This window comes from Dipodomys spectabilis, unplaced genomic scaffold (genome assembly GCF_019054845.1).
Source record: "Dipodomys spectabilis isolate Male_0828 unplaced genomic scaffold, ASM1905484v1 ptg000241l, whole genome shotgun sequence".
In the NCBI taxonomy this organism is placed as follows: domain Eukaryota; kingdom Metazoa; phylum Chordata; class Mammalia; order Rodentia; family Heteromyidae; genus Dipodomys; species Dipodomys spectabilis.
In genome coordinates this window covers 6,743,523-6,887,701 of record NW_024870918.1, presented here as the reverse complement: position 1 = coordinate 6,887,701, position 144,179 = coordinate 6,743,523, and the positions used below count along the sequence as shown (strand labels likewise).

Below are 144,179 nucleotides of genomic sequence, written 5' to 3'. Positions count from 1 at the left end.
TCTTAGTAATCCTTCATTTCCGGTGTCCTTTCACAAGTACCAGAACATCATCACAATCGAAAGCATCTGCTCTCCTTCCTCTGTGTATCTCCCTTCCCTCCTAAAATATAATTCCATCTGCTTCTGGGCAGATGTGAATTAAAACACTCCCTAGAAAGGGTATGATGCTAGTTTTTACGATTATCTCTTGCTGCCCTGACCCACAGTGATAATCATAGAATCCCTGCTGATATTTGGAAATTATGAGTGGCATTCATTTGCCTATGTAGGTGTACATGTCTCCATGAAAATCAGAAAAGGGTGAAGAAAATGATGAAGGCAGGCCTGGTGGTCCATGCCTATAATCTCAGCAGTTGGAAGGTTAAGGCAGGAAGATCACAGGTAGGTTTAGTGAGTTGAATGTGAGTCTAAAGTAAGTATATGGCCATACCTATCTCAAAAAGCAGAGGGCTGGGGATGTAGAAGTTTTGTGCAGAAAATTTGTATAGAAAGTTCATGTAGAAAGTTTGAGAGTTTTGATCCTGAGCATTGGAGGGGGTGGGGGGGATTGTGAGATCCTAGTTCTTAGTCTAGAGTTGAAATCAACTCTCCGTGCAAAGGCTGGTAATTGTACTAATGGCTCCACACTACTGGTGTCCCTTGACAAGAAACTTTTCTGAGCGTATAAAATGAAGACACTTATCACCTAGTTCAGATAGATCTCTCTATAGGCCTTCTTATAAACATCTCCTAAACTCTGCAACTTGCAAGTCTATACGACCCTTCTAGTTTTCAGGGAGGTGCAGATTTTCTAAACAGGATTGTTCTCCTTGTCTACCTTGGATATACTCCTTCATTCTCCTGCAGAAAACTCGTGAATTCTTTTTTGAAAACAAAAATCTCTGCAGCTGTCCTCAGGGACAAGAGCATCCCTGATCAGGTTTGCTCATTCTTTTGGGACCAGAGTGATGAGACTCACCAGAGGAGTGAATCTAAGGCTGAGAAAAACAAGACAGCCAGCATTACAAAAGGCCACTGTGCTGCCATGGTATCCTATTCACGTATCCTATTTTTGGTATCTTCTTGAGCGTGAACCGTTAGACAAAGCAGCTTGGGGGTTATCATCAGCTCCAGTGATCCCAGCAATACCAACTTCTTTCCCTAGCAGTCACCTGATACAGGCTTCTCCTTGATCTTTCGGTCATAGCTTGGCAGAGAAAAAAATTAGTGGATAGCAGAGACTATGACACCCAAAAGACTTGGGAGTTCAAGTATCAACTTTGCAATGAAATGCACCCATCGAGGTTAAAGTACTGGCACAGACCAGAAGTAACATTTAGTGTGAGTCTCCTGGCTCAAAGATACAGGACGTAATCAAGAAAATGTAGGATCTATCTATCTATCTATCTATCTATCTATCTATCTATCTATCTATCTATCTATCTATCTATATCTATCTATCTATATATATACACATATATTGCATTATATATATATATATATATATATATATAATGGAATTTTATGCCTCCATCAGAAAGAATGACACCACCCTCATCCTGGAAAAAATTATATTAAGTGAAGTAAGCCAGACCAAAAAACATAGGTCTTATGGTTTCTCTTATCTTCAATAACTAGTATATATCTAGGACAAGCAGAAAAGGTCAAAAGCTATGTACATATGACCATATAAGATGATGTTAAGTGAAATGAACCCCAAGATAGAGACACAAGAGGTTTTATCTTTCTTGCTGTTTTGTTTTTAATGTACTATGTGGGTTTTTTTTGTTCGTTTTGTATGTTCCTACCCCACGGTATAACCCCTGTTTCCACTGTGTTTGATTCCAATGCCCTGCATCTTGTATGAACATTTTTCTAATTTGAAGAGGGGAAGGGAAATAACAAAATGCTGAAATAAGGATACAGGATGACCCATTGTAACAACGAGATGTACAAAACACTATGTTGAAAACGAACTTTACAACTTTGCCGGGGGAGGGGGAGTTGAAGGGGAGGGGAGGTGGGGAGGGAAGGGATGGTAGGGGGAAAACAAAGGAGGGGGTAACAATGCTCGATAGAAAATGGACTCATTACCTTACTCATGTAACTGTAACCCCTGTGTACAGTATCTTTACAATAAAAAATATATTTAAAAGATACAAGATGTAAAGAGAAACAAAACAAAACAACAACAATAACAAAACCCCCAAAACAAGTAGATATACTTGCAATTAGTCTTGTTATTTTTACAGTCTCTGAATAAACTTGGATACATTTCTTATATAATCTGAGTCTTTTCCTCTAACATTAAAGCTGGCATTCTAACATCCACGTTGAGTTGTTTGGAGGATACAATCAAGAAAATGAACCCTGTGCTTACCCGGGTAAGTTGTTAACTATTTGCTAATAAGCTCTAAGAGCTGATGAGGAGGCTCTGATATGTAGCAGGTGACGATTTCCGTGATATATTCTTACCGTGGTTCATTTCAAGCTGCCAGGGGCTTAATACCTGGCTGGTAGGATTCTTGACAATAGAATAACAGGCTCTCCCAAAGTGCATAGGAGCCAGACCAGGCTGCTGCCAGCACTGCTGAATGTGTAACACTTGGCCCATAGCAATCCTCAGTGCTATCAGTGTCCTCTTCCTCCTGTGTCATGAATCCTTTCTACCGTGTGAGGTAACGATTGTTTGACAAACACTGGGTCAATGCCTCGAGATAAGAGAGTCCTCACGGTATTTCTAGCTACATAAATTAACTTTCCTGTTATATCTTAATGTCGTCATGACTTTTGGAGGTGTGTTTACCTTCCTTTTCAACACTGTAGAAGTGCAGAGGACCCTTTTAGGACTCTTGCGGTTTTCCAAAAGGTCCACGCTGTTGCTCAGGGGCTGAGGTACAGGGAAAGCCTTTGGGTCAGAAAGTAGAGAGACATTTCTTCTGGGAGGTTGAGGCAGCAGGGCTACATAGGATGCCCTAATCTCAAAAAGCCCCAAATCTCCCCTGAACAACTAATGAACTGTTTAACAAGATGAATGCCGGGAAGGGGAACATGTTTTCGGGGGAGGAGGAGCACATGAAAGGAGGGAGAAAATGTGAGCAATTGCAGCCATGATATTCAATGTGCATATGTAAAAACTGAGCTACCTGACTTGAGGGTAAGGATTCCAGGGGAGTACGGGGGGAAGAATGATCAAATGGCATTGATCAAGAAGTGCTGTATTCATAGTGACTTATGGACCTGAAACCTTTTTGTACAACTACAAATAATAATAAAGGTGACTGTTAAAGAAGAAAAACAAATGGGCAAACAAAAATATAAATTCTGAGTGATGGATGCTCTGAATAATTAGCTCATTTGGCTTTTGTTTTGTGTGTTTTTGGTGCCAGTCCTGGGACTTGAATTCAGGGCCTGGGTGCTGTCCCTAAGCTCTTTAGCTCAAAGCAACACTCTACCACTTGAGTCACAGCACCACTTCCAGCTTACTGGTAGTTAATTGGGGATAGAGTCTCACAGACTTTCCTACCCAGGCTGACTTTGAACCGCAATCCTCAGATCTTGGCTTCTTGAGTAGCTAGGATTACAGGTGTGACACACTGGTACCCACCTTACTTTAGTTCATTCTACCACAGACAAGGCTAAAAAACAAAACCAGGGATGAGGAAAGTGGTACTCTTATTTCCTTTTAAAATAATTCCCTATCCAACTTATGTAACTGAAACCCCTCTGTACATCACCTTTATAACAACACTTTCAAAAAACTCAAAAATAAAATAATAATTCCCCTAAATAATTCCAGAAGAGTCTGTGGTTCTACCTTCTTTGCTTACTTGCTTTATTGTTTTTTGTTGTTTTGTTTTAAGGCAGAGTCTAGGTGGCCCAGACTGGCCTGGATCTCACGTTCTACTTTCCTCTGACTCCCAGGCACTGGAATTACAGGTTTATGCTGCTAAAGCCAGACATTTTAAATTTAAACATGTACTATGACCTTCTATTCCTAGCCAAGAAACAAAAAATAACTGCTCCAGAATTCTCCTCCGGTTGTATAACAAACTAGAAAAGTAGAAACCATGTAAGAAATAACTGTGTTCCAAAACTGGGGTCACAGTACATTTAAGATGTAGATTCTTTAGAGAAGAGACACAATTGGAATATCTCCCACAATTGTCTTGCTCTTCTGTCTCTACAGAAGTTAGAGTAGATAGGTAAAATAGTTTAAATATCGAATAAACAACGAAGTTCAGATGACAACCACAAAAGAGTTAGCAGAAGTATTTCCAAAACTCCAAGGTTGTATTTTTATTTTCTACTTCTGGCAAGTCTACTTGAAGGCAATTTTTAGACTCTGACACACAAAGAGGAAATCCAAATGGAGTATGCTAATGTCACCAGGATGATGACAGAAATGCTAGTTGTGAGGCAGAAGTGGCTAAGGTTTATAAAGCAGCATGCTGCAGGGGAGCAAACTATAGAGGAAAATGTTCTAGAAACTCCCACAAGAATCCACTTGATTCTTGGCTGAGGATTAACTCATAGTATGAAACTCCACAAGACCAGCAGGCAGAGCACAGAGGCTGAAGAATTCACAGAGGGCTTAGTGATACCCACCCAGGCCATAAAGACTTCTTTGAGCATGAGGACTGGCTATCAACTGTGATCTGAGAAAGTTTACACCTTAGTAAGAGGATTGTATTGGTGCTCTAATAAAGGCCTAGGGCAGTCTGGGCAACTTAGTAAGACCCTGTCCCAGAATAAAATAAAAAAAGTATTAGAGCCTATCATGCATGAGCTCCCAGGCTCAATCCCCAGTACCTCAAAAAGCAACAACAACAAAGGAAGTGATTTAAATGGAAACTATAAAGACATAAATTGGACACCACATTTCTCTTCCTAATACTCGTTCACCAAAGGCTGACATTGTGCAGAGAGAAGAATGAATGTCTCCTTAAGAAGTCATTCTCGGGGCTGGGAATGTGGCTTAGTGGTAGAGTGCTTGCCTAACATGCATGAAGCCCTGGGTTCAATTCCTCAGTACCACATACACAGAAAAAGCTAAAGTGGCCCTGTGTCTCATGTGGTAGAATGCTGACCTTGAGCAAAAGAAGCTCAGGACTGGCCAAAAAAGAAAAGAAAAAAGTCATTTTCAGATTTTACAAGAAAATAGTCAATCCTCTATTTTACATCATTCCAGAAAATACAGATCTGAAATACAAGCTTTTGTCCTAACCCACTCCGTTTTAGAGATAGACACCAGAGGCAGCAGAACCTAACTGGCATCATGACCGCGTGGGAGGCCAGGAGAAGGGGCTTTCTGCAAGTGTCTTGCATGTGTATTTTTCTTTGTGTTGCTGGAGATCAAACGTGAGGCCTCACCTAGGCTAGGCAAGTGTTCCAGCCCAGAGCCAATGTCTGACCCCTTCAGGTCGAGTTTTCAAATCTTTTCTTCTCTGTGTTATATACACATGTAACTGATTTATAGTTTGATTAGTCAACTACTTTACTTACGTATTAAAAAACGATTGAGCCTAGCCTGTAATCCTATCCTCAGGGCTCAGATGTGAGGATTGCAATTGAAGCCAGCCCTGGCAGGAAAGCCTGTAAGTCTCTTATACTAACCACCAAAAGCCAGAAGTAGAGCTGTGGCTCAAGTACACAGTGCCATTCTTGGCCAAAAACGCGAAAGGAAGCTGGGTGCTAGTGTCTCACTCCTGTAATCCTAGCTACTCAGGAGGCTAAGACCCGAGGATCACGGTTTGAAGCCAGTCGGGGCAGAAAAGTCCCCATGAGACTCTTATCTCCAGTGAACTACTCAAAAGCCGGAAGTGGGGCTATGGCTCAAGTGGTAGAGTACCAGCCTTGAGCAGAAAGAGGCTCAGGGACAGTGCCCCGGCCCTGAGTTCAAGCCCCACAACTGATTTAAAAAAAAAAAAAGCTAAGGGACAGGCATGGAACTCAAGCTCCAGTTCTGGCAAAATAAAAATAATAAAATTTGATTCTTTTTAAAGAATTAATTGATTCATTTTACAAATGAACCATTTTTCTGTTAAAAAATAGTACTTAATAAAACTTAACCTGAGTTTTAGCTTAGGTTCTATGATATTCTCTATAGCTGTTTATTCCTCTTCTTACCTTTGAAAAATAAACTTGTGATTTATCTGGTTTTTTTTTGTTTTGTTTTGTTTTGTTTGTTTGTTTGTTTTCTTTGGTTTGGTCATGGGGCCTGAACTCTGGGCCTGGGCGCTGTCCCTCAGCTCTTCAGCTCAAGGCTAGCACTCTACCACTTGAGCCACAGCACCACTTCTGGCTTTTTTCTTTTTGCTTATGTGGTGCTGAGGAATCGAACCCAGGGCCTCATGCATGCAAGGCAAGCGCTCTACCACTACGCCACCTTCCCAGACCCTGTGATTTATCTTTGCCTCTCAATTTTAGCCCACTTGTTTCTTTTCTTTCTCCTCTTTCCTCTCCCCTCTTTGTATTCTGTTCAAAATTTTCCATACTCAGTCAACAATAGATAACTTCACCAAGCTGTTATATCCTTCTAACTTGGAAAATAAACAAACAGTTACCACTAAATAACCTATGCTTATTATCTCATGGTGAAAAATGAACTCTCTGGGATCTGGAAATAACTGATTTGTTGATTTTTCCCCGACATTAGAATCCAACCTGCTCAGATCCAGCTATCTCGGGGAAAACGACTCCCATTTTGTTTATTTAAATTGACTGATTACATTTGTACACTAAGAATCAGTGGAAGGAAGGCACAGAGCCAAGAGAATCCATTTTCTTCTATTGACAAACTTCACCTCTGTCAGCAAAGTAAAGGGGCATGGAAGGACAGTCATTTGCACTCTCCTATCTAATATGTGTTACTTCATTTTTAAAAATCCAACACAATTAGCCACACCCGGACATTAGCATCTTAAAATATCACTTCAGAGAACCAAGAGATTTTGAAAATGTCAACAGTTGAAGTCAGACTCAGATTGTTTGCCATAGTCTTACCAGATTCAGGTGAGAGTGTTTAACCAGACTCTCAGAGCCTTTCCCACATGGTCTCTTGTGAAGAACAGAAAACTACTCAACAATCCCGTTTAGGGGGATAACCTCTTCTCAATTCCTGTAAGCAATTGGCATCCGGTGTGAGAGAGCAATAGGGAATACATAGAAGAACTTATTTGGATGGGAAAAACCAAAGAAGAAGAAATGGACATCAGTAGAGAGAATGACTTTTTTCTTCTTGTTGTCAGTGGTGAGTCTTGAACTCTGGGCCTGGGCAGTGTCCCTCAGTTCCTCAGCTCAAGGCTAGCACTCTACCACTTGAGCCACAGTGCCACTGCCAGTTTTCTGGTGGTTAATTGGAGATAAGAGTCTCATGGATTTTCCTACCCAGGCTGGCTTTGAACTGTGATCCTCAGATCTCAGCCTCCTGAGTAGCTAGGATTACAAACACAAGCCATTGGTGCCCAGTTTTGTTTGTGATTCTTGAAGCAAACTAATAGAATATATGTGTGTGTGTGTGTGTGTGTGTGTGTGTGTGTGTGTGTGTGTGTGTGTATACATAAAATATTCTTTTTCTTTTTTTCTGTGGTATTAGGGCTTGAACTCAGGGCCCTGTGCTTTTCAACTTACTTTGCTCATGGCTGGCACTCTACCACTTATGCCTCCAGTCCCTGAATTCATAGCTTCTTGTTCTGATAGTTTCTGTTTGAATTATTAGGACCTGCTGGAATGGAGGGTTAAACCCAACAGAAATCTTCCCAGAAGTTATACAATATATACACCATCAGTGGTTGGAATTGTTAACTGTTCCTCAGGCTTCTGTTTTATGAGAGTTATGAGGATTGTTATTATTAGGATTATTCTGGATACTACACTGAGGATGACACAATGAAATGCTGCTCTCTGTGGTTGGAAAGGGAAAAGGGGAGGGGGCAGAGAACATAATTCAAATACTCAGAAACACCCAGCCAAAGCTTGATGAGAGAAAAACTAGTGATGGACTCAGAGTATACAAAATACCAAAAATACTATGTCCATGATGCACATGCAGGCTTCTGAAAATGAGGGAAAATCACAAAGAAGTATAACTTTTAAGGCTACTAAAGATTGAAGAAGCACAACTTTGAACTCCAAGTTCTTGCTCCAGAACCCTAAGTCCTTTCCTTTACGTTCTGAGTCATTCACCAAAAAATTTTAGCTTGATTGAAGTCAGAATGTATTTCCTCCCATAAGGTATAGCATAGGCATCTCTGGCCCCTTCCCTGGCTGAGCGGGATCTAAGATGGCCCTGGGAACTTCTGTTCTCTTTGTGTTAACACCTTCCTTCCAGAGCACTTTACTCCCTCACGTTAGCCAAGAATAGGTAGCACTTGTTAAAATATTTATAGTTAAACAATGACTATTTGATCTTGAGATCCAGTTAGTTCTGTGCGTGCATGTGTGTGCACGCATGCAGGTGCATATGTGCATGTGCACTTGTGCACATGTGCACACGTACTGGGACTTAAACTCAGCACCCAGGTACTGTCCTTATACTTTTTGCTCACAGCTGGCACTCTACCACTTGAACCGCAGCTCCCCTTTTCAGCAATGGGCTGATTCGTTGGAGATAAGATTCTTAGGGACATTCTTGCTCAGGCTTGTCTTCAAAGCATAATCCTCAGATCTCAACCTTTGAGCCACTAGTGCCTGGCTCATAGGATTACAGGCATGAGCCAGTGGTACCTGGCTCAATCTGTCTCTCTCTCTCTTTATTTTAATATTCAAGTAAAGTAGTTGATCGGCTCAAATAGGAATCAATGCATTTGCATATTACATAGAGAAGAAAGGATTTGAACAACCTACCTGCAGGGCTCTAGCTCAGTGCTACAGCACTTGTATTTGATCCCCAGCAACATAAAGACAAGTGAATTAGTAAAACCTCATAGTCCTGGGGTGAGGACTGGTGTCCAGCTGGTTGTTATTTGAAACCTGTTCTAGCAATGGTTCTTTCTGAGGAAGTCTGTCCGCCTGGGCTTCCTTCCTCCTACCTGAACGTCCTGGTGATCAGAGGGAAGCTGCCACCACCCCCAGCTCTTGTGCTTCTCTGGTAGCTGGGATGACAGGCTCGAGCCACCACGCCCAGCATCTGGCTTCCTGGCTCTTGGGTGATTCGCAATTCTGTTTTGAGCATTGTTTTGCTGTTAGGTCATGAGGTGTAGTCACCCTTTTAGAGCACAGAAATCCGAGCTTGCTACTCAGCCCTCTCCTCATACCCCGATCTCAATAAGGAACGATTCCCTCCTGCTGCATGGAGAATTCCTAGTTTCTCACCTTCTTCACTACCACTTGGGACAGAAGCTGGGTTGCGGGTGCTCATTCCTACCCGGTGAGGGTAAGAGTCCCAAGCTCTCCCTTGGATTTGCCTCATACCTGAGGGCCTGGTGGACAGGGATGTCTTCACCTAGTTGAGCAAGAGTGTAAGCATTGTTTCTCCAGAGACAGGTCACATTTGATTCTGCACTGCTCAGCAATAGGGCAAAAAGTGATCTTTTTCTAGGGTACCCCTTTTCTTGGCCTGTAGCTAGAAAAGGTTGGCTTTTCTCTTAGGGCTTTGTTGTATGTACATGGTAACATTTCCACACTGCCTGTTTCTCAGGCCCACACAGGGTGGATTCTAGGATGTAAGAAGAAAACATGTTGTGGCTATGACTTTCCTTGAGTCCTGAGATCCCTACATGAACCCATCTCTTCTTTGTTTTTACAGAGAATATCCAAGGCATCTTCAGAAAGAGTAAACCGGTTGTCTATTCAATTTTTTTTTTCCTGGAACCAGAAACTTGTCAGATTCCTATCGCTCTGCCCTCATGGTTAGCAGAGCATGAAGCAACAGTTCTCATAGGGAAAGTGGACATTAAATCCCCTCGATCCTTTACAAGTAACACCTCTTAGATTCTGTCCATCAAGGTGGTGTAAAGGGTTCTAACTCCATGCCTAGCATCAGCATGAGCACAGCCGGTAGAAAAGGAGGAACTTCCCATGCTAAAAATTTAAATTTTCCAGGGATTGGGTTGTTTGTTTCTAGCTTGGGAAGGGTGGTCCTACAAAATATGCTTCTAGCAGAACACTGATGGCTTATGCCTATAATCCTAGATACTCAGGTGGCTGAGATCTGAGGATCATGGTTCAAAGCCAGGCTGGGCAGGAAAGTCTGTGAGACTTTTATCTCCAATTAACCACCAGAAAACCAGAAATGGGGCTGTGGCTCAAGTGGTAGAGTGCTTGCCTTGAGCTGAAGAGTGCAGGGACAGCACCCAGGCCCAGAGTTCAAGCACCACAACAAGAAAGAAAGAAAGAAAGAAAGAAAGAAAGGAAGGAAGGAAGGAAGGAAGGAAGGAAGGAAGGAAGGAAGGAAGGAAGGAAGGAAGGAAGGAAGGAAGGAAGGAAGGAAGGAAGGAAGAAAGACAGACTGTGCTTCTATAGAACAAATACCCACAAGGAAAACATATCAATTCAGGAAAGCATAACCTATTTGTTTGTTTGTTTGTTTGTGGAGACCTGGAGCCTCCTAACCCCTTCTCCCTTGCTAGTGAGTTCTGTAGAGATGAGGGGCTAATGGCATGTACATTTCGCCAATGTACTCTCCAGCAACTGCCACAAGCACTTCAAGCATTTAAATCTCTTCTGTTGGCATTAGCAATTGGGGCTGCCACTTAACGGGGAGCGGTTTGTGCATTGCACAAGGGCACCCAGCCAACGGGACAAAAGGGAGCAAAGTCCAGCCTGGGCTCTGCTTGCCAATCAGAGACCCACAGGGCTGTGTCCCACAGGGGGCAGGGGAAGGGGGGGGCTTATTTTTTTTCCTTGTTCAGATTTGCACAAAGGCTCCCTGTAAGCGATCAGCTGGGCTCCGAACCTAACAATAGCAGTATTGCAGCATCTCAAAAGAAACCTTCTCTTGTATGCCATAAACTCATTATACTTGAAGATTCGATTGATACTCATACATCATTTATATCATCATCATTTGAAAATAATGTATTTGCAGAATGTTCAGATCTATGAAAGTGAGCTCCAAATCAGCAGAGGAAGGACACATTACAAATTTGGATTAGAGTCAGAATGGCTTTTTTTGCGGTGCGGAGGGGGGGGAGTTGTGGGGGGGCGGGAGGGGGGTGTTGCTAGTATTGAGGCTTGAGTTTCGAGTACTGGGCATTCTCCCTTAGGCTTTTTGCTCAAGACTGGTACTGTACCACTCGAGCCACAGCTCCACTTCCAGCTTTTTGGTAATTAATTAGACATAAGAGTCTCCCTGGACTTTCCTGCCCTGGCTGACTTTGAACCACAATCCTCAGATCTCAGCCTCCTGAGTAGTGAGGATTACAGGCGTGAGCCACCAGCACCCAGCTCAAAGAGGCTTTTTAAAAGGATTCCCCATTCTTTCCCTGGGGTAACACCTTCCCTTCCGTGAAGATTCTTAGTTATCAGGGCTGGGTGGATAATGTGTGATTCCTCATGTTCACTGTTGGCTGCAGGAATAACCCCATTGCCAGGCTGTTCTTCCAAAGCAACATGGGAAAGCTTGTGTCACTGAGTAAATACTCAAACAGTAGCTAAATAAGAGGTCTCTTCAGCCAGCTAGTGGCCGGTTAATAGCTATCTCTCTTCTCAAAGTAAGACCCTTTGAATTCCTTGGATCAAAAACACACAAAAAACAATAACCAAGACAAACAATATCATTAGTGCCAGTCTTACCATAAACCAAGGGTTGGCTTAGGTGTGACCAAGTTTCTGTCCTTTGACTGTAATTTCCGTTCTCGGCTTGACAAGGCCCAGTCTTGAAATTCAGTGTTGTGTTCTAGAATCAAGTATGGGCAGGAACCCTGCTAAACTAGTTTAGCCAAACTATTCACACACACGCACACCCCCATCCTGGGTGGATGACCACTCTCCTCAGTTTATCTTCCTGGCTGGCCTTCAAAAATAATTCTGTCAAGTTAGTTTAGCCAGAAATCACTTACGTTGATGCTTCGTCTACCAGTTGTTTTTTGTTTGGTTTGGTTTGGTTTGGTTATTGTTGTTCTTTGGTTTTAAGGTTTTGTTTGGTTTGAGACTGGGTCAGGCTATATAACTCAGGCTGCTCGTGGATTCTTTATCTACCTGACTCAGACTCCTTAGGGCTGGAATTACAGATGTCTGCTACCATACCTAGCCTGATATTGTCTCAGTAATTTTCCATTGAACTCCTCCCTGCCCCCAAGTAATACACAATCCCTGCTCCTTGGTTATAAATCCTTACTTGTCCTTAATGGACAGGTTAAATCCATTCTCCAGATTGTTCACCTATCACCACAGACCTTTCCTGACTTACATGTGCCTTCTCAAGTTTAATTCTTATTTGGATAATGTCTTTTGAACAGGTATAAAATAGTTGTCTCATCTCAGTGCACAGGGCTGGGGGATGGGGTTCTTGGCCTTGTCTCAAAAAGAATCCAAGAATGGACACAGAGGACACTTGGTGGGAGCAGGTTTATTAAAGCAAAGTGAGAATGCACTCAAGCTGGGAGAGTAGAAAGGCGCAAAAACAAGCGGATGTTTCAAGATTTTGAGTATTTTTTTTTGTCAATCTTGGGGCCTGAATTCTGGGCCTGGGCACTGTCCCTCAGCTCTTCAGCTCAAGGCTAGAGCTCTACTACCTGAGTCACAGCGCCACTTCTAGCTTTTTCTGCTTATGTGGTGCTGAGGAATCGAACCCAGGGCCTCATGCATGCGAGGCAAGCACTCTGCCCCTGAGCCACCTTCCCAGCCCCTGTTGGTTTTGTTTTAATGCTGGTTCTGGGGCTCCAACCCAGGGCCTAGATGCTGTCCCTGAGTGCCTTTTTGCTCAGGGCTAGCATTCTACCACTTGAGCCACAGTGCCACTTCCAGCTTTTTCTGTGATGAATTGGAACTAAGAGTCTCAGAGACTTTCCTCTTCAGGCTGGCCTTGAACTGCAATCCTTGGATCTCAGCCTGCTGAATATCCAGGTTTATAAGCATGAGCTGCAGGTGCCTGACAGATTTTTGAGGTTTTATGGGGATCTTTGGACCTAGGGCGCTGTTATTTCTTGAGGAGAGAGACTTTTCTGGAGTTGGAATATATATATATATATATATATATGTGTGTGTGTGTGTGTGTGTGTGTGTGTGTATATGTGTATAGACATGTATATACATGTGTGTATGGTGTGTGTATATATGTATACTCACATGTATATACATGTATACATACACATGCACACATATATACACATATAAATACACCTGTATGTATATATGTATACATACATGCATACATATACACATATGTATATGCATATGTATACACATATATACAGTATGCATGTATAGACACATATACATATATGTGTGTTTTAAATCTCTATATCATTAACTCTTCCCACATTCCAGGTGAGGGACTTTTTAATCCTAGGTGGTCACACTTGAACTATCCTACCACTGGGGCAGATATAGATTTTATCTCACGGCAGTGCTAATTTTCCATGAACTGGACCACGGGTCACCGGTTAGTCATGATGCCTTCCAGGACTTTCCACTCTCATCATGTCAGTGGCCAACAGGACACAGCTGTATGTCACAGGTTCATCCATTAATGTGAGCAGGCCAGGATGTGGATATTTGTGAGAACAAACTATTGTCGGCAGTGCCCAATCTTCCTCACTCACTGCCTTTGTCATCAAGACAGATAACGGGACGACGCCAGTGCCTGCCACGATGTGTTCATAAACAGCACGACCCTTCCTTTGCTGGCTTCAGAATAAACGGGTCAAGTGTCGTGGCTCATACTTACAGTCCCAGCACTCAGGAGACTGAGGTAGGAGGATCTCCTGTTCAAGGCCAGCTGGAGTTACAGATTGAAGCCCTGTCTCAAAAAGCAACAACAATAGTAGCAACAACAAGATGAAGCTAATCCCCACCAAAAAATATAATAATGATAAAAATGAGTTGGTCTCAGTCCCGGAAGTACTAATCTGGGATTTAGTCGATTTGCTGATCAGTTTGGCTGTTCTCTAAACATCCTATGGACTCCACAAACCATGTGTACTTGCTGAAGAAACATCCTTTTTGTTGGCTTGTTTGTTGTTTGCTTTGGTTTGGTTTTGGTGGTACTGGGGATTGAACTCAGGGCCTTGAGCAAGCTAGGCATGTGCTCTACCACTTGAACCATGCCACCAATCCTTTTGAATTTTTAGTTTGTTTTTCAACTTGAGATTTTGTGTGATCTGGCCTTGTCATGTGACCCTCCTAGCTCCTCTTCCCAACTACCTGGGATTACAGGCTTGCACCACCATGCCAGCCTCCTGAAGAGAAGTTTTAGCTGATTCTAAAACATGTATAACATTTTGTATACCTTCCCAAATGAGTATGGCTTGAGAGGATCTTTTGAGTTGCTTTTTTGCACTTACATGTTTGTTTGGGTTTACTAACACATTTAAAACTTTTTTTTTATCGTTTAGAAACCGAATTTCCATTCTCTACTACGAATCAGTGCTCTTAGACCTTCAGAACCAATAGTTCCTAATTGACAGATGGAAAAACTAGGCTTCAAGCAAATTCTGTAACTGGCCTAAAAGCACAAAAAGGCCTTGATCCTGAATTCAAATCAGTTTGATATAAAACAGAATGCTGTCCGTGCTATCCACAAAGAAATCCTCCTTTTCAAGAAGCTTATGCAAAGATGGCTTCTACAATCCTAGCATCAAATGAGTATCCTCAAGACCGGCTTGTTAGCTGAGCGAGTGGTAGAGCACTTGCCTAGCATTCATGAGGCCCTGAGTTTAATCCCTCACGTGAAGGAAGAAAAGCAAGCAAACAAATGACAAATACATTATAACTTTTGAGAAGAACCCTCTGAAAAAGGCACCAGGATATTTACAACCTGGCCTCTTTCCTCTGTCCTACAGTTAACTCAGGCAGTTAGTTCTCAGATTGTAGATCCTAGATCAGAAACCTAACCTGTACCCTTATTAGAAATGCAAATTCGAGTCTACCCCATACATCTTGGACCAGAAACCCCAGGAATGGAAGCTAGCATTTTACAAATTCACCAGGTGATGCTGACACCCACTTCAGTCTGAAACCCACTGAGCTAAAATACATGACCTTGTAATGACCCTGAGCTCCACGAGACAGCTGCCAAGTCCTAGGCTACTTCTATGACCTACGCATCTGAATTATTAATAGAAGAGATTGGATCATATCCCCCATGTTGAGAAGCGATAGAGGAGGAGAACTAGAGGAAGAGAAAGCCGATGAGAAGGACAGCAAGGACATGTTTCATGTCGTTGACAATTAGTCAAAGTAGCGATTTCGTTCTTGGTAATTTATGTGGGCAAGGCCCGTGACACCCTGCATTAGAGCCTCTTTTATGAAGTCACTCCGAATGCAACTGGCTCTTTGGGAATTTAAAAATTCATTAGGCAGCTTGGGGCTGAGCTCAAAGAAAGAGAGAATCAATTTAAAAAGATGCAGTCTGTTTTCTCAGCCCTGCCTGAAGTCATTCAGGGGAGGACTTTCTGGGAAGGGCTCTAATAGATCATTTTGTAAATTGGCACAAAGAATTGCTCACTTCCCAGGAGTTAAAACCTCTCCCTCCTCACCCAGGAGATGACATATATATATTTCAGGATCCATTTCTAGCAGGGATGACATGGCCAGGCTTTCAGGTAGAGTCAGGAAATCATGTTTCTTCAGCTTACCAATGGACTCCGCAGATGGCAAAATGTATGAATGGTCTAAGCTCCAGGCTGGCACCAAGGATCGTATTGTAATTATTTATTAAACAGCGTACTTGACCGGCGCCCAAGTCTCTGTAACTCTATTCTTACATAAATGCAGGTCTTAGGTCAAAAGAATCTCTCCATTAGCAGTCTCCTGAGCTTAGAAGAGATCCTAGTTTTCATCTGTAGGGCTGAAGCCTCTCATCCATCATCAAGCCACCTGAGGTCCAAGCACCATTCAAGGAATGAAACCAGAATCCAACTAAGTGTATAGTTTCAATATCATTGGTAAGTCACAGTGAGCGTTGTAGTACCGTGTCCCATGTATTTGAAATCGTGTCTATTCATTTCATTTACTCCTTACAATAATCCTGTAAAGCTAGAGTTGTGCGTCTCATGTTATAGGTGAGAACATTGATGCTAATACTTGAGATCAAATAGCTGCCAGATTGTATTCAGGTTGGTGCTTGAGTGATGGGGGCAGGAAGATGATCAGTTCCTGGCCAACCTGGCTGTCCAGGGAGACCCTATCCATTTATTACTTGCTTTAAAGAAGAGGTCTGGCAGTATGGCTCAAGTGGTAAAGTGTTTGCTTAATAAGCATGAGGTCCTGAGTTCATTACTAAGTATTGTGAAGACAGCAACCACAAACTCTAGGAAGAATGAAAAACAGGATCAACAGCTGGTAAATGGGAGAGCCATGCCTGGAACCGTCCTTATCTTTACTTCTCCTTCCTCACTAATAGCGGACTTCATGTATGGGCAGCACGATTCTGCAGAGTAGGGTCTCATGGGATAGCCTTGAAAGGAGTTTCCACTCAGGAATCCTCAGCCCTTATGGATCCATTGAGCTTATAAACAGAAATCACTGCCAGGCGCTGGTGGCTCATGCCTATAATTCTAGCTACTCAGTAGGCTGCGATGTGAGGATCACAATGCGAAGCCAGGCAAGGCAAATCCAAAATTAGATTCTTGACTAGATGCATTTCCTCAAAGGTTTCCAAAAACAAGATTCATGACTACTGAATACATCATCCATATGCAGATTGAAAGGGTTGGAAGAAAAGAAAAGGTATGTGTTTGCTCCAACGCTTCCAAGGGGAGTGGATGCGAAGATATTATTACCTTTTTGCCTCCAGACAAGAAAAAAGCAGACTTCAATGAAGACTGAAGGAGAATTTGATATCTCTCCAAGGAGAGGGGACTAGAAGGACTAAAGTCAGCCATGTTGTAAAAGTCTACAGGCAAAATGGTGGGCATCATCGGTAGGTAGTTGCAGTCCAAACAATGTAGCCATGTGAGTAGCTTGACTTTTCCCTTCTCCCTTCTGTTTTAATTCCTGGTGGAATCTCACCAGATTTTACACATTAGAGTAAACTGAGGAAGGGGAGAACACCAAATAGGAGAAAAAGAAGGGACCATGACGTGTTTCCTCTACAAGCTGCCAGCTCACCCAAGGCCGCACGGAGAGAAAGCCATCGTGCAAATGGAAATCTGTTCCACAGAAGTGGGTATTTTTAAATTTTGAACGCAGCTACTTGAAGTGACTGTAGTGTTTTCTATTACCCAAAAAAGGAATTGGGGGAAATCATTGAAATTTCAACTATGAAAAAAGGAACAGTCACAGGGGAAAAAAAAAAAAAAAAAAACAGCTAGAGACTGACAGGAAATTGTTTCCTGTTTATGCTGAGTCTTGATTTTCAACAACTATAGCTAAAGTGGCAAGAGAAGAAATAGTGCCATGTGGTGGACAAGAATAGTGTATGATGAGTCACGGGACTTGGAGATTTCTCTGAGAGTTTTATAGAGAGAGCTCTCAGGCAGCTGGGCACTTGTGGCTCACACCTGTAATCCTAGCTGCTCAGGAGGCTGAGATGGAAGCCAGGCTCTGAGCTGCTGCTGCTGCTGATAATGATTCTTCTCTTCTTCTTCTTCTTCTTCTTCTTTTCTTCTTCTTCTTCTTCTTCTTCTTCTTCTTCTTCTTCTTCTTCTTCTTCTTCTCTTCTTCTTCTTCTTCTTCTTCTTCTTCTTCTTCTTCTTCTTCTTCTTCTTCTTCTTCTTTCTTCCTCCTCCTCCTCCTCCTCCTCCTCCTCCTCCTCCTCCTCCTCCTCCTCCTCCTCCTCCTCCTCCTCCTCCTCCTCCTCCTCCTCCTCCTCCTTCTTTCTTCTTCTTCTTCTTCTTCTTCTTCTTCTTCTTCTTCTTCTTCTTCTTCTTCTTCTTCTTCTTCTTCTTCTTCTCTTCTTCTTCTTCTTCTTTTCTTCTCTCCTCTTCTTCTTCTTCTTCCTCTTCTTCTTCTTCTTCTTCTTCCTTCATTTTGTCGTGCATGGGGCTTGAACTGTGGGGCTTGGACGATGTCTCTCAGCTCTTTAGCTCAAGGCTAGTGCTCTACCACTTGAGCCACAGCGCCACTTCCAGTTGTTGGTGGTTTATTGGAGATAAGAGTTACACAGACTTTCCTGCCGGGGCTGGCTTTGAACCATGAGCCTCAGATCTCAGCCTCCTGAGTACCTAGGATTACTGGCGTGAGCCACCAGCACCCAGCTGTGAGATTCTTATCTCCAATAAACTACTCAGAATAAGTCAGAAGTGGCACTGTGGCTCAAGTAATAGAGCACTAGCCTTGAGAAAAGAAGAAGAAGAAGAAGAAGAAAGAAGAAGAAGAAGAAGAAGAAGAAGAAGAAGAAGAAGAAGAAGAAGAAGAAGAAGAAGAAGAAGAAGAAGAAGAAGAAGAAGAAGAGGAAGAGGAAGAAGAAGAAGAAGAAGAAGAAGAAGAAGAAGAAGAAGAAGAAGAAGAAGAAGAAGAAGAAGAAGAAGAAGAAGAAGAAAAGAAGAAGAAGAAGAAGAAGAAGAAGAAGAAGAAGCAGCAGCAGCAGCAGCTCAAGGACAGTGCCTAGGCCCTAGGCCCATCTCCCTCCCCCAAAAAATGCTGTTATGCAGGTCAAGGTAGGAGACTTTGCTCACAAAATTGTGATCTTAAAAAAAAAAGCTAACTCTTCTTAATCATCACAGGCTCATGCCTGTGATCCTAATTATTCAGGAAGCTGAGATCTGAGAATCTTGGCTTGAAGCCAGAGCAGACAGGAAAGTTCATGAGACTCTTTCTTATCTCTTAACCACCCAAAAGCTGCAAGTAGAACTGTGAAGTGGTAGAGCATCAGCCTTGAGTGAAGATGAGAATGGATTGCACTCAGGCTCTGAATCCAAGTCCTAGTACAAGCACAAACAAACAAGCAAAAAAACACAAAGTCACAGGAGCACCAGCATTTGGATTAAGCTCCTGATAGTCAACAAGGCCAATTCAGGGGATCGGGCATTCTTCTGACTCAAACATGCTTGGAAAATATACAAGATGAGTAAGATCATCCCTATCTTAGTGATAGAATGATGGATATCCGAGAAGACCCAGGCTTTGCTGAAGCCCATGTGTCCCCATACATGCTGAGAGCATCTGGATTCTCTTTCTTTGCTGTTGGTTCCAGGATTTGAACTCGGGGCCTCATGTTCTTCTCTCTTGGCTTGCTTTCTTATGGCTGGCATTCTCCTCTATATCTCAGCTAAGATTATAGAAGTGTTTGTTTCTCTCTCTTTCTCTCTCTCTCTCTCCCTCTCCCTCTTTCATGCTTTCTCTCTCTTTTGTTTGTTTCTTTCTTTCCTTCTTTCTTGTATTGGAGTTTGAACTGAGGGCCTCCGGCTCTTGCTTAACTCATTTGCTTAGGGTTGGTGTTCTAGCACTTTACCTCCAGCCTTGTGGTCACTTCTTAAATGTTCTTCAGCCAATAATGCTTGGATTCTGCTATCTAGTTTGCTTCAATTGCACTTGGAAATAAATCTTCCACCATAGGTGAAATTGTATGCTTGAGAAGGGATTGAAACCGATTTCAGACCGAATCCTCGAACTTAAAATACATACACGTGTATCTATTCTGTTCGCCTTCGAGTCATGGACATTTTGTTTCTCACCCAGCTGCAAGATTCTGAAATTTATCCTTGAGAGCAGTTTCTCAAACTTTAATGAGCATATGAATCACTTGGGGATCTTATTAAAATACCAGCACCGCTTCAGTAGACCCAGGGTGGGGACTAAGTTTTAACAAGCTCTCTGGAGACATGCCTGTCTCTGATCTGACTTAGAAGCAAGGTCTTACATGAACCGGAGCTTCTTCCTTTGCTCTTTTCTTTCTTATTCTTTGGTTTGACTGGCTCTCACTATACAGCTGAGGCTGGCCTCAGATTCTCCTCCCCGGGCCTGGCAACGTGGCTCAGTGGTAGAGTGCTTGCCTCGCATGCATGAAGCCCTGGGTTCGATTCCTCAGTACCATGTGCACAGAGAAAACCAGAAGTGGTGCTGTGGCTCAAGTGGCACAGTGCTAGCCTGAGCAAAAGAAGCTCAGGAACACGTGCCCAGGCCCTGAGTTCAAACCCCAGTATTGGCAAAAATACTTTCCTTAAAATAGGCCTGGGCACGTAGGGAGACCAGAGGCGAAGCATCTGAAGCCAGCTCAGAACAATGCAACTCTGCTGGGGATTAAACAGATCGAAGGCCTTGCAGATAATGCTGTCAAGGCTGTCTCGCTCTTCCTGGATTCTCCATTCAGCACCCAGTGGACCTGAGTCCTTTGTGATTGTTAGCGAAATGAGCTCCCTTCCCATAGCTTAGTCCACTCCTTCCCCTCTCCACAGCTTGGCATGCTCCCTTCCTAGGCAACACTAGGCCCATGTAGTAAAGGCAGTAAGTATTCAGCCACCAGCCCCTTTACCTTGGATGGCACTGTTCTGGGGCAGCTACCACCATAGAAGGCAACAGGAGCCCCTTAGAGTGACCTTCAGCTCTAGGCAGCTGCAGGACCCTTATCTACTAGCTGGACAACAGCCATCAATCCTGGTCCACCATGATGAAGTCCCTGGCCCTCATGTCCACACCAGGGTCTCTGCCTCCTAGCCCCTTCTAACTCCTCCTAAGCCTCCTAGGTTACACAGGTCACCCCAGACAAGAGCCTGGGCTGCTTCTCACTTCTCCCTGGTGAGCAGGGGTCTGGCCCGCCCTCTTTCCCGCCCCGTGAGAAACCCTTTTTTTGTTCTCTGTACCTGGGTGTCTGCGTGGTCTGCTGGCAAAGTCTAAGAATCTTGCAGTGATTATCCTAATTTCCTTTTTTTTTTAATTGTGAAAATACCATACAGAGGGGTTCCAATTACATGGGCAAGGTAATGAGTACATTTCTTATCAAGCATTGTTGCCTCCTCCTTTGTTTCCCCTTCCCATCCCTTCCCATCTCCCCTCTACCCCCCTCTCTCCCTCCCCGCCCCCCCCCCAAAGTTGTAAAGTTCGTTTTCGACATAACGACTTGTACATCTCATTGTTGCAATGGGTCCCCCTGTATCCCTAGTTAAACAATTTTTGCCCTTCCCCACCACAAATTCCTGCAGATTCTCAGCCCATCTTTGCCTAGGGCTATAGTCGAAGGTAATTTATCTGATCACCTTTTTCCTTATACCACCTTTAGAGAGCATCTTCAGATTAAGTGTGTGTGTGTGTGTGTGCGTGTGTGTGTGTGTGTGTGTGTGTGTGTGTGTGTGACTGGGTGGGTGGGTGGGTGGGTGGGTGGGTGGGTGTCAATATTGGGGCTTGAACTAAGGGCTTCATTTTCTTACTTTTTTTTTCTTTCTGAAACCTGGTACTTTTGCCGATTAATTGGAAATCAGAGTCCCCCAGACTTTCTGGCCCAAGCTGCTTCTGAACCTCAGTTCTCACATCTCAACTGCTGCTGCTGCCTCCTCCTCCTCCTCCTCCCCCTCCCCCTCCCTCTCGCCTTCTTCTTCTTCTTCTTCTTCTTCTTCTTCTTCTTTCTTCTTCTTCTTCTTCTTCTTCTTCTTCTTCTTCTTCTTCTTCTTCTTCTTCTTCTTCTTCTTCTTCTTCTTCTTCTTCTTCTTCTTCTTCTTCTTCTTCTTCTTCTTCTTCTTCTTCTTCTTCTTCTTCTTCTTCTTCTTCTTCTTCTTCTTCTTCTTCTTCTTCTTCTTCTTCTTCTTCTTCTTCTTCTTTCTTCTTCTGTCCCTGAGCTCTTCAGTTAAAGGCGAGCACTCTACCACTTTGAGCCACAGCTCCACTTCTGGTTACCTGGTGGTTTATCAGAGATAAGAGTCTCACAGATGGGGCTGGGAAGGTGGCTCAGTGGTAGAGCACTTGCCTTGCATGCCTGAGGCCCTGGGTTCGATTCCTCAGCACCACATAAGCAAAAAGAAAAAAGCCAGAAGTGGCGCTGTGGCTCAAGTGGTAGAGCGCTAGCCTTGAGCTGAAGAGCTGAGGGACAGCGTCCAGGCCCAGAGTTCAGGCCCCACGACCAGACCCAAAAACAAAAACAAAAAAGAGTCTCACTGACTTTCCTGCTCAGGCTGGCTCTAAATCATGATCCTCAGATCTCAGCCTCCTGAGTAGCTAGGATTACATGCGTGAGCCATCGGCACCCTGCTAGATCTCAGATTCTTGAGTAGCTAGAATTACAGGCCATGAGCCACCAGTGCTGATCTGAACTCAGGACATTGCCCTTAACTTGGCTTGTTTGGCTGGTGCTCTACCATGTGAACTGTGCTTCCAGACAAGCTTTTTTTAAAGCTATTTTACAGATGAATTCTCACATTTTTGCCCAGGGAAGCTTCAAACCATGCTCCTCAGGATCTTACGTCCTGAGTATTTAGGGTTATTGGAACGAGCCACCAGCACCTGGCTTGTTTGAGGAGGCTTTGTTGTGCTTCTGAGTTTAGGAAACAAGGATCTGTATTTCTCAGGTCAGTCCAGAATTCCCGGATTCAAATGATCCTCCCAAATAGCTGGAACTACAGGCACGCTACGCTGTGCCCGGTTTCAGATGTACTTTCAAATGTCAAGATGCAAAGGAATGAAAGTTGAATGTGGAATGACAAGAAATGAGCACTTTGGGGTAAGAGGAGAAGTCGTCACTCAACTAAGAGTCTTGAAGAAGAGACTTTGTGGTTCACTTGGCCCGAACCTGTAAAGAGCACGAGGCTTTCTCCTGCTTACTTTCCTGCTCCTTCTTAAAGTCAACCTTCAGGGTATGCCAAGTACTGAAAAGGAAAAAAAAATAAAGAATTTATCTTCAAAGACTATCTGTTGGCAGTGTTGCTTGAGTTCCTCTCAGAGGTGATGTGGGGTGCAGAGAACACTGCAGAAGTCTCTGTGAGTAATGGGATAAACATGCAGAGATGGATTGGTTTAGACAGCATTGTTCCAATTAATCATGCTCGCTGGAGAGCCGGCACATGGGAAGTTCTGCCCTTGACTCTGACCTTTGCGCTGTCCTCTGCGCTCTGGACAAGCCATTTCATGACTTCGATTTCAGGGTTGCTTATGTAAAATCAAACAGGACATGATCACCTCTGGCTCTAACAAGTTTATTTCTGAAGTTTCCAGGGGATAAAGAGTTTTAAGCGGAAGATTTTCAGTCACAAAGTATCACCTTGGGAGACCTTTGAGAGACAGAATCCTAGAATCAAGCGTGGAGCTCAGTGGTTGAGCGGTTGGCTGGACTGCTGTGTAAGAGGCCCTGGGTTCCATTTCCAGCACCAGGTGGAAATAAAAGATCTCCTTCTCCCTTGCCCTGATCACGGGACATGAAGCCTGGTAAACTTTATTCACAAAGTTCTATCAAGTAAAATTCTGCTCATCTGAGGAATTGGGAAAAGAAAAAAATATATTAAGCTACACCACCAGGGGGCGCCTATGATATGCTGATTTTCATTTTCGGGACAAAACCATTTACGAGTTATAAAATATATGTATATCAAGTATAATTGTGAACGTGCATATATGGAAATGGAACTAGGAAAATTGAAGGGATGAGTGGGGTTGGGAGAGATGTGAATAATTGAAAAAGGGGTGACATTGATCAAGGTGCCTTGTTCTCACACACTGCCATGCTGAATTATCCCCTCTTGTTACAATTACTTAAAGGTAGTAAAAACAAATAAAAACATTGGTAATATTGAAATAGAAAATCAGATGGATTTGCTGTTTGCATACCTAATTTTCCTTCACGTTCAAAAGAAATTTGTCATCAAAAGCATACTTGGTATGTGAGATAAGATTATATGAATGAACATAAGCTGTATACATATATTTTTCAAGGATTTGTACACATGCATTTACACACAGAGGTGTGGCTCATCTTATAGTGCACACGTGGAGTGAATATAAGGCCCTGAGTTCAAACCCCAGCACTGAGAAAACAAAATCTGCATACACTGTACACCTGTCATCCTCAGCATTTAAGCTAAAGATGGAGAACTATCTCCTGATGCAAACAAAGGTCACCTGCTCTGAATCTAATGTCATACCTTCACCCATGGTTGTTTCCTTCTTTTTAATCTTTTTCTTTTCCTTGAATGCTTCTAGAAAAAGATTGTTTAGGTTCAAACACTGACTCCATCATCAGTACAATTAAAATGTCTGTAAAAAGAAAGAAAACTAATAATGATAGTAATGATAATGATAATAATAGAACAAATCTCATAGAATTTTTGTGAAGATTAAATTAGTTAAAACATTTAAAACATTTGGATAGTACCTAGCATGCCATTACCATCATATATCTATATATCATATAGCTTTCTCTCTCTCTATATGCATGATATAGAGATCATGATCCATATGATAGAGATAGAGATAGAGATAGTGGTATTTTGAGCCAGGGGTTTTCTGAAGTTGTTTTATCATAAAGGACCGAGTTACAGATAGCTGTTCCCTCTCTCAGGTGATCTTTATGGACCTGTGCTTGTCAGTGCTGGGGAAATGATACTGCTGCCATCAGAACTCACGAGTGAGCCAGTGCTGTGCTCGGTCCATCTTGTGGTGTGTGTACTCTGACTTCTCATAGCTTCCATTATTCATTCTCTACTCCTCCCTCCTTTTTTCCTTTCTTTCTTTCCTTCCTTCCTTTCCTTTTCTTTTTCTTTCTTTTTCCCTTTATTTCTTTTAGATCTTTTCTTTTTTTCTTCCTTCCTTCCTTTCTTTATCTTCCTTTTTCTTTCTTTTTTCCTTTCTTTTTCCATTTGTTTTGTTTAGATCTTTCTTTTTTCTTCCTTCCTTCCTTCTTCCCTTGCTTCCTTCCTTCCTCCCTTTCTTTACCTTTCTTGTTTTCTTTCTTTTTTCCTTTCTTTCTTTTTCCCTTTTAAATCTTCTTTTTTCTTCCTTCCTTCCTTCCTTCTTTTCTTCCTTCCTTCCTCTCTTTCTTTCCTCCTCTTTCTCTCTTTGTGCCAGTAACAGAGCTTGAATTCAGGGCCTAGCAACCTAGCTTAGCTTTTGTTGCTCAAAGCTGGTGTTCTACTACTTGAGCCATGCCTCTCTTTCCAGCCTTTTGCTGGTTAATTGGAGATAAGAGTTTTGCAAAACAATAATACTTGTCCTACCAGGGCTAGCTTTGAACCTCCAATCTCAGTTTTCTGAGAAGCTAGGCTTACAGACATGAGCCACTGGCACCTGGCTGTCAGTTGCTGTCTTAAAGACCCACTTGGTTTTCTCTCTGAGTTCATATGCATTTGCCTGGTAGCCAAGTCTGGATTATCTCGATCTAAGTGTGTCCCAGGTTCTCTGAAGTCCTCCTTCTTTTTCTGTTCTTCAAGTGTGAGCAATTGACAGTGATAACGGGGAATCAGCACAGGAGAGAGAGGCCTTAAAGCTATGCTCTATAAATCATCCAAATGTGAGCTGCTGTACATTTGCAACATGAACCAGGAAAGGGGGAAAATGCTGCAAATAGGATTGAATCTGTGGGGCTGAAATTGAATTGGCACAGATTCTGCTGAGGGTTGAAGTCATTTTCTACTTCGGCACTATTTGGTCCTGGGGGAATGGTGGAGTCATGATTTAGCAGCGAGATTCTGGGAGCCTGCCAGCATCTACATCTGTTCTGAACTGTAAGTGGACTGGAAAAACACTTTGAAAAGAAGCCATGGGAGGGAGGTGAAGGAGAACACAAAATCGTTACTTTCAGAAGGGCCAAGGCAAGAGAAATCGATTGATTACAAGGAGGCTAGATTTAGGGAAAAGTTGTTGGGTTTTTTTTAGAAATTGGATATACAGTTTGTTGTGTACAATGCTTTCTTCAGATTCCCCCCCCCCTCATTTCTGGCAATGCAAGACTCATAATTCACAAAACAATAACACTTGTCTAATAATTCATATTAGCTGCTAAAAATTCATATTAGTGCCTGGGTGTAGTGGCAGAAGACTATAATACCAGCTTTCATGAGATTGAGGCAAGAGAGTATTAAATTTCAGGGAGCCTGGCTTTCATAGTGAAACCTTGTCTCCAGTAGCAAAAAAAACTAAAAACTAAAACTAAAACTGAGACAAAATAAAAAGAAAGAAAAGAAAGCAATCATATTAGTAAGGACAAAACATGATTCACAATACTTGGAATGAGATTTTTGGCATATTTTAGTGAATTGCAAAAGAAATAGATCCCTTTCTGGAAATATAGAATTGCATCACTTTGTAGAAAACATATTAACTTCTTAATTAATCGGCAACCAAGAGGCTCCTATCAAACAAAAGTCATCAATACCCTGAGTTGGAACAAGAGTGGTCAGCTTACTGGAAGTGTTTGGAAACAGTTGGTTCCGGGTTCCTATTCTAACTCTTATCTTTTCCTGTCTATGCAACTTCGGGTAGGCTGCCCTCTGCCCTCTGCCCTCTGCCTTCTGTCCCCTGCCCTCAGCCCTTTCACCTGTCATTGGGTTGCTGAAAGAAGTTTGCAGGGTTATTGTCAGGATAACTGTGTCACTAGCACAGGAAAAAGAAATGTGAGCTCCTCTTCTGTCTAATCGCTCTTAGTTCCTTTTCTGTCTTCTTTTCTTTTTCTGATTTTTTTAAGGTTTTATGTTGATTGCCACAAAGAAATCATCCATATTTAGGCAATGAAATAAGATGTTTGGATCTGGGTAATGATGGTACTGTAACGATCAACTCATGGCCATTGTGTGCCTAGCCTCTTAGATATTTATCATTTCTTTGTGCTAATGATAGTCTTCTAGCTTTTTTTATTTTTGTAGGTCCTGGGGCTTGAACTCAGGACCTGGACACTGTCCCTGAACCTCTTTGTGCTCAAGGGTAGCACTCTACCACTTAAGCCACAGTTCCACTCCTGGCTTTTTCTGAGTAGTAGTTTATTGGAGATAAGAGTCTCACGGACTTTCTTCCCTGAGATGGCTTTGAACTGCAATCCTCAGACCTCAGCCTCCTAAATAGCTAAGATTATAGGTGTGAGCCATGGACAGGTGCTTCTAGCTATTTTGAAATATACAATACACTATCATCAGTTACACTAGACTATGTAGTAGAACACCAAACCATCTTCCTACCCGGCTGTATCTTCATTCCATTAACCAGCAATACTTCATCTGCTACCCAGACCCTTTCCTAGACTTGGGGACTTTAGTCAACCTCTCTGAATTCTAATTTCCTTATGGAAAAATAAGATGATCTCAAATAAAAGGTTCTCTTTTGAATCTAACCTTCCAAGACGATACAGGCCATTTTCCTTCCTGTATGAATACCTAGGAAATCAGTATTGTTATCATCATTCCTTTTTTTTTTTTTTTTAGATGAACGTAACTGAACCTGAGAGGATTTCTGTAACATTTCCAAGGTCGGTCATGGAGAAATGGGGGAGCCCAGATTTATTGAGTCTTTATGAGTCTAGATTCATGATTTTACCAAACCTATACTGTCTCCCAGTGCAGACAACTTCCGTTCTTCATGATCAGTAGGGCATTGTGGGCCAGAGAGAAAATCAAGTATTGGTGAAAAGCGTTCTCTTGAATTCACGGCACAGTGGATAGCGCGATGGGAGGCGGTCGTATGTTTGGGATGGAATGCTTCTCGGTGCTTGGCACTGCTTGGCTCAGTGATTTATTTTGCTAGGTCCTCCTTGTTATGTATCATAGGTGTTAGGTAAAATTGCATTGACTGAAAGGTCGATTCACCTCCACTAGAAGCCATTCTAAAGAATGGAAAGACTGAAAATAACCCTACCACTCATTTCCTAACCCCCACTTACTCCCAATATTTTCTCAAAGAAGGAAGTGAAATCTGAAAGGAATGGGGAGAGCCAAGAAGCACACCACGGCTTGGAGTTCACAATCTGGGCGTCCTTCCTTTTGTTTTGCTGCCTTTGGGAATTCTTTGTTCCCTGGGAGACAGTCACTTCCTGACAGTGTTTGCTGCGTCTTCCCAGGCCTTTTTCACTGATTGAGATACTCAGGCCTTCAAGTCTGAACTCTCTTCTTGTTAACTCATTATCCATCCTTGAAAGAGGCTGGGGCATTACCACAGATGCCAGCTGGCCTGGCCCAGCTCTCCTAGAGAGAGGACTCTTTTTTGTTTTTGCCCAGCCTGGGAGAACTTGCTTGCCTTTTTTCAGCTGTCTGGACCAATATGGCTGAATGTACGAGAGCCAAGAGGATGTTTCGCCATCTGCCTGTTCAGCGGGGAACTGGCCTCTCTGCGGCTCTTCCCAGGGTTTTGGAAGACTCCATGGCAGCCGGCCAGCCCGCTGAGATGTCCCTGCTCAGGCCGCAGGCTGTTCCGAGAGAGGAAACCGTGCTGAGCTGCAGGGCCAAGGCTGTCCTGGAGGCCTGACAAATGGTCTGCTGACGAAGGCAGCAGCAAGTGTGATCAGAAGCACAGTGTGAGGCATTGGTAGATACTTTTTTCTAGACATATGTCCTCCTCGCTTTTGAATGGTCAACAGAGAGAGAGAGAGATTGTTAAATTGTAAGATGGGTAGAAAATTGAGAAAGATCAGGGGGGAAAACGTACAGAAGGGAACGTAGATACCATCTGCCATCTTGCCATTCAGAGCGACTGTGGGGAGGCTGTGCATGTGTTGATATACAGGTGGGACTGTAACGCAGTGGTAGCCTAGATGAGCAGCATTCGTGAAGCCCTGGGTTCAATCCCTCATCTCTCCCAGCTTCAGATAGATAGATTTTTCTCGGTGTTGTATTGCTTTTCTTTAACTATATCACATTTCCTTCAGGCATTAAATCTTAGTAATATTCTCAGCACCTGTATAGTATTCCAGTCTGTGCCCATTACCATAAATTTTTTGTTTTGATTGATTGATTGTGTGTGTGTGTGTGCATGTGTGCACATGCGCTCTGTGTGTGTGTGTGTGTGTGCATGTGTGCACATGCATTCTGTGTGTGTGTGTGTGTGTGTGTGTGTGTGTGTGCACATGTGCAGATCCTGGGGCTTGAACTCAGGATCTGAGTGCTGTACCTGAGGGTTTTTTTTTTTATGCTTAAGGCTGGTGTTCTACAACGTGGAGTCACAGCTCCACTTCCATCTTTTCAGAGGAGGTCAATTAGAGGTAAGAGTCTCATGGACTTTCCTGCCTGGGCTGAGTTGGAACCTCGGTCCTCAGATCTCAGCCTCCTGAGTAGGTAGGGATTAAAGGTGTGAGCCACTGGCATCCAGACTCCATCCTAGTTTTTAAGGCAAGGCATGTACAATGATGCCTGACAAATATCAATCCCCTATAGTTTACTTCTGTATTCTACAGCTTTTTTTCGCCATCATAAGAAGGGTGGTGATAAATCTCCTTTTTCCTTAATCCAAATTCATTGTTTTTCATAGGCAGATTTTGTGATGTATATGTGTATTTGTATGTGTGTGTGTTCTTTTCTGAGACAAGATCCTACTGTTCTAGGCTAGCCTGAAACTTTCTATGTATCCCTCTTTCTTCCTCCGCCTCCCAATGCTGGAATTATGAATATGTGCGACAACTCATGGCTTTCAAAGGTAAATTCTGAAAAACAAGATAGTTGAGCCCAAGTCACGACTGATTTCTAGTTGTAAATACATTGCACGGTTTCCTTACAAGAATGCCACCTTCTGTCCTCAGCAGTGGTGTGTTAATGGCTACATGTCCCAGCGTCCCCACCTGCATGAGGACTGGCTTTGAAAACCTTTGCCAACGCAAGACATGAGACACAAAGTTGGACCCCGACATTGAAATGCAGATGGCTGACTGCCGCAGGTTTCCTTAATTTAAATCAGGCTTAGCCTGCAAAAGGTCATGAATAGTCACACATCTACCTAGATGGGACATGAATTATTTGCAAATTATTATCTTCTTTCCCTTGTTAATCACATTGGAAACCACACTACCATTCTGGGCGCAGTTTGCAGATGGTACTTATCATGAAGCCAATAACAGTCTCCCTCTCTCTGTCTCTTACTCTCACACACCCAGAAATAAATCTCCAAGACTGGAGATGGAAACCAAGGCCTTGCTCAGGCTACACAAGAGCTATTGCCCTAAGCCTTTCTGTTCTTATTTTGTCTTTGAGACAGAGTCGCACTAAGTTTGCCGACAGAGGAAATGGAATCTAAACAATATGGAAGAAAGAAAGCTGTATCTTTATTGTACAAAAGCAAGAGCAAGAACTACCCAAGAAAAGAAAAGGATGAAGCCTAAGAGAACTGAGAAGGCCGGCTGGAGAAAGTAATGGCTGATGAGGCGAGGTATGTGTTCTGTCCGGGGGTGTTTGTGAGGCTTTGCTGTGTGTTGGGTGATGAAAATCCCTTTGTTACAGCTTCTTCAAAAGACCCAGAGTTGAGATCTATATAATTGGTGTGTGTGTGTGTGTGTGTGTGTGTGTGTGTGTGTGTGTGTGTGTGTGTGTGTGCCTAGTACTTGAATTCAGGGCCTGGATGCTGTATATTATTTATTATTATTATTAATTATTTTCACTCAAGGCTGGTACTCTACCAACTTAAGCCACAGCTTAAGTTCCACTTCTAGCTTTTGGGTGGTTAATTGGAGAGAAGAAAGAGTCTCACAAACTTTTTCCTGCCCTGAGTAACTTAGAACTGTGATTCTCAGATCTCAGCCTCCTGAGTAGCTAGGATTACAAGCCACCAGCCCCTGGCCTCATGGTTGCTTTTGACAGGATACTCTTTCTGTAGCAACCATTTGAAGAACCTCACGAGGTGACCATACTGTGTGCAGGTTGGCATTACAAGCTAAGAATGCTAATACTTTCTCTAATAAGATTGAAAAGCAGAAAAATAAGGCCGTCTACTGCCACCACCTCAGCCATTGCTATTTGTTCTTTGCTAGACTGAAAATTAGTTGAGGTAATCTGACTTATGTGAGCATTGTAGCATTAAAATAAATATTAGCTGAAGTTAAATCTTCAAATACACTGTGCCCAGAAAGCTTGCACATACTCTTCTAAGCCAAATATTTAATGAATACTTAAATAAGCAGAAATATAAATCCACAGAATTACAACAGCCAGGTATAAATAGAGAATGTATGTAGTAAAGGCCAAAGGACAGCTTTTAAACATATACAGAACTTGCTTCTCCAGTAAGTTTGTACAAAGTAGCACAGGAATTTGTCTAACAGGCAAGAAACGTGTGTCCTGGTCTCCAGCTTGGTCTGATGGCTAATTGGCTGAGTCATACACAAAGGATACTACTTTTGACTACCTGTTCGTTTTGACAGTGATTCTTAAAAAACAGCCATTCGATTCTTGATTATACTTTGTGTTTCCATTTGGGCCAAAGCAAGCACTGGGAAGGCCTGTGGCCAGTGCTCACATTGCGCCCTCTACTGGCCACGTGGAGACGCCATTCCAGGAAGGGTTTGACCATTGGAATGCCCCAGGGCTTTTGAGTATTTAACTCTAGCAACAAGGTTTTTGGTAAGTTCTTATCTGTTTGCATCTTTGAAAATTTCTTTGAGTGAAAAGTAGGAAGAAAACATAATTTATATTGTATGTACATTTGCAGTTTAACTTTCCATGCCATGTGCCACGGTATTGTAAAATACAGTAACTCCTTTTATATGTACATCCAAGTTACCCTTCTTAGACATTTTTATGTAGAGTAAATAAAGTCAGTCATTTATGAAGTATAACAGTAATCAGAATACTCTCCCTTAGTCATGGCTGACATAAAGCCCGTAATTCCTATGGGACTGAGTGTAAGCCAATAAAATTTTAAAAACTAAACGTAAGTTTGTAAAAGAAACAAGCCTTTGATTAAGAAGACGTACAAAAAGCAGGCACTTATACATAAGCCAAAGACATCCATTTTCACTCTCTTCAAATGTCTTTTTTTCTGACCCGCACAGCAGAACTGTGGCTGTGCAGATGCTAACTCTAGACGATGATCATTGCATTTCCACGGGGAGATGCTTGTGTATGAGGCACACAAAGCAGGAAGACAGCCTTTCAAAATTAAGAGATTGCAAATATATGTGCTTGATACTTGAAAGGCTTGGTGTCCCGTCAAGTCATTAAGAAGTAAGAATCCAACTCCACTCCCAAATTACTCAAGCTGATTCAAAACTCTGGCAAAGTGGCAGGGTATAAAATTAACCCTCAAAAATCAATGGCTTTTCTGTATGCCAACAATGAGAAAAGCATGGCTGAAATTAGGAAAGCAAATCCATTCGTAATAGTCCCACAAAAAAGAAAATACCTAGGAACTAACTTAACCAAAGAAGTGAAGGACCTCTATGATGAAAACTTTAAAAATTTGAAAAAGGAAATCAAAACAGAACTTAGAAAGTGGAAAAAACCTCCCATGCTCCTGGATTGGAAGGACCAACATCATGAAAATGGCAATACTTCCCAAGGCTATCTACAAATTCAGTGCGATACTTATCAATATTCCAACCTCATTCTTCAAGGAAATGGAAGAGGCAATCCAAAAATTCATATGGAACAATAAAAGACCCCAAATAGCAAAAATGATCCTTAACAGAAAGAACAGTGCTGGAGGACTATCAATACCGAATTTCAAACTCCACTACAAAGCCATAGTAATCAAAACAGCTTGGTACTGGCACAAGAACAGACCTCAGGACCAATGGAATAGAATTGAAAAGCCAGAAATGAACCTACAGACCTATAGCCATCTAATCTTTGATAAGGGAGCTAAAACAATAGAATGGAAGAAAGACAGCATCTTCAGTAAATTGTGCTGGCAAAACTGGTTAATCACTTGTAGAAAACTAAAGCTAGATCCTTATATATCACCCTGTACCAGAATCAACTCCAAATGGATCAAAGACCTTGGAGTCAAAGCAGACACTATGAAAACATTACAGGATGGAATAGGAGAAACCCTAGGTCTCCTTGGCACAGGCTGAAATTTTCTTATTAGAGACCCAGAAACACAACAAATCAAAGAAAGGTTGGACAAATGGGATTGCAGGAAGTTGCAGAGCTTCTGCATGGCAAAGGACATAGCTAGCAAAATCAATAGAAAGCCCACAGATTGGGAGAAGATCTTCACTGGCCATACAAGGGACAAGAGTCTCATATCTAAAATATACCTGGAACTCAAAAAATTAAATCCCCCAACAACAAATCCTCAAAGAAACAACTGCCCAATAAATAAGAGGGCTAAAGACTTAAAGAGAAACTTCTCTGAAGAGAAAAGAAGGATGGCCAATTGACACATGAAGAAATGCTCAACCTCCCTAGCCATAAAAGAAATGCAAATCAAAACAACATTAAGATACCACCTCACCCCAGTTAGAATGGCAAAAATCAAGAACTCTAATAACAACAGATGCTGGAGGGGATGTGGACAGAAGGGAACCTTACTACATTGTTGGTGGGAGTGTAAACTTGTTCAACCACTTTGGAAAGTAGTGTGGAGGTTCCTCAAAAGACTCCACATAGAGCTCCCCTATGACCCAGCAATCCCACTTTTGGGCATTTACCCAAATGTTTACAAACAAGACCACACTAAAGCTACCAGCACAACTATGTTTATTGCAGCATTATTTACTATAGCTAAGATATGGAACCAACCCAGATGCCCCTCAGTAGATGAATGGATCAAGAAAATGTGGTATAAACCAGCTTTACAATGTCGGTGTTGGGGGGGAGGGGAGGGGGGTATGATTAGGTGGAGGGGAGGGGGGAGGCTGGGAAGGGAGGTGAAGGGTAAACAAAGGAGGAGGCTGCAATGCTTGGTAAGAAATGTATGCATTATCCTGACCATGTAATTGTAACCCCTCTGTACAGTATGTTCTCAAATAAAATAAAATTAAATTAAATTAAAAAAAAAAAAAGAAAATGTGGTATATATACACAATGGAATTCTACGCCTCCATCAGAAAGAATGGCATTGCCCCATTTGTTAGGAAATGGAAAGACTTGGAAAAAATTATATTAAGTGAAGTAAGCCAAGCCCAAAGAAACATAGGTCCCATGGTTTCCCTTATTTGCAATATCTAGTATATGTATGAGTCAAGCAGAAAAGGTCAGATAAGGTGATGTTAGGAAAATGAATCCTAAGATATGTATTTAAATGTTTTTTTTTTTCTTTCATGAGATTGTTTCTAACGCATTTATAAGATTATTTCTTTGTTGCTTTGTATGTCCCTCCCCCACAGTACAACCCCTGCTTTCACTGTATTTGATATCGATATAATTTGTGGAGGGGAAGGGGAAAAACAAGTCGTTTAAATAAGGATACAGGTGGACCCGTTGCAACAATGAGATGTACAACTTGTCATGTTGAAAACGAACTTTACAACTTTGGTGTGGTGGGGGGGAGGATTGGGTGGGGGCCAGGGGGAGGCTGGGAAGGGATGGGAAGGGGAAACAAAGGAGGAGGCTACAATGCTTGATAAGAAATGTACTCATTATCTTGCCCATGTAATTGTAACCCCTCTGTACAGTATTTTCACAATAAAAAAAATCTTAATCTTGAAAAAAAAGGAAAAAAATCACTTCGACTGTACTCTGCTATTTTATGCTTCACTTTTACATTTCCATTCTTCTCCTTTGGAAAAAGAACTATGTGTGCCCAGCACCAGCTTTTGAACTCACAGCTGTTGAAGGAGTCACTTGAGTAATGTAATCTCAAACTCCATTGTACATCAAGATTTACAGGTCACTTTCTAGTTTTAAAAATCGAGCTAGGGCACCAGCTGCTGGTGGCTCACGCCTGGAATCCTAGCTGCTTAGGAGGCTGAGATCTGAGGATCAAGGTTTGAAGGCAGCCTGGGCAGGACAGCCCATGAGATTCTTATTGCCAATTAAGCAGCAGAAAGTCAGAAGTGGAGCTGTGGTTCAAGTGGTAGAGTACCAGTCTTGAGCAAAAAAGCTAAGGGACAGCACTCAGGCCCTGAGTTCAAGCCCTTAGTATGGGATTATCAGCAACCGCAAAAATAAAAGCAGTCTTACATAATTATAAAGACTACCCAGCTCGCCGAAATTTGGCTACTCTGTTTTGTTTAAAAAAAAAAAAACAGAAACAATAACAACAGGAAGGGGACTGAAGTGAACTTTATAATGCACATTTTGGAATAAATTATAAAAATTAGTATTAATATATATGAGGCTATCTTTAGTCTCCTCATTTGAAGCAATCTTGTCAAAGCTACAGGATGGGGAAATAGTTCATTTACAAAGCTAACAATTACACTTTATGAAATATGCACAAAAAATAAAAGGTGTAACCCAACTACAGAAATACCGATATTTAGCCTGTGACAGCTCAGAAAACCAAATGCAGCTACGTAGAGACAGGGCTTGTCAATCATGTTCATACGTTAGAAGCTGTTTGGAAATCAGCCAACACCCTTTCTCACATGGGAAGATGTTATCCAGCACCCATGGGAGCAAGCTTAGTATCTTCCAGGTCATAGAATCGTTCCCCATGATCCTATTAGTGAATTATCATGGACTTTTACAGCTTTGTTCTTAGTAGGCAAGTAAGAATTAAAGGGACCTCTACTAATTTCGATCTCTGCTTCTTTTGTTTAGTAATACATAGTGGTACTGGGTCCTGACCCCTAGGCCTAGTAAATGCTACATAAGTGCTTTACCACTGATGTTCATCCTCATCCCCAAACTCTGCTTAACCTTTTAATTTTTCCTGTCAGTTCTGGGACTTGAATTCAGAGCCTGGGCACTGTCTCTGAGCTTTTTGTATTCAAGGCTAGGGCTCTACCACTTCCAACCATAGTTCTGTTTCCAGTTTGTCTCCCCACCCCACCCATTTTGGTATTTAATTGGAGATAAGAGTCTCACAGACTTTTCTTCCTGGGCTAGCTTTGAACCACAGTTCTTAGATCTCAGCCTCCTGAATAGCTAGGATTACCAGTATGGGCCACCAGTACCCCGCTGTTTAACTTTTATTTTATTGTTTTTAATAGAATCCAGGCTAGAACCTAGTGCAATTGTGCATGCCTTTAATCACAGCATTCAAGAGTTAGAGGCAGCAGAATCATGAATTCTAAGCCAACCTAAACTACATAGCAACTCCTAGGTCATCTTTGGCTGCAAAGTGAGACTGTTTTAAAACAAACAAAAAACAAAAATCAACAATTTTTTTAAATAAAAATGCTAGATGAGCTGGATCTTGATGGCTCATGACGGTAATCTTAGCTACTCAGGAGGCTGAGGTCTAAAGATCACATTTCAAAGCCAGCCGGGGCAGAAAAGTCCCCACAAGACTTTTAGCTCCACTAAACCAGTCAAACACCAAAGGTGGTGCTGTGGGCTCAAAGTGGATAAGCAAAGGAGCTCCCAAAGTATTCTTGTGCAAAAATGCTCAAAGACAGCGCCCAGGCCCTGAGTTCAAGCCCCATGACCAACAAAAACAAAACAAAACAATACCACTGCAACATCAAAAAATGCCAGATGAACGTTTAATTTTACCATTTTGATTTTGTGTTATGTCTCTGTTTTCTCCTGGGAAATTTATGAGAGAAGGTAAATAGGTTTAAAAGCAGTTATACTGATTGCAGTATTTTTCCAAAGGTGAGATTTGAGGGTTCATTAAGTTGATGAATTGTAGGTGAGTGTCACTTTCTAATTCAGTTCACTGAACTCATTCTGGGAGACAAGAAACTACTCTTTTGAAAGTTTTGCATAGAATCTCACTCCAAAGACTTCATTGGGTTAGCACTTTCCAGTGTTCATAATCCATTTGGTTCTCGCAACAGTACAAGCAGACACTATGGTCCTGTTTCATAATGCATTTTAGGTAAATGAAAATACTCAAGAACCCAGAGTTGTTCAATGGTGGAGGGAAGCTTGAACTCCAATTTGTGTGTGTGTGTGTGTGTTTGTGTGTGCGTGTGTGTGTGTATGTGCATGTGTGTGTATGTGTGCGTGTGTGTGTGTGTGTATGTGTGTATAAAACTACATATGTCAAATTCCTTTATGATCTTGGAGCAAAATGGCCAAATCTTTTAAACAAATTCTTCCTAGCCAGTTACCGCTGGCTCACGCCTGTAATCCTAGCTACTCAGGAAGCTGAGATCTGAGGTTTGACATTTGAAGCCAACCCATGCAGGAAATTCTGAGACTCTTATCTCTTATAAGCCACACAAAACTCAGAAGTGGAACTATGATGCAAGTGGCAGACCACTAGTCTTGAACAAAAAGAAACTTAGGGACAGCACCCAGGCCCTGAGTTCAAGCCCCAGGATGCTTCAAGCCCTGGGCATGCGCACACACGCAGGTACGCACATACATTTCTTGTTCCTACTAGAAATCTCCAACTCTTCTCAATCCCTGATACCTGATCCCGCCCTGGGTCTGGCTGTAACATAAGGAATGTAGAAAAGATGCAGGTCAGTCTCACGTCAGGATGCTCTCTAGCTTCTTGGGAGCAAGGCTTAGGCTTGTAGCTTTACCTCAAAAGAATCAATCCTAGTGAATTTTAAATAGATTAGGACCATCTGTTGCATAATTCCTTCTATCCCCTATCACCATAGCAACCTACGTGCCGACTAAGTAAAATTTTATTGAGGATGTTTACGAGAAAGTGCCAGCAAATGTAGCATCCATTCCTAGAAGCAGGGTTATCTCCAGGGGCTACATTGGGGCTCAGTCTTCCTGTTTCCTGGAATCTTGTGACATTCCGCTTTTGTTCAGTTCCAGATGAACCTCAGGCATCAACATTTGGCATCAAAGGTCTTGGCCAGATTTTTGCATGACTGTCCCATTACCAGTCCCTGTAGATAACCAGGCAAACAGTATATAAACGCTTTTCTTCAGAAGAGAGGAAGAGGAAAGGATTCCTGTCCTAAACAGATTGTACACACTTTTCACAAACAGATTGCCAGTTGTCACTGAATGGCCCTGAGATAATGATGAAGAACAAAGTTTATGTAACATTTATTATGTGAAAAACACATTGCTAAGCATGAGACAGGCATTATATGATTTAATGCTTACAGTCTTTCTGAGACTCATGCTCAGTCATTCTCATTTTAAAAATTTATTTATTAGGTAGGTACCGGTGGCTCACACCTGTAATCCTAGCTACTCGGGAGGCTGGGATCTAAGGATCATGGTTTGAAGCCAGCCTGGGCAGGGAACATCAGTGAGACTCTTATCTCCAATAAATTACTCAGAAGAAAGCCAGAAGTGGCCCTGTGGCTCCAGTAGTAGAGCACAAGCCTTACACAAAAGAAGCTCAAGATCAGTGCCCAGGTCCTGAGTTCAAGCCCCAGGACCAGCACACACACGTACTAATGATCATTATTATTAATATTAGTGATATTCTTATTGTATTTAGCTACTGTACAAAAAGGTTTCAATTCAACAAGTCAGATTATGCGTACAATGAATCTTGGGCAATATCATCCCTTTGGTCATTTCCTCCCATCTTTCCCAACCCCATTCAAACTCAAGTTACAGGGTTCCATTTTCACCTATGTACTTTGAATATAAAGACTACATTAGGCCACCTTTCCTCTCTCCATGCATCTTTCCCTCCTTATCGTGATCCCTGCTTCCCAGACAAAGTATGTTTCTGCTTGTTAGTATTCATTTTGTTCACCTGTTCATTAGTTGTTTAAAAGTTACACCATGGGCATCCTACCCTGAATTTTTTACCCTATTTTACAGATGAAGAAATTGAGACATAGGAAGTCTGAGTCTCCCTTCCCACCAAGCTCACTTTACTTGTAAATTAAAAGGCTAAATTAAAAGGCTCAGAGAGGCATGTTCAACGCAAAAGGATAGGCATATGGGCCACAGACTTCATTTCTTCACCCTAAGGCCAATTTATGCAAATCTTCCAAGGTTTGATGGGAAATGAGAGATTCTGAGCAGACTCCTAAATGGGCTCTAATAACATCAGTACTGATTGGGTAGTTGGTTGTGTTTCTGTGCTGCTGATGTGTAAATAATGTGTGAGGATCTTTGTCGTTGTTGTTGGTTATGAGTCATGAACTCAGGGCCCGGGCTCTATAGATAAGATTTTTGTTCAAAGTTAGTGCACTACCACTTTGAGCCATAGCTCTACTTCTTGTTTTCAGGTGGTTCGTTGGAGATAAGAACCTCCTGGACTTTGCTGTCCAGGCTGGCTTTGAACCATGATCCTCAGATCTCAGTAGCTAGGATTACAGGCATGAACCACCAGTACTAGGGGTGAGGATTTCTTTTTTTGCACTGTCCAAATCAAAACTGAAAAAGAACCCCTGGGGACCAGGAAGTACAGTCTAGAGGGACACGGCATCTGTACCACAGATGTGAGTGAGCCTCCATGTACTTAGTCATCCATTTACAGACAACCCATTTATCTGGCTGTGGGTGCATGTTAGGGAGAAGAGGGTCAATAAATTGCTTTCCTGAGTGGCCTTGTTTGTGAATCTAAAAGGCTCACAGCTATGCATATTATTTCATTATTTGGGTTAACTTGGCCACTGTGTCAAGCATTTTCCCCCGGGAAGTGATGGAAATAGAAATCTCTGCTTGTGCTGTGGACACCTGGTAGGCTTCGACTCAGGGGAAGAATCTTCCTGTTTCTTCTAAGGAAGAAATTGAAAGAGGAAGGGTGGCATCTCACACGCAGGGGTTGAGGTGATGGACTCCATCGCTCCGATGTTAATCTGGGGAGAAGCTGTCAATCACTAAAGAGGGGTGGGCTTTGGGGGGGGGTACCCGCAATGGACTTCTCACACATTCTAAGTAGAAGGAAACATCAGTCACACTAAGGAGCTAGAAACAAAACCACATAGCCAAGATTTCTTCCTTTCCCTTCATAAATCTTTTAGAAAGGAATCAGACTGAGACTATAAGTGTTCTTAGGGGATGGAGGTGTGGCTCAGTGGTAGGAGCACTTGCTTAGTCTTCATGAGGCCCTGAGTTCAATCCCCAGGAACTCCTTTCCTTCCCCCCACACCAGCAAAAAACAAAAACAAAAACAAAACTACTTTTCTTCTGTCTGTAGATTTGTGGTAGTCATAATTATCAGTGATTAAATAATAATTTATTCATAGAAAAATCTGCAAAGTGCTGGTGGCTAGCTACTCAAGAGGCAGAGATCTGAGAATCGAGGTTTGAAGTCAGCCTGAGTCAGTCAGTGAGACACTTTCCTTTTCTCTTCTTTTTTTTTCTTTTCTTTCTTTTTTTTTCTTTTTGTTTTTCCCCTTGGGTGGACATGAACCATGTGAATCTTATTTCCAATTAAACACCCAAAACCAGAAGTGGAGCAGTGGCTCAGTGGTAGAGCGCTAGCCTTGAGAAGAAAAGCAGAACCAGATCCTGAGTTCAAGCCTTCTTTAACCCTTCCCCACAAAAAGGGGGTGAAAAGAAAAATCTAAAGTAGCTAAACTAGTCCTGATTTGGAAAGAACTATATTTTACATTTATTAGATGGTAGGATTTGAGATGACTTAATGTAGTGGAGAGCTGAACGGCTTTTGGAGACAAACATACTGCAGTTTGGGCACCAGCATTACCTTATGTGCTTTGAGTGGTATTGATTTACTGACTTATTATTGATTGATGCTGTTTTCTTACTTACATTAGTTATACAGAAGGAATTTCACTCCTATCTCCACATATGTTTAGAGTGTGTGTGCCAATCAATCTCATTTCATCCTTCATTACCACTTCCTTCTTTCCTAAAACAATTTCAGCCCGTTTCCTTGTTGTTTTCAAAATTGCAAACAATTTGACCGTATTCATCTGCTTTAAAATGTATTTTAAAATACATTTGACCCTAGGCATCTTCTTTGAACATATATTCCCATTGCAAATATATTTCTATTATTTTTTTCTCCACACCAAAAAATGTATGTTTAAGATTAAAAAAAAAATTCTGTCACTGAGTTGTTCAAGTAGAGTTATACAGATTTTTGCCTTTTTTCCTTTCTGTCCTTTTCTTTTCTGTTCAGTTCTTTTGTTTGTTTGTTTGTTTGTTTGTCGGTCGTGGGGTTTGAACTCTGGGCTTGGACCCTGTCCCTGAGCTCTTCAGCTCAAGGCTAGCACTCTACCACTTGAGCCTCAGCACCACTTCCAGTTTTCTGGTGGTTAATTGGAGATAAGAGTCTCACAGACTTTCCTGCCTGGGCTGACTTTGAACTGTGATCCTCAGATCTCAGCCTCCTGAGTAGCTAGGACTACTACAGGTGTGAGCCACCAGTGCCCGGCTTTGCCTTTCTTTTACATAAAGACAGACTTAAACAAGTGTTTGCCATCGTTTGCATACATCCCATAGTCTTCAATTTGTTTGCTTAGATTTGTTTTTTGTTAAGGTAATCAGTACATTTCGTGTCAAACTTGTTACCCCATTCCTCATTTTTCTCCCATTTTCCCTCTTCCCCTAATCTCCCCTCCAAATTGTACAGATCATTTCCAGTGTATGGTCTGGTGAGTATCGATGTTGCATTCGTTCCTGTTTGTTCTTTGTCTCACCATTTTGTGTTCCCCTTCCCTTCCCTAATTCACATAATCGTATATACAATTCCTAGGGTACCAAAATCAAATACAGTCACAATAGGAGATAAATCATAGGGGGGCGAACACACAAAGGAAACTAGAAATCACATAGTACATTAACAAACAGCAACAACAAACCATCCAAGGCTAGACTTTTTGGGGGTTGGGGGGGGTCCGATTGTGGGGCCTGAACACTGGGCCTGGGCGCTGTCCCTCGGCTCTTCAGCTCAAGGCTAGCACTCTACCACTTGAGCCACAGCGCCACTTCCGGCTTTTTTCTTTTTGCTTATGTGATGCTGAGGAATCGAACCCAGGGCCTCATGCATGCAAGGCAAGCACTCTACCGCTGAGCCAGCCCCCTCGATTTTTTTAAAAGATAGAAGTGGTCATGATAATTGGTATGTGTACATGCCCAAATGATCCACTGACAAGACATTGATAAATGCAAATTTTACAGACAAGCACATTTTTTTCAGGAGGTAAGAGTTTCATGGACTTTCTTGCCTAGGCTAGTTTTGAACCTCAATCCTGAGATCTCAACCTCCTGAGTAGCTAGGATTACAGCTGTGAGCCACTAGTGCCCAGCTGCAAGCACATTTTTATACCTCTATTTGTATATGTTCCTGTATGGTCTTGAACAAATTATTTAACCTAATTGATCTCTGTTTTGCATCCACAAATAACATATACATATGTGTGCGTTATCCTTGTTTTATATATATATATATATATATATATATACACATATATACATATATATATATTGCAAGCAATTAAGGGATTTATATAAAATGTCAATGTGTTATCCCTGTTTTTTTATATATATATATATATATATATATATAATATAGTAATTAAGGGATTTATATAAAATGTCAATATACAAGATAAAATATAAAGTATCTGTAAAAGATTTTCCACAATATAACAACGCTTGTGTGAAGAAAACCATTCAAAGGCATAGCCATGGACGACCCTGCCATCTGCACTCACTAATCTGTGGAAGTTTGCATGCAGACTAAGAACTTGGGTTTGAGGAAAGTCCCATACAATTCTTTGATGAGCATGCCTAAACGATTTGTGCAACTGATACAGTTCATGGCAAGCATCTGGTTTCCTTCTGAGGTCTGGACTTTGGGTGTACACCTGGCAGACGGCATCCATATGACTTATCCCCAAATAAATCTCCAGGACACCCTAATTCTACTGAGCATCCTTGCAAGACACCATTTTCATGAGCTGTCTCTACTCAGTAAGAAAGAATTAAGCACATCTACTGCCTCTGTCCTGGGAGAGGATTCTTAGCAACTGGTACCTAGTAACTCTGAGACTGCAGCCAAAGGCCTTCTCCTTTTGATGATTTTCCTTTGTGCCTAGTTACTTGAAAAAATCATCATTGTGAGCATCGTATTCTGAGGTATGTGAGGCCTTCTGGAAAAATCATCAAATCTAGGAATAGTCTTGTGGATTACTGATATAGTCTCCTCTATTAGATTTTTCTAGGTGTTAAGTATGATATACTTAGAATTACATGATAGATTTTTTATTGGCAGTCCTGGGCTTGAACTCAGGGCCTGGGCACTCTCCATGACCTCTCTGTGCTCCAAGCTAGCTCTCTACCACTTGAGCCACAGCACCACATCTGACTTTTTCTGTTTATGTGGTACTGAGGAATCGAACTCAGTTATTAATGCATGCAAGGCAAGCACTATCATTCCCAGCCCTGAGAAATAATTTTTACAAAACTTGATAAATGATAGCAATATTATTCATATTGTAGTAGCATGATGAATTTGAATAATCAACTCAAAACACCTGGACAGAAAATAACATACTAAATAATAGGTAGTGATGTGATTTTTTTTCATGATCAATTTCAGTCATCTGCTAAAAAGCATGAGAAAGAAAAACAAGGTTAGCCAAGTCTGATTTCCTTACAATAACCACAAACAAAGACAGAGCTTGTAATTCCACTAGAACAATTAGGATATTATATTAATGTTTGGACCTTTCTTTTGGGCTTGAGTCAATGAAAACTTCATACATGCTAACTAGACATCTTAGAAGCCTGTGTGTATGTATGTGTGTCTGTGTGTGTGTGTGTGTGTGTGGTAATATTCAGAGTCTTTAAAAAATGTGTTCCTATCGACTTCCACTATATTTAAGGAAATGCAGTGTGTTACTATTTCACAAGAGCCCATTTGATATCAAAGCATGAGGACAAAAGAATATTTTTCAGCTAGGTGCCAGTTTCTCACCCCTGTAATTCAAGCTACTCAGGGAGCTGAGATCTGAGGATCTTGGCTCAAAGCCAGCCCAGAGAAGAAAAGCTCATGAGACTCTGCCAGTTAACTCAAAATAAAGCCAGAAGTGGAGCTGTGGCTCAAGTGGTAGGTTGCTCAAGTGGTAGGTTGCTAGTCTTGAACACAAAACTCAAGGACAGTGCCCAGGCCCTGAATTTAAGTCCCAAGACAGACAAAAAATAATAATAAAGAATATTCCTCACTCTGGTTAAGGTAAAACTCTAAAGCTTGGCTAATCATTTAGAAAGTTTTGGGTTTTTGTTTTTGTTTTCATAGCATAGGAGGTAAAAAAAAAAAAAAAAAAGTGATCCCAAGTGGTTTTGAGGGAGTTGTCTAGTTTTTACTTTCATCTTCCAACCACTTTCATTCTGTGTCTACTAAAAGTAGATGATAACTTAAGAGGCACATGCATACTTTGGTTTCGACCACAGTTTGTATATTCAGTGCTAAGATTGCATGTTTGCCTAGCACAGAGATGTGCTCCACAGAGGTCCAGACCCCCTCACTCCAGCCGTTAAAGTTCCAACAGGCTTATGTTTTCTTCTTCATGGGAAGAGAGGTAAGATGCAGTCGTTAATCTTTTACTTTGGAAGGCTATCCCAGCATACTCTTTATTCCTGGGCCGCTTGAAATTTTGTGGATCTAGCAAGTCCTGAATGTTTGGCGTTTCTTGATCACCCTCCGGAATACATGCATGTATGTTTCCAAAGCCTGCGTGGGCTAGCCCCTCTTGCTCATCTAGCAAGCCAACACAATAGCACTCATGTCATGGATTTGTGTAATTTCTTTTGGGGGGGGGGCAGGGAGAGGATGTCCAGATGTCTGTGGGTTGTATTATAATCAATAGCTAAGAGCTGTATAGCCTGGAGGGAAAACCAAATGAATATTATTGTATATTACACATGAATTCCAACCATTCCTGATGGGAGTAGAGAAGAACACATTTTCAAATCAGTGGCTGTTTCTTAGGTGGCTAAGATCATGTAATTGTCTCTATCCAAACTATCAGCAGCTGTCACAAGCCCTCTGAAGGGTTAAGTTTGCCTGACTGTCCCCTGTCACATAGCTTCCCTATTGCTGACTTTCCCCTGTATTCTTTGTATCTTTCTTTGGAGTACTTGTTACAATGCACATTCTATCATGCCATTATTTGTTTGTTGATTATCTCCCTTCCCCACTTAAGTGAGAAAGTAGGTACCACATGACAGACACTTTGCCACTTTTGTTCTTGCTTAGGCCTTCAGTTTATAAAACAAAGCTTGACATATAATGGGAATTGAATATAGATTTGTTGAACAAATGAATACATCCTCAGTTTTCTTGCTTTTCTTTGTCAGGAATCAAGGACTCTTGTGTTGGAACTGTGGTGAATTGTTTATTCTGAAAGCTCAGAATATTGACCCCCAAATATATTGACTTCTAGCTTCTTTCTCCTAAAGTGAAGTGCTCAGTTATATCAGCTACATTGAAAATATAGCCCCTGTGTCAAATGGAAATAGGAGTTCTTGGCTTCAAAGTTTTTGTGGTCAACTCTGTCTGATAGTACCAGCCTGTCATCTCTTAGGAGTTCTTCATATAGTGACTAACCTCAATACCTTCATCAAATGGGGTTCTGGGAGCTCATAAATCCTCTGGAAGTTTGCCCCAAAGATGGGCTCTCCGGTTTTCTGGAGGGATGAGTCGTAGTTTTCTGCAGAATTTAAAGGGACCCCAACACCTTCAACAGAGGTTAAGAACTCAAACAGTTGTGAGTCATCACTCTTGCGTCTCACACTACAGGGGTTTAGAAATGGTGAGCTCTCCAATTTTCCATTCTCTCCTTTACAGAGTGTAACCCTTCTTCAGGAATTTCTCCATGGTCACTGTTAAAGTGGGCTGTGACTATTAAGGAATAAAAACCTAAGCTGAGTGTCAGTGGCCGGTGTCATTGTCTCGTGCCTGTGATCCAAGCAATTTAGAAGGCTGAGACCCGGAGGATTCTGGTTCCAAGCCAGCTGGGTCAGAAAAACAAAACAATTCCAAACCTGTGAGACTCCATTCCCAATTAAGTAGCAAAAAGCCAGACCGCAGACATGGCCGGAGCAAGTAAGAGTGCCCCAGCGTTACGATGGTGTGCGACTTGTTGGTGCAAACAATCTGCTCTTCCACCTCCGCCCTTTCCCCTGCTCCGTGCGTCAGTGCCTCCGCAGTACACGTCACGAGCAAGGGCGCTGCTGACAGTGTTATTTCCTGTGGAAGTGCAAGTGCAGAAAGGATGTAGGCCTGACAGGTCTCCTGTCATGCTGGCGACACCCACGGTCTGGCTTTCTGTGCACCAGGAAACATCTCTAGCTCAAGGCAAGGCCTTAGCAAGAATTCCTTTTAAGCTGCATCCTTTGCTCCTCTCAGCCTGAAAGGTTCTGCAACGTTGGTCCCTCCAAGGCTGGAACATCTCTTTCCTTCTGTTTTGTACTTGTCTTCTTGTTTGTCATGGTTGAATCCATTTGGCTGATCACGCCTGAACTGAGATTATGGGCCTGTGGTAGCTCTGTGTTGGAAGGGATATCAGTCATGGACGACAATCTTCACTCCACAACTAGTGGAGTATTCTTCACTAATTGGCATTGGCAAAATGGTAGTCAAGACTCCTCAGTTCAAATTGCAGATTTCTCTGGAACAATGGAGAACGAGATTAATTGATGACCAAATTATACCGAAAAAAAAGTTTACTTAAGTGAAAAAATATGTTCATCACACAAGCAACTGGGGAAAACGTCTTTGAGTGCATGAAGGATTATATAAAGGGCTAGAAATTAATCTATTTAATCATATGGTAAATTTTTATATCCAAGTAAAATAAAAAAATCTGATGTTTTCACTTTTATCATAAATCTCATTTTTTCATTTCTTTGTAGTAAACAGGCAATATTTAGATGATCTTTTCCCCCCAATTTTATCCAGATATACTTGATAAATAATAATTGCATATATTCAATCATATAGAGTGATGATTTTGACACACATTTACATTGTTGGATGATTATCATAATCAAATTTATAAATGTGTCTTTATCAAAAAGAGCAATCCATTAGCCATGATCATCTTTTTTTTTTTTTTTTTTTAAATTTTATTTTATTTTATTTGAGAACATACTGTACAGAGGGGTTACAATTACATGGGCAGGATAATGCATACATTTCTTACCAAGCATTGCATCCTCCTCCTTTGTTTACCTTTCACCTCCCTTCCCAGCCTCCCCCCTCCCTCCCACCCAATCATACCCCCCCTCCCCCCCCCCCACCGACATTGTAAAGCTGGTTTTGACATGACATTTTGTACTTCTCATTGTTGCAACAGGTCCACCTGAATCCTTAAACGACTTGTTTGTCCCCGTCTCCTCCACATGTTATACTGACATCAAATATAGTGAAAGCAGGGGTTACACTGTGGGGGAGGGACACACAAAGCAACAAAGAAATAATCTTATAAATGCATTAGAAACACATGCATGAAAGAAACAAAAACATTAAAATACATATTTGAGGTTTTGTTTTCCTAACATCACATTATCTGACTTTTTCCGCTTGACTCATACCTATACTAGATATTGCAAATAAGGGAAACCATGGGACCTATGTTTCTTTGGGCCTGGCTTACTTCACTTAATATAATTTTTTCCAAGCCTTTCCATTTCCTAACAAATGGGGCAATGTCATTCTTTCTGATGGAGGCATAGAATTCCATTGTGTATATATACCACATCTTCTTGATCCATTCATCTACTGAGGGGCATCTGGGTTGGTTCCATGTCTTAGCTATGGTAAATAATGCTGCAATAAACATAGTTGTGCTGGTAGCTTTAGTGTGGCCTTGTTTGTGATCATTTGGGTAAATGCCCAAAAGTGGGATTGCTGGGTCGTTGGGGAGCTCTATGTGGAGTCTTTTGAGGAACCTCCATACTGCTTTCCAAAGTGGTTGAACAAGTTTACATTCCCACCAACAATGAAGTAAGGTTCCTTTCTGTCCACATCCCCTCCAGCATCTGTTGTTGTTAGAGTTCTTGATTTTTGCTGTTCTAACTGGAGTGAGGTGATATCTCAATGTTGTTTTGATTTGCATTTCTTTTATGGCTAGGGATGTTGAACATTTCTTCATGTGTCTATTGGCCATCCTTCTTTCTTCTTCAGAGAAGCTTCTCTTTAAGTCTTTCGCCCACTTACTTATTGGGCAGTTGTTTCTTTGAGGATTTGTTGTTGGGTGGTTTAATTTTTTGAGTTCCAAGTATATTTTAGATATGAGACCCTTGTCCGTTGTATGGCTAGTAAAGATCTTCTCCCAGTCCGTGGGCTTTCTATTGATCTTGCTAGCTATGTCATTTGCCCTGCAGAAGCTCTGCAACCTTATACAATAGCCATGATCATCTTTCAAAACATTTTTGTTAATTTCTTTACAGAAAATATAGAAATGTCAAAAAAAAAAAAAGACTTATAAGCTGGGAATGTGGCTTAGTGGTAGAGTGCTTGCCTAGCATGCATAGATCCCTGGGATCAAATCCTCAGTACCACATAAACAGAAAAAGCCAGAAGTGGCACTGTGGCTCAACTGGTAGAGTGTTAACCTTGAGCAAAAGACAGTGTCCAAGGACAGTGCCTAGGCCCTGAGTTCAAGCCTCAGGACTGGCAAAAAAAAAAAAGAGACATAGAACCGAACTGTGGTTATATTTTGTTACACTTTGTTACATTCTTGAGCAGATATTAATTATGAGTTTTCAAATCAAGGTGAGCTCACATTTCCTAAGCAGCAGTTTTGTCATCTAGATGGCTTAGAGATTCTGCAGGAATTCATTTATTCTTTATAGTTATGTTGTCACGTTTTTCATGTCTCCTCTTTTTAAATTACTGTGTTAATTTTCCAAATTATTATGTTAATTATAATGTTCACTATCCATAGAGGTTTCATTGTGGTATTTCCATACATTCATATAATGGACTTTGGTCAGATCCATTGCCCTATGATTCTTTCTTGTCCCCTATTATTTCAACTTTTTTTCTTTTTTGTCGGTTGTGGGGCTTGAACCCAGGGCTTGGGTGCTGTCCCTGAGCTTCTTTGTGCTCAAGGCTGGCTCTTTACCACTTGAGCCGCAGTACCACTTCTAGCTTTTGAGTGTTTTGTTGTTGTTGTTGTTGTTGTTTTGAGAGAAGAGTCTCATGGGGATCTTTCTGCCCTGGCTAGCTTCAACCTGCCATCCTCAGTCCTGAGTAGCTAGGCTTACAGGTGTGAACTACTGGCACCTGGCTTTCAACAATTTTTAAAAACGTTTTGTTATCCTATTTTCACACATGTGCACGAATTACTCTGATTATATTCACTCTCCCTTTATCCTCTCATTTCTTTGTATTATACTTGGTTTTTAATAATAAGTCTGGAAAATATAGAGAGCTTTTATGCAAGATGTTTTATGCAGTAAGGTACTCCTAATCTTGCCATTCCTTTCTAAATTATCCTCCTTTGCAGAATTCATGGGATTCTTAACTTTTCTAGGTAGAGTATGTTTATACAACATTCCTTTCTAAATTATCCTCCTTTGAATTCATGGGATTCTTAACTTTTCTAGGTAGAGTAGGTTTATACAACAAGAAGGAAGGGATAAAACCCAAGATGTAATGCATGATACTGTCACTACCTGAGATATTTCAAGCTAAATTTTTTGTTTGTTTTCATTTTCATTGGTCATAAGGCCTGAACTCAGGCCCTGGGCGCTGTCCCTGAGCTTTTTCACTCAAGGCTAGCACTCTACCACATTGAGCCACAGAGCCACTTCGGATTTTCAGGTGGTTAATTGGAGATAAGTCTCACAGACTTTCCTGCCTGGGCTGGCTTTAAACCATGATCCTAAGATCTCAGCCTCCTCAGTAGAAAAGGTTATAGGTATGGACCACCAGCACCCAGCTTCAAGTTAAAATTTATATGCTGGATTATTCCATTTTCTGTGGGAACAAAATACTTGTACATTCTTTTTTTGCTTTTTTCTTTTCTTTTCTTTCTCTTCCTCCTCCTCCCCTTCTTCTTCCTTCTCCACTTCCTCCTCCTTTTTCTTCTCCTTCTCCTCCTTCTCTTTTTCCTCCTCCCCTTCTCCCTCCTCTTCTGCCTCCTCCTTCTGAAAATGTAGCTGACAGTTTTAGCTCACAGTTCTGGAAGCTGGAAGTCCAAGGCTGGGCGACTCATTAGTTTGGCCTGGAGAAGGCCCCCTGGAGGAAGCTGCCATAATAGCAGGACTTAGAAACATCTGTCACAGTTGAGACAAAGCCAGAAAGAAGCCTGAGAGGAGCCAGACGTGGCCTTTCTGTAACAGCCCACTCCCTCAGGAACAACTAGGGCCCAAGCACCTAATCATTTTCCAGTTGACCCATCTGGTAATTTCTTTTTGCCAGTCCTGGCCTTGAACTCAGGGCCTGAGCACTGTCCCTGAGCTTCTTTTGCTCAAAGCTAGCACTCTACCACTGGAGCCACAGCGCCACTTCGGACTTTGTCCGTTTATGTGATGCTGAGGAATTGAATCCAGGGTTTTGTGCATGCTGGGCAAGCACTCTACTGCTAAGCCACATTCCCAGCCCCCATCTGGTAAAGTTTCTTCCACCTCTCACATCGCTGCACTGGGGAAGAAGCCTCCAGCACATGAAATGTTTGGGGACACACTCAAACCATATCATGCATATAACAAACTCCCTCTACTCTTATGCAAATTCATCATTGAAAAATCTTTCAAATGAACTATACAACGTGTGGGTGGGGACAGGAGCAAGGGAAAAACTGGGAGAGAAAGAGGGTAGGGGTGACATTGTCCAAAAAGAAAAGTACACTTCACCTGACTTATGTAACTGTGACCCCTTTGCACATTACCTTTATAATAACAATAAAAATATAGTTCAAGCTGCACATGAGTGGCTCATGTCTGTCATCCTAGCTATTCAGGAAGCTGAGATCTGAGGATCCTGGTTTGAAGCCAGCCAGGGCAGGAAAGGCCATGAGACTCATCTCCAAAGAGCTACAAAAGAAAGAAAGAAAGAAAGAAAGAAAGAAAGAAAGAAAGAAAGAAAGAAAGAAAGAAAGAAAGAAAGAAAGAAAGAAAGAAAGAAAGAAAGGAAGGAAGGAAGGAAGGAAGGAAGGAAGGAAGGAAGGAAGGAAGGAAGGAAGGAAGGAAGAAGGAAAGAAAGAAAGAGAGGGAGAAGGAAAGAGAGGGAGAAGGAAAGAGAGGGAGAAGGAAAGAGAGGGAGAAGGAAAGAGAAAAAATCTTTGAGTCCATATCCACACACAAATAGGATGAAGAGAGATGAAGAGATGCTGTATGTTTTTCAGTTTTACATATAATCCAAATTAAGTTACAGAAATTAACTTCATGCTGGCTGGGTGATTCCAGTCAACTCATTTCTCTTCTTCTTAACTGTGAAATGATAACTGGGGATACAGTGCTCTTTTGACTCTTAGATCTGGGTGCCATAGCCACATATATGGGTGTGCGTGTGTGTGTGTGTGTGTGTGTGTGTGTGTGTGTGTGTGTATGTTGTCATTTGTGGGGCTTGAGCTCAGGGCCTGAGTGCTGTCCCTGAACTCTTCTGCTCAAAGGTAGTGCTCTACCACTTTGAGCCCCAGCTTCACTTCTGATTTTCTGGTGGCTAATTGGAGGCAAAAGTCTCAAGGTCGGGCTGGGAAGGTGGCTCAGTGGTAGAGCGCTTGCCTTGCATGCATGAGGCCCTGGGTTCGATTCCTCAGCACCACATAAAGCAAAAAAAAAAAAAAAAAAAAGCCAGAAGCGGCGCTGTGGCTCAAGTGGTAGAGCGCTAGCCTTGAGCTGAAGAGCTGAGGGACAGTGCCCAGGCCCAGAGTTCAGGCCCCACGACCAGACCCAAACAAACAAACAAACAAAAGTCTCAAGGACTTTCCTGTGCAGTTGAGCTAGCTTCAAATTGCAATTCTCAGATCTCAGCCTAGTGAGTAGCTAGGAATATAGGCCTGAGCCACCAGTGTCCAGCTGGTTATAGGTGTGTGTGTGTGTGTGTGTGTGTGTGTGTGTGTGTGTGTGTGTGTGTGTGTGTGTATACATACATATATATAATATACATTATATAGATATCTATAAATATGTGGATATAAGGAAAAGATATTAAGAATATATCACAAAAGGGTTTTGTGCAAATCTTGAAAATGTTGGAAAGCATGCTATATTTTTTTCAGAAACGTGTTTTTGAGTGAGAAAAAGTTTCTCATTAATCTAACAGAAATTAGAGCTTTAAAGTCAAATGCCTAGATATTATTCTTTCCCTTCAACAACAACAGTGTGGGCGTTTGAGCTAGAGCAACATTGCCTACACCCTAAGTTAAAGCCCATTGTCCAGCAGGCTTGCAGGAAGCCAGCAGCCTCCGTAAGAAGCTCAGGCGGTAGGGGAGTGAGGTCGGCTGGAGGCAGAAAACCAAAGAACGAAAAGTCAGTCTGTGGACACACAGCTGCCCCACCACGGGGAAAGGTCACACGAAAGCGTTCTGTAATGTTATTGCAATGAGCCGAGGGGGAAAAATTCTTCCAAGACTTGTAATTACAGTGAGGATGGCAAACGGCACATCAACACCTTCCTAGCAAAGCATTAGTCATCGAGGACATCATCTCCAAACTCAGACACCTGGTATAACAGGAACAAGTATGGACAGAACAACATGAAGTCTCGATTCTTCACAAGGATTCACTGAGACCCTCCTAGCATGGAGACTGTTGGAAAGGATTAGTTTTTAATAACCTTGGGGAAAATTGGATAGAGAAGCATAGATGAGAGTCAAGGGACGCTGATTTAAAAGGGCATATAGTTAGAAAACGCCCAGGAAGCAGAGGCGTTGAAAGTGCTGAACACAGAAGGGCCGTACCTCCTTCCTGTCCTACTTCTTGGTCCTCTTCCTTCTCTCAAAGGGCCCTGCCAACTCCTTTCCCATCTATTTAGCACTGCTGGGCCCTGGGGCTTTAGAAGACAGGAATTAGTAGGATATTGGTGGCTCACTCCTGTAACCCTAGGTACTGGAGAGACTGAGATCAAAAGACCGAGATTCAAAGTCAACCTCTGCAGATAAACCTGAGAGATGCTCATCTTCAAATAAACCACCAAAAAGGATGCTTAACGCCTGGAATCCTAGCTACTCAGGAGGCTGAGATCTGAGGACTGCAGTTCAAAGCCAACCCTGGCAGGAAAAGTCCAGGAGACTCTTATCTCCAATTAACCACCAGCAAAACGGAAGTGGTGCTGTGGCTCAAGTGGTAGAGTGCTAGCCTTGAGTTGAAAAGCTCAGGGACAGTGACCAGGCCCAGAGTTCAAGCCCCACGACTGACCTCTCCAAAAAGAAGTATGATTCAAGTGGTAGAACACCAGCTTTGAGCAAAAAAAAAAAAAAAAAGCCAAGAGAGAGGCCCTGAGTTCAAGCCCCAGTCCCTGTACAAAAGAAGAATAAAAGGGAATAAGTAATTTAGTAACTTTAGAGTTAGAGACTCTTCAGATCCACCACTTGAAGGGAGTGTGATGATTGGCTAAAACTGGGGGGAATCTTGCTAATCTCAGAAGAGGAGGTAAGGGGAAGGGCAGTGTGGTGGACTCAGAACCATGGCTGCCAAGGGCAGCACACAGACAATGAGATTTTCTATGCTGTTTGGGAGAAGAATTAGCAAGAATGCGAAAGTTGGGTCACAAGGTCTATGGAAAAGGAAGCACTATCATTTCAAAGGGAGTAGGAGGATGCACTGTGGTGTGTGTGTGTGTGTGTGTGAAAGGATGAAGTATGTTTTGAAGATGACTACCATTTCAACATTATAAAGAAGATTCCAGCGTCCCTTAGGTATCTATCTTGTTACTTGTACCTATAACCTGGATCAAAGTCACTTCATTGTCCAGGCATACCCAAAAGTCGCTGAGCATAGGACCTGCTTTAAAATTCTAATTTAGCCTAGTCATGGAAGAGCTAAAGAAGTTGTGGACCAGAATGATCAAATAACACAATTTCCTGAGCACCTATGAGATACGCAGCAAAGCACTGTCCTATAACTTTCATGAGCGAATGACTCCATGAACTGGATACCATTATCATTCCTATTTTAAAATGAAAAAAAAAAACATGACTGGGCACTGGTGGCTCATACCTGTAATCCGGATCAGAGGATCCCTGTTTGAAGCCAGCCCTGGCAGGACAGTGTATGAAACTCTTGTCTCCAATTAAGCACCAAAAAATTGAATGTAGCTCAAATGATAGAACAGCAGCAGCCTTGAGCAAAAAAGCTCAGGGTCAGTGCGCTGGCTCTGAGTTCAGGCCTCAATTTTGGCATAGGACCAAGGAAAGAAGAAAATAAAGGAAATGAAAGAAAGAAATGAAAAAAAAAGGAAAGGAAGGAAAAGAGAGGAAAGAAAAGAGAAGAGAAGGAAGGAAGGAAGGAAGGAAGAAAAACAAAGGAGAGAAAGAAAGAAAGGCAGGCAGAGAGAGAGAGAGAGAGAGAGAGAGAAGGAGGGAAGGAGGCAATTAGAGGCTGGCCTTCTTGCCCAAAGTTATCCTAGTGGACACAGTTCTAACATAGACTTGTGACTCGAAGGTCTTGCCTCTAAGCCCGTGTGCTATTTATTCTGCCTCCACATTATAAATGCGCAGTAATGACCAGGAAAGAAATGCCTACTTTGAGCATCCCACTTACCAGAAGCTTGCTCTCCTCGTTTGGAAAGAGCAGCCTAATTGCGAGGATGTCCCATTATACGGCGTAAGTGTGTGACCTGGAGAACCACTGCCCAGATCTGCTGACAAGGAACTGTCTGCCCAGCTCTGCCTCTCCCCAGGTCATGCCATTTCCCAGGATGGATCCCATCCAATAGCTGGCTCAGGAAGGTTTCCAAAGGTCTGGCTGTTTAGGCCCAATCACTCTGATGGGCCATGCTAACAGCAGAGCCTCCAGTGGGGCTGCTGGAGGGCGTGAGGTAACATTGCAGTTCTTCGTCTCCTTCCCTTCCGCCTGCTTCCTGTCCCTCCTAGCACAGGTGGTGACCCCGTGGGCATTCCTTAATCAACATCCTGCCATTCTGTCTCAGAGCCTGGGAAGATAGGCTAATGACATCAGTTCTATAAACCAAAAGGAGTCTGTGTTCTCATACTATATTCCATCTGTAACTTCCTTCCATAATAGCTTCCTTGGGTTTTATTTTGTTATAGATAGGTATCTATACACATTTATTTATAAAATTTGATAAAAGTGTTTTTCCTCAGCTGTGATGATTCACACCTGTAAGCCTAGCTACTCAGGAGCTGAGATCTGAGGATCAAGGTTCAAAGCCAGCCCCAGCAGGAAAGTCCTGTGAGACTCTCATCTCCAATTGTGGTGCAAAGTGGTAGAGTTCTAGCTAGACATGAACATCAGAGCTCAGGGACAGAGTCCAGGCCGTGAATTCAAGCCTCATGATGGACAAAAAAGAAAAAGGTTTTCCTCAAAGGTAACTATACAAAACTGTAACCCCTAGTTTAATACACTATAGTGTTTAGCTTTAGGTTCACATGAAAACTGAGCAGAAAGGCAGAAGATAGAGATCTCTTGTATATTGATCTTCCTTCTTCTCCCTCTCAGCATCTATTTCACTTGGTTTTAGGACTTGATATTGATGGTAGAAGACCTCTTTACAACCAAAACTTTCACTAAAAGCTTCTCTGGATGTGCCACTGCTATTTTTTTTTAATATATGAGTACTTGGCAGTCTTTATTCTTTTTTAAAAAAATTGCCTGAGACCAGGGCTCAAATTCCCTATCTGATGCTTGCTTTCTCTCAATGCTGACAATCACATTTAATTCTAATAAGCTCTTGTCTTGGGCCTAGGGCCTAAGGTTGCTCCTTTAGATTTTCTGAGGGCCAGCATTCCATCATAAAATTGGAATCATTACTTTTTGGAGCACTTAGATAATGTTTCTCTCCTTCTTCTTCCTCTTCCTCCTCCTCCTCTTCCTCTTCTTCTTCTCCTTTTTTCTTCTTCCTTCTTTCTTCTTCTCATCCTGGAGCTTGAATTCAGAAGCTAGTTCTCTACCACTTGAGGTACAACTCCATTTCCTGCTTTTTGGAGGCTAATTGGAGAGGAGTCTCGCAAATTTTCCTTCCAGGCTGACTGCAAACTGCAGTTTTCAGATCTCAGCTTCGGGGGCAGCTAGGATTATAGGCCTGAGCTACCATGATTAGATAACATATCTTAACCACAGTCAAAGTACCTAGTGTTAAGTATTGAGAAAGAAGACATTTTGTATAAAGTTCAGGGCTCATGGTTCCTGTGGTTTCGGTATTCTATTTACCACTGATTGGCAGATCAATACAATAGAAATTTATTGTCACACGTGTGGAAAAGACATCTAAACTCAGTTTCACTGGTCTAAATCAGTAACCCAGAGGAGAATTCTTTCTTGACTCTGCTTTTCTTTATTACTGCCAAATTACTTCAATCAATCTCTGCCTCCAAGCTCACCTGTCTTCTTTCTGTGAAATCTCCCTGCGCTTCTTGTTGAAAGGATACAAGCGACTGCGATTTGGGTAGAATAACTGCCCCAACTTGAGACCCTTAATTTAACGCCCCCTGCAATAACTCCAATTTCTGTGTCTGGTAACATTTACAGATTCCAGAGATTAAAACTTGGTATGTTGGGGGGGATGGGTCATTTCCCAGCCTCCCTCCCAGGGTGACATAGTTCTTGCTTTGTCTTCCTGAAGCATAGTCCTAATAATATTTCACTTTGCTTCCACTAAAATTGTCCTCTGTCCCTTCCATCTGCTAGGCAGATGGCTCATGCCTGTATTTTTAGTTACTCAGGAGGCTGAGATCTGAGGATCCCTGTTGGAAGCCAGCCCAGCCAGGAAAGACCATGAGACTCTTCAACTCCAATAAGTTACTTAGAAAAAGCTGGTAGTGGCCGCTGTGATTCAAGTGCTAGCCTTGAGTACTAAGAAGCTCAGGGTCAGCACCCAGACCCCAAGTTTAACCTTCAGGTCATACAGACACACACACACATCTGCTAGTTTTTTTTTTTTTTTTTTAGATATATTTGATATTTTCCCTTCCTTTTCCAGAAGGGACCCAAGCTTGGACAGGCAACTGTGTAACTGTCTATAAAGTCTCAGCAGCAGACACCACTGAGGTTTGAGGGACATCTTTTCAAGGTTTTGATTAGTAGATGGGTTCTAATGTCATTTCCCAGTTTTACTTTCCAGGCACCTCTGATTCAGTAGACTGTGTGAATACAAGTTGTGTGTGTGTGTGTGTGTGTGTGTGTGTCCCCAAGGATTCTCATCATCAGCCAAACATTGATTCTTTTTCCACAAAGCTCTGGACCCAGACTCTCCCGAGAGGGCATCCCCCCTTCCTGCCCGCTGAGTGCGACGTGGTTACACGACCGACTCTAAAAGTTCCAATGGAAAGGGTGGAAAATACACGGTCAAGAGGGCAATCCTGAGAAGGGACCACCTGCTCCGTACAGGATTCGCGGAGAGAAGTCTCCTCCCGGGGAAACTTCCAGGCCGAATGCCAGGGAGGATGGGTTTGGCCGCCGGGCAGCGGTCCTGAGCTCGGTGCGACCTCGTGGGTCTGCGGGATCGAGCCCGGCCGCGCCCTCCAGCCCCGCCCCGGGCGTAGACAGATCCCCTGGCACCGGGGTGGACCGAGGAGGGGCTCCCGGGACCCCGTCCACGGGACGGGGTGTGTCACGGGAAGGGGGACTGGCGGGGGGGGAAGTGTATTTATTCCCCCGGGCCCCGGGCCGGCCCCCTCGGCGCCCCGGGGCTCTGTCCGTCCCGCGTCCGGAGCAGGCTGGCGGGCTGGTTCTTTGGGGACAGCCGAGGCCCCAGCGCCCGGCCAGGTGGGGGCAGCCGCGGATGGGGAGGAGGGCGCAGGGACCCCGGGGCCTGGAAGAGCGAACGCGCGGAGGGACGGACTCCCATCCATGGAGAGATGGGGCGCAGCGCCGGGGGCGGCAGATCCGGCGCAACCGGGGTGACTGGGAGCGGGCGGGGGCCTCAGCCGAGCCCGGTACGCGCGACCCGGGCCCCGCAGCCGTCGGCCTGGGGCGCTGCCTGGCCCCCTCCCGGGGTCGGCGGGGTGCGGTGCCCGCTCTCCAAGCGCCGAGCTCCCGCGTCCCCAGGGCCCCGCCGCTGGAGGCCGCTCGGCGCCGACCCCGCCTCCTCCGCCCCGGAGGCCCCGCCTCCCCCGCGCCCCGTCGGCCGCGCGCCCAATCCCCAGCCCCGCCTCCCTCGCGCCCCGCCTCCCTCGCGCCCCGCCTCCTTCGCGCGCCGTCGGCCGCGCGCCCAATCCCCAGCCCCGCCTCCCTCGCGCCCCGCCTCCCTCGCGCCCCGCCTCCCTCGCGCCCCGCCTCCTTCGCGCGCCGTCGGCCGCGCGCCCAATCCCCAGCCCCGCGGCCCAAGGCAGCCCCGCCGCGCGCTCGTCGGGCCGGCGGCGGAGGCTGAGCGCGGCCCTCGCGAGTGGCGGCGCCCGCCGAGCCGGGACCTGCGCTGCTGCGGGACGCGCTCTGCACCCCGGTTCCCTCCCGGGCCGTGTCGGGGACTCTCGGCGCGGGCAGACCGGCCCGCGAGCCTCCTTCCTCTTCCTCCCGGGAGGAGAGCCGGGCGGCGGTGCCGGCGCGGACGCGAGCCGAGGCCCCCCGTGCTCTCCGGGGCTTGGGACGAGGCGGACGCCCGGCGGCGCGGAGCGGACCCGGGCTCCGCGGAGGCGGGGGGCGGAGCCCCCGCGGGCCATGGAGAGGCGATCGGGACCCCGGGACGCCGGGCTCCGCGCTCGGGTTCCCCGGATCGCCGCCTAGGGGCACCGGAGCCCGCCGACGCCGCGCGCCCGGGAGTGTGGGGGGAAGGTAAGCCCGGGCCGCGGCCCCGCGCACCTGGGGAGGCCTGGCCCCCTGCCTGTCGGGACCGGGGGCGCCGTCCGTCCCGAGCCTCCCCGCTTCCCGGGTTCGCGCCTCCGGGTTTGCAGGAAACCGCGTTCCCGCGGGGTCCGAGTCGGGGTCGGGTCCTTTCTCTGGCTTTTCTTGGAACAATGGACCTTTGAACGTGCGTGTGTGTGCGTGTGGGGGGAGGGGGGTCAGCCCCGCCGGAAGCCAGCCGGGGGGTGCCGTCCAGTGTCCGGCGTCGGCGGGGATCCCGGTCCCCCCCCCCGTGGGTGGGGCCGCCGCCGCCCGCGGCTCTGCCCGAGCCCCCGGGCGCCTTGGCTTCAAGATTGGGGAACTGCTTTGGCACTTGGAGGAGGTTGGTGAGAGACGGGGGGGGGGGGGGGGGGGGGGGCTCGACCAGAGCTGGGAGGTCCTGGCAGAGAAGGGGGGCGGTGGGCACCCCAAGAGTGCAGTGAAGGCTAGCCATACGACCCTCCATGCCCCCTGCTGGGGGGGAAAAGGGCTCACTGGGGTGAACGCTCCCGTCCAAGGTTAGGACCCCCGGGGGGGGCTCTGTGTGTCCTCTGGTCAGCCTGGGCTAAGGGTCGAGGGCCTGGGAACTTGCTCCCTTACCTTGGGTTACTAGGACCACTGAGGATGCTGGGCACGTGTGTGTGTGTGCACACGCACAAGTCTTGTGAGTTCTTCCCAGTCCAAAGCGTGGGGTTTAGTGGTGGGAAAGGGGGTGAGGGACGGGGAGGCTCTTTTCAGCCCATGGAAACCTTGGTTCCTTGGATAGCCCAGGCAATACCTGTTGGGAACAGCTGCTCCAAATAAACACCTATGAAATAGCCCTAGAGCTCTGACGGTGCCCACTGGAGGAAGCTTGCTTTTTCTTTTCTTCTTCTCACAATCGATCTGGCTTCATATTCTTCATATTGATCACCGAAGGAAGCATGCTCTCTTCTCTTTTTTTTTTTTTTCCCATAATGGATCTGGGATTCATATTCTCGCTCTATAATCCACGGCCTATTCAGAGGTTCTTTTGAATGTGCATTTCTAAGCCACGCCGGAGAGTGCTAGAGGCTGGTCCTCCAGTTAGGGAGGTTAGGTAGCACCGTGTGATGCTTTGTCCCACTGTGGGAATGACTCCACAAAAAAAAAGTCTCATCTTTCTGTCTGTCTGCACTGGATGGGTAGGAACAGATGAAACTGGAAGACTGTTTTTTGGCTTTCAGTTCAGTACAGCAGATGCTGCCTCATCAGAGAGGTTGTGTGTGCACAGGTTAGGTAAGTACAATTTGAAATGAATTCTGAGATTCTCAGCCTTCACCTGTTCAGCTTTATCAGCCTGTGAATGAAAATTGAAGATCTGCTTTTCTGTGGTATGTGTGTGTGTGTGTGTGTGTGTGCGTGTACAGAAAAGTAGAACCTGTAATTTCCACGCATGAACCTGCAATCGTGTATGAAGTGCTTTATGAAGTTGCTGTTCTTGGTCAATTATTTAAGTAAAGTTTCCTTCCTTGGTCTAGCACATAATTGAATTTTCACAAGTGTTAGGTCCAACAGGAAACCTGAATCTAAGTTCTCAAACAGCTAGACAGAAAACGAGAAGGCAAACAGGTAGTCCTGTGAGCCATTTTTTGAAGTTGAACAGGTGCTATTTACTGGCTATTTGCCTTTGGGCCAATCTTTGTAAAGAAGGAGGAATCTTGTACTTAAAGGAAGAGAAATGGAGGCAGTACCTGTAATGGTAGTTACTCAGGAGGCTGCAATCTGAGGATCTAGGTTTGAAGCCAGCCCAGTCTGTGAGACTGATGGTCTGTGAGACTATCTCCAATAAACTACTCAGAAAAAGGCAGAGATGGCACTGTGGTTCAAGTGGTAAAGCGCTAGCCTTAAGCCAGAGAAGCTTAAGGACAGTGCCCAGGCCCAGAATTCAAGCCCCAGGACTGGCAAAAAGGAGAGAGGGAGGAATACTCACTACCAAATTTGTGGTTTGCAACTTACATTTGGCATGCTGTTGTAAATATTTGTGTTTTCAAGTTCTTCAAAATACCTGTCACCTACTGTGTGCCAGCCATCTGCAAGAAATCTTAACACTTTTGCCTTCTGGAGAGTTCTGTTGGTAGGGAGAGAGAGTGGAATGGAGTAAATGTCCCTGGAGAAGCCACAGGCCACGGTGGGTTCCATTTTCAAAGCTGAGTAATACATACTTTTTTTTTGTTGGATTTATTAGTCAGGCCAGGAAGACAAGGAAAGCTCCCATAAACGTGTGAGTGGTTGGAAAAAACCATTGTGCTTGCGATTCTCTAAGAAGCCAGAGGAGGAGTGGTAGAACAGTTTTTGTAAGAATTTATTCTGTGAGGCAAAATAGTGGGACCTGAAAACTGGTGTTTGGAGTTCCATTTCCTACCTGGGGGGCTGAGGCAGTCTGGGCTACAAGTCTCTCCACCCCTTATCCCTTCCCTCCTCAAGGAGGAAGAGGACAGCAAAGGTGGAGAAGTTGAGGGAGGAGAAAGAAGAGGAAGAACAGGAGAAAAAAAAAGGTAAAGAAGAGAAAGGCAGGGAAAAGCCCTCGGTTTGCATTTCTGAAACCGTGAAAATCACCCTTTCTAGTTTTCTCCACTTGTAGAGCCTGTAAGACAAGACTAAGAAAGGCTGTTCGCTCAATTACTGCAGCTGTTGTCTAGATGAAACTTGAATCTGTAAGCAATGCTTGCTTTATTCTCCCCCAAGAAATGGGCTTAAGCTCATCGGACATTTTAATAAATTGCCTTTGATAGAGATCCAAACTCGGAAATTTAAAGCTGCCAAGTGAAATGTGAGGTTTTTTTTTTTTTCTTTTTGAGCAAGAAAAGGGCGATATGAATGTCATATTGGTTTTCTGGACAATGCTACATACATAGGCTGAGTAAAAAATAAAATCAAACAAGCGAGTTGAGACCCAGGGAGGCTAGCTAATTAGGTAAGGTCATAATAAATGAATGGCTCAACAGGGACAAAAACGCCTTTGTCTTTATTTCCAGACAACATTTTCTTTTCCCCTGCTGATATAGTTTCACTGATCCAGTGGTTGGGTTAACAATATACTTATTTTAATGTTTTAATGGTCAAACTTTTGCAGTGGGTTGCGTGAGAGTTTAAGGCAGATTCTGTCTTTCCTTACATGATACTGTTTCATACATGATATGGTATATACAGTGGGGTCATGTTACTTGTAATAAGTTTCTATGAAATAAGGAACTTAGTGTAAAAATAATGTTCGTTTTACTTGCATTTTCCATAAACGGGACACGTGTAAAATATTGTAGCAGTGTATTTTTCTCCCCCACGGAATCAAGTTCCTGGAAGCATTATTCAGACTTGAGTTGTGAAACATAGAATAAAAAGCATACTACAAATAGTTCGCATGTTCTTGTGTTTCCCCTCTGCTTGCTTTGGGAAACCTTTAGTGTTGGTTGTCAGGAACTGTGTTCCGCAAGTATTTTATTGCATTTCTAGAATGGGTGCTGGGAACACACAAGATACCTGTAACCGAGGGTCTTGATTAAAAATGCCCTTTTAAAAAAGTGAAAAAGACTTGGAGATCATAATGACTGCCCCCCAACATGTTCGTGCTTTGGTCTATGTATGGAGCAAATCTGTATGACTCTAACCTTGCTACCAGATTTGTAACAACACACTGAGTTTTGTTGGTTACGTAGTGACCAGCGGTAACCATTTTTTACAATTGTTGGATCAGGGTAAGTAAGAATTCTGTAGTATTTGGTAAGAATTTGATATTCTGGAGGGGGAAAAATTTGGCTATGGAGAGATTGTAGCATTCCTAGCTGTAACATATTTAAAAAGTGGCTTTCAGACCACTGGATGTGCTTTGGGGACCTTGTTGCCTGATTCAACTAAGACTGTCCATTGTGAGCCACTGAAAAAATGACCATCCTTATTGATGCTGAGTTTGATGCCCTTCTCTGAAAACAATACAAATATCCTCCACAATGCTGATACCTCGGTCGATCAGGTCTTTCCCGAGCGAAGCATTGATTTTGTTACTGGAGTCTGCAAGCCTTGTGCTGTCTATGATCTCTGCTAATAGCCACTCACTTCCCTAAAGAATGATTTCAGATACTTTGAGATTTGAAAATTAATTATTAACATTTTAGGGATTAGCCATTGAGCACGGGGAAAAAATGCCTCAGTTCTGTTTCAGCAGGAATGAGACTGTGTGTGTGTGTGTGTGTGTGTGTGTGTGTGTGTGTGTGTGTGTGTGTGTGTGTTAAAACAACAGTGTTTTTTGTTTTTGTTGTTCCTTTGTTTTGAGACAGGATCTTGGTAGGTTTCCTGAGCTAGCCTTGAACTAGTGGTCCTCTTGCTTGTGATGGCTGGGATTCCAGGCATGGATACCATGCCTAACTCTCACATTTGATTATGAACAATTTACTGCTTTTCCAGGAACCTGTGTTGTGTCACACCCTGTCTTGTTCATACCATGTAACCCCTCTTCTCAACTGAAGAGTAGATAAGATCAGTTAGTGGGTAACTTTCCCCAGCTGTCTGGTTAGCACTCTGGTTTAACTTGACTTTTAAGTATTTCTTCTTGCTTCTTTTTTGAACTTGTGGCCCTTTGAGCTCACCACACAGCCTGTTTGCCTGATTTGCTTTCAGCTCTCTGTGTTTAGTTACACTTACGAGTGTTGAGTAAGTGTTTGTTAGGTGGCTAGTCTTCCTTTTTGCTCTGACATTCTGGGGTCTTGGTATGCATCAAGGCCATTGCTGAGGAGGAGGATAGGTTCCTTTTCCTGGGTCTTGCTTTCCTATCTCCTTGGCATAGGAGGAGATAAACCATGACTTGTATTTTGGCTTGAAACTTACCTGCTTGTGACATCCTGCTGGCCGGGCTTCCAAAGGAGAGGAAAGACTTCTTGAGTCTGTAGATTCTGCTGAGTTGGTCATTGTTGGACAGTGTGATGTTGTTTTAGTAGGAGAGTTCAGTGGTAGATTTTAGTATACACTCATGAATGGAACTTACCTGTAGTTGTTTGAGAGTGTGCATTGGGTGGAGTAAATTTGAGATTGTAAACTCACCAAGGGTAGACAAATTCAGGCCCCTTAACCCAGATTCTTTGCCCTAGCACACACACTAATAATGCCTTGATGTGGGCCATTTCCCTCAGCTCGAGGCCTGGAGCCCTCCTGTCTCCATTGTCTAGCAGAGTCCTTGTCTCACGAGATGCTGAAGAGAGTCGCTTGTCCCAAGAGAACTTGTCTCTGGTTTTGAAGCGTTTTGCTCCCAGCAGCTAACATTGTCTTATGGTTCTGTATGTATTACAGTTAAAAGATCTACTTTCGTGGGTAGATACTTGGCTTTAATGCTAGCTCATTGCAATTTGGTCATCTTATTGTTCATTTAGAATATTTCTTGGTTTGAAAGATAGCTTAACATATTCATCAAGCCAAGACTCTCAAGCCTATAATCATAGCTACTCAGGACACTTGAGATAGAAGGATATAAGCCAGAACAGACAAATTTGAGAGGTTCTTATCTCCATTTAACCAGTAAAACCTGGAAGTGGAGCTGTGGCTCAAGTGGTAGAGTGCCAGCTTTGAGCAAAAAAAGTAAGGCAAAGAGCATGAAGGCCTGAGTTCAAGCCCCAGGACCAGCATGTGCACACGTGTGCACACATACACACAGTATATAAAAAATAGAACGTGAGAAAAGATCTATTTTTCAGGATCTATTTCTTCCTGTCATTGAATTTTAATGTGAGTTGGTTACTGGATGAGGACTTAGAGTGAGTCTACGCTCTTCACATCAGATATATCTCTATTGTGTGAGTTTCTCCCCCCCTCCTGCCCATCCACATGGCTTTCTGTCCCTTTCTTCTGGAGAAGCATTTGCCAGCATTGCCGCTGGCACTCTGCGAAGAATGTAGCCCACAGGCAGCTCTGCCCTTTGCTGTAACCCTAATTAATTCAGCCTCCCTCAGGTCAGCCTCTGGCTTTGGTTCTTTCTTTTGAGGATCAGTGACCAGGCTGACTGGCCGCCAGTGCAGCCATTGTGTGTCTCTGCACAGTCGTCCGTCACTGTCAGCGCCTCTCAGTGTCTGGCCAACTGGTTTGGGAACGGGGCAAAGCAGCAGAGGCTGGAAGGGGGAAAAAGAGGAGGGAGCTGAGAAATAAAAGCCCGGCAGACAGGAGCAGAGAACCGAGAGGAGGTAAAGTGATTGTTGCCTTCCTGGTCTTGGTGTCTAGATTGTCTCTTTTTTCCTCCTGTTTATCTCCTTGTTCAGTCAAAAGGCAACATGACAGAAACTTTTGAGATGGGTCTCTTTGGCTTTTATTTGGGATTCATGAATGGACACAGTCCCCGTTCTACAAAACAGAATGAGACTTCTGATGGGGGTGATAGCAGAGTGAGCTTTTAGATATGAACAGAAATAATAGGGAGAAGCTGATTGGTCAATATGTGCATAAGGCAACTTGCTTGTTCCTGAGAAGAAGCAACTTTTATTATACTTCCTATTCTGATTGTAATCTCTTCTCAGGGAGAAAATGGTTTGTTTCTTCCTTAAGAGTTTCAGTTTGATTCTGTGGCATTTGAATTGAGTAGATCCATTTTGGTTTTGTTTGGATTTGTAAGAACTCACTCCAAAGCAATGCCACTCACAATTGTTTTAAAAGTTTTTTTTCTTCTTCTACTCAGAGGCCTATATACTTTGCTCCATTAAAAAAATTTTTTTTTATTGTAGAAATACTGTACAGAGGTGTTACAGTTACACGAGTAAGGAAATCAGTCATTTCCTATTGAGCATTGTTACCTCCTTTGTTTTTCTCCTACCATCCCTTCCCTCTCTACCTCTTCCCCTTCCCCCCAAGTTTTAAAGTTCGTTTTCTTTTTTTTTTTTTTTTTTGCCCGTCATGGGGCGTGAACTCTGGGCCTGGGTGCTGTCCCTCAGCTCTTCAGCTCAAGGCTAGCGCTCTACCACTGGAGCCACAGCGCCGCTTCCACCTTTTACTGCTTATGTGGTGCTGAGGAATCGAACCCAGGGCCTTATGCATGCAAGGCAAGCACTCTACCACTGAGCCACTTTCCCAGCCCCCCCCCCTTTTTTTTTTTTTTGGTTAAAGGGTACCTTCTACAAAAAATGAGATGTAAGACTGAGTTAACAGTGTTAAATAATGACTTAGCTTTAAGGTTAGAAAATAATCCCTTGGTACGTGTTTAGCATTAGATACAAATAAAAGCTTTTAGAGGAATCTATACATTTTTATTTGCATATATTAATAGTGTAAGAGGAATTTAGTATGAAAATTCCATTGAGGTGCGTAGGATATCTTGAAAAAGTCACCTCATTGTATTTCCTTAATCCTCCTCCTCTCTATACCCCCCTTAACTTTTCAAACAGTATTTGGTATGTTTCATTATTTTATCTTCTTGCACTGAAAAATTCACACACACATATTTGCAAGATATATATTTATATAAATACATTAAATTTATATTTTCTATTTGCAAGATATATATGTGTGTATATATATATATATATATATATATATATCTTGTATAAGCTTATATTATTTCTAAGTTTTGTTTCCCAAAGATTTAATTGTTTCTTGACTATATGTTTTCTTGCAGAGTTTAACAGATGAACTTCTAGGCAGGACAAGAAATGATAAAACTACTTCTTTATTTAAAAGCTTAATGGCAAAGGGCTTTGTTGTGTGTGTGTGTGTGTGTGTGTGTGTGTGTGTGTGTGTGTGTGTGTGTGTGTGTGTATACAATGTTTCTTATAATTTTTCTGTAGTATATTTTGGAGTTTTTCCTTTTGAGGAAAATAATGTGAGGCATACGTGGCATCTAGTTTGGGGAGTATCATTCATTGGCTAAGTGGAGAAAACAGGTGTAAGAATACAAAATAATTCACATGTTTGAGTCGCGTAGCCTTTCACTTCAGACAGGGGGTTTATAATCAAGGTCTTTCAGTGAACGCTGCCTTGGGTTCAGTGGGTAGCTTACAAAGGCGAAATTGGATCTATGTGACTAAACGAATTGCAATGGAGGCCAACTGTTTCTTTCTTCTTCCTCATGCACCAGAGCAATTACAGGTGATCATGACTCATACAGATTTTGACAGTTGAAGGGAAAGCGTCCAAAAGAATTTTAAGTGCAAGGTCTTAGTGGAGAGTACTCTGTGTCCCCACAGTGTGAAGCTGTGTGCACGGGTCCCAGGGCGATCAGTTCTTTGAGAGTTTGCTTACACACAATCACGTAGATTGCTGGTTGAAAATGAATTTCATTTTTCTAACCGTCTGTCTTTTCCCAAGCAGCTATATACACATTTGTGCTAAATTCCTGGCAGTGATTGTTTAAGGAAGATATATTTTATTCTGCACATGTATTACACATATTCCTCTAAACTACATATATATATATGTATATATATATATATACATATATGTGTATATAAACACCCTAACCACTCTTTATTTAAAAAGAAATCTATATAGTGTTTAAGTGTAGAATCTTCATGAGACTGTTAATCACACTTATCGACCATCATATTCTGAATGTAAAATTAAATTAAATGAAATATTCAACACCTACCCTCAAAAACAAAACAAAAATCCCTGAAAGATCATCTTGTTGATGTTATTCTGCATTGTGACTTTCTCCCAAATATATGAAGTTGGGAATATGGACTATTAGTTGAAAATGGAGCAACAGGGTTTATTGGGTCAGAAATACTGATAATTATGGTAAAATGTGTAATCTTTTCGCATGGTAATTCAGTTATACCTTTTTTTCTGTCATGTTTTACTTTTTGCTGGCTAGTGTTACTTCTTTAGGGTTCCTACTTACTATGTTATAAAATTTTCCCAAGATCTTAAAAAAGGAAAAGTTACTTTATATGATTATTATTATTTTGTGTGTGTACCAGTACTGAGGCTTGAACGCGAGGCCTTATGCTCTTGCCTGACCTTTTGGCTCAGCTCCACTTCTGTCTTCTTACTGGTTAATTGGAGATAAGAGTCTCTCAGATTTATTTGCTCCACCTGCCCTTCAACCATGATTGGTCAGATCTCAGCCTTTTGAGCAACTAAACTTACAAGTGTGAGCCACCCTTGTCTGGCTAGGAAAAGCTTGGTTAGCCACATTTTGACCAGTTGTAACTGGAATTCTTGGGAAGTTAAGAGTGTCATTTGTAGAATTGACAGGTACATTGGATATTGTCTTGAAATTTCTGTGCTTGATGAAAGAAAAGAGCAAACTTGATTAGATCTTACTTCTTGGCTGTTCCTATACCAAGCCTGAATTTTTTCATTGGAAAGTAAAAGGGCTCATTAAAACGTCTACATGGGATTTGAAAGAACAGAAATGAATCAAAAGGGTTCCATTTTCAGCAGGTGTTCCATGTATATAAAGGGGCCAGTGTGTAGGTCTTGACACCGCCTTGGCTGAGTTTGGAGTTTGGAGACTGGTGATGTGACATGGAACAGGTATCCTTGTACCCCTTGTAAGTGACAGCACCTCTGGAAGTCAATTTAGTTTGCCTCTCAGCATCTCAGCAGTAGAGAGTTTAAAAGAACTCTACTCGTTCTGACGTACTACTGTCTGTATGGAGAGGACATTCCCTTTTATCACTGCTTTGGGGCAGTTCTAGGATTGATAGGTGCTTGATCTATCCCTCAGCCATACCTCCAGCCCTTGATTGTGCCAGTTCTTTTTGAGAAAGGGACTTGGATTTGTCTGATCACTTTTGTGGACCATGATTTACCCATTTTAGGTTTCTCATGATCGCTTAGCTAGGATGACGGGCACACACCATCTTGCCCACCTGGTAAGTCAGAAGGGACTTTGGGAACTTCCCAGCCCAGGTTGGCCTCAAACCACAAGCCTTCCAATCTCAGCCTCCTAGGTAGCTAGCATTACAGATGTGAGCTACTGGCTGAGGCTCCATTACAGCATTTCTTTGCTGTCAGTACACAGTAATATGTGTTCCTTTTCCCTTTGTCCTCTGTATTTCATAGTATGTGCTAAAATGATTGGGGAAGGCTTTCATTATCCAGGTATTTGCCATTCGTTATTTTAGAATTTTTATGTGAAGGGTTTTATTGCAACGTTTACTCATCAGTTGAATTTCATATTAGAATTGTGTTTGTCATAGATAATACATTGATTTCTTTGCTTGAAGTAGTGTTTTTTCTTCAAGAATCTTAAAGACCTTGAACTTTTGGTTAAAGTAATGCCTCCTCTTTTTCCTGTGAACAGAGTTTTATATATAATACTGCATAGGCAGGTACTGAGAGGTGAAAAGAATGAAAATCATCTTTTCATAGTCTTGGTAAAATCTTTAATTACCCACTTCAACTACTTGCCTAAACTGCCTGTGCAAATTTTTAATTGTCTATTTGTTTGGTTTATAATTAAGCCTTTTGGGACACTACTTTTTACCCTCCAGTACATAAGTACTCACAAAATAATTCTCCCAAAGAATTTCAAAGTACTGTCTAAATTCATCGTGAAATTGCAGCTGTTTTCCACAGGTTTTAAAACATGAATTGGAATAAAAGTATGATTCCCCCACATTTTGGATTATCTCCTTTATTTTAGGCACCAGCTCTAATAATAGCTCTTAAGGTAGATCAGAAAATGTCCATTGCAAGTACTACCTTAAAAAAAAACAACCCTAAACAACTTGTCATGCAAACGAGCACATACTGTATTAAAGTGAAATATTTATTCCTAGTGAAATTACAGAGGTGGCAAATGCTTGCTGAGAGGGCTTGAAAGGCAGAGGAGAGGGCTGGTAATTCCCTCCTTTGTTTTCAGGATGCCAAGCCCAAACAAAAGCTACAAGTAATTGCTAATAAAATCTTTTCTCTACCTCTCCCCTGTAAGACCTACTACCATAACCCTCTCATGATAGCAAAAGCTCCCAATTATTTACTGAATGAATGAAATGTCTTTTCTTCCTCTGAGCCATTTAGACCCAGAAGTGGAAATCAGTAAAATTTTAAGTAACTGATTCATAATGCTCTACTTAATGTAAACTCATCAGTGTAAAAAGAAATCTTAATGTGTTTATGTCTTATATTTTTAACGATTTTAGTTGCCTGGGATTTTTGCTTTGTTTGAGACTGATATATGGTTGTTAGCAATATGTGATTTTGGGGGGTGACATTGATCAAGATGTATTGTACTCATAAATCAACATGCTGCATTGAAACTGAAACCCCTTTGTACAACTACTTAAAGATAATTAGATATCAGATTGAGAAGATGCTTTTTCGTTTGTGGCAAGCTCCATCCGAGTTTTCTCATTAAGTTGCCATTTCTGTGACCTTCAGAACAGATTATTCTCAGTGGATCGCTGACTCTGTTGAACATTGAACCTCTTATACTGCTTTGTGTGTGTGTGTGTGTGTGTGTGTGTGAGAGGGGGGGGGGGAGGGTGAGTTCGAGTACATCTGGTGACATTATCTCCTACTAAAGGGCTCTCTAGCTTGAGAAGTAATAACAGCCTTTCTCACCCTGAAACAATGAGGTATTGGATGATTGCAGCCGGGTACACAAAGGCTTCCCACTCTTTTCAGAGCTGATCATGGTAGCAGCGGCCCCCCCCCCCCCATGAGTCTGACACTCAGTAATATCTACTTCACTCCTTTCTTTGTTAATGGAAGAGCATAAAGGGGATCTTTGTTATACTCTGATTTGTTCCAGCAGGAAGTATCCATTATTTGGCTCAGCTTCTTGGCACCGGGAGCTGTTTCTTCTTCAAGAGCACCTGAATGGTGTGCTTTTCCTTTGTTGTGAAGTCTAAACTTCATCTAAATAATTATTTTTGTCCGCAAATCGAACCTGTAAACCATGGACATACTCTGTGTCTGCAGATTCCCTTTTTAAACTCTGTATCAATCCTTGATTAGATTTCATTTCTATTCCCATTTATTTCTGGAGCCCTTGGGTCCTGGGAATGGAGCTTCTCTAATGACCCTTTTGTGCTTAATGGGTTTGTTGATAATCTCTATGACTAGAGTCTTGTTTATTGTTGGGTGAGGACCGACTGGGAGATTCTGAGGGTATTGAGTGAAGTCATATGCTCTAGTTTTTAAAGCCAGGGACCTAAGTGGAAGAAGTTGAGCATCAAGTTTCTGAAGCCATTGAGCACATCTCATTTACACTGAGCTCTGTCATAAAACACAGGGTGTGGCCAGCAAGCCCTCCCCCTCCCCCTGTCTCCTCCCCCTCTCCACCCTACTTCTTCCTATCTTCCTTCCCTTTCTTCTTCTTCTTCTTTTCACAAATCAACAGTTAAATTTAAAAAAACATATTCTCATATGTGCTCTGTCTAAAAGCCATCAGAAAGGTTTAAGAAGAACTGGCTGTGTGGGTAGTGTCAGTTTTTCTTAGCTAAAAAAGGATCCCAGATAAAAAGGAATCGTGTTTTCTGAGTGAGCTTCTGTAGGAAGGATTCCTGAGGCGATTAACGCCCTGGCTGCTTCCAGCCAGTTCTGTAAAACCCATTCTTTGAAGTCACCGCCTCCCTATTGTTTGGAAAGACAGGGGAGTGAAACTAGTTAGAGCCCCTAGAACGGGATCATTCTTTAGAGTTAAGAACCTCATTCTTTAGAGTTAAGAACCTGGGATTAAATTCTGGGTCTGTGCGCTGTCTGAAGTGTGAGAAAGTTTTCTTAACCTTTCCAGGCCTTAGTATTTCTCATTGGCAAAATGGGGTTGATGGTGCCTATTTCAGATTTTGTTGGATTGAAAATGTTAAATTGGTCAATAACATAGGTGTTAAGGATAGTACTAACAGTAAGTGCATTGAAAAAAAAGATCATTTGAGGGCTGGGAATAAGGCTTAGTGGTTGAGTGCTTGCCTAGCATGCACGAGGCCCTGGGTTCAATTCCTTAGCACCACATAAACACACACCCCCCACACACACACACAGGCACAATAAATCACTTGCAACATTATATTTTGATACTTAACTGTTTTTTCAACTTTTTAGGATCTTAAGAGATAAGATCCACTTCAAACTTTTACACTAAGTGTATTCAGAACCTATAATTAAATGACAGCCTAAATAGAAAATTGTAAATTGCTTGGCCATAAGATAAATCTAGTGAGCTTCAGCACTCTGATGTGAATTGGTGTCTCTTGAGAGCTTTTCCATGTCTACCCCATGATCCTCATGTGACACATGGACTTGTCATCTTGAAGATACACAGAGTGTCATGTCATTGAGATACTTAATGTGACTATTGTTTCAAAGTCACCAAGGTAGAGCCCTCTCTGTACCAATTGAGCCAGAAACCCAGGGACAAAGAGCCCAGGATTCTACCTTTGGGACAATTCTTAGCAATTCTTAGTTAACTAAAAATCAAGAACATTGGCACATTATATTTATTTGGGAGGACATTTTAAAAAGTATTGCTGCTTGGATTTCAGGTTTCTCTTCCTTATTGATTAATTTTGAGGTATGTCTTGCAATAGCAGGTGATTATCTTCTGGTCGTGAGGTGGAGAAAGCATTGTGGTAGAAGACAGTGAACGGAGTGACTGGCAGTTTATTCTATCAAGGGTGTAAGCTGCAGATTTGGTGTTTTCTTTCCTTTTTTGTTGGTTGTGGGGCTTGGTTGCCACCCCTGAGCTTTTGTGCTCAAGGCTAGCACTCTACTGTTTTGAGCCACAGCTCCATTTCTGGTTTTCTGTTGGTTAATTGGGGATAAGTGTCTCATGGACTGTCTTGCCCTGAGCTGCCTTTGTAATATCATCCAAAAAAAAAGCATTTGAGGATACACTGAGGTAGAGACCAATACAGTTTTATTAGTAAAGCAAAGGGAAGGTAGGTAACATACAGTTCAGATGTGGGTAGGAGCATATCTGTTAACAAATGCAACGAGTACTTTAATATCCACAGTTCTCTGTAGTGAAAAATGTCGATTGGGGTTTAGCTCAAAGCCAGTTTAGGGTTAAGTACTTGCCTTTCTTCTGACACCTGGTATGTTTTATATATGATGTTATTTTGGTTGTTACACTGGTCCCCTAGACATCGTGGTTGGCCTGCTAATAAACTGGATGTCTAGATTTTCTTTCAAACAAAGGATGGATTCTGCCACTTTATCTGTGGCATATTGTAACATCTAATATATATTTAAAACACGTTTTGTGCCCCAAAAGAGTCCCAGGTCAGTGTACAATTTGTTTTGTCAGATTTCCTTGCTCAGTCCCCAAGTATTTTAATCAAGTAACCAAGTGAATAAAGTCAGAAGGAACTATCTTTTGATTTTCTTTTTCTTTTCTGTTTTTACTAAATGTTGCAGGCTATGGGAAATGGAAAGCCTAAGCATAAAGTGCTTACATACATTCAGTCAAGCCATCCGTTAATACAATCCTTGTTTCTAAATACCTGGTTGCTGTTTGCTGTGCCTCATTTTCCCTGATCTATCTTCCCTCAACTGCAATTTTAAAAAAATGCTAGCCAGGAGGCAGTGGTGGCTCATGCTTATAACCTTAGCTGCTCAGGAGGCTGAGATCTGAGGATTGTGGTTCAAAGCCAGCCTGAACAGACAAATCCTGGAGACTTTTCTCTCTAATTAACCAGCAAAAAAGCTGGAAGTGGTGGTGTGGCTCAAATGATAGAGCACCAGCCGTGAGAGAAGAAGTCAAGTGAGACTTCAGGATCTGAGTTCATGCCCCTGTAACTGCACCAACAAACAAAGAAACAAACAAAATAGCTTTAAAGCCACTACAATGTACCTTTTCAGAACCTTGTTCGCTTTGTGTTTTTCTTCTGCAGTGACGGAGTATCATGTATGCCACTGGTTCCAGGGGGCATTCCCCAGCTTTCCTACAACCTCAGAACGGAAGCAGTCATCGCTCACCTGGTTATGTCCCCGGGAAAGTGGTCCCCCTGCGCCCCCCGCCCCCTCCAAAGAGCCAGGCTTCCGCCAAATTTACCTCCATTCGACAAGAAGCCCGGGCCAGCTTTGCTTTTTTGCCCGAAGAGCAGCAAACACAGAGGGAGAGCCGAAAGCGCAAGAGACACAAGAATACCTTCATTTGCTTTGCTATAACTAGTTTTTCCTTTTTTGTTGCACTTGCAGTAATTTTAGGAATATCCTCAAAATATGCTCCAGATGGTAAGTGTGTGTGTGTCGTCTGTGTGTGTGTGCACGCATATGCACAGCATGTATTCCAGATGAAGAGGAAAGAGGAAGAGATAGAATAACGTTTAAAAACGTTCAAGAACTCCATTGGAAATTATAAAAGCAAAGTTCTGCACGTTCTTTCTATTCTTCCCATTCTTCCTTGCTGCTCTTGGTGTTATTACTGCATCTCCTTTGGAAATAGCCGTAAAAGTCTTTACTAAATTCTTATGACGGCATAATTTCATTCTTTAAGATAGGTGTGATTTTTGGACCGCCAATGTGTTCCTCATAAATAAAGACAGTCATAAGCTAGATTTGAGTTTTTAAAAATAAGCGGCTTGGATGGGAAGGGGAAACGGGGAGGCAGCAGTGCTTGATAAGAAATGGACTCATTATCTTGCCCATGTAATTGTAACCCCTCTATACGGTATTTTCACAATTTTTAAAAAAAGCAACTAAAAATACCAATATTGGTGTTTTGTGGTAAGTAACAGGCTCAGTGGACAATTCCAAGAGAAGGGCTTTGTGTGACACTGTGTTTCCTTGAAGGAAAACTGCCACTGGATGTGTAAATTCTGGTACATTTGTCTCAAAATCATCCATTACTTCATATTTAAGTACTGTGTAGGAGGTTCCAATGAACTTTGCTTGTCCTGGAAGTGTGTCAGCATGGTAATACATTTACTTTGAATGTGTTTAATGAAATGTATTGCCAGGTAGCTTTAATATAATACCAATAAAAATTGGTTCATAAGAGAATTCCATGTATATGTCTAAAAATCAGAGGCTCAGGCTCATGTTGAGAAGCCAATGAAACCTGTCATCATCTTCTCCTCCTCTTCCTTTTTCTCCCTGTCTTCTTGTCCTTTTGTCCTCAATTCTCCTCCTCTTCCTCTTTTTCCTCTCTTCTCTCTCTCTTTTTTTTCTGATTACTCTTAGTTTTTACAAATCTACCACAGATTCTTTTTAGAATCTTAGAAGTCTTTGTACGTGGATATAATGGGAGAGGGATTTACCATTTCTAATACTTACAGATATTATTTTATCTAGTTACATTGGGTGCTGGAGATAATTCATAAATTTTAAGGTTGGCAGGTATAGCAATACTTCTAAGAGAATAGACCAGAAATAAGAGATGTTCTTATCAAGATCTTTTTTTTGGGGGGTCGGTCATGGGGCTTGAACTCTGGGCTTGGGCACTGTCCCTGCACTTTTCAGCTCAAGGCGAGCACTCTACCACTTGAGCCACAGCACCACTTGCAGTTTTCTGGTGGTTTATTGGAGATAAGAGTCTCATGGACTTTCCTACCTGGGCTGGCTTTGAACCACGATCCTCAGATCTCAGCCTCCTGAGTAGCTAGGATGACAGACGTGAGCCACTGGTACCCAGGTTCAAGATCTTTTTTGATCAAGCCATTCCATTGAATTTTGAATTCCTCATGTTGATTTCCATTGCATGTAGTGTTGATTTCCTCTGTCCTTCTCCAGTGGGATAACGAGGCTCCCTGTTGTTTCCTCATCCCTCCCCAGTACTCTGTAATAAGAGGATGCTAGGTTAGTAGAAATCATAGCTGAAAACTGTGGCTTTCCATTGCATTTTCCCATTTCATCTAAGACATTGAATTTCTGATGTGGTGCCATGAATCAGCATTCTTCAAGTTTACATTATGGCAATATAAATGCAGGCTCAATGGAAAGATGTAGAATACGGAACTATTTCAGAGTCAGCCTTGTTGTGGTTTTTATAGTTCAAATGCGCTTCTTGCTTTATAACTGGGTAGCTGGGGTGGTGGGGCTGGCTAAAGGATTTTTCTGTCTTTCTGCACACCACATATCACTCATTAATTACATCTTTCTGGAAGGAAGCAGACTGAAATTTTTGGCAATCGTTCTAATGAACTCTTCTCCTGGGAAATAGTTCTAAACGATTAAGAGGAATTATGAAACTACTACAGTTGGCTCCAGACCTCAAAATCCAGATTCCCTTCTTTGTCACTGAGCATAATACTTGTGACATGGACATTCATTCTCTTCTTATATAATACCATGGAGATTCCAGATGGATGTTTTATGGGAGTAGAGGGAGGCGCAGACAAACAAAGTTAAAAAACAATCCTTGGTCAGAAAAGTTCAAGATATTTCTTACTTTTTTGATGGAAGAAACTTGGAAGGGTAGTTTTACATTTATTTATTTGTTTGTTTGTTTATTTTTCAGTGTTGATAGTTGAAAATCAGTACTCCTGGTTTGCTAGGCAAGTTTCCTATCACTGAACTACATTGTCAGCCCCAAGGATTTTTTTTTTTTTTTAGTATAATAGAGTGATCATAGATTTATCTGAAGAATTAAATCTTGAAGATGAACCTCCATGAGAAAAAAAATCTATGAAATAATTGCTAAGGACTTAGTAGTGAGACTGATGTGAACTGTCTAGTTCTTATCATGTCTAAATGAACGCATAAGCATGGGCAACATGAGTGTGTAGAACTAGGAAAGTTTTGTTGTTGGGATTCTACAAGATCAAAGTCACGAAAGAGAATTTTCATTTTGTCTATGGAGACATCTTTGTGCTACATCTAGCCTCGATACTTTCTTCATCCTGGTCTCCAACGTGGACTTTCTATCGTAACCAAAGGAATTTCTTCTGCTGGTTCTCAACTACACCAGCTCTTTCCCTATTAAAGCACAGGTGACTTGTTCTTTTAACTTGAGTGACCCAATTAATTTGGATGGAAGGAAATACTTGTGTTTCTTGTATTATTTTATCTTCTTTATGTTTTTCTTATTGAAACATTATCCATTCTTTTGATGTCATCTATTCCATGAACTTGTCTCGTTTACTGTAGCCCCATCCTTTGTCAGAGTTTGTTTGTAATTGCCACATTGTTTAACATTCATGTACCTCATACATAATGTACCAATTGATCTTCAATAAATACTTGGTTATTAATCAAGATTGAAAGTGTGATTTCCCCCCTCCTTCTGCCTAATTCTGGCAGAGACTAAGGATTTCATGCATCTGTCCCTATGATTTAATTATCACCTGTTCAAGAAGCAAATTCTAGTTCTCGTAAATGAACACTGCAAGTAGGAACCTCCTTTCTTAAAGACAGAACTTTTATATCACCCAGCTTGCTAGGTAATCTTGGGTCTGGCTTCTCTAAACTATAATTTCCTCATCTCTGAAAATGAGAAGTCATAACTTGGGCCTCTTTTCTGTAACAGTTTTGTTGGGAAAGTGAACATGAGTGCAAAGTGGTAGGGTTCTTGTCACTTTGCGATTCCTGTGCACAGAAATTTGTGATAGCTAATATATTATTTAGCTATTTCTGTTATATATATATAGAGAGAGAGATTCACATTATCATCTATTGATCTCTCTCTCTCTCTCTCTCTCTCTCTCTCTCTCTTTTCAATTTTGTAGTACTGAGGATTAAACTTAGGGCCTTAGACAATCTTCTACCACTGAGCTCCAAACTCAGCCCTTTCTTTGTTTTTCTAAAATAACTTTCTAGTATGAATCCAAGAGCAAGCCAGGGTTTTGCGTTTTGGTTGTTGGTGTATTTCCAGAGTAAATGGTTCAGGGGAAGGGGAACTCCTTGTGAAGATCTGAACTGTAGTCAAGCATCCGAGTTTTATAGTAACACTTTTAAAAAATGTTAGCTTTGGGGGCTGGGAAGGTGGCTCAGTGGTAGAGCGCTTGCCTTGCATGCCTGAGGCCCTGGGTTCAATTCCTCAGCACCACATAAGCAAAAAGAAAAAAGCCGGAAGTGGTGCTGTGGCTCAAGTGGTAGAGCGCTAGCCTTGAGCTGAAGAGCTGAGGGACAGCACCCAGACCCAGAGTTCAGGCCCCACGACCAGACTCCCCTCCCCCCAAAAAAAATGTTAGCTTTGGGAAGGGGTGAAATGTTACCTTAGTGGCGGGAAGTGGAGATAGATACGTGACCACCTTACTGGAAGACCTATATTCAATGAGGATAATGCTTGGATTTGACTTAGGCTATCCTTACATATGAGTGTTGTGTTGTTTTATAGAGAATTGCCCAGATCAAAATCCCCATCTCAGGAACTGGGATCCTGGACAAGATCCTGCAAAGCAAGTTGTCATCAAGGAGGGAGATAATTTCCGTCTGACCTCAGATGCCACAGTGAATTCTATAGTCATTCAGGATGGAGGTGGGTTATGGTCTCTGCCTATGGGAAGGGCAGAGCTGCTCTGTACGGTGGGGGATTGTGGGGGATTTTGGCTATTCTTCATGTGGAAAACTGTTCATAGGCTGAATGCCTTTTAGGGTGTGTAGTCGAACAATAGAAATGTGTTTAGTTGCCTCATATAACCATAGAATTTAAGCGCTATGAGGGCCTTAGAAACACAGGCAAGGAAGTCGCTTATAGACAAGGAAATAAAGGAGCTGCTGTAAAGCTGAATTTTTGTTACAACATGGATTACCATGACTTTCTGAAGTACTTTTTCCTCAAAAGGATTTACCTCTAAAGTGAGTGGATTCGAATTCATACTCCTGGACATTTCCAGTAGGTTGCTATTTAAACTCTTCATGTCTTCTTCATTCACTTCAGACCCTTAGTAAAAATTTCCCAACTTATTTAATGGAAGTGTATTTTTTTTTTTCCTTCATAAAGTAAACTGTATTTTTCTGCGGTTTAGAATGATGTTTTGCAGATTGGCTTCCATGAGTCCTTTTCTTTGCAGGACTGCTTGTCTTTGGAGATGATAAAGATGGATCCGGAAATATTACTTTGAGGACTCGTTACATCCTGATCCAGGATGGTGGAGCGCTTCATATTGGAGCAGAAAAATGCCGCTATAAATCCCAGGCGACAATTACCTTGTACGGAAAGTCAGATGATGGGGAAAGTATGCCAACGTTTGGCAAAAAGTTCATTGGTGTGGAAGCAGGTGGGTCCCTGGAGTTGCACGGAGCGCGGAAGACCTCGTGGACATTGTTGGCCAGAACTCTACCTGCCTCCGGCCTACCCTTTGGGTCCTACACCTTCGAAAAGGACTTCTCCCGGGGCCTCAACGTGAGGGTCATCGATCAGGATACCGCCAAAATTTTGGAAAGTGTGAAGTTCGATACCCACGAATACCAAAACGAGAGTAGGCGGCTGCAGGAATTCCTAAGGGTTCAAGATCCAGGTCGGATCGTGGCCATCGCTGTGGGAGATTCAGCAGTCAAGAGCCTCTTACAAGGAACTATCCAGATGATCCAGGAGCGGCTGGGAAGTACACTGATTCAAGGACTTGGCTATCGGTAGGCGTGACTTGTCCTTTCTCCTCCCAGTTCTGCGTTTAGTGTTCAGTGTGAGAGGAACCTGGCCATTCCCATGGGTGGGTCTGATTGCCTCTGATAATCAGATATGTTCTGGGAAAGCTCTGGTCCTGGCTTTGGTTAGGAAGCTTTTTGTCAACTATCCTTTCAAGCTTGGGGGAAAAGAACATCCGTGAGCTGAAAATAGTCAGGTGAAGGAAAGTCAATTTGCCTCTGAAGAGACTTGCTCTGTTCCTTACTTCCTAAAGATAATGAAACTCTGGGCTCATTGAACTTGGCCTGCTGGAGGGGAAAGGTTAAGGCAGCATTCTATCTTACAATCCATCTTAAAAGTCTAAAAGGGAGGGAATAGCACCGAGTTCTTTTTTTTCTTTCTTTTGGTATCCTTTTCCAGCAAATCTGAATCCATCTGTTTGATTGGCTCAATTGTGTAGAGGGAAGCAGAAAGTTGGCATGCTTAATTAAATTCATCCAGATAGTAGAATACATTTCTACTCTTTGTGGTTCTTACGTGAACTTACTGAGAAACCACGATTTCCTGAAGGGTGGGGAAGTAGCTTGCTCAACATTTAATAGGAAAAAAAAAAACACCCTATTCCCAAACAGAAGTTTAAATTTTGCTGAATGTTCTTAAATGGGAAATATCTGTGGTGAGTAACCCACATACTGACATACCACTAGTTAGTTTTTCCTTTGATAGCTATCAGAATACTATCTGTAGAAATTCTAGGAGAAAAAAATTAATGAAGGAAAAGAGTCTATAATAAAAATGCCTTTTGCTCACTTTTTATTTAGAAGATGCCAAGTGTTGGACATCTGTTGGTGTTTGGGAAAACAGAGACCTACACAGACGATCATACAATGAGATACTTGGTGAAGCTGAAGGAGTTAATGGAGATAGGACAGAAACCTGAGTTCTGGAGGAACTTCTGGAACTGTGCTATGTAGGCAGCATAGGAGGGCTGTCTAGACTCAGAGCACACCATGAAAAAAACCTAAAGCTTTAAATATGTGTGTGTGTGTGTGTGTGTGTGTGTGTGTGTGTGTAAATATGTGATCTAGAGGATAGTGATTCAAAGTCAGTCCATGTGGAAAGTTCCACAAGAATCCATCTGCAGAATAACTAGTAATACTAGACTGGAAGCGTGGCTCAAGTGGTCGAACAAGTTAAATGAATATGAGGCCCGAATTCAAACTCTACTACTGAAAAAAACGAAAGACAAGATGTTCATTTACCAACTTTATTTTCTAGATCTAAGAATGGAAGCCGGGTCTTTTCAAAGTTAGATGGCTACTGTCTTAGTCTATTTTCTCAAAAGCCAATCTTTAGAGACATGTATATTAGCTTCCTCAAAATGCTCTGAGACAATCCACTTGTAAGGAGTAAAGATTTATTTTGGCTTGTGGCCTCAGCGTTTCCAGTGTCTGATCACTTGGCTTTGTTGGGTTGGGTCTGTGGCGAAGCAGAACATCATGGCAAAGAGTAGGTGGCAGAACAGAGCGGCGCATCTCATGGTGGCCAGGAGAGAGAGAGAGAGAGAGGGAGAAAAAGAGAGAATGTGTCCTTCAAGATCACAGCTTCCATTACCTAATAGGCCCCTCATTCACTTTCAAATACTTTCCAGTCATGCCATGATCTGGGGACCAAACCTTCAGCACATAAAGCTTTTGGGGGACATTTAAGGTCCAAACTCTGTGTCGTAATGCTCAGGTATTACAGCTTCTATTCCTTCATGCCATCATTGTTTGTAGATTCGCATCATCCCTAGCTGTGCCTATATTGATTGGTTACACTCTGTACTAGATCGGTTTTGAAAAAATCTCTTTAAAATAGTGCTGTAGGATCCTACCTACCTATTCAGGAGGCTGAGATCTGGGGATATAAACTTGAAGCCTGTTCAAGCAGGAAAATCTGTGAGACTCTTATCTCCAGTTAACTACTCCAAAGCCAGAAGTGGAAGTGTAGCTCAAGTGCTAGAGTGCTAGTCTTAGGCAGAAAAGCTTAGGGACAGCACCCAGGCTCTGAGTTCCAGTTTGAGGACTGGAGTGTGTTTGTGTGAGCACACATATATACACACACAGACACGCATGTGCAGACACAATAAGTGCTGATGTGATAGAAGAATTCGAATTGTGGTCTTTCACCCATGGTCTAGTACATCAACATCATCTGCAGTGTACAGAAACCCTGACTCCTTTGAAGATAATGTTCCAGTGCATGGGATTTTTTTTCCCTTGTGGAGGAGTGTTGTGGAGATAATGTGACAGAGTGGAGCATTGTTTAGCTGCCTGTGCATTTCTGGTAAATAGAGGAAAGCCTGTGACATTCTTCCTCTCCCTACTTCTCAAATAGGAGATAATAACTCCAGACTTTATTTACTTGACTCTTTCTGCAGTATCATGGAGTATAAATAGACCTCTGAAACTAAAGCATAGTTAATCCACACAAGGGCAGCTGCAGAATTTATGAGGGTGTAGGCATGTGTCGGTTAACTTTTATCTGAATATGCAGCCATCTGTTTGGCATAGATTACATGTGGCATTTCTGAAGAAGGAAGTTCACATTTTTCTTTTCATGTTTTGAACCAGGGAAGCTTAAGGCAAATTTTCTGACTCTTTGTTAATGTCTTCTTTTTCTTTGCCTGATATTGGCCACAAGCTTGAGCAAGTTTCTCCGATAGTTAAGATTACAGAACCAAAATGGCATTTACAAACGCTTAGCTTTCAGTAGATAATGACATGTACAATTGAAAATAGGTTGGAAAGAGTGATTCTGCGGCTTTGAGAATGTTAAGAAACTATTAAAGAATGAGGTTGGGATATTGATGGAGATACTGGGATATTGAATTTGGAGATAGCCTTTGGCAGTAATGCCATTTTCGTGATGTTAATCCTCCCAATCCAGGAACAACAGAATGGTGAGACAAGGACCAATGTAACAGCGATATACAAAGACAATATTTTGGAAATGATCTGTACAACTGGGGGGGGAGGGGAGGGAAATAGGAGAAAAATGAGGGAGGGAGTAAAAAGTGTGGCAAGAAATGTACTTACTACCTTGCTTATGTAACGGTAACCCCTCTGTACATCACCTTGGCAATAAAAAAACACTAAAAAAAAAAAAGAAAATTACCAAGGTCCCACCCCCTGGAAAATGGAAATTGACTTGCCCTTGAATTAGTACTCTTTCAATAAGATTAATTCATTTAGAATAAAACAAAAGAAAGAAATTTACACTAGGTGCTGGTGGCTTCTGCCCGTAATCCTAGCTACTTAAGAGGCTGAGATCTGAGGATCACAGTTCAAAGCCAGCCTGAGCAGGAAAGTCTGTGAGACGTATCTCCAACTAACCACCAAAACACTGGAAGTGGTGTTGTGGATCATGTGGTAGAGCACTCACCTTGAGCTGAAGAGCTAAGGGGATAATGCCCAGGCCGGGAGTTCAAGCCCTACAACTGACAAAAAACAAAACAAAAAAACTACCTTCAAACAGTGTTTCTCAACCTTGTCTGAACACCTAAGTCTTTATTCAAATGTCTAGGAGCAAAGGGTAGGACCCCAGGTGATTGAGATTCAGTGAACGTTGATTATTACTATTTTAAGTTCTAATCTCTAGTTTAGGGGTTCTCAAAGTGTGCTCTTATAGCCACAGCACTTGGGAGCTTGTTAAAATGAAGATTTGCTGGTCTCCTCTGATCCTTCCGGTGCCACCCAGCCATTTGAGCTAACAAATTCTCCCCAAGGTGATTCAGATGCTGACTTAAGTTTCTGAACCACTGTTCGGCCATTGTTCACATTCATTTGTTTTCTGGTTGAACATTCAGATCGTTCAGGGAACTTTCCAAGCCATACCGCTAGGCGGTACCATGTGGAAGGCCCTGGATTCCTTCCATCCCAGCCTGACCCCCCACCTCACCACAAAAAGCCTACCAACTAAAAAGCCCATATTGACAAACATACAACAAAAAGCCAGGTGACATATGTCTGGAATCTCAACACTCTTTGAGTAGAAACGGAATCAGGAGTTGGAGAGTACTCCAGCTTGTCTTGTCTGAAACATCCTAAAACAAATAAGTAAAAAATAAGAATAGGTGAATATTACTTAAAAAGAAAGCCAAGAAGTAGGTGAGTGCAGTGAGTATGTGTTGGAAAAGAAGGTCCGTGAGCTGTTAAGTCGTAATTGTTGGATGTTTTACCTTTAATCAAGGTAGACAGACAGGTTTTAAAAGTTACGTGCATTTGCCTCTGTGACATTGGTGATTTCAGTTGCAACATAATGGCAAAAGAGGCTTAGGGGATCTGCAAAAATAAATTACAAAACTAAACAACAACCTGCAGGGCAGGTGTTAGTCGCTCATGCCTGTGATTCCTAGCTATTCAGGAGGCTGAGATCTCAGGGTTGTTGTTCAGAACTAACCCAGGCAGAAAAGTCCATGAGACTCTTCTCTCTAATTAACCACCAAAAAAAAAAACAGAAGTGGAGGTGTGGCTCAAGTGGTAGAATACCAGTCTTGTGCAAAAAAAGCTAAGTAAGAGTACAAGGTCCTGAGTTCAAGCCCCAGGACCAACACACACACACACAGACACACACACCCCAACACACACACATACAATACCAAATAAGAAAGCCAGAATCCTATTATCATGTCTGTATAAGAGATTTGGGTCTTCACCATGACAAATAATCACATGTCAATGCTCTCTTCCTGTCTAGACAAGCTTGGGCTTTAGTTGGTGTCATTGATGGTGGAAGCACTTCCTGCAATGAATCTGTGAGAAACTATGAAAACCACAGTAGTGGAGGAAAGGCTCTGGCCCAGAGAGAGTTTTACACTCTGGATGGTCAGAAGTTCTCTGTGATGGCTTACAGTGAATGGATTGAAGGTAAGCAAGTCCCATTTATCTTCCTCTAAAACACTGATAGATCTTGTAGCATTTTAAAACCGTAATGTCTTATTCAAATGATAGTCTTGTCTGGTTAGATTTCTTTACCTAGTGAAGTTCAAGCTTGTTTTCATGCTGTATTGAAGTCATTAGACTTAGAAGTTCTCTTTGGACTAGTTAATGACCTCTGCTTGTTTGGACACTCCCGTTTGGACTTTGTTCTTGATTCCTGAGTCATAGAGTATGATTAAGTAGTAAAAATAGATTTATTTCCTGGATTTGATACAAGCAGAACTGATATGAGTGGGTAGTTGAGCAGTCTTTGGTTATTTTGTACTTTAACTGTTTTCTGTATATAGTCCTGCTAGGAAACATTATCTTTGAACATGATGAGCTAGGTACAGGGGACTAGAGGGCTAGTGTAATCCTAACTGCTCAGGAGGCTGAGATCTGAGGATCATGGTTCAAAGCCAGCTTGATCAGGGAACTCTATGAGATTATTATCTCCAATCAACCACTGGGGGGAAAAAAAAACAACAAAAAACTGGAAGTGGAGCTGTGGCTCAAGTGGTAGACTGCTATTTTTGAGCACCAAAGTTCAGGGATAGGGCCACAGCCCTTAATTCAAGTCCTAGGATACATAAAAGCAAGAAACAAAAAACATATGCTATGAAAACAAATCTCTTTAACTTCCTAAACCTCAGTTTCCTCATCTGAAAAAAAATTGAGGTGAGGAATATTATAGAACTCACCATTTAGGCTGCTGTATCAGATGTGAAGAACCGGAAGCTTTTAGTACAGTGTTGTACAGTAAGTACTCGATGCATAGTAGCAATGATGGGAAGACAATGTTATAGTAGAATATTTGCTTAAGAACAGACAGATAAACAGAGTCCCCAGTGTGTGATAGGAATCTTCACTCCTTGCCTCTAAATACCTTGAGTTTGGGTGAGGAAATGGGTTCTGTGATGATGAAGAAGCTGGAACCAAGCCCAGCTTTCTACCTCCAGCTTTCTGCTTCTTCCTACCACAATGCGGTTGTCTCTGGCAAAAAGCGTAGGTGGGTGAGGAGTATTTCCTAGCAGCAGTGTTTCATGGTCCTGCTTCTAGTAAGGTCCCAGGCAGGGACCTTTGTAGGAAATGTCATATTCACTTCCACATTACGATGACTCCTCGTTCCTGGAAGAGGGAATATTCTCACCATCTGTCCTGGGCTATTGTTTGTGTCTGATATTCCCAGTGACTCTTACTTTCTGCAAGGGGTGGAAATTCTCTACAGGAAGCAGGAATATTGCCTGATTTCCTTTTAAACTTCCAACTTTTTGTTTGGTTCTTATTCTTTTTTTAAATGTTTGTTATCGTGAAAATACTGTACAGAGGGGCTACAGTTCCATGAGCAAGGTCATGAGTCCATTTCCTATCAAGCATTGCTGCCTCCTCCTTTGTTGTTTTCCCCCACCTTCCCTCCCACCTCCACAACTATACCCTCCCTCCCCCCCCCACAGTATAACCTCTGTTTTCACTGTATTTGATGTTTGATGTCGGTACCCTGCACCTTGTATATTTACTTCTCTAATGTGAGGAGGGGAAGGGAAAAAACAAAATGTTTAAATAGGGATACAGGTTGACCCATTGTAACAATGAGATGTACAAGACACTGTGCTGAAAACGAACTTTACAATTTAACTTTTTTTTTTTAAAAAAAACAGAAATGAATACTAAGGATCTTGCAACAAATGTTTTCAAGTTGCTTTTGGGGGGCTAATTCTACCTATTTATATCTATTTATAGTGTAACAGTTAAAATTTGGGGTAATTATTGTTGTTACTGTCGGGCATGGTGATGGTTTTTGTTCTTAAACCGCCTATTCATATTATTGGAACATCATCTAATACACAGGTCAACAAATTTGGCTATGGAATTAGATTCACATTTGGTTCTGGGTTCTACCATATTTTAGCTTTGACTTTAAAAGCTGTATTGGAAACTAATGAACCTCCAGTTTCTTTTTTTTTTTTTGTCGGTCGTAGGGCTTGAACTCTGGGTCTGGGTGCTGTTCCTCAGCTCTTCAGCTCAAGGCGAGCGCTCTACTGCTTGAGCCACAGCATCACTTCCGGTTTTCAAGTGGTTTATTGGCTATAAGAGTCTCACAGACTTTCCTGCCTGGGCTGGCTTTGAACCGTGATTCTCAGATCTCAGCCTCCTCAGTAGCTAGGATTACAGGCGTGAGCCACCAGCACCTGGCAACCTCCAGTTTCTTTACCTCTAATGCATATAGTAATTTCTGTCTCACAATTGGTTTGATACAAATGTTATTATGCATATGAAGTCCCCACAGCTATTAGATATTACTACTACAATTGTTAGAGTTATTATTATTCACGTTACTATTTGGCTACAATCTATATATAGGCTTTAATAGCTGAATGTAAGGAACGTATCAAGAAATACTTAGTTGGTATGTGCGGGACAGAGTACACTGTACAAAATACAAAAAAAGAGAAGAGACAGTGTGAAAAGCATAGAATCCAAGACTTGCCAAGTTAGGTTTTTGTGGGCATATTTAACTCAAAGCAATAGAACTGTATTATTCTGAGTTTCTTTGCCTGACTCTCCTTCCTTTTGATTCTCCTAAGTAAATATTTTCTTTTGCCCATATCATTGTTCCTCAGATTCAACATCTTCAACTAGCCCCAGAATAGTATGCTGCCAATTAGGGTGACGAGAGTTTCTATTTATTAAACAGCTATCTCCAAAATAGGAGATATTTCTTCACCGTTGATATTGAACTAGCTGCCCACTATTCCGGGCAACTTCATACACCATATAAATTCTGTGCATTACAGACGTTATAGAAGCACATAAAAGATAGAATTATGGAGGCAGTGGATCTGCTTTTTAGTTCTTGACTTCCTAATTGGGAACCAGTTTAGTATTTCAAAAGAGACATTGAGAGAGCTCAGCTATTAGCCACTGGCTGGGTCATTTATATCATCCTCAGAAAGGAGCTGAGATGTGACCTCAGGTTGCACTGAAGATCAAACTGGTCATACTCATCCCACTGAACAGACATCTGTGCACCTGTACTGTGAAGAAAAATAATGGGAAAAAATAAAGGGAATACACTCTGCTCTCACTAACGGTCCTAACCAGGAGGGAAGGCATGAATGAGAATGTATGAGAAGATGGGAAGGAGAGGTTACTTCCAGGAAGGAAAAGTCTATGAAACTCTTATCTCCAGTTACTCACCAAAATGCCAGAAGTGGAGCTGTGGCTCAAGTGGTAGAGCACTAACTTTGAGCCAGAAACCTCAGGGACAGTGCCCAGGCCCTAAGTTCAAGTCCTGAGACTAGCACCAAAAACAACAAAACAAAACACAAGAAAGGCCCTTCAGTTATAAAAAGGTGGACCCTATCTGGGTTGGTGAATAAGAGTGGAAGAACATTGCAGGTAATAAATAAAGCATCTGTTTTCTCCTTCACCATGCAAGGACCAAGGGAGAAGCAGCCATCTAAGAAAGCAAGCTTTTCGTCAGTCACTGATTTCTGGTACCTTGTGTGGACTTGAAGTCTTCAGAACTCTAATAAGCAAATATAATCATTCAAAAGAAGATAAGATGTTAAGCAAAGGCACAGCAATGAAATAGTATCTGAGGCAAACCTTCATTGCTAGCATTGAGGTTCTCTGTGCACTAATGTGCTCTCTCTTCTGTGCGTGAATGGTTATTACAGATGTGTTCTGTGCCTGGCCACTGCTGGCCAGTTGTGCTATGTTCTTGTTACATATTCAGCCTACCTGGGGGCAGGATTACAGTTTTCAGCCCAATTAAAAATATAGCAAATGACATGGGGATTGGGAGTCTTCAAACTCACCGCAGAATAGTTTACTGAAGTGACAACTTGTATTTTGGCCGGAGGGTGGGGTTCGATTTTACTTTTTTTTGGTATTTATATCTGTAGAATGATGAATGCGTCCGTGGTTAGCAGTTGAAAAACATGTATTGGATTATATTGATCTTAACTGAGTTTTGAATCATAGAAATGAGTGATTTTTTTTTTCTTTTAGGAAGGAAAACAACATAACAACTGCTCATACATCACCTGTTTCTTGTTTAGGTATTTCTCTTTCGGGTTTCCGGGTGGAGATTGTGGATGGAGTGAAGCTTCATCTTCTGGATGACGTCAGCGGCTGGGAACCTGGAGACCAGATTGTGGTTGCGAGCACTGACTATTCCATGTACCAAGCAGAGGAGTTCACTCTTCTCCCCTGTCCTGAGTGTACCCGTTTTCAGGTCAAAGTCAAAGGTAGGGGGCTGCTCAGAGTGCTCCTTAGGAAACATGTTCTTTCCTTGGGGTTTGATTTCTGAGACTTGGTCTGTATTGGGTTTCTGTACTAGGATCTAAACTCAGGACCTTGAGCTTGTTCAGCAAGCATGCCCCTCTGGCCCTTGCTCTTTGCTCTTTAATCGGACATGGTGTCTATTGAAGTTTTCTACCTAGACTGGGCTCAAATTGTGATTCTCCCAGGTCTCCGTTTCTTGAGTAGCTACGATTAAACATGTGAGTCACTGGCACCCAGCAGTGTTTCTTTTTGTTTGTTTGTTTGTTTTTCCTGTCCTAGGGCTTGAACTCAGGGCCTGGGCACTAAGTTGAGCCTCTTCCCCTTGAGCCACAGCTCTACTTCTGGCTTTTTCTGAGTAGTTTTTTTTTTTTTTTTAACTGGAGACAAGAGTCTTATGAACTTTTCTGTCCTGGATGGCTTTGAATCACAATCCTCAGATCTCAGCCTCCTGAGTAGCTAGGATTACAGGTGTGAGCTACCAGTGCCTGGCAGAAGTGTTTCTTAATTTAAAAAAAAAAAAAAAAAGAGGGCTGGGAAGGTGGCTCAGTGGTAGAGCATTTGCCTTGTATGCTCGAGGCCCTGGGTTCGATTCCTTAGCACCACATAAGCAAAAAGAAAAAAGCCGGAATTGGTGCTGTGGCTCAAGTGGTAGAGTGCTAGCCTTGAGCTGAAGAGCTGAGGGACAGCGCCCAGGCCCAGAGTTCAGGCCCACGACTGGACCCAAAAAAAAAAAAAAAAGAAAGTTCTATGCTTTTTAAGTTTCTAAATAAATAAACATTTAAAATGGAACCCAAAGATTTTTTTCATTAGAAACTATTCCTAACTATAATCCTGAGAACAGGGTTTCAGATAGAGATTGTCACTGTAAACTGTATGCAGCAAGAATGGCTGAGCTGGTGTGGCAAAGCCTCTGTGTCTGTCTGTTGCATCACTTGAAGGGTTCACTGAGTAATTCAGTTACAGTGCTTGCCTTGATTATGTACCCAAGGTAATAACAATGACGGTGAAGAACAGAAGTTCATAGCAACTCTTCAAGAAGTACTTAACTACATTTTGTAGTAATCAGAAATCCAGAGCTTTATAGTTTACGGGAAGAATTACTACCAGGCTGAAAAAAAAAACCAGAATGATTAGCTTGGCATTTTCCCCCCTCTATACTTCATTCAGTCTGATACTTCTCCTTCTCTTGGTAATGCTAGGCATAAGCAAAAAAAAAAAGAAACAAAAAAGCATAAAAGGAGAAGCTCCAAAGTTATAAAGATTCCCATCTGGTATTAATATTTTCTGGAAATTCCCACTCTTGTTCATAAGTCTATGTGATGAGTTTCCATGAACTCCACTCCCATGATTTATTTGTGTTTTTCCTTCCTGAGTTTATGTAAGACCATCAGAGAATAGCTCATTATTAGAGGGCTTTTAAGGAAGGTAGAAGTAGCAAAGGGAAGGGAGAGATGTAAAAGAATGCATAATAATACTCTATGAAGGGGCTGGGAAGGTGGCTCAGTGGTAGAGCGCTTGCCTTGCATGCCTGAGGCCCTGGGTTCGATTCCTCAGCACCACATAAGCAAAAAGAAAAAAGCCAGAAGTGGTGCTGTGGCTCAAGTGATAGAGCGCTAGCCTTAAGCTGAAGAGCTGAGGGACAGCACCCAGGCCCAGAGTTCAGGCCCCACGACCGGACCCCCCCAAAAAAAATACTCTATGAAGAGTGAAACCAGAAATTTCAGTGTCTGGTCTGGCCATTCTTCCCAAATGCCAAATAAAGAGATATGGAAAAGGAGAGAGAAAGGAGATTTATTATGGGGCAGCCACAGGAAGATAATACTATATCTTTAGTTCTTTTCTGGGTAGACATTGCCTTAGGTTATATAGAGATAATTGAGGGGGTGAGGGAAGCAGGAGGGATGAGGAAAGTCCACAGAGTTACAACAGACCAAAGTCACAGGCAGGTTCAGAGGGGACCAGCGGGGACCTCTGGGAATCTGAGAGCCCATTGTCTCGAGATTGTCTCCAGGGAGTTCCTAGGGAGGCTCCTAAGAAGTTAGGACTTCACCACTGGTGAGGACCATCACTGTTGCCTGGCAAGTTAATGGTCCTAAGTTTCCGGCTGTTCCCTTTGGGGGTAGTTTTGCCTTTTGCCACAAGATGATAAGTAAGCATTGCCTATCTGAGGGGAAGTTTGTCTTTTGTTATAGGAGGCTTACGGATAAATCCTGTTCTTCACAGAGGTGACCAGGAGTGAAGGGCTCAGATTGAAGGACACAAATGCTTTAGTTTAATTCCTGAACTCAGCAAAATCGGCTTTTTATTGCCTTTCTTTTACTCTTCTTACAGCAAGGATGAAAGAAAGGCAATAATTTCTGTATGGTTAGTTTCTACCTTAAGCATAAACACCATGACATCTGACAACAAAATCTACAAGTCATCTTGTTTCTAAGGCCTTGAATTAGATTCATATATATATGTGTACCTTCAGCAGGTAAGACAGGGACAGGAACTGGCAAAACAGGATAAATTATTAGGTGGATTCCAGATTTATAGAACTGTTCAAGGGAGAATAGAGATACTACTCCAGGGAGGAGCCTGCTCTCTGTCAGTGCCTGGCTTTGAGAATTGGCTGGAGAAGCAACACTGAGGGTTTAGGCCTTGGGTGGGTATTGGGGAAGATAGTATTTAAGGGCCTGGGGTGTGTGATGCTGACGTATTTGAGCAGATAGTAAGGTATCGATGATGTCTCAAGGTGTAACAGAATGACGAAGAACGTCTTCGAGGTATTTCCCGTTTCCTTTGTTCTAATACCCTTTCCTCCTTGCTTCCGTCACCTAGAAACGCCTCAGTTCCTGCACATGGGTGAGATCATCGATGGGGTGGATATGCGAGCTGAGGTTGGAATCCTCACCCGGAACATTCTGATCCAAGGAGAGATGGAGGATTCGTGCTACTCAGACAACCAGTGCCAGTTCTTCGATTATGATACTTTTGGGGGACATATCATGGTAGGCAAGGATTTGATTATTTCTTTGAAATCTTGTTTTACTAAGTACATGCTTGAAGAGATTTTTTTAAAAGAGATTTTTGTTTTAAGTTATGAATGAAGTACACATCGGTATTGAAAAGAAGTATATTAAAAAGAGTAATGATGGCAACTTTTAAAAAATGTAGAAAGGGGGCTGGGAAGGTGGCTCAGTGGTAGAGCGCTTGCCTTGCATGCATGAGGCCCTGGGTTCGATTCCTCAGCACCACATAAGCAAAAAGAAAAAAGCCAGAAGTGGCGCTGTGGCTCTAGTGGTAGAGTGCTAGCCTTGAGCTGAAGAGCTGAGGAACAGCACCCAGGCCCAGAGTTCAGGCCCCATGACCGGACCCAAAAAAAAAAAATGTAGAAAGTTGAACCTTTATTTAGCTCACCTGGTCTTATACTTCATCCATTCAAAAAATTATTCCATAAAGAATTAAATGAAGGCTGGGAATGTGGTAGAGTGCTTGCCTAGCATGCATGAAGCCCCGGGTTGGATTCCTCAGTACCACATGCACAGAAGTCGTGCTGTGGATGAAGTGTTAAAGTGCTATCCTGGGCAAAAGAAGCTCAGGGATAGTGCCCAGGCCCTGAGTTCAAGCCCCAGGACTGGCAAAAAACCAAAAACACAACAAAAATTAAATGAATATATTTGGAAGAATCCAATTTTATAGAGACAAAAACAATGATCTTGGTATCCATACATGGAATTTCAGAAGGGCTCTATTGGTTGTTTTAGGAGCATGCTATCTCTAAAGGGTAAGCAATAGCGGTGTAATATTCAAAGTATGTTCCTGTAAATTTTTATGTGCAAATTTTTATGGTGCTACAACTGTTTGGCACTTGGTGTGTGGTAGGCCATATTCTAATTAGTAAATTAGTGGACTTGTAGTCCACATGTTGGCTACATGTGTTTTAAATTCCTTTGTTCATTGAGTAGCCTCTGGTTATTAGCCACGTTTCTGTTTCACTGGTTCACAAATGTTGGTCAGCATTATTCCCTTTGTTGTTAGCTATACAATGGAGAATGAAATATTTAAAGTTTTTGAGTGCTCAAATTTTGGATCGCTGGGGAAATTTTCAAAGACCTTATATAAACAAAGCTATGTTATAACTAAACATTCGAGGAAGTCCGGTGTCGATGGTTCAATGTCTGTAATCCTAGCTACTAGAGAGGCTGAAATCTAAGCATTGCTGTTCAGAGCTGGCCTCAACAGAAAAGTCTGTGTGACTGTTCCCAATTAAACACCAAAAATCCAGACATGGAAGTGTGACTCAACTGGTAGAGTGCCAGCCTTGAGCAAAAAAGCTAAAGGACAACACCCAGGCTCTGAGTTCAAGTCAGTATCCACACAAACAAAAGTAAACAGACAAAAAATACGCTGGGGGAAGCTTTCACAATCAGCAACTATCAAACGATGGTGATGGTGACAGAAATGAAAGAACAAGATGACACTGAGACTGGGTTGACCAAAATACATATAACCCAAGATTTGACTCAATACTGACTTGTTTTCAGCGGTACATAGTGCTGTACATTGCGCAGACACCTTACTTTAAAGTTTGGATTCTGATCTTTTCCCTGGCTGCTAATAAACCATCTGACCCTCTAGAGATACTGCGTAGTCGCTGCAAGCTGCATCTCTTCAGCCACTCTATTACAAGCAGATACTACAGTGCTGTTCAGTCTGAATGTTCAATGGACTAGATATATTAAATGTAAATGCTTTCTTTTGCCCTCTGTCGTGGGGCTTGAACTTGGGGCCTGGGCACAGTCCCTGTGTTCTTTTTTGCTCAAGGCTAGTGTTCGACCACTTTGAGCCACAGCACCATTTCCTGTGTTCTGGTGGCTAACCTGGGCTGGGTTTTGAACCATGATCCTCAGATCTCAGTCTCCTGAGTAGTTAAGATTACAGGGTGAGCCACCAACGCTCAGCAATATTTTTAATTTAACAATGTTTTACTAGACTATAACTCCATGTCAGTCATTGAGGAACATCTGTTTTGAACAAATCAAAACACATATTCAGAAACCATTTTTGCAGCTTTCCTGGTTACATTTGCCTTTGCTCCTAGTTATAAACTTTTAGCTGGGCACTGATTACAATGCTTCTAATCCTAGCTACTCAGGAGGCTGAGATCTGAGTATTATGGTTCAAAGCCAGTCTGGGCAGGAAAGTCCATGAGACTCTTTATCTCTAATTAGCCACCAGAAAACCAGAAGTGGTGCTGTGGCTCAAAGTGGTAGAGCGCTAGCCTTGAGCAAAAAAAGCAGAGGGACAGTGCCCAGGCCCCAGGTTCAATCCTCAAGACCAGCACCAAAAAAACAAAAAAGTAAACCAAAAAAAAAAAAAATCAACAAAAACCTGTTGTATGTCTTTTAAAAGCATTTGCCCATGTAAATTATTATCTCTAAGCTATTAATTAACTAGGGATCTGGGCAAACTATGTGCATAAGAAATGTCTTGCTGAATGTGGTGGTACATGCTTATAATCCTAACACTCAGGAGGCTGAGGTAGGAGGATTACAAGTTGAAGTCTTGCCTAGATTATACAGCAAGACCTGTCTCAAGAAAGAGGGGCGGGGGAGGAGGGATGTGTGTTTTCTATCAGAGATTTTGTGTTCGAACAGTGTGTGTGTGTGTGTGTGTGTGTGTGTGTGTGTGTGTGTGTGTGTGTGTGTGTGTGTGTGTGTGTGTGTGGCTATTTTCCTACTCTGACACTAGTACCTTGCCTTGTAGATAAAGAAAAATTTTACTTCTGTCCATCTTTCCTACGTGGAATTGAAACACATGGGTCAGCAGCAACTGGGCAAATATCCTGTTCATTTTCACCTGTGTGGAGATGTGGATTACAGAGGCGGGTACACACCCCCCACATCTGTGGATGGCTTGTCTATTCATCACGGCTTCTCACGGTGCATCACCGTGCATGGGACCAATGGCTTGCTGGTGAGTAGCCTCACTCCTGCAGACACGGGTTATTTGTCACTGATAACTTATGTGCCTTCATTCTCATGACTTCTCAGTGTTGACATAAGCAAACAACTGTACCCCTTGGCCACTCTTAACTTCTTTCTGGGATGTTTGAAGGAAGCCATCCAAATTAATCTCTTAAGCAAGAAATGGAATCTGATGTATGTTTGGGGCAATGATGATGATGATTTGTATTTACACTGAACCTGCTATACAGTAGCTATTGTCACTTAAAGCCCAGTTTGGAAGTGACATCACCCATTTGTGTATCTGCAGATAAGAGACACCATTGGATTTGACACCCTAGGTCACTGTTTCTTCTTGGAAGATGGTCTTGAGCAGAGAAATACTTTGTTCCACAATCTGGGCCTCCTTACCAAGCCCGGGACTCTCCTTCCCACTGACCGGAACAACTCCATGTGCACCACTATCCGAGATAAAGTGTTTGGGAACTACATTCCTGTACCTGCTACAGACTGTATGTGAGTAATTAGCTGAGAGAGAGAAAAACTCAGGTGGAATGGGGAAGAAATGTTTAGTAGGCAGAAATGTTTAGTAGGAGAAATGTTTAGTAGGCAGGATCTTTCATGAAGACTATTTAAATTACCTTGCAGGGCTGTTTCAACTTTCTGGATTGCTCATCCCAACAACAATCTGATTAATAATGCAGCAGCAGGCTCCCAGGTAAATCATACTCAAGTGTGTTCCCATTTCTTTGCTGTCATGTATATGAATGCTCTGGTGTAGATGGCTGTGATGTCATTGTGTGCTGATGGAACTTAAGTTGGTGTTTGGTTGGTGTTGGTCTTGGAGCTTGAATTCAGGGTTTGGGTGCTGTCCCTGAGCTTTTTTGCGCAAGGATAGCACCCTATCATTTGAGCCACAGCTCTACTTCCAGCTGGTTAATTAAAGAGTCTCATGGACTTTCCTGCCTGGGCTGGCTGCAAATGGTGATCCTAGATCTCAGCCTCTGGAGTTGCTAGGAATACAGGCACGAGCCACTGTTGCCTGGCTTCTGATAGTATTTTTGTTTTTGATACTGCTTATCTAATTGAGAGCAGGAAGTGGCTGAGGTTGTTCTTCATGTCTTCAAGTTCAGATTGTATCTATAAGTCTATTATGAACAGACAACAACTAAAGGGAAAAAGGAAATCTGAACTAAGGGTATATCATCTTCAGCGTAGATTGTTAGTATATTATGTAAAATTCTTTCTTCTGGTTTTCTCATATCTAAATCTCATGAGGCCAAGTGATTGATAATTTTAACTCTCAGTGTTAAAGAAAGTCTTACAATGCACAGGAGATTAATCTGTAGAACATGTATTTTAGGAATTCCATCTCTATGATAAACACAGTTGTGATGTATTTTAGGGATTTCATTTCCTTGGTAAAGCAGCTAAAAACTCAACTACTTACCATAAATTAGTATGTACCTTGAGTTGAGATACCTCCCCCCACATACAAATGGAAATGGAGTATTTTTAAATAGTAGAAATGTCCCCTGGATAAGCTTGGGAACATTTATCTTCATAAATGAATATGATTCACAGTTATTAATTTATAATAGAAATGAATCTTTTAGGACATTACACTGTAAGATTGTACCTACAACTACATTACATGGCTGTGAATAATGCAGTAATTTCTAAATATTGATGTGTGTACCTTGCGACTGTATAGCATTGTAAAAGGAAAGAAATACCCAGTGTCATTTCCAAGGACTAAGTAGCTGAAAGGAAATGTTTTTTTGTGATAACAAGAACACAGTTGATCATGGGTGATGGCTATCTGTGATTTCCCTTAAAAACCCATATGTTTAAATTTTTTTGCATAATAGAGCAAAGGCCTGGAGATTTCATTTCAGCATTTATTTTTTTATTTTTTATTTTTTTGTTGGTCATGGGGCCTGAACTCTGGGCCTGGGCACTGTCCCTGTGCTCTTCAGCTCAAGGCTAGCACTCTACCACTTGAGCCATTGCGCCACTTCTGGTTTTCTGGTGGTTTATTGGAGATGAGAGTCTCATGGACTTTCCTGCCCTGGCTGGCTTTGAACCTCGATCCTCAGATCTCAGCCTCCTGAGTAGCTAGGATTACAGGCGTGAGCCACCCTGCCCAGCTTCATTTCAGCATTTTTATTCATCTACTTTCCATCAAGTATTTGTTGAGTTCCTTGGGTTTGTGCTGTGTGTTTCTAATGGGAAAGCTATGGCTGGGGGTAGATGTATAGATTTTCTTACTTTGCCCTGCTAGTCAGTAGTAGTTTCCACTCTGCCCTTTCCAGAAGTAAGGGGTTGAAAATGAAGCAAAATGCAAATAGACAGTATCAAGTAAGTTCGCCAGGTGTCCTTTCTGGGGCTTAGATGAGAAAGTTGAAAATATCTCATGCATATTTATTTTAATTTTTTCACATATATTCCTGATTGTATTGTATGGCTTCTTTCCTTTCCCTTAAAAAAAAAAAAAAAAAAAAAAACTCTGCTCCAGTTTGGCTAGTGTTTGGGCAGATTTTTCCTCTCAGTAAATCAAGCTGATTCTTCATTGTACCTTTCCGTTGCCTCCTACAAAGCTCTTTTTACCTATTTTGACAAGACAGTGTTTTATAAGAAACAGCTGTTCCTCTTGTGTGGCCTCCCCCCCCCCCCCCATTGCCTCCTGGGAGGGTCTGCGCTGCCCTCAGCTTGGAGGAGTTGGGTATCTAGCCTTCTTGCCAGGCCTTCAAGCTATTTCTGTATTGTATCCAAAAAAGTTGAGGCGGTAAACATTTTTCAAAGTAGCTTATTTCTATCAAGACCCATTTGTAAACTCTCATCATGGAAGAATTGTTAAAAACGACCTTTATTGACGTCTGTATTTCTCATTAGACTGAATTGTTGAAGGATATTTTAGAGGGCATGAAATGAATGTACATAAAAAGTTCTACTTGTATGTTGTTTTAACAACCTGTTTAATCCAAGTTCCACATTGGGAAGCTGTCCTTCACATCAGGCTGATCTTTAATTCAATTGCAAAAGCAGATAAAAATTTTTGTGGTGAGAATATTTCCACTTAAAAAATATATATTTCATTTTGTGTCAGAAAGTTTTAAACTGTTCTGTTCCCGTTATGTTCAGTGATCCTAAAATTGAATAGACAAAGTCCCTGCCTGAAACAGCATCCTGATTCATGCATGTGGTGTTTTTTTTTTTTTTTCTGGCAAAAATTTGCCTCAGGTCAGGAAGGGGATTGGAGTTGTTTGAAAGAAGTCAGTGAGTCCTGGGAGTTGGTGGCTCGTTGTTTAATAGACATGACTCATGTATTGATCAGGTTTGTAGGTAAATAAACAAACCACATTGCTTAAAAGCGGTGCTGTCCTGGCCACATGGAAGTCCGATTTGCTTCTCATGCTGCAGAATGTTTTAAAGTAGATAATGATGGGAAAATTTGTCTTCAAGAGAACTTTTAGTACCAGCCAGTTGTTTCTTCCCTTCAATTCTGCAAGCAAAATGAAATTTGCTTTTTAAACAAATGGCCTGGATATAACTACTAGTGAATGCTAGATATGTACATAACTCTCCCTAACCAATTCCAAACCTGAAGCAATGAAACTTGGTACCACAAAGATGAGCCTGCTTGCAAAGCAGGTTATGAGGATGTTTATAAAGTGTTGTTGTTGTTTTAATAAAGGCCTTTAATGAACTTGTCGTCTGATTTATAGGATGCTGGAATATGGTATTTGTTCCACAAGGAACCTACTGGGGAGTCTAGTGGAGTGCAGCTCTTGGAGAAACCCGAACTCACTCCTCTGGGTATATTTTATAACAACAGAGTCCACTCAAGTTTTAAGGTACATTCTCACATTTGAACCCTCAGTTCCTATGATTTTTAGGGTAAGGGATTCTGGGATTATGTCTCAGTCGTATTCACCTCTGTTTGACTCGTTCTTTTCCCTCTTTCCTTCCCTCCCATCCCTTCCCACCTGTCCAGTAGACCCCTTTTTACTTTCCTGAATTTGAGGATTTAGTTTATTTTCCTCTAGCTCCCATTGTGAGAGACAAACGTAGTACTCGTGGGCCTGGCTTATGTCATTTGACATGGCAATCTCCAGTTCCATCCATTTCTTCAGAAAACGATATAATTTCATTCTAAAAATGTAGTTGACTGTGATGCCTTTATTAAATTCCCGTTGTCTTGATCTTACAACATTTTAATCTTGTGTGATCTCTTTTTTTGTTTGTTTGTTTTTTCTTTTTGCCACTCCTGGGGCTTGAACTCGGGGCCCCAGTGCTGTCCCTGAGCTTCTTTTGCTCAAGGCTAGCACTCTACCACTTGAGCCATAGCATTACTTCTGGCTTTTTCTGTTTATTTGGTACTGAGGAATTGAACCCAGGGCTTCATACATGCTGGGCAAGAACTCTACTGCTAAGCCACATTCCCAGCCCTCAGTCCTGTGTGATCTTACATGTGCTCCTTGTAATCTTCTTCCTTATCTTTTTTCCTGGACTTTTTTTCTTTGTTGTTGTTGGTCGGTCATGGGGCTTGAACTCTGGGCCTGGGCACTGTCTCTCAGCTCTTCAGCTCAAGGCGAGTGCTCTACCACTTGAGCCACAGCGCCAGTTCCGGTTTTCTGGTGGGATATTGGAGATAAGAGTCTCACGGACTTTCCTGCCTGGTCTGGCTTTGAACCGTGGTCCTCAGATCTCAGCCTCCTGAGTAGCTAGGATTACAGGCGTGAGCCACCGGTGCTTGGCTTCCTGGACATTATTATTTGTCCATCCAGGACTTCTTTCCCTCCTCCCCCACCCCCCAAGCATTCTATGTTCTCTCTAATCTTGATTTCTGTGTGAACTATTTCCTTGGGTATCTTTGGGTTTTTTAACCTGCTTCCTCCTCCTCCACTAACGTGTTCTTTTGCTTTGTTAGCTTTCTCCATCCTTTCAGGTTTAGGTTTAGAAGATTACTTCTTTAAGGAGACATTCCAGAAATTCTTTTCATCTATGACACAAACCTCATCTAGACGTCTTTGTTTCTTGCTTCTAGCACCTCCTCTATTTTCTTTCCTATGTATATCTCGTAAATATTTGCATATTTTCATGATAGCTTTTGTATCACTAACAACAGGAAATAGATTTCACTTGTTCATTGTATAGACCTTCAAGTAGGCACTAAATAATTATTGAATTACAGGATGTGTCAAATAACAGGAAAATAGTTACTTTTCACCATTTCTTTGCTGCTTATCTCTATTCTTTTCCCCTCACTCTTGGGTAAAAGCAACAAATGATGACTTTTATGGCTCATTATTGTGTTTTGGGATTCATATTCATTTCAGCACATGATTATATATTTCAGGCTGGCTTATTTATTGACAAAGGTGTCAAAACGACCAACTCCAGTGCTGCTGACCCGAGGGAATACCTCTGCTTGGATAACAGTGCAAGGTAGGGCTGGCTCTTTTAGTCAGACTTAGCCTTATCTGGCTAAAGCAGAACTTCTGACTCATATACATTTAAATATACGTATACATATACATATATACACACACACACACACACACACACACACACACACACACATACATATACATGTACTCTACTCTTTGCTTTGGTAACATGTTTAGAATGGAGTTTCCAAAGCTTATAGAACGTTCTGTTGTCTCAGATCCTGAGTGTAAATATTTATCGTGTGCGTGTATGTGTGCGTGCGTGCGTGCGTGTGTGTGTGCGTGTGTGCGTGCACGCGCACTGCGCATGCGCTGACAGTAGGCTTAAACTTGGGCCGTTGAGCTCTAACTTGTCTTTTGCTCAAGGCTGGCCCTCTGTCGCTCGATCAACACCTCAATGTCTAGCTTTCAGTTAGTTAATTGGAGATAAAGAGTCTCACTAACTTTCCTGCCCAGGCTGGCTGTTGAACCCTGATCCTCAAATCTCAGCCTCCTGAGTAGCTAGGATTATAGGCATGAGTTACTAGTAGCTAGCTCATGGTCACTATCAAAATGCCTAAGAAGTGGAGACTTTTCTTCTCATTTTTCACACTCATGTTAGAGGGAGTTACAGAGGGAGAAAGAAAAGTAAGAGAAAGATTCTGAAGAAGGTTTGAAACTCAGAAGACTATGATTCATTGTAAAACAAGTTCCAACTTAGATGCTAACCCTGAAAACCAAAGCCTCTAGAATTTATGCCTAGTGGTCACAATGGAATGTTGCATCAAATCTGTTTCAAAGGGAAAGATCCTAGATTTGATGATTAAGCTGGTTCTGGTCCAGTCATTTATAGCCTCAAATTTAATTCCTAACCGGGCTCTGTGTATGTTGCTCTCCCGTTTGACCACAAAATATGGGTAGATATGGTTTGCCGTTTCAGCAGAATTCTGTTGCATGTTGTGTAGAAGCCAAAATAGACTAAACATCTCATATGGAAATAAACTTTTCTAGAAAAGATGGCAACTTCAAACCATAATCAGTAGGTACATGTTATTTTTCTGTGCTTCAAACTGATTGACCAATTTATGCAGCTGATGGTGTGTCAGGGTTAATAGGCTCTTTTGGAAGGGGAATTGCTAGACCAAGTTGTTATTAAAGAGATAAAGCAAGAACCACTGGAAGTTGATGAGTCGGACATAAGTGTGAGGCACGATTCTCTCATTACTAATACATGAGGTCAGGAGAGGGCTGGGGAACATTTGGTTGACAAATTACTCATCGAGATTCTTCAGAGGGCAAGTTGAACATGAAGTATTTTAGGACACTGATCAGATCACCTAGAAAGTCAGATCTTTATTTAAGTGAGCCAAAAAGTACTTCATAGCTGATCAGCATAGGAAGTGGAAAAGTAAGTAGAGGAGGCAAACTTAAGAAAGAAATGGAGGGGCTAGGAAGATGGCTCAGTGGTAGAGCGCTTGCCTTACATACATGAGGCCCTGGGTTCGATTCCTTAGCACCATATAAACAGAAAAAGGCAGAAGTAGTGCTGTGGCTCAAGTGGTGTAGAGCGCTAGCCTTGGGCTGAAGAGCTGAGGGACAGCGCCCAAGCCCAGAGTTCAGGCCCCACAACCGATGGATGGAAGGAAGGAAGGAAGGAAGGAAAGAAGAAAGGAAGGGGAGCACATAGATGGGAGCAAATGAACCAAAGGGAAAATGCTAGCTGACAAAATTAAGAAAACTATGTTAAATGATCGCTCCTACTCTTCTTGTTTCTTGAAGAGTTTATTATAAGGACTACAGATGTATACTCCACTAAGTTCTTATTGCCAGAAATATCTTTAAACCTGACACCGTTAACTCCTTTCCCTGCCTTAAAAATATTGACATAATTGGTATATGGGTATATATGTGCATCTGTGTACATACATATGAATAGAAGAGTATAAACGTATTTTAACTCCATTGATTTTTAACTAGATTTGGCAATTAAAACACTTTACCCATAAAAGAAGTGCTTTACTAGATGAACATAGATGATGATACGGGAATAGTAGACACTTCTCCGCACTCCATTGTTCTTACCAGTTTATAAATATATACATGCTGGTAGGAATTGGACCATGTGTGGATGCTTTTATTGGAAAGAGCTCGTTTTTACAGAGTACCAAGATATTTGGCAACCAGTTATACATTAATTTTGTTCAGAAACTGATGTTGTAGAATAGGCCTCCATGTATTCATGGAATCCAGACATGAGTAAACCTGATTAAACAAATGAGTAATAAACCCGCCTATGAATTAAAACTCTGGGCTCATGGTATTCAGTAGACATTCAGTCTGTTCATCAGAGAGGAAGCTGACTCAGTGGTTGATCAGATGCAGCCCTTCCCTTTGTCTTCAAGATGGGACATGACAGGAATCTAAAGATGGGAGGTCTTAGCCCTGAGTTTGAAATTGGGACATTTCTTCTGCAAAGAAGGCATCAGTGTATTGTCAGTGGAAGACAATTAAGGGAGGGTTGAGAAATGTGCTGAAATCACCTAGGGAAGTGGTGAAATACTAGAATGACTAACCATATTTTTATGTACCAAGTGGGAAAGAGGATGACAGTATATCAGAGCAAATGGTCAGTGGTAGAATTCGGTGGCTAGGAAGTTCTGAACAAATGCATTGACGGTGCGTAGAGAGTTAGATGTTGTTCATGGTTCTTGTTTCTCCCCTTTCCTGTAGAGCTTTGTGTGTGTGTGTGTGTGTGTGTGTGTGTTTAATTTCTAGAACTTTTCTATCTGATTAATGTATGTAGAGGGTGCAAAGCTGTTTGGCAGTTAAGTACAACGCAGGAACAGTAGATGTTGGCATGAAGTCAAGTTTTGGTGTGATGGCTCTGAACGCTATAATCTAAGGATAAAGAGACTCTTTCCCCGCACTGATATTAACTCAGTCTACACCTGAAGTGTATAAAGAGCCATCAAAATGGTCTCACCGTCCATTCACCACCTAGTCTATGATGTCGGATGGAGGGAGAGGAGAGAAGATAAATTCTATCACATCTGTTTCCATTGGCAGCATTTCCCATGAAGAACCATAGTCATACCTGCAGGCCTATTTTTCTGTGTTGTCTCCCTACCTTCTTACCCTCTGGCCAACTTGTTTAGAGTACTGAGCTTCCTGCCTGCCTGAAGGCTTTGTACTTGGTATCCCCTCAATAAAGCCTCTTCTCCTGTTGTGTACATTTATTGTGTACATTTATTGTGTACTATGTGCCAAGAGAAATTGTGGTAGCATTATACAAAGTACATTTCCTGATTATTTGATTGAAAATTTCAACTTGCTGAATTAATTTTTGAAAAACTAAAAAAAAAAAAATACCTCCATCTTTGTAAGATAATAGTCTTCTAGGCTTCTAGGATTGTTATAGTGGAGTTTTGGGTTTTTCCTTTTTTTTTTTTATGTTCTTTCCTTTGGTCATGGGATACTCTTCAACTTTGTGCCATATCTCCACTTCTAGTTTTTAGGTAGTTAATTGTAGATAGGAGTCTCACAGACTTTCCTTCATAGGGCTGGCTTTGAACCATAATCCTCAACTCTCAGCCTCCTAAGCAGCTAGGATTCTAGGCATGAGCCACCAGCGCCTGGCTTTGTTGGAGAATTTTGGACATCAAAATTATTTTTTTAATTTCCATGAAGATCTTTATAAATGTTTTACAACAAAGAGAAAGGCAAAATTCCAGACTTCATATTGAATGTCCATTAAATGAAGTCCATTTCAGGGTAAGCATTTTGAAGCTGTTGAACTCAGTTTTCTCCTTATCTAAAATATTTTGCAACTCAATACCACAATCCACATATTTTTATGTTGAAATATATCACTAATTTTTATAATAAGTTCCTTCCTGTTAGTATCATGTAACTTAAGATGATGCTAGATTTCCTAATGTGTATTTTTAAAAAACAAAATGAATTTTGTCTTTATAATGTTCTGTAGTAGCCATCTGACAAGTGGATTGTTTAAAACTGTAAGAAGAAGCTGGGTGCTGATGGCTCATTTCTGTAATCCTAGCTACTCAGGAGACTAAGATCTGAGGATCTCAGTTCAAAGCCAGCCTGGTCGGGAAAGTCCGTGACACTCTTATCTCCATTAACCACCAGAAAACTGGAAGTGGCGCTGTGGCTCAAGTGGTAGAGTGCTAACCTTGAGCTGAAGAGCTGAGTGACAGTGCCCAGGCCCAGAATTCAAGCCCCATGACCAACAAAAAACAAAAAAGAACAAAAAAAGGGAAGATATGAAAGCATTTCTTGGAAAACTTACATATAAATAAATGTCAATATTTTCTTGGAATATTTGAAATATGAATGATTATGTTGTCCTTTAAGATTTTTTTTATTTGTTTGTTTTGGCCAAATTTAAATTTTGTATTGTGTGTTTCTGCTTTTAAGTAGCCAATTTTGCTTCCTTTTTTTTTTTTTTTTTTAATCTCGCTTTTAAAATGTTGTTTTGTTTTTTTAAACCTTCCCCACTTCTTAGATTTCGACCTCATCAAGATGCAGATCCTGAAAAGCCGCGTGTTGCTGCTATAATTGACAGGCTCATTGCATTTAAAAATAACGACAAGGGGGCCTGGATCAGAGGAGGAGACATAATCGTTCAGAATTCAGCGTGCGTATTCTCCACAGAATTATTACCTCATGACTCTGGTGTGTTTATTTTTAAGGAATTATTTTTTTTTTTGAAACGCAGAGGAATGAGAGTACAGGGGTGGTTCCTGGAATTGATTTATTATTATTCCTAATAGACAGGATGAGCTCTGAGGAAGTATGCTAGAATTAACAGACCACAAATGTTCAGAATCGTCTCATTCTGTTGCTTTCATTGGAATGGAACTTGTCTAGGGACAAGTTCCCTAGACTGCTTTTTAATGAGATTGTACAGAAACTAGGAATTTAACTTTATAGAACACACATGCTGTCTGTCACAGAGCTCAGTAAAAATCTTTGGAACTACCTTTTTTTCTTTTTTTCTTCTTTCCTTTTGGAAACTCCTTCAAGTTTTTCTAATCTTCTTACCTTGCCATTCAAAACAAAAGCTGTGCAATTCTACCTTAGTGAGTGTTGACTTAGGTCTTACCCTGACTGCAGGCAGGAAGTGCCTTACTTCTGTTTTTATTCCCCTTACTTGTATGCTTTTAAGAGAGGCCTGATACATGTTGAACTAGGATTTGGTGTTCAACAGCCTGGAAAAAAGGTTTTGATGTTTTTCTTCCACTAACCATTAGCTTCTTGGTATTTTGCTATTGTGTCTGGCTTTGATTATCTAGAAATTGATAGTGATATTTGTTTAAGTGGTTTAGCTATCATATGGAAAAGTTTTGAAGTGACTACCATGATCTACTTGTCTATTTAAACGATTATTAAAAAACAATAATTTTAGCAACATTTATATACTGCCTTCTGGTTATTAGGCATTGAAATTATTTGGAAATTATCTGGATAGTTATTTCAACTTACAGATGAGAAAACTGGGGGAGAAAGAGTTGGAGTAACTTGCCCAAGGTTGCATAGCTAATAACTGGCAGAATCAGGATTTGAGCCTGTGCAGTGTGTGCTTTACCATGCATAAAGCTGAACTGTTGGGAGCTTCGAGAGAGTATACTGTGGGACTTCCTGGATTTTATCATTCTGTAAAGAGAGAATTACCTTTTGTGTGATGCAGTGAATTCCGGTGATCTCACATTCTCTTTTATCTTACAGGTTTGCAGACAATGGAATAGGATTGACATTTGCCAGGTTTGTAATTGCTTAAAAATACTTCTTTTAAAGGTACAAAATTGGCTTTGATTTTTAGGGTGGAGGAGAATAACCCACAGGGATGTTTTTATGATTTATTAGCCTTAAAACTTTTTTAGCATCATCTTCTTGATACCACTAGAGGGCCCAAAATACATGTTGATTGATGAATTGAATTCATACCAAAGTAGTGGGTTAATATAACTGGCAATTCTTTTTTTTTTTTTGTCACTTGTGGGGCCTGAACTCTGGGCCCGGGCTCTGTCCCTCAGCTCTTCAGCTCAAGGCTAGCGCTCTACCACTTGAGCTACAGTGCCAGTTCTGGTTAATGTAACTGGAAATCCATAGAAGAGTGGACCAACCATAAATTTTGCCTAGAAGACACTTGATATGTAACGTTTTTAAAAAGTAAGGACTTATCAGGGTGTCACTGGCTTACACCTTTAATCATAGCTACTTAGGATGCTGAGATCTCAGGATCACTGTTTAAAGACAGCCCTTGCAGACAAATCTTTTTATTTTTAATTAGCCAGCAAATAGCTGGAGGTATGAGCCGAGTGGTAGAGTGTCAGCCTTGAGTGAAAAACTAGGCAAGAACACAAGACATGGGGCTGGGAATGTGGCTCAGTGGTAGAGCGCTTGCCTAGCATGCATGAAGCCCTGGGTTCCATTCCTCAGTACCACATAAACAGAAGAAGCCAGAAGTGATGCTGTGGCTCAAGTGGTAGAGTGTTAGCCTAGAACACAGAGGCTCAGGGACAGTGCCCAGGCCCTGAGTTCAAGCTCCAGGACTGGCAAAACAAAAAACAAACAAACAATCCCTCAGAAAAAAAAGGACACAAGACCTGAGCTCAGATCCCAATCCCAGCACCAAAATAAAAAGCATGGGGTTAAAAGAAAAAGAGAATCATAGGATAAAGATTAAAAACCAACAGTTTTTCTTCTTAGAAGCTGTTTTAATTTCACAGTCATCTTTAAGAACTAAACTTATCACGTTGTATTTTCTCTGCATTAAAAAAAAATCTTTCAGTTGGCTGTATCTGTCAGTTAGTTGTTGTATACTGGGCGAGTTCATTATCATTTACCATATTATTGCTTGAGACTAAACAGTTGTTGCTCCTAACTTAAATTTCATTTGTTTCTATGTAATTTTCAAGCTATACGTTCATTTATAGAAGATATTTTCACAGCTTAAATTTTCCAGGACTTGAGAATGTGTATTAGAAAATGGTACTGGATTTTAAATAATCCTTAGATGTTTATTTATTTATTTATTTGCCAATCCTGAGGCTTGAACTCAGAGCCAGGTGTTCCTTGAGCCTCTTTTTGTTCAAGGCTAACTCTTGCCCACTTGAGTCACAGCACCACTTCCAGCTTTTTTCATTTTGCTTATGTGGTGTTGAGGAATCGAACCCAGGGCCTCATACATGCAAGGTAAGCACTCTACCACTGAGCCACCTTCCCAGCCCCCCCCCTTTTTTTTGGAGATAAAAGTCGTACAGACTTTTCTGTGTGGGCTGATTTCAAACCATGATCCTCAGATCTCAACTTCCTGAGATGCTAGGATTACAGATGTGAGCCACCAGTGCCCGGCTTCTTAGGTGTTTTTACGTTATAGCTTGTCTTCCTTTTGGAGGTTAAGTTTAAGGTTTCGTGAGGAAGTCTGTCTAATGAATGTCCTCCTCTTAACAGTGATGGAAGCTTCCCTAGTGATGAAGGCTCTAGCCAGGAGGTTTCTGAATCGCTTTTTGTTGGAGAAAGCAGGAATTTGGGATCTCAGGGTGGTCAGAACAAATATATGGGCACTGGAGGACTTGACCAGAAGCCTCGGACATTACCTAGAAACAGGTGAGCATTACTTTGGCACTATGTGAGTGAAAGTTAATAAAAGGGAAAATTAATTCTTAGGGAAGGTTCCATAATCATCCTGAATAGATTGCCTCCTCCTATCGAGACTCTCTTCTTATCTTCTCATTCGTATCATTGTTGTGTGTGTGTGTACTATCCTCTTGGAACTTTGGAGCATTCATAATTATCCATTCCATAGATCCCATCATCAACCAAGAAGCCATCCTTGTCTCTGATTACTTACATAAGAGCTTACATAAGCTGGTGGTTTTCTGCTTTCTTGAGGTCTAGAGAGAGTTACCAAACCATAAACTATGACATTAGGTCTGTTTTCCCTCAGTCTAGGTTGTTGGTTTTCAGAAATAGGCACTGAAAAAAGAAAATTACCTACTGAAAAAGAGTCCTAGAAAATGAGAGTTGGTTGATGCCAAAGCTGGCTCAAAACCTACTAGGACTGTGCAGTTAATAGTGTTTGCGGTTGTGGTGGAGGAAGGGAAGGCTGTCAGCATGTTTCTGTCATCATCATCAGAAGCATGAAAACAGTCCTTAGCACTGGAAAGCTTCTTCAAAGCTTTTAGGGAATGTTAACTAATCAACCCATACCTCAGTTCAGAGACCCAGTTTGAGTTTGTTCTCATGTTACTTATGAGGAAACCAGGTAGAGAAAGATCATATGCTAAAGACCACTTCTGAGCCCATTGCCCAGTTCGTCAAGAATCAGCTTAGTGAGAGAATGCCACCTAGGATCCTCGGGCTGAGACTAAATGGGGGAACGGGAAAGGTACTGCTTTCAAATTGAAGATTACTTATGATTGATTTTTCTACCCTTGTACTTGTCATTGTGGAATAGTGAGCAATATCTACTCTCGATAGAGAAACCCCTGTTGGGCTGTAGAAGCTGCTAGAAAAAGAATTTCATGAATGTCTTGTCTTTGTTGGTGGTGCTGAGGATTGAACTCAGAGCCTCATGCATAGCAGACAAGTCCTTTACCACTGAACTATACCCTCAGCCCTAATTCAGAAGTTTATAGTAGTTAATACTTATGATAACAGACCCTCTTCCATATATCTTATATTTATCTAATCTTCACAAAGCACCGTAAAGGTGTGCACAGTCATCTTCCTGGTTTACAAATGAGTGATGTATTAAAAGTAGTTTGGCTTAGTTTGGCTTCAATGCTGAGTTGGTTTTTGTTAGCTTGTTTCTGTGGATCTCAGGATTAGACTCAGAGCCTCGTAATTACTAGGCATGGACTCTTCCACTTGAGTCACACAGCCTTGATTTTTTTGTGTTGGTTATTTTTAAGGTAAGGTGTCACTTTATGACCAGGCCAGACTAGATTGGGATCTTATTTGCGCTTCCTCTGTAGCTGGGATGACAGGCATGTGCCACTGTACATGGGTAAGACATTGAGATGGAAGCTCATGAACTTTAATTAATATCCAGCCTGCCCTTGAGCTGTGATTGCTAGATCTCCATCTTGCAAGTAGTTAGGATTATAGGCTTGAGTATGGCTTATGCTATGTTTTTAGAGTTGTGCTGTAGTCTCCTATTTCTGTAGGTAGATTTAAAGAAGAGAAAACTAAGCAAAAAAGTAAAGTTATATAGGTATGGTTTGATACTGGCCAATTCAGTTCTCTTCCTTTTATTTTGCATTTACCTCCAGTTTTATTTCAAAGTTCTCATTGTTCCCTTGCTAAGGACAGTTTTCTGAGACAAAACTTTCTCATTGATTAATGGGTCCAGTCTTTGTTATACTAACTCTTTACCATCTTTTCCATGAGAGTAAGTAAAAAGATTTTGATTTATATGGTACATAGGTTTTTTTTTTCTGCCAGGCAGTTTGGTTTCTTGTTAGTTGATAAGCTTTTACTGTAAAACATTGCCAAGTTGTAAACAAAATAGTTACTGTACAAATCCTCTGAAAACCATTAAACATTTTAATAGGCAAAGAAGAATCCCAAGAAATTCAGACTATGGTAGGATTTTCACATTAATTCTAATTAATTTATGATAGTTAAGAAGAAGGAAAATGGATGCAGTGAAATTCTGGCATTTCCCCCCACCCCCCACTCTCTCTGGCAGTTCTGGGACTTGAACTCAAGAGGCTCAAGCTCTTGCTTACATTTTTCACTCAAGGCTAGAGCCCTACCACTTGAATCACACTTCCACTTCCAGATTTTTGCTGGCTAATTAGAGATGCCATGAGGACTTAGGCTTTTAGACTTTTAAGATTTATCATTTCACCTTTTTTTTTTTTTTTTACTGTCTCTTCTTAGAAAAACAAAAGGTTCTTTCTGTGTAAGCACAGAAGCACAGATTTGTCTTTTGTTTTCTTGGCTTGAGATTTTGGAGCTACAGAACGAATGATCAGATAGAACTTTTTTTTTTTTTTGGTAATGTATACTAGGCTCCACCTCTACTCGATACTTCTAACTCCAAATAAAGCATCTAACTGAGTTGAGTTAGGAAGCCAAACTCTACTGTGTTATGTGCTGTGTTATCTCTATAGCATTCATGATCTGAATTTACCCTTTTTCATCTTTCACACTATATATTTCATCCCATCAAGGATCTTGCTTTGGTGATCACTATATTTTGGTATTTTGCTTATTGTTTAAAGGTCATCTGACAGTAGTTATAAAACAAATGCTATTAAGGAGACTGGTCTGTGTGCGTTAAACAAAACCGTGTATTTTAACAGGACATTCCCTATTAGAGGCTTTCAGATTTATGATGGGCCCATTCATCTCACCAGAAGTACTTTCAAAAAATACGTGCCAACGGTAGATAGGTACAGCAGTGCAATTGGCTTCCTCATGAAGAACTCCTGGCAGACGACCCCCAAGAATAACGTTTCTCTTGTGAAATTTGGCCCACATGTAAGTGTGACCTCATGGCTCTTACACAGAGATGGTGGGAGGTAGGGAAAGAAGGAGGCCCATGCATTGTATTTCTAAAGACAAACTAAGATTTGCATGGAATCTCTCTTTGGGGGGAAGGGAGGCTGACAGAGTACTGGGGCTTGGCCTAGGCACTGTCCCTGAGCTCTTTTTGGCTCAAGGCTAGCATCCTACCAATTGAACCACAGCTCCACTTCTGGTTTATTTGGTGCTTAATTGGAGATAAGTATCTCACAGACTTTCCTGCCTCGGTTGGCTTCAAACTGCAGTCCTTAGCTCTCAGTCTTCTTAGTAGTTAAGATTACAAGCTTGAGCTTCCTGAATCAGGTTCGCAGAGAATCTCCATGATGGGAAAGAAAAATATGTATTAAAGGAGCTCCTAAACGAGTGCATTCTACCCTGTGTGCTCCAGGGGAGTGCTAACTCTGTGATTTGGGTTATTTTTTACATGCAATCAATCAATGCCTTGAACATGAAAATGACGTAAGAACAGGGGGACTGTCAGTGTCACAGGACCAAGAGGACATAGGATTGGGAAGTTCAGTAAAATAAATTGATGAGGTGTCTCATCTCCACTTAGAAATTTGGTTCCTTCTTGGTATTTTATTTGCCTGAGTTCTGAGGAATTAAAGGATAAAACAATTGGGAATGAAGATAGAAGAGGTGTGTGTGTGTGTGTGTGTGTGTGTGTGTGTGTGTGTGTGTGTGTGTGTGTGTGTGTGTGTGTGTGTGTGTGTGTGTGCGCACACACACCAATTTTGGGATACTCTCACTTGGCTACTTAGCTCAAGGCTGGTACTCAACCACTTGAGCCACACCTCCATTTCTGTAATAATTCGTGATAGCTAAGAAGAAAGAAGGAAGATGGATGCAATTCTGAAATGGTTTACTGAAAATAAGTGTCTACATTTATCTGCCTAGGCTGGTTTCAAACCTCAGTCTTCAATTATCACAGATTAATCAGAGCAAAGCAGTAAATAAATAAATAAAGGGACTGAACATTTCCAGTTGAGCTTCACTGGGTTTTCAAAAGTTTTGTTTTCCAAGCTCGTCATTAATTATGTAGGGAGCAACTAGATATCATAGTTGGCCACAGTGAAGCATGACACCAAACCAAACCGCTTTAACTGAAAAGCTGTTATCTTGTTGTAGGGCTGGGGTGTTAGCAGGAGCCCTCATTTTCTGTTTTTTGTTTGTTTGTTTGCTTGTTTTTCACCACCGTTAGGTTTCTCTGAATGTCTTCTTTGGCAAGCCTGGCCCATGGTTTGAAGACTGCGAGCTGGATGGCGATAAGAACTCCATATTCCATGACATCGATGGCTCCGTCACAGGATACAAGGACTCCTATGTGGGAAGGATGGACAACTACCTGATCCGCCATCCGAGCTGCGTCAACGTCACCAAGTGGAATGCGGTGGTCTGCAGTGGGAACTACGCCCAGGTAGGTCCAGCATGCGGCCTCATACTGAGCCCCTCTGACTCCGGCAGCCTTGATTTGGTGAGGCTTCTGTAGCTTCTTAAGGTGCTCAGAGGAAAGAACAAAACAGGGAAGAGAGAGAGGGAAGGAGGCAGGGAGGGAGGGAGGGGAGTAGTAGGAAAAGGGAGGAAGGAAAGAAAGGAAGGCCAAGGAAAGGGGAAAAAAGTACTTAGTTGACGGCTTCCCCAAACAATGTAATAGGTGAGAAAATGAATCACGGAGGAATGAGGTGATCTCACTCCAGTCTCCTTGCCACAGTCCAGCTCTCTGCACTGGGAGGGAGTTTTATCCTTCTCTTTCAGGTCATTATGGTTCCTTAATGAGGGAGTTTGATTTCAGAGACAGCCCAGAATTGGAGCTTGGAATTAGAAATGAGGAGACTAGGAAGGAACCCATGGGATTTCTCATCATTGTCTTAGGATATAATGTCTCTGTGAAGATCAGAAGGAGATGGCAGAGACTTGGAAACAGTCTCTGAAGTTACTACACTAGTGTGTAGTTCAACTGAATACCTAGTCCAGGAGGCTCATTTGTAAGTTGGTCTGAATAGTTAGGATCAAGGACTTCGGAGCCCAGAGTGGCTGGGTTTGGATCTAGTGTTCTTATTCCCTAGGGTGTGAATTGAGCAATCCCAGGTGTAAGTGGGATCCGTGAGAGTTCCTTCCGTCTGAGCTGCAGTGGTCATTGAATGAATTTATAGAAAGCATTGAGCTTGAAGGTCAGGTACCTGGTGAAGTAGCTGCTCCTAGTTGAGGAATCACAAAGTAGGGAGAGTGGGATTGATGGTAAAGCAGACTACTGGTTGCTCAGAACGTTGACGGTACAGAGTTTTTGGGCCAGTATTCTAGACAATGAAAGGTCAGATTTAGCAACAGACAGGTAAAGACGGATGGTGCTTTGTGCCCACTGTCCCCGCTAGCACTCAGGAGGCTGAGGCAGGAGTTGGAGGCCCTTCTGTGTTGTGTGGCCTCCTCACGAAAAGGCCAGTGCTGTGGTGTGTCCTCTCGGCTGGCCTTTCCTTACTCAGCCAAGCACAGCTCAGATCCTCCTTCGTCGGGGACAGGAGCCCAAGATGCCCGCGTGTCTCTTCTCTCACAGAAAATATTGTTCTAGCAAAGCCTATAGTAAGTGTGTGTTTAAATAGAGTGTGAAAGTGTGATTCCTTTCTTTATTTTCAATCTGTAAATGGTGTCAGGAGCATTGTCAAACACAAAAAGAGGAAGAAGACATAGAGAAGGGTAGAGACATGAGAGAGAAGTTCTGAAGTAGTCTAGATTAAATGTCAACACTCGGTGAATGTTTTAATTCTCCGGGAGAATTTAGTTCCTGGGTACTGATTGGTCTCAGGACATGAGTTGAAGTTTGTCTTACGATCGCATGCATCTGAGGAAGGTTTTGTTTTGGCATGGAAAGAGGCTCAAATGCCACTGGAATAAGTTCAGGACTTTCAAATTTGTCTCAGCTTAACATGTTTTTCCAGTTGCTGCAGACTGCTATATAACTTTTTTTTTTTAAATGAGTGAGTGAAAAATGACTTCTTGGGTTAGAGTAGGTCATGGAAAATGGAAAGCTGTAGCTCAAGATATATAAAATTTCCTCTGTTGGTGTAGAGGAAAGTCTCTTCGATTTTAAGGGAGGGATATCAGTTTTCATATTCATTTCCTTTTTTTTTTGTATATGTGTTCTTCAGATTGAGGGATTTCTTTGAGGAGCTGTGTGAACCACAGAAGTTTCATATTCTGATGAATAAGCTGGCCTGTGGTGGTGGAACTGCTGAGCAAGGTCTTGGCTAGCAGAACCAGGGTCTGTTTTTTTTGTTTTCAGCCATGTCTAGTTGAAGCACACTGTGTTGTGTGGAAGTGTGGCTTAGGATATGGTTGGCTGTTGTTCTTTAATTGGGCACAGATCAGAGAATCTCTTTGTCAGAGGAGGGACCTTTGACTTTCTGTGGAATAGTGTCTGTCGTTCAGCTGTTGGAACTCTTACTCTTTTTCATTGTTAATTTCCTTGTTTTAAGATCTATATACAGACGGGGAGCAGCCCCAATCTCAGTGTGACCATCACGCGAGATGAGTATCCATCCCACCCAATGGTGCTCCGGGGCATCAATCAGAAGGCCATCCTCCCCCAGTACCAGCCCGTCATCATGCTGGAGAAAGGCTACACCATCCACTGGAACGGGCCGGCCCCACGGACCACTTTCCTTTACCTCGTCAACTTCAACAAGTATGTGTTTATCCCTGTCCTTGCACGTCACTGAGCGAGTAGTCACTGAGTGGAGAAAAGGAACGACTTTCCTCCTGCCTCACAGATGCTAGTGTCATGCCCTTCCCTCCTCCTGTGAGGCGTCTGTCGCTTTGTGTGGATGGAGTTTAGAGATTGTACAAATGCAGTCTTGTCATTTTGACAGCACTTTTTCATTTTGATGACTGAGGTATTGTGTTTGAACAGCTATCTCATAACAGGTTTTGTTGTTGTTATTATTTTCCTGTGCTGGTAGGGGTCAGATCTAGAGCCTTATGCACAGCAGCCAAGTGGTCTTCCACTGAACTGCATGCTACAACCCAACCATAGGATTATTTATGACTCGCTTCTCTTCCTTCCTTCCTTCCTTCCTTCCTTCCTTCCTTCCTTCCTTCCTTCCTTCCTTCTTTCCTTCATTCCTTCTTCCCTCCTCCCTCCTCCTTCCCTCCCTTTCTTCCCTCCCTCCCTTCTTTCTCTTTCTCTTCTCTCTCTTTCTTTCTTTGTTTTATTTCTCTTTCTTTCTCTCTTTTTCTTTTTCTCTCTTTTTCTCTTTCTCTCTCCTTCCTTCCTTCCTTCCTTCCCCTCTCTCTCTCATTCTCTCTCTCTCTCTTTTTCTTTCTTTCTTTCTTTCTCCAGAGCATGAACTCGGGGCCTGAGTGCTGTCCCTGTGCTTTTCTTGCTCAAAGCTAGTGCTATACCACTTTAGCTGTAGCTCCTCTCCCAGTTTTTTTGGTGCTTAATTTGAGGTAAGAGTCGTATAGATTTTCCTGCCAAGGGGTGGGGGGCTTTGAACCGCAATCTTCAGATCACAGCATCATGAGTGGCTAATTATAGATGTGAGCCACCAGTGCCCAGCAACAGTAGGTTTTAATAGGGTTTCCTCAGTACTTTATTTTCTTGTGGCTAGGGTGGGAAGAAGTTTTATAAGGTTTTCCAAATGAACATTTGGACAATTTAAAAATATTTTTGAGATTTACTTTAGACTTGAGAGAAGAAAATGACATTATCGATTGGTAATAACTATCATAAGAAGTAGAAGAGTTGAGGCATAGACACCAGATATTTCCTCTCCTGCCTTAGAGCATTATTCCGCCCTTTCTTGATTTTTCAGCTGTCTGTTCTGATCATGTCCCAAGGCTCTATTTGAATATGGATTTTTTTTTTTTGTTCATTTGTTTGCTTTTGTTGGTTGTGGGGCTTGAACTCTGGGCCTAGGCACTGTCCCTCAGCTCTTCAGCTCAGGGCTAGCACTCTACCACTTGAGCCATCACGCCACTTCCGGTTTTCTAGTGGTTTATTGGAGATATGAGTCTCATGGACTTTCCTGCCCAGGCTGGCTTTGAACCGAGATCCTCAGATCTCAGCCTCCTAAGTAGCTAGGATTACAGGCCACTGATGCCTGGCTTTGAATATGCTTTAGTGTTTAATATAGTCAGGTTTTCCCAGCATGCCAGGGGAGTAGGGCTATGAACCAGGGAGGATACGGTGATTCTGTAACTTGTTACAAAAGCCAAGGGTTGAGAAAGGGCTTGTTTTTTAGGAAGAATGGATTTGATGAATAAGAACACAGTTCCTCAGAGAAGGCAACAGGAAGTTAAATTACAGAAGGGGGAGGGCACTACGGACATCTCTCTTTATGTGGAAACTGGTTCCGGCTCCCCCCTCCCCTGAAATTACGGCTCTCTGTGACTATTTACATCATTATATACAATGGCGGAATATTCTACTTAATGCCTGCACACAAAGCTTGTGTGCTTTGTCATCTCCGTATTGCTTACAATGTTAAAGCTTTGTAAGTAGTTGTTGTACTGTGTTGTGTAGGGAATATGGAAATTAAAGCTCCTCTCCTTTTTTTTTCCTGATATTTTTCATCTACAATTGGTTGAATCTGAGGATGTAGAATACACAGATAGTACAAACTAGCTATATTTTATTTTTTTTTGTCTTTTCTTTTTTGGTACTGGGGATCGAACCCAGGACGTTGCACTTGCTAGGCAAGCGCTTTGCCACTGAGCTACATCCCAGCCCTCCAGCTATATTTAAAGGCAGAAGTAAAGCAGTCTAGATCTACGACTGCTAACTCATGGGACTCCGTGAAACTGCTCAGATGTGTACTGAAAATAGCCATGGTTTATTCACCTAAGTGGCCCAAAGCTTTTGACTTGTCAGTTCTCACTTCAAATACGCAGCTGGCTGTCACTTGAGAGGAACTTGTAAGTTGGTCGTTTTCCAGCAATGAGCAAGCTTGGTGGCAGATGCCCTGGTGAAATAGGTTTCTGGTACACACTTTTAACTAAACCAAGACTTTCTCACTGATCGCTTCCTGTGTACCCACTGATATTGTCTTCCAAGTCAAAAATCCATACTCAGGCACCAGTGGCTCAACCTGTAATCCTAGCTATTCAGGAGGCTGAGATCTGAGGATTATGGTTCAAAGCCAGCCTAGGCAGGAAAGTCCATGAGACTCTAATCTCCAAGTAACTGCCAAAATAGCCAAACATGGAGCTGACTCAAGTGGTTGAACATTAGCCTTGATCAAAAAAACTCAGGGACAGTACCCAGGCCCTGAGTTCAAGCCCCAGGACCCCTCCCACACACACACACACACACACACACACTCTCTCCCTCTCCCTCTCCCTCTCCCTCTCCCTCTCCCTCTCCCTCTCCCTCTCCCTCTCCCTCTCCCTCTCCCCCTCCTCCCCCCAGTATTCACTCCTGATCATGAATTCTTCCTCTCCTCCCATTAATAATAATTAAACCCTGTTGATCCTGGCTCATTCATGTCGTTCAAATCTTTCTTCAGTCCTTCCTGCCTTGTTTGTGACTCACTTCAGGCCATTCACATATTTGCCTAGATCCCATAGCAACCACCATGCCCTTCCTGCCCTGTCCCCAACCCTGTTCTCCCCTGTATCCAGTCCTCAGTCCAATTCTATCCACAGTGAGATTTCCTAAATCCTAGTCCTGCTGATCCTGCAAGTCAGTTGCATGAAAGTTAATGAAAGAAACATTAAAAATAGGGAGGATGGAGAAGCATTGTGGAAAAATGACCAGTATTCCAAAAACTTAATAAGGAACTGGATCGTGAGTTTGAAGTGAGATATTACAGTCAGTTCTGGGCCAGCTCCATAAAGTGTCATACAAGCTTTTCATTGAACCCTGAGCAAGTAAAAACATTTTAATATGAAAAAAAAAAGTGAGCCTAGAAGTTTCAGAACTCTGCGTGGGCTTGAAATATAGTCAGACTTTCCTTGTGTAATTAGCTAAAAGATCGTGTAAGAATTACGTGATGGGTAGAAGGAAGAGGAAGACCGGTAATCTTTTTTTCTAAGTCAGTATGATTATAAGTAGGTCATAGAGTTTCTCGTGGTTCAAGCCTAAAAATAATGCTTTAAAAGTTATAAAAGAGCCAGGTGCTGGTGGCTCACTCCTGTAATCCTAGCTACTCAGGAGGCTGAGATCTGAGGATTATGGTTCAAAGTCAGCCTGGGCAGGAAAGTCCATGAGGCTCATCTCCAGTAAAACACCAGAAAACTGGAAGTGGCCCTGTGGCTCTAGTGGTAGAGCTCTATCCTTGAGCTGAAGAGCTGAGGGACAGCGCCCAGGCCCAGAGTTCAGGCCCCAGGATGGGATAGAGGGAGTCAGGGAGCAAACATAGACATACAATAACAAAAAAATTTCCTGGATTTCTTTTCAATAAATAGTATTTTAAATGTTCAGAGGTATTGTACCCTGGGCTCCTCCCCTAAGAGTATCTTTTTTTTTTTTGTCGGTCTTGGGGCTTGAACTACCTTTTTGGTGACTAATTGGAAGAGTCTCACAGACATTCCTGCCCGTGCTGGCTTTGATCCGCCATGCTCAGATCTCAGCCTCCTGAGTAGCTAGGATTGCAGGTGTGAGCTACTTACACCCAAGCATAATGGTTTTTTATACAGGATTAAGGATATAAAGAAAAAAATACCATGGTGATTTACTAGCGTGTCAAAAGGTTTATAAAAAAGCATATACTTTTATATCCAGCAATTTTGGTTCTAGGAGTTAACATTATAACAAGTAAAAATATATTTATGAGCGTTTTGTTTTGAGTGGTACTCAGGTTCGAACTTGGGTCTACATGTTTGCTTAACTTGCTTGCAACGTTGGCACTCAGCACTTGAGCCTTGCTGCCAGCCTTACTTTTTAAAGCTGGTTATTTTGGAGATGGAGTCGCATTGACTTTTCTGCCTGGGCAGGTCTGGAACTGTGATTTTCCAGATCTCCACTTTTTGAGTACTTGGCATTACAAGTGTGAGACACTGGTGCCTCACCAAACAAATCCTTGAGAATGGTTTTACCACTGTATATTAGTGTTTCCATCTAAGCATTAGTGTTTCCATCTAAGCTATTAGTGTTTCCAGCTAAACATGCTTATATCAGCTTACCCTTAACTTGCCAGCATCTAAGTATTTTGTACCCCACTTTTATTCAGTTTCACAAGTCCAGTTGAAATCTTTTTTTTTTTGTAGGTCTTATTGCTGTTGTAAATATATTGATAAGGAACATTTAGGTAACATGGATGATTTGTTGGTATATCAAAGTTCGGGGCTTCCATTATCAGTAGCTCCAATTTAAAAAGGATGTCAGTGGTTCAAATTTGCACATGCTGTCACACTAAACAAATACTAGCTCCAGAGTGAACTCCTTATATATATGACACGTTGTCTTTCCTTTGAAGGGATGACTGGATTCGAGTTGGCCTCTGCTATCCTTCTAACACAAGCTTTCAAGTCACCTTTGGCTTTCTGCAGCGGCAAAATGGTTCCTTATCCAAAATGGAAGACTATGAGCCGGTGCAGTCAATGGAAGAACTGCAGAGACAGCCATCCCAGAGGAAATTCTTTTTCGACTCCAGCACAGGGTAATTCAGTGGCCTGGAGAACGAGGATGCACATTGTGTTTTCTTTAATGGTGAAATTACTAGTTCTTCAGCACAGCTTAGAATAGGCCACGATGTAATTGCTGATGTGGATTGTCCTTCCTCATCACTATTAGGGGGTTAGAGAGTGCTAGAATGACTCGTAATTATAGTGAGCAGTAGGAATTAAAGGAAGATGTTTGCTTTTGACCTCTGAAGGCAATTTAGAGAATAAAATGATACTTATTTGGCCCGATGGAAAAATGAAATAATTTGGGGTTTTTGGCGGGTAACAGTTATGAAGATAATCATTTTGATAGGTTATAGTTCATATTTTGTTGAAAGGTTATTTTTCTTCTGCTGACTTAAGGTTACCTCTAAAGTTGACCTAGAGTTAAAAAAGAGAAAAAAAAAAAACCAGTGTATAACCATGGCATATTTGCTTTCAACTTTCTCTAGGCTGCATCTTTCCACTTTTTAATTCTAATCCTGTTCTCCTGGGGTCCTGTTGGCTTTGTCTGCTTTTATCCAGTTACAGTCTCCCTCAGCCGTGGGTTATGGTAGGCTTGCTCTCCTGTACTATTCCAACAAGTAGCATGCTCCTTTAGCCTCCATCCTCAAGTTAACATCCTATTATCTACCACTGTCTTGGTAAATTAAGATTCTCATTTATTCTGCAAATTCGCAGTCCTTTGGAAGATAGGAGCATGCAAAGAAAGTAATGAGAGAGTCAAAGGCTCTAAGTCCTATAGAGAGATAATAAGTAGACTTTGGGGAAGAACTCAAGTTCAGCCTAGAGCGACCAGTGACATTCTGAAAGGTGTCGCTGGAGCTAACACTGAGGCTCTGTCAGAAGATGGAGGAAGACAGGGGTGAGGTGTCCAGATAGGGCAGCGTGGATAGGCACATGGAGGCATGGGAGAAGATCGCATGGCATGTTTGTAAAAAGCAAAAAGTTCACAGGGGACAAGGCAGCAAGATTGATTGGGACGGGCAGGACGGAGGGAAATGAAGCTGGGGTCTGGTCACTAAGTGCTTGGTTAACCTTTGAGTTAGCAACCACTGTGATCAGCTTAAAGTTTTCTTATAATTGTTTTGTGATTTCAGTTTGCCGTGAGACTCAATATACCTGGGCTTTCATTCTATAGCTAGTAAGACTTCTACGTTCCCAGTTGATTGCCCAGAAAAAAAAATAAAAGACACTCCCAAATTAGTGCGGACAATCTGGTGATCACACATTAATGAATTAAGTATTTATGAAGATGGGAAATATATTTATGATCTGGATATTTCAAGACTCCCTCAGCTTCTGATATCCTGATTCTTCCTAATACGGTTCATTTCGATTATCTTAATCATGTAACCAAAAGGCCCGTATCCAATTGGGTCCCTTTCATTCCTTCAGTATATAGGATAAAATTACTGATCATTGGGACAGTGACTGAATTTTTACCTCTTACTTCCAACTTTGCCTTGTTAATTGATCTCATGTAAACATGTGAATTCGGGGGTTTTCCCCCCTTACTTACTATACAAAATAGTGGCTTTCATTTGGCATAAAATGTGAATTCTCTTGATTTCTGGTCCTCAGTCACATTTTCCTGAGAACTTCAGAATCTTGACTTCCTTTAGAAAGACTAGGTTTGCAGAGAGATAGCGGATTGTGACTTAAAACTTGTTTTTCCATTCACTTTGGCAGTAGGATGATTCAGAATGAGTGGGACTTCCATTCGTCTGATTTCAGTCCAATTATAGAGGATGGACTGCATGCCCATCTGCTTTTGGAAAACATCACAGGATTGGATTTGACTGTCTTGGCCTTGCTGTTTCATTATTCTAGAGATATGTCTTTAACCAAAGTGACTTATGAATAGCAATAAAAATAAGAAAAGCCTACATTCATTTACTAAATCTCAAAATCCACACCAATCTATAGTTTTACAAAGAACATTAAGCCAAGCGACATTCCATCCTCTCAAATTACCCATTGAACCAATTTAAACAAGAAACTATATCTGCTCTCTTCCCAAATGACTAACCTGGGGTATCAGCATCCTTTCTAAAGAAGTCCTACATTTGACTTAAGACTCTAGGAGGATTAGCAGGAAAGAGAAACTAGTTTGCTAGTTTGGGATGGAGTCTTTTTTGGGGACCGTGAATGGGTTTGAGGGATTTGTATGTTTTTGAGGAGAAGTCTAACACCTTCCTGGGCTGCTTTCTGTTTCGTGCAGGTTATTGTTTCTGTATCTCAAAGCCAAAAGCCGCAGGGATGGCCACAGTTACTGTTCATCTCAGGGATGCGAAAGAGTGAAGATTCAGGCAGCCACGGACTCAAAAGACATCAGTAATTGCATGGCCAGGGCGTATCCACAGTATTACAGTAAGCCAGCAGAGACGAAACGCAAGCTGTCCATGGTCACCGGACCCTGCCAAGGTTGTGGGGCCCGCCAGGTAAACAAGGGAGAGGAGGAGGGGGGCTGCGGTCTGGGGGGGTGAGGTCAAAGGGCAGGACTTCTTGGCAATAGGACCCCTTTTCTTTGAAACATCTCTCTTGCCATTTGCTAAATAAATACGTTGTATCTCTTGGAATTCTGGCCCACGCTGGAATGTGATGATGCTCATAAAAATCAAAATAATATTCGTCAATACAGAAATGCCTTTTGCTTGTGACACGTCATTTGGCCAGATGGCCCCTGGATTTTGTTGATTAGCTGTTGCTGTGTGAGCCATCGATTTTTCTTTACCCCATGAAGAGCGTGTGTACATGCATGAGTATGTATGGACATAGGCCAAAGGCTGACTTGGGGGTTCCATATATCAGGTCACCCCAGTACACCATTTAAGGGGACAAATAGTAGGGAACATCCAAGAAAGGAGATTTATTAATGTGCTGGATGGACAGGAAGGGAGAGTAAGAACTTCAGTTCATCTTTGTGGTATAGACAATGTACTTTAGATTTAAGTAAAGAACTGAACACAGGGGGTGAGAGGTATGTATACTCAAGCAGACCCACGCCAATGTATGATCTGCTTGATTGTGAGCTCAGGACTGATCGATAGCCCAGATTGGCTATGGATTTTACATGGTTTAAAATTACAAGTTGGGAAGGTGGTCTCATTTTCTTTCTTTGCCACGATTATGATCTACAGTATTGCTACTGGGGGCTTATATGTGTCAAAAAGTGCTCTTTTAAAGTGCTTTTAAAAAAATTATTGGTGTGAAATTTCTTTTTAAAAAATGGAGCTCATGTGCAAATGAACTTTGACTCCCTCCACTCCCTTTTTTTTTTTTTTTTTTTGGTGGGGGCAGCAGGACTAAGGTTTGAGCTCAGCCTTGTGCTCTGACTTGGCTGGCATACTATGATATGAGCCATACTACAGCGTGGCTTTTTGCTGGTTATTTTGGAGATCAAGTCTCATGGGCTTTTCTTCCTGGGTTGGTTTTGACCCCTTGATGCTCCAGATATTAAGTCTCCTGAGTAGCTGGAATTATAGATATGAGCCACTGATACCTGCTTCCATAATTCTTTTAAGATGGAAAATGTTGTAAGGCATCTGCTATTCTATTTACTTGTAGTTAAAAGGACAGATGGACTTTGGTTAGTGGCAGAAGCAACCCTATCTCTTGAATGTGACAGAATAGAGGGGAGGGGGCAGTATATAATGTCTGACTCTGAAATACTTTGCATATCACTGAGAGGAATTGGGTCTTGGCCTTGTGCAGGGCACTGGAAGTTTCTATAAATAGTGTGTGCCTTCGTTACAGATACTTATTTTCTCAGTACCAAAGTGATTAAGCCTCGATTCAGAATTGACTTGAGAGGGACCTTTAAAAAGCAATTCGTGCCTATGGATGCTTAGATAGGTCACATTTACTTAGCCATGTATTGAATTCATTTGGGGGAAAGGGTACTGGGGATTGAACCCAGGACTTTGTGCATGCTACACATGTGCTCTACCACTGAGTTACACTCCCAGCCTCTGAATTGGTTTTATTAACAAGATTGCATTTATATGAAACAGATCATTCTAGAAAAATGAAAACCATACATTTCCTGTATTAAATGTGCTAAAAGAGGGAATTCCCCATCACGAAATACGTATTCGAAGTTCAGAGAAGGGAAAATACGGTTGGGTGGCATTGATATCCTTGAGGGAGACTTTCATTAGAGGATACAGTCTCAGTAACTGTGGAACCTTTTCCTATGCAGCTGGTGTTTACTAGTGATCCTCACAAGACCTACCTCCCTGTGCAGTTCCAGTCACCCAGTAAAGCAGAAACTCAGCGTGGAAGTCCGTCTCTGATTTCTGTAAGTGTTCTCTGATGTTGTCTCGGTCTCTTCAAGCTGCTGTAACAAAATTCCACGGGCAGTGGCATGTAAGCAGGAGGAACATTTTTTCCCCCCACAGTCCTAGAGGTTGAGAAGGCCAAGATTGAGGCACACGTGGACATGCAGGACTGTTTCCTGCTTCATTAGATAGTTCCTTCTCTGGACCCTCACGGGAGTAGGACCAAGAGCTCTCTTCCTTGCTCTTCCTTTGTGCGGACACTAATTCCATTTATGAGAAGTTCACCCCTACATCCTCCAAGGGTCCACATACTAATAACATTCTTTGGGTTTAGGGTTTCAGCTTCTGAATTTGTGAGCACACAGACATTCAAATCATAGCCATGATTTCTTGCTTTCATCTCCATGCTAGTGATCTAAATTATCTCTAGAAGTAGTCACTGTTGTTTTTTGTTCTTTGTGTTATTTTGGTTTTGTGCCAGTCCTGGGGCTTGAACTCAGGGCCAAGTAAGTGCTGACCCTGAGCTTTTGGGCTCAAGCCTAGCCCTCTTGAGCCATAGCTCCACTTCTGGCTTTTTGGGTGGTTAATTGGAGATAAGAGTCTCAGGGACTTCCCTGCCTTGACTGGCTTTGAACCAGGATTCCAAGATCTCAGCCTCCCAAGTGGGTAGGATTACGGGCATGAACAACTGGCTTTGGCTTAGTCACTGGTTTTTAGTCGTGTTGTCATTGTTGGCAGGAACATGGATACATACACGCCTCCTAAACCTTCATTTTTTAAAATAAATTATTTTACAATTTTTTTCCCAGTGGATTGTTTACTGATTATTTTAAGGCAGATGTTAAAATTCCTTCACATTAATTTTCACTGAGTAAATTTTACAGTTGACTAGGATTTCATTTCTGTAAGAGGATAGGCCTCTGGTTAGAACACAATTGTCATATTAAGTTGCTAACATAGAAAAACATTCAGCCTTGTTTTGGGAATTAAAACGAGTTTTTTTGTTTTTGTTTTTTTACAATATGGAAAATGAAGATTTTTTTTTGTGTGTTTTGCTTTGTTTTGTTATTTTGGGTTGGTCATGGGGCTTGAACTCAGGGCCTGGACGCTGTCCTTAAGCTCTTTTGCTCAAGGCTAGCATTGTACCACTTTGAGCCATATCTTTACTTCTGGTTTTTTGGTGGTTAATTGGAGATAAGAGTCTCCCGGCCTTTCTTGCACAGGCTAACTTTGATCTGTGATCCTCAGATCTCAGCCCCCGAATAGCTAGGATTACAGGTATGAGCCACTGGTGCCTAGCTGCAAATGAAGGCTAAATCTTTGAAGTGAAGACACAGGGGTTAGTTCTCTTTTCTAAGTGGATTAATGAAGCATACCTGCAGGTTTCAATGTCAGTAATAGAATGTGGGTTTGAACCAAGTTAGCTACTAGGAAGTAGGGCTCAGGAAGTAGCTGATCCAAAACCATAGTGACCTGGATACCACCAAAGAAAGAATGTCTAGCTATCTGCCTCATAACCTACCAGGGCCCACACCCTGTCTCCTGGGGTCTTTAGGAACTCAATCTTTGTTTCTGAGATGTGTGTCATAATCACAAATCCATATGTGTGTATATATATATATGTATATATGTATATATATGGAAAAATAATTTTTACTATTCTTTCCCAATTTTTTAAATTACCATAAGATACATATAACGTGAAATTTACTATCTTCACCAATTTTGAATGTGCAGTTCAATGGTATGCAGTGCAGACATCACACCACCTTGCTTCAGAATTTGTATTTTATTCAGTGAAGATGGGTAATCCCAGTTGTAGCTCAGGCTGTATTTCTACCTACATTGCTCTGTTAGCAGGCCTTCATTTTGTGAAAAACTCAGATCGTCCTTATAGTTTTTGAACTTGGGGACTTGAGCTTGCTAGGCTAGTTCAGTACCACTGAACCATACCTCCATTGTTTTGTTGTTGTTGTTGTTGTTATTTTTGAGCTAGGGTTTCCCTTCTGGCCTGGGCAACAGGCCTTCTGTGTGCTTCTGGTTGTTGCTGAGATTGTGAGCACATCCATTTTCCCTCCTGTGGAGATAATCTTCTTCTGCACTTTCTACCTGGCCTATCCCAGATCCACGATTCTCCCAATATCAGTGTCCCACATACCTTGGGAGGAGAGGCGGGCACCATTGGACCTAGATACGGTGCTGAGAAGGGGTTTTGTGGCCATTTCTGCCCAGGTTGGCCTCACACTGGAATCCTGTTCATGTCCGCCTTCCAAATAGATAGAAATACAGATGTGAGTAGACTGGCATGCTCAGGATGTCCTTTCATGGACATGGAATTTGTTAGCTCCGCCTCTTGATGCCTTCTTTGCAGGAAGGAAGCAGGTAAGTGCTGAGGCTCACTGTTCTAAAAACTTATTAGACAATTAGGGAATATACTGTTTGGCCAATACAAGTAAGTCTGCAAAGATCAGTCTCTTCCCTAGGACATCACATTGCTTTGGCTTCTACGGAAAGTTTAATTTCCTTTGACCAACAAATTTTTATTATGAGGAGGGCAGGATACTTTTCACAAGGATAATTTGAATGCAGTGAGAATCCTTACATAGTTTACCTGGAATGTGTATCCATTTTAAAATACTTTTTTTTTTTTTTCTGGCATCAGATTTTGGACTCAGAGCTTTTCATTTGTCCAGCTTGCTCACTTGGCTATGCTAGTACTTGAACCATCTCCAGTTTGGATTTTTGCTGGCTAATTAAAGATAGAGTCACTCAAACTTTTTTTTTGCCCAGGCTGGCTTTGAACTATGCTCTTCCAGGTCTCCTGAAGTTGCTAGGATTAAAGGCATCTGAGCTTGTAATGAGCCACTGGCACCTGGCAATATTCAGATTTTTTTTGAAATAGGAGAATTGCTTCTAGTTTTTTTTTCACATATATAATTTATCTCAGACACTTCCAGAACAATTCATTGGATTAGAGCAATTTAAATGTAGCTCTAAAAATTAGTAAATTCTTAAAGTGGAGCTGTGGCTTAAGTAATAGAGCCTTGAGCAAAAAGAAGATCAAGTCAGTGTCCAGGCCCAGAGTTCAAGACCCATGATCCTCCCCCCTCCCCCCCCCCCAAAAAAACCCCAAACAACAATGAAAAACAGAATTTTGACCAGGTGCCAGTGGCTCACGCCTGGAATCCTCAGCTGCTGAGAAGGTTTGATCTGCAGATGAAGGTGTAACACCTGCCAGAGCATGAAAGCTCATGAGACTCTGCAAGTAACCACCCAAAAGCCAGACGTGCCCAAGTGGTAGAGTTCTAGCCTGGAGCAAAAAAGCTTGGGGACAGTGCCTAGACCCTTAGTTCAAGTCCCAGGACGGGCACCAAAACCAAATCACACAAACAAAAAAGCAAATTCTAGTCACATCAGTAGTGGTTAGATAAAACTTCAGTGTAATTTTCCCAGAGTACAGCAGTGGAGTGGCAAGAGCGTGTATGTCCTTTGCAAAATTTAATGTAGGTTAGGATTTTCCATCCTAGTATACCTGTGGATTACCGTCTAGTCAGTTTGCTTTTGTTTTCTCTCTTTTCTTGAGAAACTGATGATATTTGGAAACGTCTAGAGTTCCTCTTTCTTGAAAAGATTTTGAGCCTTAATTTAAAGAGGATGATTGTGGGCATTCATAATTATTTCAAGGCAAATGTAGCTTAAATTCAACTAAAAGTAGCTTTTTTTTTTCTATTTTGATGTCCGAGGATTGCTATATTTGGAGCACAGAGATGAAGCAATTGTGCTGCTATGAGATTGTGTACCTAGACTTGCTGGCTGCCACTCTCTTTGGGGCACCGTATGATCTGTGTGTGTGTCATAGAAGCATGTGACTCCAGTTAGATTGGAATGCATGGATGGATGTGTGGTGCAGAGGCCCGCACTTGAACTGACTCCCAGAGCTCTACCTCCAGAGAAGGTGCCGGCACAAGGCCGAGGCCTGAGTGCCGTATCACCCAGCTCGGTCCAGTGCATTTACCACACCATGCTCAGAGCATCTGATCTGGTCAGCAAAAATCTGCGCTCCACATGTTAGAGGGACAGAGGCATCCTATCCGACAGGGGAGGCAAAGTGCAATTCTGGGCTTACAAGGGTCTGGAAAGAAAAGTCGTCTTGGAAAAAGTCATCCTTCTGAAAGGATGATAGCCAAAGACTTTGGTTTTTTGTTTTTGTATTCTTAGGTCAATGGCACTGACTTCACCTTCCGAAGTGCAGGTGTCTTCATCTTGGTTATTGATGCGTGCAGCATACCCTTCCGGTTGATAGAAAAACGGATGTTTCTTCTTGCTGATATCAGTCGCATGGAAGAGTATTTAAAAACAAGCATCCCTCCAAGGTATGTCCAGTTCACTTATCTATACCAAGGACAAACCACTCTGACAATGTGGATTCCTCCACACAGATACCTCCTTGTTACCTCGAAGCTGTGGATTCTAGTCTTCATCTGTGGACATTCGGGGCTAGGGGAAAGTCATTTACTCCCTTTTTCGTGTGTCAGATTGATGCCTCTGTGGCCCATAGTGCTTGTTGAGAAGCTATTACTCATCGGTGGCTGCTTAAATATTCAAAGATTTGCAAATGCTAGGAATGCTCTTGGGAAGAGGAACACCGTTCACTTTGGAACATTGCTATGATAGATTTTTATTATTAGTTCATCTACTATGTACTCCATTCACTTACTACCATTTTGAAGTACTTTTTCCATGTAATTTTGCCTCTTGTAGCTATCCGTACCACCAGTAGGCACACATAGCATTGTGCTATGGCTGTGGTTCAGGAAGCCATTACCTCAATCACTTAGAAATGACCAGATAAAAGTAATTGAAAAAGTGGCTGAAGGCTGAGGGTCTAGTACTGGGGATTGAACTCAACCCCTGCGGGCGCTGTCCCTTAGCTTTTTTGCTCAAGGCTAGCACTCTACCACTCGAGCCACCGAACCACTTCCAGGTGGTTTGGGCAGTTAATTAGACATAAGCGTCTTGTGGACTTTTCCTGCCCAAGCTGGCTTCTAACCAGAGTAGCAAGGATTACAGGCTCGCGGCTTCTGGTCACTTTAAAGAGCGCTAGTTCTGGCTTGTTTTGTTTTGTGTGGGTTTTTTTTGGGGGGGGGTTGTTTTTTTCACTTGATTTCTGAAGAAAAATGCAGAAGAAAAAGCTTGCTTTCTCTAGGTTGGTCACATTTGAGGCCCTTTCTGCTCTTCATCTGTGCTGCAGTTGCTAAGGGATACATCAAGAGGAGAACATAAACTTCCCAGAATGAAGGGACTGCCCAGCTTCCGAATAACTTCCAGTTGATCTGGAAATTATTCTTTATAGATTACAAAACTAGATCCTATAAGATTACTTTGGTGCCAAATTCCCTGTATATTATATACAATGTTATATATACATTATTACACACAATATTATATGAATACAATATGTAATACAATATATTACAAATATAAAAATATATTGTATTTATATTTTATATATTTTATAATATATAATATGTATAATTATATAAGGTATATATAATCATATGTAATTATTATATAATATATAGTTATATTGTATTATAATGTAGGTTATATTATAATATATCATCATGTATAATATAATAGAGTATCAGCCTTCCGCAAAAAAAGCTCAGGCACAGCGCCTGGGCCCTGAGTTCAGGCCCCAGAATCTGCGGGCGTGCACACACACTCATATGCAAATGCACACACATATGCATATACAACAATAGCCAAGTTATAATTCTACCACAAATAAGACAATGCTAGTTTTGCAATGTAACCATGTAATTGTAACCCCTCTGTACAGTATTTTCACAATTAAAAAAAACTAAAAAAAAAAAAAAAAAGAATTAAAACGGACTCATTAACAAAGTTATTCTTAGAAATGGGACTAAGAAAAACCTTTTGAGGGTCTTGCAAGAGTACTTCTTATCTGGCTGTTCATTGTATGGGAGGCTTCAGATTGCAAAAAAGCCTAATACTGTACATTGGAAATTTAGGAACAAATGTTTTTCTCTATATGTGTTGAATTTTGAAAAACTGCTAAGACTATACTGGGCAGCTAGCAGTGACGTCTTGGGAGACGAAGACCTATGTATCTGCAGCGTAGGGTGGCCTGTTAATAGTCACATGGACTGACCGGCCTGAGGAATTCCACATATTGAAGGTCAGGCCTCAGAGTTGCTGTGGTCAGGCCTCTGCACCACTTCTGAATTGAGTCAGCACTGTGTAAAAAGAGGGCACCCAGGAGCTGCACTAACACAACACTGAAGATCCTAGCCTGAAGAAACGTCAAGACCCACATTAAGAAAGTAAAATGCATTACTAAAGGATTTGTGGCAAGAGTTGACTTAGAGGAAGGACACTCTGACTCTGTCTTTGTGGATGGCAAGCTAACATTGCAAAGCTGATGCTACCAAATTAAAATACAAAATCAACACAGTCCCATCAGTAGAAATAAATAGCTTAGCTTCCTGTCATACTTAGCAATTGATTATGAAGTCTAGCTGGAAGAATGTAGGAGAGTAGTAAATTGCTTTTACATGGATTACACTTGTGTGCTCAGACACTGAAAGGAACGATACAGCCATAGTAATTAACAAATACACATAAGTCTAAGTATTTTATTGACTTATTCTATGAAAAAGACAGCAGTTCTTAAGAAATGTAAACTTTAGACCATGCAGAATTTATCTGTCTAGTTTGTCTGTGTTGGTACTGGGGCTTGAACTCATGGCAGTGTCTCTTAGCTTTTCTACTCAGCGCTTTACCACTTGAACTATATAGCTCTACTTCCAGATTTTGGTTGGTTCATTGGAGAGAAGAGTCTCACAAAGATTCCTGCCTGGGATGACTTTGAACCTTGATCCTCAAATGTCAGTCTTCTGAATAGCCAAGATTACTGGTGTGAGCCGCTAGCCTCACTCAAGAATGCTGAATGACTGAAATTAACTGGTATTCTAATATTTATCTGCAGGTCTGTTGTTCTGTTAAGCACAAGAGGAGAAATAAAGCATCTGAACATTTCCGATTCCTTAATATCTCTGGGATTAGCCAAACCAGCTCATCTTTATAACAAAGGTTTGTGTTTGTGTTATTCTATGAGGTTCATAAGAGGCCAGTAGCACTTGTATTTTTATAGTGAAACTTAGTTGCTGGTGCATTTTTGTGAGCTTGTTTGCTTGGGGTGGGTGTCATGAAGACAACTCCTAAATAAGGAAGTGTGTTGGACATGATTCATCACTGAGTGGTTAGTGTTTGCTAACATAAAAAAAGTACATATTTAAATATGTGTATATATGTAGGTGTGTGTGGGTATATATATATATATATATATATATATATATATATATATATGTAGATATATGTTGTGGGGTGGGAAGAGAGAGAGAGAGAGAGCTGTTTGTTTTGCTCAACTCTGATTCACCTTCTGCATGACCTACGGACCCATTGCTGTACAAATTGAATGACTGTTGTTCTTTTTTTAGGAAGTACCATATTTTTGGGATTCAGTGGAAATTTTAAACCATCGTGGACTCAGCTGTTTACCAGTCCTGCTGAGCAGGGCCTTGGGGTGCTAGAACAATTCATACCACTGCAGCTACAGGACTACGAATGTCCAAGGGGCAGCAGTGTCCACAGGAAAGACTTGGAACTGTTCAAGCAGGCTTCAAAAGCGCACGAGAGATTGACTGTAACTTAAGTGCTGGGAAAGAAAAAAAAAGAACGAAAACAAAACTGTGAACTAACTTATTTAATTTATGGCATTTTAAATGACACTGTTAACCCAATGGAACTGTTTCCCTGTTTGATACAGAAAGGAAAGAATGATTTCAAAGGGATTGCTTGAATACCAGTTCACCTACTTTGTTATTGTATGAACTGTTAGAGAATTTGTCTTTGTGAAGGCCGGTATAGTCAGCCGTTCTCCTGTTCCTCACCTTGAACCCCAGTATTTAGTAACGATCACCAGCAGAGTTCAAACTTTATATACTGGGTCATGCTGGGGTGAGGTGGGGTGGGGTGGGGGCTTTAGAGGGGCTGCCTGAGCTCTTCAGAGGACCAGCTTCTGTAGCACTTTGGATACTTGAAGTCTGAAGCTCAGCTGTGCTATGTGTTGATTAGCATGGGTGGCTGGTATTTTCAGCAATGTCTAGGGGAGGTGGGGGCGGGGGTTTCTGGGGCAGCCTTTGAGGGTTTTATATGAAGCTGAGTGAAGAGTCAGAAGTGGCAACTCAGGCCTAGCCCATGCCCTTTTTAAATTATTGCTTGGACATGTGCTATTTTTATTCATTGATCTATTGATGACTCCGAAGGATTCAACTTTCAAACAGGATGCATGTGGGAAAAAGGGCTTTTAGAGAATTGAAAATCCCTTGAATCTGTGACCGTTGGGCAAAAATTTGACCTGCACCAAGGTCTGAGAGTTATTAGGACCATATTTGCAGCTTTAATCCTTAGCCTGCCTTGACTGTATATTTCTGTTTCAGATGCAGAGCTGAGTTGAGTATTTACATATTTTGGGGTTTGTTGTTGTTGTTGTTGTTAAGAAGCAGGGCCATTTTCCTGAACTGAAAAATGTGTGTCATGTTAACTTGCACAAAGGAAGTCCGTTCTTGGTGTTGCTCTCTTACACCTGGGTTTTTTGGTTGATGTTTTTGTGTGTGTATATGCGGATTTTTAAAGAGCTTTTCTTCTCACCATTTCACCAGGAAAATCCCAGAAAACTTAATGATATTACAATGATTCTACCCTGGGGAAAGGGAGGCCTTTTAAGGCCAGGACCATGAAGGAAATACTGAGATAGCAACCTCCTTACAGGCTTACAGGAGGGAGTCACTATTAATTAATTTAATTATTAAGGATATCATGATGCCTGGTTTCCCTTTCCACTGGAATCTTCTGTCTCTTGCACGTCCAGAGAAAACTGGCTTTCTAACTTGGGTTTTCCCACACCAAGAGGAGAGGTGCATCAAAATGCCTTTACTGTTTTCTAAACCTGCAAACCCAAAGTCTGGCGGCTGGATGGCCAGGTGAGTTTGCAGTGATATTGGCAATGAAGACAGACAAACAAATTCACCTTCTTCCATCAAGGGCTGAGGCTGCAGGCCTGTGCCTTTGTCTAGAGAGGGGATGATTAGCAGCTCTTGGACTTCTGTAACTTTACCAAGTATTCTACCTCAAAGCGCTACCGAGAAACCATTCTAACTGTAAGTGCCCGTGCTAAGGGTACGTGTCTTAATCAAAGAAGTTTGACTGTTTTTTTGGATGTGGGTTTTTTTTTTCTCTTATTGATATAGTGATGAATGAGATCTTACATATGAAATATATTATTGGATCATGGTTCTTGGAAGTGATTAGTGTGTGTATGTGTGTGTGTTACTTAAATATCTTTGACGTGTGTTTTTTAGAGTTTGTGCTTTAAAGATTTTGAGAGAATATGTAAGTCTCAAGGCACTAGGTTTTTCTGATGTCTTACTAATAACGGGGCATAAATTAAATAAAATATATATGTATGTATTTTATATGTGTGCATGTGAATCTCTCTGCCTGCCTGTAATTTATTTTTAATTTCCAGATTCCAGCTTTAAAGAGGTTCATGGTAAAATAATAATAATAATAATAATGGTAAATCTACCAAATGGATTTTGTAAGACTGAAGATTGGGTATTACAAAGCTCAGGACCTTCTCTAGTGCAGAGGTGCTGAACCTCAGCTGTACATTCAATTCTCCTGGGGAGCTTAAAAAAAATGGAAAGGCCTGGACCTCACATCCAGATTTGAAATTAACTGGTGTGGGCGCAGCCTTGCTATTGGAAACATTTGGAAGCTCCCTGGGTGATTGTAGCATACAAGAAGGTTCCAGAGCCCCTGCACTAGTAGAATGAGCCCACTGTTTTAAGCTTGTGACTTTCTTTTTTAAGATAAAACACACAACTGTATTTTTTTTATTTCAAGAGTCCCCTAGCACAATGCTAAACAAAACATTCCACTGTGGTCTTTCTATGTGGGAATGGGTATGGGACTTGAACTCAGGACCTCGTGCTGGGATTTTTTTTCCACTCAGATCTAGTGCTCGACTACTTCTTGAGCCATACCTCTAAAGTATTTCCAACTTTTTGGAGGATACCCATGAGCCACCAGTGCCCAGCTCAATAGTCCATCTGTCTGTCTCTCTGTCTCTCTTTCTGTACCACTCCTGAGCCTGTACCCCTCAGGGCCTGAGCTCTGTCCCTGAACTCTTTTGCTCAAGGCTAGGGCTCTACTACTTGAGCCACAGCTCCACTTCCTGATTTTTGGTGCTTAATTGGAGATAAGAGTCTCATGGAGCCTGGCACCTGTGCTTTACACCTGTAATCCTAGCTATCCAGGAGGTTGAGATCTGAGGATTGCAGTTCAAAGCCAGCTCAAGCAGAAAGTCCCCCAGAGTCTCTTATTTTCAATTAACAACAACAACAACACAATGGAAATGGCTCAAGTGGTAGAGCACTAGCTTTGAGCACTAGGTCCTGAGTTCAAGCCTCACAACACACACACACACACACACACACACACACACACACACACACATCAGGATCTAGTCATCAGTTCTCTTTCTCTGAGAAAGGTGATTTGTAAGTTGATAAGCATTTTCCTCCAGGTGAAGTACTTGACTCTGCTCCAAGAAATGTGGCTGCCCACAGATCAGTCATCTGGTGGTGGGAAACACAGGCTCCCCCAGGTGCCCATAGACAGATGTTTTACCTCCTTGCTGGGAGGGTCAGCTAGTGGGGTCCCTGTGAACCAGCATGCCAGGGATTATCTTCAGAGACTGGGAGAAAACACTTAGGAGACAGAAAGCAGGCATTTGGCACAGGAAAGATTACTCAAAGTAGCAAAGATTACTCAAAGTAGCAACTCAGCTGATGGTTGGCCCTCGGGTAGGCAGGGGCCTAGGACTCCTGTAACGTCCTCAGTCATTGCTTGGTCTCCTGCATTAAGCTGGTTCTTGGATACTTTGGCTTTGAGGAAGGCTGGGCAAATGAGGCGATGGACGGAGGCTTGAGTGCTTCTGAGAACTAGGTTTCATTCCTTAATGGATGAAGTAATGTTTGGAGGAGTCAGCGGAAAGGCGGCTCAATAGGAAAAGAATGCACTTAGTTAATGCAGTTGCTTTCTCTACAGTGTACTTTCTGGTAGGTTGGTACATTGATTCTATTAAGAATGCCTGATGATTTTCTGTTGTGTGGGCCTGGATTTATTATCCTCCAGATGTTTTTCTTTTTTTGAAATGGGGCCTAGATTGGTCTTGAACTTGGGATTTTTTCCCCCCTTAGCTCTGAAGTGCTGGGATTATTGATGGGCGCCATCATACAATTTCCTCTGATTTGTGTTTTCTTGTGCCCTGTGAGTTTACATGTGTCTGTTACATATCCTATTTAAAGAATAAATAATATTATCAAAAAGAATACTCCTGCTTCCGTGAATAGGTCAGAGAAAAACCCACTCTCCATTCCAGGCTATCGTCCCGTATCCTCAGCCAGAAGAGACAGCGTCCAACTGGGTGATGGCCAGTCATCAGAGCCATGCAAATGTAGACTGCTGGCAGAGGAGACGGTTTGAGGAGGGGTTTGCTCGTGACTACATAGAAGCAACTCAACTCCCACCCCACCCCCCGTCTACAGGTCTCTATGAATCTTTGCTGTCTTAACGAAAGAAAGTGATGCGTGGGTATGTACCAGCTCGAGAAGCTTCTGCCTCCCATAGACCCCTCCCTGCCCTTGCTCTTGGGAAACACTCTGGAAGAAGCCAGCAGAGGGGGCTGGTCATGCAGAAGACAAGATTGAGCTATCTGCAACTCAATCCTGGCTTGATCAATGACTGGACACGGGATTGGGGGAAAATGACTGCATTTTCCAGGACCTTTTTCTTTGCCCTTTTAAGATGGAGTTTTCCTTACTGAACTGTAAGCTTTATCCCGCTGCCTTGTTTTCTCTCTGCATCTTAAGAGCTGTCCAAGGTCTAGGACAGGTGGAGCTCAGTGGATGATAAATGTCTCCTAGAGCTTGCTGGGGATTTAACAGAACACTGTATGTTCAGTGTTCAGCAGGGCAGCTGGCCCTTGAACAGGCAACAAGTATTTCACCTTGGTAGGAAATTGTGGCGTTAACTTTGCTTTCCTTTAAGTTTCTATTTGCTTATTTTTGGTTTTCTGGAGTAGGGCTTTGCTACATAGCCCAGATTGGCTTGGAACTCACTTTTTCCTACCTGCTGGGATTAGAGTTACATGCATAAAGCATAGACTTATTGCTTAGGGACAGTGCCCAGGCCCAGAGTTCAAGACCCAACACTGGCCAAAAAAAAAAAAAAAAAAAAAAATCATTTCCCTGCTTCTGTATCAAGCCTTCTAGAGGACATCTCTGATGAAACATAATCCAGTCTCATACCCAGGTGACAGTTTGCCTGTCAAGTCATTTACGGACCTACGTCCTAGATGGGAAACTCCAAAAGTCCTATGGGTGACAAAACTTGGCTCTGGGGTCTGGATGGACCATTGATTGGATCATGGGACTGAGACCTCCATCTTGGGAGCTGATCCCCTGGGTAGACTCAAAATTCAAGTCATAAATTTTGCACTGATAGGGGAGGACAGTCCCAGTGCTCCCTCAGATGACCCCAATAAGGGGAGCAGAGTGGATTCAAGTCAGATTCGATGGAGACTGGATGTGAGGATGGTAGAATGCCATGGATTCAATGTTCCGTACCAGAACTAAATGACTGTCATACTTGTGTGGCAAAGGGGCTGGATGCTTACATTCCCCCTTGGGATGGACCTCAAAGGCACTTAGTCAGATTAGGAAGACGTCACCTGGGGAAACTCCCCAGCCCTTATCCTGGCTGTTTCCAACAATCATGGATCTAAAACAAACCCTAAAACTGTTCAGCCCCCTTCTCCCCAAGCCAAGCCTACCTCTTGCCTCTGTAGGCAGGGGGAGACAGCTGACACTTCTGGGAAACTTGTCTGGATTGCAGTGAGGGCCGATCCTTTGAGATGAATCGTGAGTACTAACCAGAGCCAGGGGCGATGTCTCAGACGACGGAGCACCCAACTGCAGTGCCACCTGTGCTTTGGTTCAGTGAGCCATCCTTTTTATCGTCCTTCGATATTTCTTCAACCTGCCCTCGTCTCAGAGCAAACAGCCTATCCCAAGTAAGGAAAGACTTCACAGTCATTCCGTTCTCATTTGCATAGATGCTATTCGGGGGTCCCGGGGAGTGCCTAACAGTTTTGAAGCTAGAAACTGAATAGCAGCAAGGTTTTAACCCATTCTACTGCCATGGTCCACCGAAAATGGAAATGCACATTGAAATAATCACATGTGTATCAGCAGAGTTTGTTGTACTCGACAACACCAAGGGAATTGACTAGATAGCCACTGGTTGGATGGCATGAGAAGACTAGCCCCTGATTTATGAGAGCTGAAAAAGGGAGGAGGGGCGTGTGTTGTAATTGGAGGCCAGTGCTGTGCCAATGCTGGCAAACAAGTTAGCTAAAATCTCAAGGATATATGACCCATTTACTAGCTTGGAGGAATGTGGTCTGGAAGGTGGAAAAGCATCATGGTGCATATATATTTATTTACCTGATAATTGTTTTTTGAGTCATGAATGTGGCCGGTCGCTACGTTCCTTGTATACTACTGAATGGGAGAGTCAACAGATTTGAAGAAAAGAATGTAAAATAAGAAGGGATTGTAGTTGTTGAAGTCTTTCCTGTCAAATTAGTTGCTGGACATAAAGCATGGACATTTTAAGGGTTGTGGCCATTTTATAAGCAGCTATTTTAGTGAAGACATAGTCTGTTAGGAGACTTGTCTTTCTAGGGGGTGGGACTTGGCTCAAGAGGTAGAGCACGGGATGAGTAAAAATTCTTACAAGTTCCTGTTGTAGACTGGTATCCTGGTTTAGATTAATTGCCTGAACAAAGTTTTAGCCCTTTTCAAATTAACCAATCATGCAAAACTGTGATCCAAAGTTCTGGCCAATGAGAATGGAGGGAAGTAATGAATTAGGGTAAAACTTGGATGGGCTGCATGAGCAGCACACAGGGCAGGGCGGGGTGGGGCAGGGCAGGGCAGGGCAGGGCAGGGCAGGGATTCTGAGGGGAATAAAGGCTCATGGTAAAACATGTTCATTGCTTCAAAAGTATATAGTGCCTCTTCAAGTACTGGTGCTGAGAAAACTGGGCGGCCACATGTAGAAAACTAAAAGTGGACCCCAGCCTATCACCATGCACCAACATTAACTCAAAATGGATTAAAGACCTTAACGTCAAAACCTGAATCTCTGAAACTACTGCAGGACAGAGTAGGAGAGACACTTGAACTTATAGGCACAGGCAGGAACTTCCTGAACAGAGTCCCAGGGTCACAACAAGTTGGAGAGAGACTCGACAAATGGGACTACCTTAAAATAAAGTTTCTGCACAGCTAAAGCTATAGCAGCCAAGCTAGAAAGACAGCCAACTTACTGGGAAAAATATTTACCAGCAATATATCAGACAAGGGGTTAATATCCAGTATATACAGGGAACTCAAGAAACTAATCCCTCCCAAACCTAACAAGCCAATTACTAAATGGGCAAGGGACCTAAAGAGAGACTTCTCAGAAGAAGAGATAAAAATGGCAAAGAAACACATGAGGAAATGTTCACCATCCCTGGTGGTGAAGGAAATGCAAATAAAGACAACCCTGAGATACCACCTTACCCCAGTCAGAATGGCCCACATCCTAAAGTCAGCCAACGACAAATGCTGGAGGGGATGCGGAGAAAGAGGAACCCTATTACACTGCTGGTGGGAATGTACACTTATACAACCACTTTGGAAAGCAGTCTGGAGGGTCCTCAGAAAGCTAAATATTGACCTCCCTTATGACCCAGTCATACCACTTCTAGGCATCTACCCTGAACAACAGGAACCAATATACAAGGACACATGCACCTCCATGTTTATTGCAGCACTGTTCACAATAGCCAGGATATGGAAACAACCCAGATGTCCCACCACAGATGAATGGATCCAAAAATTGTGGTATCTATACACACTAGAATATTATGCAGCCATTAGAAATGACAAAATAATGGCATTTGCAGGGAAGTGGATGGAGCTAGAAGAAATCATGTTGAGTGAGGTAAGCCAAGAGCAAAGAGACAAACAGCACAAGGTCTCCCTGATAAGTGGATGTTAAATCCAAAATGTTAGTGATACGACAAAATTAACAGGACTTAAGAATCAAAGGACTTCCACTCATCTGGTCTAATCACTACTAAATAACCCCATGCTGCTGATCACATATATGGTATATATATGCACACTGGAGGGAAACCAGGAGGAAGACACAGAACTAGAGGGAATCAGGGAAAAACATACAACAGTGGGACCCATCAACTGCACTGGACATTGACCAAAATGAACTAAGCAACTCAATGGCTGCGATGGGAGGGAGGGAACAAGTGGGAAAGAGGGAACAGCTGATGCTATGCAAAACAAAAGAAATGTTCATATCACCCAGTGTGGAAGAAATAAGTGTATTACAAAGCTTATAGAACTCATAAATGTTATAGATCATGATAGACAATTTGAATAGATGATTAGAATATGTTTGTGGCTTTAAGCATCACTATCCCACAATACTGTGAAATTTGGGAAATTATGTAATTACTTAATCACAATAAAGAATCTGAAAAAAAAAAAAGTATATAGTAAGCTGGGCACTGGTCGCTTATGCCTATAATACTAACTACTCAAGAGGTTGAGATCTGAGGATTTCAGTTCAAAGCCAGCTCAGGCAGGAAAGTCCATAAGACTCTCATCTCCAATAAACTACTCAGAAAAAGCTGGGAGTGGCTCTGTGGCTCAAGTGGTAGAGCACTTGCCTTAAGCTGAAGGGCTCAGGGACAGTGCCCAGGCCCAGAGTTCAAGCCCCACAACTAACAAAAGAAAAAAGTATATAATATAGGGCCTGTATCCTCAGTGAAAGTAGATCTTACTAAATGATTAGAGTCATGAAGTGCCTGAGTTATTTGCAGTCAGTAGGTAGAATGGATATTTGGGTGAGCAAATGAGGTTTGATCCCAGCTAAGTCTCAATCTTAGGGGTGTTACTTGAAGCAGCTTCCCATCCTGTTTCTCGGCTTTACATCTACAAAATAAATCTACATGTACTTTTGTGAATTGTGGGAGGTTATTAAGTGAGAATAGCTATGTCTCACAAACACAGCTGGTAGTCAGAAATACCTGATTTTTAAAAGTCCGAATTCTGGACACTTGTGAATTCTAATTTAGCAGCTTTATGACAGTCAAGAATTAGGGGACTCTTATATTTTCCCAAATAGTGTCAGGTTCAGGAACTTCTGAGAGTGCTATATAGCAAAGTCTCTGCCCTAGTTTTAAATCCACTGCTGCTGCTCAGGCTTTTGTTGTATTGTGTTTTGTTTTTAATCTAGGAAACAAGATTTGGGCCATGGAATGATTGTTTAGTGACGTGCTCAGGAGATTTTCATTTGTCCCAAGTTGTACTAGCGCTATCACTTAGCGAACCAGCTGCTACCAACGAAACTATGAGATGTGGGGGGAAAGGCCCCATGGGAAATGAAAACGTGGCCACACCTGGCTCTGCAGCTGCTACGTCTACTTTTCTGCTCTCTCTTCTTGGGAGGGGAAATTTCAGTTGGAGCTGATGGTTCCTCTTCCAGCCTTGTTTTACAGTAAGACCTCTTCCAATCTTGTTTTACCATAAACAAACAAGGAATAGAAACTCATTTCTATATATCACTCAGTTTTTTAACCACCTGCATTTCATTTTTCCTATCATGGAGGAGAACTGCTGATAGGCAGGATAATGGTTCAAGACTAAGGTTTATATAACAAGCTGAAGCTGGGGTGAAGTAGAAGACCTCCATATTTGTCTTCCTAGTCATATATGTTTGTCTCTTTCCAGTTTTCCAGGGTCTACTGCAGGGCATGGGGGGAGGGCAGAGAAAGGGAAGACAGCTCTGTTAACTCCTTATGTATGCTCCCAAGTTCTCTGATCAACACTTGCTAAGCTAAATAAAAATCAGGTTTTATGTTCAAAACAATCTCCCACCAAAGGTAAGCCCATTTTTTGAGGGAAAGAGGTAATAAGTTTGACAATCAATGTACTTACTACCTTACTTACGTAACTGAAATCCCACCGTACATCATCTTGACAATAAAACAAAAAGTAATAGCATTTTATTTTATTTATTTAGTCAGTCGTGGAGCCTGAACTCTGGGCCTGGGCACTGTCCCCGAGCTCTTCAGTTCAAGGTGAGTGCTCTATCACTTGAGCCACAGTGCCATTCTGGTTTTTAGGTGGTTAAAGTCTCATGGACTTTCCTTTCCTGTCCAGGCTGGCTTTGAACTGAGATCCTCAGATCTCAGCCTCCTGAATAGGTAGGATTACAGGTGTGGGCCACCGGCACCTGGCACTTAGAATTTTTTTAAAATATATCTAAAGTAAGTTGAATTTAAAATCTATTGGCAAGTGTAATAGGCATCTTCTAAGGTGTGTATTGAGTACATTCTTGTACCTTACTCAATTGAAATAACACAAGCCTCTTGTTTCTATTTGCTCTTTATTTTTATTTGCTTCCTTAAGACAAGTGATTAATTAAAATGAAACATAATATTAGCCTGTGGATTTAAGGAATCATAAAACTGAAAGAATGAAGGGAAACAAGGAGTAGGTCTGCTTTGGTATTTCTGTGCTTTTCTTATTAAACATATTTACTTTTAGTGGGTCAGACCCAACAATACTGTCTAATACTGCATTTCTGAGTTTGTTTTATGTGATTTGAATACAGTTATAAAGCAAATTCTGCATACTTAGTAACTATGTGTGTTGTTCTCATATGTCTGACAATTCATGGTATCAATACAATTGGCTTGTTGAAGGCTAGGAAAATAGAACAAATACCCACGTAAGTGCCTTTTACTCAAAGGTAAAATTGAATGGCAAAAACATATATGAAAAGATCTCTGTTGGGTGACAGTGGCTCACATCTGTAATTCCAGCTACTCAGGAGGTTGAACTCTGAGGATTGTGGTTCAAAGCCAGCCCAGGCAGAAAAAAATCTGTGAGACTCTTTATCTCTAACCAGCAAAATGCCTGAAGTGCTTAAGTGGTAGAGTGCTAGCCTTGAGCATAAAAGCTAAAGGAGAGCAAGCACCTTGGCCCCAAGTTCAAGCCCCAGTACTGGCACATAAAAACAGTTTAACCTTTTTGTGTTCAGAAGAAATACAATTAAGAAATGAACTGCAATTCAAAAGTACAGTGAGTATGTAAAGAATAAAAAACTATTGTTGACTGGAAATAAAGTTATTGCTAATACTTTAGATGACCAATTGATAGTATCTTAATACTGAGTATGTGTGAATATCAAACCTCTATAGTTGTTAGGTTAAGAGCTCTGCCTCTGAGCTACATTCTCAATCCTAAAATGCTTTATATATGTGCTCCTAATGATATTCATGCATATGAGATTCTTCCTCATGTGGACAAACATATCCAGAGATATTCATTGCTTTGTTTATACTGGCGAAAAATTGCAAAGATCATAAATGAATCAGTGTGGGACTCAAACATTGGACTACTAGAGTTACAATGAATGAATTATATCTGTGGCTTTGAGAGAGATGATTTACAAAACATAATATTAAGTAGACAAGTTATAAACATAACATGATGATAACATTACATTTATGGATGCACATTTATTGTTGAAGATATGATCTAATTGTCCATTTTCCACAAGAGATTTTTCTTTCTACTCTTGTTAAATTTGGCAGTTCCCCATTTCATATTTAGATCTGAATGTTGAGGCTAAATTGTCTCCTAGAAACCATCTCATCTGATTTCCTTCTCTATATTTTTTAAATGGACCTTAAATGTTAAAATAGTTTTAGACGTGTAGGAAAAGTTGGGAAAATGTTACAGGTGTGAGCCACTGGCATCTGGCCCTTTTAGAGGAATTTACAGTATGCTGAAGTTCTTGGGTCAGTCTACCCATATGAGGTAGCATTCGAGACGAAGATGAATGCCCTTTTCAGAGACTTCTAGATCAGGGAGGCCAAATTAAGGAACCAGTTAGTTGATGAATCATGAAAGTAGAAAATAGTCCTGTCTTATTCTCCCATTCATAATCTGTGCTTCCGTCATCAATTTGCTTTGCCGTGTGAGCCAACTCATTCCCCCATAGTCAGAACATTTTCAGTTCTCCAAACTTGCCCCAGATTCTTTCTTTCCTCTATGGGCCTTCCTGCTTTCCTTCCCTGAGATTTCTCACCCTTCAGAACCAACCATATTTTATCCTCAGGGAAACTGTCCCTGTACCTTGAGCTCCAGTGGTACCTTGTGATCCTCCTATTACATTCATTCCCCTCCCACTAAGCACACATTTCCCAGGTCTTTATGCAGTCTAATAGCTAGCACTTTTTTGGGGGGGGGGGCAGCTGGGGCTTGAACTCAGGGCCTGGGAGGGAGCTATCCCCTGAGCCTCTTTGAGCTCCAGGCTAGTGCTTTACCACTTGAACCCACAGTGCCACTTCCAGCTTTTTCTGAGTAGTTTATTGGAGATAAGAGTCTCAGGGACTTTTCTGCCTGGGATTGGCTTCAAACCACGATCCTCAGGTCTCAACCTCCTAAGTAGCTAGGATTATAGGCGTGAGCCACCAGTGCCCAACTTTTTTTTTTTTAAATCTGTGAAGGAATGAGTTATGTAAAAATGTGTGCTCAGTTTCTACCTAATGAAAAGGCTTTAAGAAGTGACATTTAAGAAAAGACTTGAGAGCATGAGGAAGGGCAAAGGAGGGTTTTGTTTTTTGTTTTTTTTTTTTGTTTTTTCCTAGGCAGAGAGAACAAGATGAAGCCAGGGCCAGAAGCTCATCCTATGACAAGAAGTTGGGCATCGTCAAGTTTTGTGTAGTGTATGTTGCAACAAGGAAGGGGGAAATGAAGGTGAAATAGAGATTAGGATCACTACTGGGGTCTAGAACAAGGAACTTTACAGGCACTGGGTATCCATCAGATACATTAAACTAGAGCACTCATAAGCACACTTAAGATTGTTCTGCTTGGGGCCACAAATAGTAACGTAGTGACAAAATCTAGGCAGCAAGTCTAGGAAATGATTCTCCCTTCGCTATTTGGGAAGACTGCGTCTTGGGTCTGAGACCACATACTGGACGTAGAAAGGGTTCTCAATTGTTCATAGAGGGAATAAAACATGAACCTTTGCCATTTTAAGACTGAGATACGGTGGTTATTATGTCAGCAGAATGGTGGCTGTTCTGACTAACATGGCTGTTTTTAAAATCCGGTCTGGCACTAATTAGACTTCGAGGTCAGAAAGGAAAAAAATGAGACTGTTCTCCAGGGAATTGGTAGCAGAGCAAGTGAATGGGTTGTGAGCAGGAAGACAGGAAAAAAGCGTACTGGTTTTGCTCATTTTCTACTTTGGGTGCCTGGCACATCTTCTGGAACAAAAGGAAGGTACAGGGGAGAACCCTTGTTCTCATGTTCCCTTGGGACCTGTTGAGGATTCCCCTAAAATGGTTCCTTTGAATGTGGTCTTACATGGAAATTGTCCTTGTAGCTGAAAGGCTTCCCTCAAGAAAATCACTTGGATACCTGCTCACATACAAAGGAAAAGGAACTGAATGTCAGTAACCTGACAGGCTTCTTCAAGAGCGGAGAGTAGCTGCGGGAGCAGGCGCTGGGGGCTGAGTGCCAGTGGCCCTGTAATGACATCTGTAATTCTAGCTGCTCAGGAGGCTGAGATCTCAGGACTGTAGTCCAAAGCTAGCCCCAGCAAGAACATCCTTGGGATTCTTATCTCCAGTTAACCACACCCAAACTGGCAGTGGAGCTGTGACTCAAAGTAGTAGAACACTGGCCTTAAGCAAAAAGGCTCAGG

At 42.0% G+C, this 144,179-nt stretch overlaps 1 protein-coding gene across 1 annotated transcript; it reads left to right on the top strand.

Annotated features, from left to right (window-relative positions):
- The first annotated feature begins 59,000 nt into the window (after nt 1–59,000).
- On the top strand, nt 59,001–132,727 carry Cemip2 (cell migration inducing hyaluronidase 2). Its single transcript, XM_042699376.1, has 24 exons — nt 59,001–59,049; nt 73,478–73,820; nt 77,863–78,003; nt 78,539–79,100; nt 83,833–84,002; nt 88,118–88,306; nt 91,167–91,336; nt 94,095–94,304; nt 94,605–94,810; nt 94,943–95,012; nt 98,023–98,151; nt 99,657–99,745; nt 104,252–104,383; nt 105,475–105,510; nt 107,203–107,358; nt 110,064–110,241; nt 111,488–111,703; nt 113,757–113,965; nt 118,698–118,880; nt 121,109–121,328; nt 123,089–123,187; nt 127,386–127,540; nt 130,180–130,283; nt 130,691–132,727. The coding sequence occupies exons 2-24, from the start codon at nt 73,490–73,492 to the stop codon at nt 130,903–130,905; spliced, it is 4,170 nt and encodes a 1,389-aa protein (XP_042555310.1). The 5' UTR covers nt 59,001–59,049; nt 73,478–73,489; the 3' UTR covers nt 130,906–132,727.
- Nucleotides 132,728–144,179: the final 11,452 nt, after the last annotated feature.

Excerpts from the sequence above, each read along its gene's own strand:
- Cemip2 (XM_042699376.1), top strand. The coding sequence starts at position 73,490 with ATGTATGCCACTGGTTCCAGGGGGCATTCCCCAGCTTTCCTACAACCT. Across the intron at positions 118,881-121,108 it reads TTTTTCGACTCCAGCACAGG|GTTATTGTTTCTGTATCTCA; the intron begins GTAATTCAGTGG and ends TGTTTCGTGCAG. Across the intron at positions 121,329-123,088 it reads AAGGTTGTGGGGCCCGCCAG|CTGGTGTTTACTAGTGATCC; the intron begins GTAAACAAGGGA and ends TTTCCTATGCAG.